Genomic DNA, 144179 nt, shown 5'->3' on the forward strand with positions numbered 1-144179 from the left:
GCGGAGGCGGCCGAGCTCGGGCGGGATGCTGCCCGAGTAGGCGTTGCCGGTCAGCTCGAGGTCGACGAGGGAGGTCATGTTGCCGAGCCACGGCGGGAGGGCGCCGTAGAGCTGGCAGGTGGAGAGGATCAGCGTCTTTAATCTGGTTAACGCCGTGAAATTCTGGGGCAGCTTCCAGGGATTGAAGGCGGCGTTCTCGTTGAAGTTGATGATCTCGATTTGGGAGATGTTGGTGATGGAGATGGGGAAGTCGCCGGAGAACATGTTGTAGGAGAGGTCGAGGATTTTGAGATTTTGGAGCGGGGAGAAGTCGGGCAGGGGTCCGGTAAGGTGCATGGAGCTCATGTTGAGCTCTTCGAGGAGGGAGCAGTTGGTGATTCCGACGGGGAAGTGGCCGTGGAAGGTGTTGGGGCCGAGGCGGAGGCTGCGGAGGTGGGGGAGGTACATGCATATTTGATCAGGTAATTTTCCGGCGAGGGACCAACCGGAGAGGTCGAGCTCCACGACGTTTTGGAGATCGTCGCATGAGACTCCGGTTATGTTGCAGTAGCTCTGTGATTTTCCGGCGAGGGAGAAGAATTCGGAGGCGGAGGATTGAGTGGCGGCGGCGGCGGCTGCATGGCAGACGAGGAAGATGGCGACGGCCGCGGCGATGGGGAAATGATTGGGAGCGGCCATGATCAGAGAGGGAGGAGTGGGGAGATAGTTATCCACATGGTGGTAAAGAGGGATGGGAGAGAGGGTGAAATATATATAAGTGAGATTATTTGAGTGAGTGAGAGAGAAAGGGTGAAAAATTGGAAACGTTAGGTTCCAAAATTGCGAAAATAAAGAAGCTTTATGTTTATACTTCCACTAAGTAATTCTCAAAGAATAACATGATCAATAAGAGCATCATTTCACCTCACATTATGCAACAAAACATTATTGTGTATACTTATTCAATTAAATAATTTTATATACTTATATTTCATCCATAAGAGAGTACCATTAATTTCACCTAACAAATGATCTTATTTAGTACAGTACCATGCCGTTTTGATTTGTTGCAAAATCATAATAAATTAATAGTTTAATAATTTAAAGACATGTTTTAAAATCAATACGCAAAACCAAAATTTGATGAGTTAGCAATTTATTGACAAATTACATTATATAGGAGTAATATATAGGACAAAACACAATTTTTACACATATTTTTAAAATTATACCACAATGGAATACTAATCATAAATATTTTTGTATTTGCACTCTCATTGTTGTAAACAATTATATCACAAAATAACTAATTTTTCTTTTGAGAAATTTGTTTGGAGGTTTTCTAGTTGAAGACGGTGAATATCCAGTCACGGTCTCCATTTCAGTGACCTATGATCGGATAACCGACCGAAAGTGACGTCACGAGAAAGAAAGTTGTTTTTTCAGTGATTGGATGGAAATGTTAATTACAATATAAACTTTTAATTACCCAAACACTGGAATACTTACAATTTACTTATATGTACATAAATTGTTTCCCATAATGAAAGGACATTCCTATTTTAGGGCCCCAAATCCAATATTGTGAACGTGAACCATACTTGCATAGGATGCAAATTTTGGTTAATCAATAATTAGTTTGTTTTAATATTCCAATAATTAGTTATGCTTTATTTTATTCCCGGCAGCTTCATGTCAGGTACACATCATATCTAATTCTTTGACACATTTGTTACACTATTATTTGCTATCAATATTTTGTTGATAAATAACAAAATGTCCTAACCACGAACAGTGAACAGTATAGCACAAAGGCCTCAAACAGTCCGATTGAATATGTCCCGAGAGAAGAACCAAAAACAATGGAAAAACAATACGACAAAAAAAAATACATAGAGATCTACAAAATCCTTGTGAGGTTCGATTATGAAACCAAATTGGTAATAAGAGGTGATGAGAGGAGTAACTGATCATATGTATAATTTAAATTAATCTTTTTTTATACTCTATCCGTCCTCAAAGAATATGCAATTTCTGGTCGGCACGGGTTTTAATGCAAAATTGGTAAAGTAAGAGAGAGGTAGAGAGAAAAAGTAATTAAAGTATCGTTAGTAGAGAATGAGTCTCACCTCATTAGAGAGAAAAGAGTTTCCAAAATTGGAAAGTGCATATTCTTGTGGGACGGGCTAAAAAGGAAATAGTGCATATTATTGTAGAACGGAGGGAGTACATATTTTCAATATGAAACAATTCGCGTGTAAATACATCAACAAAAACTGTCAAATTTTCTGTGAAGTTTTTCTCGATGTCGATATAATAAACAGATTAAGTTTACTGAATTAGCAAAAATTTAAAAGGAAAAGTCATTTGTGTTCCATATAAAATGATCTGATTGCAAATATATGTAAGAGCATCCACAACCGTGCTCTTGCCAACGAGTACGGTTGTGTGCCCGACGCCACTATTCCTGCCTGCTCTTAGGCAAGAGCACAACACCTACAGTTGTGCTTTTCTGCAAGGACGAACACAATTCATTTTAAATAAAAACATTTCCATAACATTAAAATTCATTAAGAAAAATCGAAATAATATTACAAATTACAAATAAAATAAAAAAGACATAATTAAAATCCTAAAAAATAAAAATTACATAATTAAAATCCTAAAAATTAAAAATTACATAATTAAAATACTAAAAATTAAAAATTACATAATTAAAGCTACAAATATCCCCGTGGAAGACTACTCATTTTGCGGCACTACACCCAATTATTTTTGGAGGCCCAATATCATGGCCTCGTGCGATCGAAGTTGCGAGGGGGTCATAGTTGACATATCGGCCATATTGAGTTGGGCCAAAAGGGTCCATAACGAGTTAGTGGGGGTGGAGGTGGCGCATAGGGAACGGGAAAGGGAGCGGGGTCGGGGTCGGGAGCATCGCCGGATGGAGTCGCGGCGCGACGACGGTTGGCCGCCGCCTTCTTCCTTCCTTGCGGTCGGCGTTGGGAACCGCTCGGGTCGGCGTCGGGGCTACCCAAGTTAGCTCCGGCGAGTTGGCTAACCACGTCTTCGGAGCTGGAGTCGGATAGGGATACCGACCTTGACCGTTTGGAGGAGCCGCTAGAGGAGGATGTTACGCCTCCCCTATACTTCGGATGCGACCGCGTCTCCTGCCAAATGTTGAGGTACTTGAACGCCTTGTAGTTCATGGATTGGTAGGTCGACATGGCGGAACTGATGATGTCGACCTCGCTCCGGCCGCTCCCCGCCGACCGCTCTTCCTGGAGGTAATACCCGTGGAACTTGTTAATTTCGTCGTTGGCTCGGTAGATCGCGTTGCGCACCATACTCTCGTTGCGCTCGATTGTTCCCTCTGGCCGGTTTTCATTGTACCGGCGACAGATGCGCCACCAAAAGTGATCGCCGGATTGGTTCGTGCCAACCTCCGGATCTTCGGAGATTGACAAATACGCCTTGAACAATTGCTCCATCTCCGCCGGCGAGTACGGTGTGCGGACACCGCGAGTAGGAGGAGTCGGAGTCTGGGAGGGGGCGGTCGACCTCGCTCTAGGCTCGGGTGTCCACCCGTATCGCCCTTCGGGGGCATCTTGGTCGTCGATTGGGTATGGCCGGTAGCCACCCTGAACGCCCGAACTTTGGGTTTGAGGAGGGGCCGAATATTCCGTTTCCGGACTAGGAAACGGTTGTGAACCGAACCACTCGGGGTTCCAACCGTGGGAGTCCGGGGGGTTTTGCCGTGGCCGGACATTGTTATGTTGTATGTGTGGAAGAAATATTGAGAATGGAGATGAGAGAATGTAGATGAGAATGCAAATGAGAGAATGTAGATGAGAATGGAAATGAGAGAATGTGGTGTGAATTTTTGGGTGTGAGAGTGTGGGTATTTATAGATGAAAATGTGTATTTTTGGGAGGAAAAAATAAAAAAAATATAAAAAAGTGGTAGAAAACGGTAAAAAAATGGATATATATTTTTTGGGAAGTGGAAAATTTTTTTTTTAATCAGTTTTTTAATTAAAAACCGATTTTTTTTAAAAAACTAAATTCAAAGGCAACGGCTATGCCGTTGCCCAATCGCAGCACGCCACGTCACCTGCTCGCTGGCACGGACGTGCTCGATGCATCGAGCAGCGTCGTGCCAGCGACGCAAGCGCAGCGGCGGACGACGTCTTCCGTGCTACTGGCACGGACGGACGGACGTGCGTCCACCGCTGTGCATGCTCTAAAAGCTCATCTAATTTCGAAAGGTATATATACAAGATCACGTGTCCCTTATAGTGGCAAAGAAAGGGATTTATAGATAAGATTAGAATATGTCCAAGGCCATTGAAACAATCTTTCGATGATGAAAAGTTAATAATTAAAGGTCTATATCAATGTATTTATGTGATTGATGATGTTACGAAATCAAATAATGTATTTTTATTTATTGCAAAATTGCGTGTCCCTCTTTATTGATTTTCAGTGATGTCAAGTATCAATCAGGTTTAGTTCATACTCTATTAGTATTATTATTTTATTTAATATAATTTTTTAATGTTTTAGAATTTTTAGTTACTTCGTTAATTTAAAAATCACATAAAACTTGAAATTGGATTTATCCAATTTTTTTCACTTCAAAAATTAATAAAAGAACCATGCGTTGATTTTTGTGTTGTTTGTAAAATTAATGACACCAGTAACATGAACTAAATGAGATTGTTCCTTATATATGGTGAATGAGTAGCAATCTCTAAATATTGTACAAACTTCAAACCTTGATCCGAATTGTTAGAAAATATCAATAGATGACAAAATAACAGCAATAAAAAATGTCAACACATTTTCTACACAATATCAACATAGCATCAACCGTTGAAACTGTGTTATTTTTTGTTGCTATGATTTTGTCATCTGTTGACATTTCCAAAGGTCTAGATTATAGTTTAGAATATATATAATATTTAGAGTTTGCTTTTATCACGTCCCTATGATGAATATATAAGTTATATAGTGTAATGATAAAAATTGTAAATTAATTATGTTCATCCTCATGCGTAGGCGGTAGGTCCTCCTCCATTGATTCTAATCTTTCTTTCAAGAACATTAAATTAGTAATACTCATATATTCAATTATTCACTTTTAAAAAGATTTGTGAATTTTAAGTTTTTTTTGTTCTTTTAAAAGCGTGTCAATTCGTTCCCAATATATATTAGAATTAATTAATTGGTAATGGATTGGGGTCCCAATGCAAGTGCAAAGCAAAGATGCCCACTCTCCTAAAGCCAATTTATTTAGAATGTTGATTTGAGTAGCAAATTAAAGAAGACACAACTTTATAAATTAATTCTTATCAACACTTTTATCACACGCTTGCCTTAAAATTAAACAGTTTGATCTTCTAGTTCCTTGCCATATTGTAGCTTGCTGCAAATATTATTTAAAGTATGGGTGGGTAATTTTGAATAGGAATAAAAATAGTACTATTAATTCATTGCTAACAGATTAGCCCAGATGCTATAGGCTATATAGCCCTCTTACTTTTCAGTAGGATCCCTTTTTTATTCTATTATTAATATAGTATATATGTTGGTAAAAATATAAGTGGCTAGGGGTTCATTTCAGAGTAGACAAAATAATAAATAAAAGTTTGTCTAAATTTTCTTTTTTTTACAAGGATACACGTGAAAGGATTTACTCAAAGTTGTTTTTTAGATTATTCAAAACACTTCGTGCTAATTAAGAGAAGCGAGCTACGATGTGCAAGCGAGACAACACAACATCAAAATAACAACAAAGGGAGAAAAAACATATTTACTCAAAGTCATAGATGATGGATGTGACTCTTGGGAAGTAATGAAAGATCCTATACTTCACTCGCCCGATTGATGTTAGGTGACTTTTTGTTGTTGCCTTTGATTTCATGTTGAGCACTTGTGACTTTGTGCAACTCACATGCACCGAGATTCAAATTCTCGATTTATTAGTTGGAGGAAAGACATTTACCAACTAAGTAGGTACTTTGTTATTGTAGTTATAAAAACATTATACGGTATAATACTCACAGTCTAGTTTCAAAGATAACTTAAATCTATTAAATGATTCATTTTACCGGAAGGTTGGGGTAGTTACACATTTCACTTTGTAGAAATTTTTGTATTTATGTAAAATATTTTAAACGAGTGATTCCAACCATAAGGAGAAGTAAACTCGTCGTTCGATTGGCTATATGGACTTATTTATTTTTAAAAAATAAAAATTAATATTTTGAAGTAATCTTGAAGTTCGATTGGCTGTATGGACTTCTTTATTTTAACAAAAGACGGATAAAAAATTAATTTAGTTGGGAATCTGTTACGGACTCAATTCCCACATCGGTTGTGAGAACAACTGATGTGAGGTATATAGACTAAATGGGCTCTGTCTCCTAACAGGCTAGTCTTTTGGGATGAGTTCTCCTGTTTGGTTTGTATCAATTGGTGCTTTCATTGAGAGCCCAAACGGCTCGGAGTGGTGGTCGGGTAACGAACTCGCCGTGACCAACGAGTGCGTTTGGGACCGCTCGGAGTGGTGACCCACAGAGTGTTGGCCGGGCAAAGAATCCGCCGTGACCAACGTGGCCGTGACCAACAAGAACTCGGAGTGGTGGTCAGGCAAAGAATCAGCCGTGACCAACGTGGCTGTGACCAACGAGGACGTTGGCCCTTAAAGGAGTGTCGAATGTTATGGACTCAATTCCCACATCGGTTGTGAGAACAACTGATGTGGGGTATATAGACTAAATAGAATGAGTTCTTCTGTTTGTGTGAGGTAGTCGAATGTTATGCACTCAATTCCCATATCGGTTGTGAGAACAATTGATGTGGGGTATCAGAATCATTTGTTTGTGGGAGTGAGGTTGCGATAGGCCGCATCCCAGTTGTCAGAATTGCAATGGCATCTTCATGTTATTCTCTAAATAGAATATTTTGCCCTAAAAAAAGTCAATCTATAATCATGATTCCAAAATTCACATACACTCTATAGTATGTAAACTATAATATTTTTGGCTTAATGGAACTCCCATTTTCTCTTAGTGTTACCATTATTTTTAATTAATTGCACTGAGTTTCGAACATCAAATCATTATATCTAGCTACTAAGCGCATATATTCGACAGTTCGACAAGTGGAACATCTCGTATGATATGACACAAAATTCACATCTTGAGATTAATTATAAAATTATCTAAGTCAAGTTTGACCTAAGTTGAGGGCCCATTAAAAAGTACTACTAGGCCCAATGAGAATTGCAAGATTTTTTTAACATCGTGGAGTTGGGCTTTCATGGAGGATTTTTTTAGCACATGATGATTATATTAATATATAACACTAGTAAAATTGGAGTACTTTTTTCTGTGTTAACTAAAACTTAATTTGGACTAATTGATCTTTGCATGGTCTAAGACTGTTATGAAAATATGTACGAGTATAATATATTTAAAAATATTAACAGATGTACAAAGAAACACTAAAATGTTTCGAATACAAATATTCAAATTGAGTTTGATTATATTTTCTAGTACTATCGAATCTTAGCCGATTTAACTTCTGCATTATAATTTCATAATCGAACACATATAATTTCTAAGTTGACATATAACTCAAATATTCATTTCAATTAAAGAAATGTCACATGTTATATACTAGTAAACAGAATAACCTCTGACTCTGGTAATGTTATATAACGACGACGGTAGAGACAAAATTAAGGTCATAAAAATCACACTTTTTTATTAACCGTACAATCAAAATAAACTACACCCCTAATACAATATTTTGTTGAGAAAAAAACAAAAAAACAAACAACTACTTCCCTCCAGTTGAAAATAAATTTAAAAAAACACGATATAAACCTACGCAACATAAAATTATTATCCCTTAGCATAACTGATACACAATATTTTGTAAAATAATTCGAGATCAAATCAATTAATTGACAGCTGATTATCAGAGACATCTTCCTCCATATCCCGCGTTTCTAAACAGTGCTTGCTTTATGTCTTCTGCATCCAAAGCTGCCCTCTTCTTCATATCCTGCCAATCACATAATTACTTAATTGATTTACTTAATCTGAAATTATAAATAACTCCAACTATATTGTCATTCAAAAAATTTAATATGATGAGAAAAACAGCATAAACCAATGAAGTTTAGTCAAATTCTAGCTCATCCCGCATCTTTAAAAATCAATCGGGAAATCATAAAGTTTGAATTTCTTCAAATAAATCTAATCGCCTACATATAATATATTGTTGATATTTTTTAACCAACAACGTCGTTTTCTTTATAATAGATGACCTAGTCCAACTCACTGTTTCCCGGCGTCATATCAAATAGTACATTTCGCCGAGAAAAAGTCATTACAGATGATTGGGAACAAATCCGAGTTTCCTTGTTACTTATCAGATTGATTTTTACAATAACAAGGCTGATCGAAATTTAATCAAACTTCATAGATGTCCATCATAAAATATGGATTAAATACCTATTGACTCACTTTTCCCATCACTAATTAGTTTTAAGGAAAATTGACACTAGGGTTTGATTAATCTTCCTTGTACTTGCACGTAGCAGGTTGCTTTTATGAAAAGGATCGTAAAATTTAACTACATTTGTAATAAAAAAATAAGTGCATAAATTGAGTCGGTCAATTTCTGTCACACAACATGATAATGTGACATGATAATTTGTTTCAGTTACTTGTCGTGTAATGACTTGTTTGGGATAACATGGTATGGACCGACCTCATCAAATACATCTCATGTAACATACACTATTCACACACAAACAAGGCCACCCACATGTATATGTCCAAATTTATGCTATCTCCAATTCGAATATAATTTCCCTACGTCATATGCAAAACTAGAATTGAACCAAAAATTCATATATTTAGCTACGATTATCGCTAAATTGAACAAATATTAAACACGTCTGAATAATATTTACCTCGGAGCATGAAGCTTGCATTGCGAAATCGTTGAAGCAACTAATAACACAATGTTGAATATCAATGCCCAATGCCTCTAGAGTTGTCACTGTTGATAGCAACAATCCTGGCTTTGCAGCACAGCATATCCCTATTCTTGTCTCTGAATCCATCCTTTCCACTTCAAACTAGTACATTGCAACCACTTATTTTTAATCATTTTATTTATTCTCATAAATCAAATTAATTAATTAAGATTTTTATACCTTGGGTGTATTTCTGATCAAGATCTCCTCAGGCTTGGGGTTCTTGAATATACCCAAAAACCCCAATTCATTCCCTCCCAAATTCATTTCTTCTTGCAAATTGTTTATGCTATTAAGCATCTCCTTCATGTAATCTATTGTGTCACCAAGTATAGATGTCCTGTCCATCTTCAAACCATTTCATATATTAAAATCAAACATAAATTGGACATTCATATATAGTAGTTTAATTTATTCACCTAGACTTTGCTGTTAAAATAATAAAGTTTGGTCAAATTCTGGCTCTTTCCGCAATTTTCGAAAGTAGATAGTAAATTTTTGTGAAATTTCAAACCATTTCATACATTACATTAATTTGTACATTCATACAAATGTACTCCCTCCGTCCCGCACTACTCGCACTTATTTCCTTTTTGGGCGTCCCAAGTTACTTGCACTCTTTCTATTTTTAGTAAAAAATTTCACCTACAGCCGTCATTTTTGACTTTCCTATACACTCATTCCTTAATCTCCGAGCCGAAAAGGAAATGAGCGAGTAGCCCGGGACGGAGGGAGTACATAAAAATCATAATTTTTTTGTCAAATTTTAGTAGTGAGTTAAATGATGTCGTCTATTACCTTGCTTATCTTGGGGACGACTGATCGGAGCATGGAGAGGCGGTCGTTGAGGCGCTTGCGCCGCCTTCTCTCAGCCATGAGGTTCTTGGAGGGCTGGCCGTTGTTGAGTTTCTTCATCTTGCTCTTCCTCTCAGTCTCATGGGCAAAACCGACGTTGAAGCCGGGGAGGCCGGGCTCGGGCTTGATAGGAGGCCCGACATCCAGCCCGTTTCCGAAGTCTTCGAGGAGGAAGGAGAAGGAGTTGGAGTTGGAGTTGGAGTAGCAGTCTTCGAATTGGGGAGTGGCGGCGTAAGGGAGTGTTTGGGAGTTGAGGTTGGGGTTTGATGAATCGGAGGAGAAACCGGGAGGCGAAAGGTCGTCGCCAAACGGGGCGCTACTATAGTAGTAGTGGTGGTCGAGGATGGGGAGAGACAAGTCTTGGAAGCAAGTGTTTGTTGGGATGGAAACATCTTCGAGAATGTTCCAATTTGTGGTGAAGTCTTGATTCATGTTTGTGTTGTAGTGCTCCTCCATCTCTCTTAGGCCTAGTAACTCTTCCAACAAACCTTCTTGTTCCTTTGAGCACAACTCCATTTCTCTCTTAATCTTTTTAGTGATGTGTTGCTTTTCAAGATTTGCTTCTTCATGATGCAATATATAGGAAGGTGGGGGTGTGTTGTTGAGAGAGAGAGAGAAAGAGAGATGGGATGGTGGGGTGAGGTGTAATTCTAATGTCCAAATTTGATGTTACTATACATATTGATTGATTATATTTTATCTTTTTTTAGATAAACTTTACTTGGATTGAGATGTGATTGCTATTAAAAATTACAAAAAACTTCTTTTTTTTGTTTTTGTGATTAGAGTCCGGTTGAGTTAAGTAATAATTTTAAGAAATATAAAGAAAAGTTGATGAAAGATATAGTGGAGTGCGTATTTTACTTTTATATATTGCTATTGATTTTATAATAAAGTGTTAGTGGAATGTCATAACCTATTTACCATTGATTGAAAAACTGAACTGAGATTTATATTTGCAGACGGACCAAAATAGAAAATCAAAACTTCTAATGACGGATGAAGGGAGTAATGCTTTTTAGTTAAATTGCGATCAATCTAATAATTTTGAAATTTTGCAAATTAAATCAAAATTTTACTACAATTCGTAATTGCCCCATCAGATGACGCTCATTTAATAAGATGGCACTTATGGGGCTGATGTTGATTCAAGGTGAGCCTCAATACGGTTTCTGCATCGCACCTCAATCGTAAAACCAAAAATTCGACTTCCAAATCACACCCAATTTCATTAAAATTTAATCTTATGGGCATACAAAAATTATGATTTAATTCCCATTGAAAAACTAGGAGATTGGTCAGAAGATTTGATTTAAATGGCAATTTTTTTCGAATTACTAAAATAGAGCGGAACGTGGGTGAAGGGTAATTAAGTGAATGGGATATAATGTCGTTATCAAGGAAATATGGAGTATCAAACAGAGTAAATATTTAAATTGGAAAGCTTACAACTTTGACCCACTTTTCTGTCTCAACCGTAAAGGATGGACTTGGCATCATAGACCTGTCAGCTAATTTCTAAAATATTGTCAAAATTATTTTTTTGTTACCTTTATACTTATATGTACTTTGCCCATCTACATGTGCAAAACCAACTTCTACCTCACGTACCATACATGGAAAATCAGCTACCCTACAATTTACAATATATAGATCAATAGTTGTATGCCACATAAATTTTATTTTTGGGATCAAATTTAAGACATTTAAAATATTTGGCAATGTAATTTTTAACAAATATCAAATGCCCATGACCAAATGGTATTATTCTATGGGTGGATCACACCGCTAACAATGCAATTTACTGAGATGGGTTGGTTATTGTTTAATTTCGTGGATTTTTTTGTTTCTTGTTTTCGTACCATTTGATCAATTGGGTTTTAAAAAAAAATTTAGTTTGTTATGTTTTTTTTTTAATTAACTTCTATACGAAGGAGGAAATTATAACTGATGTCAAGATGGCTCGAACTCGGCACCTCATACATTAATGTCTAAGCTCCTTGCCGCTAGGACAAATGTGCTGGCACCGAAAAGAATGAAGTGTGAGCCACTTTTTTTTGGCTTTGTTCTAAGATTCAACAGAGTTGTTGGCTATGTTTGTTTCTAGCTTATATCTTTCTTATAATTGCCGAAATTTACGTATCTAGTAAATTATAATTGTTGCCTACTAACATTCATATATCTGGATTCTGGCGCTTATTTCACATTTTTTATATGAGAATCGAAACCCAATAGAGATCACGCAAATATGTTTTAATTATATTCAAACCATACGAATATTACTCCCTTCATAAAGTTTGTCCCATTTTTCCATTTCTGTCCGTCTCATAAAATTTGTTTCATTTAACTTTTTTACCATTATTGGTAGTGAACATCATATTACACTAACTCATTCCTACTCACATTTTATTATAAAACTAATATATAAAAGTAGGACACACATTCCACTAACTTTTTCAATTCATTTTTCATTATATTTCTTAAAACCCTTGTCGGGTCAAAGTAGGACAATATTTGGGGGACGGAGGGAGTATTTTCTTAAAATACAATATTATTATTCCCAACTATATTCCTCCCCAATCAAGCGCAAAGAAGGGGGATTTTTATTTTATTTTATAAGTATTTTAGGTTTATACATTAGTAGTAGTACTATTTATTAATTATTGGCAGCCCACGGAATAAACTCAAAACCGTGGTTTTCTATGGAGTAGTGTTTGTCTTGTAGCATCTGTTTGCTAGTTAGGTACGTACCCTATTTTTAATGTGACATATAATATCAATAAAATGGAGAAAAACCGATATAAAACACAAGTGTGTTTATGTAAAACTCTTACGTAATGAGAAAATCAAATAAAATAGTAGTACTAATATTCCATATAGTACTCATCATTAGGTTCATCATACTCTTGAAAAGGCTTTATAAAAGGTATGGATTATCCAAAAAGGGAGGGTTATCAAACTCATAACATAAGTAAGATTTCAACTAACACAAACTTATTTTAAGTGAATCAAACACTTTAAATTCTTAGTTTTACATTTGATGAGATGTTTTTTAACTTTGGTCATCAAATCACGAATTAAGGAGATTTTTATCGTTTATAATATCACGTCACTTAAATTTGTTTTGTGCTTCCATCATCTTAAACTATTGAGTCAGTTTGCATCGCATCAAGTGTGAAAATGTCTTGTTCTTAGGAGTTGCTAGGGTAAATTGACTAAGAGCATCCACTACGCTGTCCCCCCACCGTCCCTTAAACTACTATTTGAGGGTCTTACTGTACTTTATTCCTCCGTCCCTTAATTAAGGGACGGAACCTGCAACGCTCCGTCCCTTAAATTACTATTCATTAAATTTTATTTTTTATTTTTTTTCCAACTCAATTCAATTAAAACAAACACACTTTATTAAAATTAAAACAACATTACAACATAAAATAAAAATACAACTTAAAATTAAAAAAAAAACATAATTAAAATCTTAAAAAAATAAAAATGACATAATTTAAAATACAATTTTATATGGACATTCTTGAATGTTTTATGTTTCACTTTCGATGTGGGACAAAATCATTCTTGGATGTCTCTATAAAAGAGAAACAACCAAGAATGATTTTGTCCCACATCGAAAGTGAAACATAAAACATTCAAGGATGTCTCTATAAAAGAAGAACAACCAAGAATGATTTTATCTCACATCGAAAGTGAAACATAAAACATTCAAGGTTGTTTCTATAAAAGAAAAGCAACCAAGAATGACTTTGTCCCACATCGAAAGTGGAACATAAAACATTCAAGGTTGTCTCTATAAAAGAGAAGCAACCAAGAATGACTTAGTCCCACATCGAAAGTGGAACATAAAACATTCAAGGTTGTCTCTATAAAAGAGAAGCAACCAAGAATGAGTTTTATAAATTCGCAAGCCATCAAATATATGTGGGCTATTTCGAATTTCTTGTATTTAATTATTTGTAAAAATTGTTTTTAAATATAAAAACAATTTTTATAAATAAAAAGTATTTTTTTTAAAATTCGATTTTTTTTAAAAAAAATTGATTTATGACGACGCCCACTCGCGGGCCGGCGAGTGGGCGTCACGCACTACGCCGGGTCGCGCCACGTCGCCTAGGCGCGTGGCGAGACGACCCGTCGCTTGTCTCGGCGACACGGGACGCGGGACGGGGCGTGGGACGGGACGGGACGGGACGGGACGGCGAGCTGCAACGCGTCGCGTGATGGACCCGTCTCTCTGGGATGGGTCGCGGGACGCCAGCGCGACGCGTAGTGGATGCTCTAAGTCCTCATAACTTTTAAATTACCTAGGCGTTAGAGACCAATGTTTGTTTGGATATGCGACGCTCAGTCTAGTAATGTGGTTTAGTTTTATATTACCTTATGGGTTCTCTTTTCTTGCTATTTCTGACCATTAGGTATTAGTTTAAAGAGTTTATATTGTTAGCTACGTGGGTGTCTTTGGATTTGTTGTGTGTTGCAAGATCGATAGTACTATGGATTTAATATTATTGGACTAAGTTGTTGGTTATAGTTTGGTAGTTGGTTTTTATATAATTTGTTAGCTCTAATGTTGGTCTATTAGTTTATTTTTTATATTGTTTTGGTATCACTATTATTTGTATTATCACTATGTGATGGACTCAGCTTACCGACTTCTAATTTTAAACATTTTTTATTTATAAAAAATCAACGATTTTAATACCAAAGATTATGTTGTGCAAATTTTACCCACGTTTACATATCTATTACTGCATGTGCATATAGTCTTAGTAAATCACATGCTAATAAACATATACTCTCTTCGTCCGCCACTAGGAGTCTCATTTCTTGGCGACACGAGTTTTAAGAAATGTTAAAAAAGTGTGGGGAAAAAAGTTAATGGAATATGAGTATCACTTGTACTTATATTCGTTTTAAATGAAATGTGAGTGGAATGAGTTAGTGGAAGGTCGTGGGGACCCTATTACCATTTATGGTGAAAATGAACCGGTACTTTTATTCGCGGACGGACTAAAATGAAATAATTAGACTCCCTATTCGCAGATGGAGGGAGTAAAATACATAGCAAACGATTGGCTATAATTGATGCATTTGGTGAAGAGAAAATGAATCTAAACTATAGACATGTCTTGTCACATTCGAGACTCTCAATGTTCAATGGAGTGAAATTGTGGTAACTCTATCTACATTGAAATAAAGAAAATAAAAACAGTTCGAAGAAAAATGTGTAATACACGTCATTTTAAATTCCCAACTCTTCTAATATTATATCATTTGCTTCATTATTACTTGTACATACATATCATTTTGAAATTAATCTTATTTCTTTTATTTTTAAATCATCTATAGAATTTATTCATTTGTTTTAAGTTTTTCTTTCTATGAGATAAATCTCATTTCCCACCAATACACTTCAATCATTATTTATCTATATGTCTTACGGGCTGGGTCCACATTTTAAATAATGTGTAGGATTATTATTTGTTGAAACTTTCCATATTAAGACTTGGTATAATTTTAGTGGACTGCCCAACAGGATAAAAATAGCCTTTTTTTTAGGACGGGGTGAGTATTTTTCTTAATTTGCATTATTGATATTTGAATTTTAGAGTTTTTGATGTATAGATCTCACAATTTCAATTCACAACTCACAGTAATATGGAAGTCGAATTGGGATTTGCACTTCTACACCATGATTTGAATATTTACACGGTTGGACATTCGCGACTTGGACTCTCTTATAATAATTGCAAATGGTGAGAAAGTTATACTCTCTCCGTCTCAAGTTAATTGAGTTGTATTCTTTTTTAGTTTATCCCGATATAGTTGAGTCATTTTCTTTTTTGGTAAAAACTTTATTCTCTTTCTTATTTTACTATCTCTTCATCTATCTTACTTTATTCATTTTCTTATTTTACACTCTTCACTTTAATCTTTAATAAATTTATTTTTTAAATCTCGTGCCCAAAAGAATTGTTCCAACTACATTGGGACGGATGGAGTATTTACTTAGCATAATTTAAAATTCCTTGTATTGAGATTGATATTGTAGCTTAGAAAAACTAAAAGTTAATGCAATCTAAAATTCATAACACAATTATTACGACCTTTTTAGCACTATCAAGTTAAAAGTACACGATGAGTACGTTATGTGTAAGATATTCTCTTATGATCTTACCACATCAGCTTTTTGTTAATTTCTATGTAGCATGTCACCCATATACAAGGATATCTTTTAGCCCCTACCACATTTAAATTTTAATTTTATTGAATATTTTGCACCTGCTATTATGTGTTAATTCATTTTTTCTTTGATAAAAGTGACTATTTTTATGGCTTAACACAACATTTAACATCTCCAAACTCTTATCGAACACAAACATAATTCAAAAACATATTTTATACTAAACAAATATAAGCCAACAAAATTAAAACTTATGCCTTCATATTTTTATATTTATAAGATTAAAGTCTAAAATTAGTTTATTTATAATTAGGTTATGTGCTATTTTCCCTTGTGTTTTGTGATTATTGTCTGAAACTTCTCATCCGGCTTGAGTTGTTGTGAGAGTACTTCTTTCTAAATAGGATGGGCGGATAAAGGTAGGGTGTGTGGCCATGTGCTATACTTTTTTTTGTTTTTCTCAATTCATCCACAACCATTTCTTCAATAGTGATTTTGAACTTAAACAATTTATTTTTTCTATATGTACATGTTGGATTTTGTTAACATTTCTATTCGAAGTTCTTCTACATTAGTATTGCTTTAATGCTCGCTAATCTTTCAAGGGGTCTTCGTGAATTCTATTAATTTCGTATTATTCTTTACGACAACATAATTTTTTCCACCTTTAATGTGATTAATATTAACTAGTACTACTAGAATTTACTATTTACTAGTTTGCTTACATTTCTAAAGCTATTTTATTTGGATACACATGGTTTACTCTGTCACTTCATGGTTGAGGAAGTATTATCGTTGGAATATGGTAATGCTACAAAGCCTTGAGTTTTCTTTACTACTCTCTCTGTCCCACTTAAGATGACACATTTTTCTTTTTAGTTTGCCCCAATTAAGATGACACATTTACTTTTTTTAATAACTTTCTATCTCCAATTAATACACACAACTACTTTTTCTTACCCCTATTAAAATATTCATCTTTCTTTCCCTCTCTCTTTTAATACTTCCACCCATCTTTCTCTCTCTAATTAAACACATTAATCAATAACTCCTAAAATCTCGTGCCGGCCAAGAAATGTGTCATCTTAGCCGGGACGGAGGGAGTAGAACATATGTAAATATTCAATAAAATTATTTGTTTTGTACTTGCCTAAATCAAATTTGTTAAAACTCTTAAATCTTGTCTCACATCGACTTGGTAATGATCCTAGCTTATCTATATAAGTATGGATAATCCTCTTCGGCCCCTTATAAGGCCTTTTAATGGGTGAGTGGCTCATTTCTAATGTTGTATCAAAGCGGGCCCAAGTCGATGATTTATTTTTATTTTTTTTATTTTTTATTTTTAAATTAACTCCTATATATGAGAGGAAATTACAAATAAACTCCGAGGAAATTACAAATGATGTCAAGAGGGCTCGAACTCAGCACCTCATGCAATAATGTCTAAGCTCCTTGCCGCTAGGACAAAGGCTCATGCAATAAGTCAATGATGGATTTTATCTCTTTATTTCTTCTCTTGCCTACCCACGTGATGGAAGTCTGATGTGTCATTCCGGCCCACACGTGAGGGGGTGTGTTAAAACTCTTAAATCTTGTCCCACATCGACTTGGTGATGATCCTAGCTTATCTATATAAGTATGGATAACCCTCCCCCTTATAAGGCCTTTTAAGGGGTGAGTGACTCATTTCTAATAAAATAGATTCGAGAAACTAATGACTCAGCTGGTGATGGGACAAATATTGAAATATCAGTATATCATACTTATCATATACTATTTTTCGTCTCATAAAAATATGAACACTTTTCTTTTTTGTTTGTTTCATAAAAATATCACATTTCTATTTATGAAAAATTCTCCCAACTCATTATCCGTATAAGTACATCAATGTATTTACCATCTATACCACTAGGATTCACCATTAAATACTAATAATAATGTGGATTACACTATCAACTAACACTATTTAAACTACCATTCTTCTCATCTCTCTTATTTTTATCAATTATTCATTCATTTTCGTGACATCCCAAATGTTCTTATGTTTATGGGAAGGAGAGAGTATAAAATATTGAAACTTTGTTACTCGTATCTTAATTTTCAATGTAACATGATACAGTACTAGAAAGTTACAATATGGTTATAATATAAGTTCTTGTAAACTGCAGTGTACCAAAAATTCGATATATATCGTATAAATATGGTATGTATTGACTTTTCGGTATACCAATATTAGTATATACGATAAATACAATATACCTGTATCATCCCGCCAACTAAGTTAAACAATCAATCTTGTTTATCTTCATACATTTCTGGAAAGAAAATCCATGAAATCAAGAAAACCTAAACAAGGTATCCAATTCCCATCAACTAGATCACAGGTGATCAATAAACCAACTGGAGTTTTAAAACAATTTTTTTAATAAAAAATTACACATGAAAACGTACATGTTTGCAGAGATTGGAATTCATGGGCCAATTTGATTATTGATTAATTTTGTCTTTTTTTGCTCCATTGTTTTCTGTGCAACTTCGAAACGACGAATCTCTAGTCATTGTCAATTCATTATATGATTGAAAAATGATTAAAGCAAAACCATGTTCTAAATAAGTTAATTACCTTCGACCAGTATATACGTGGTAGTGAAACTATTGGCTAGTTTGGTTTTTATATTTCCATAGTTGATTGTTTCAATTAATCACTTAATTTAATTATCTAAGTGGTTTCCCCCGTGATTATTCTATTACTCCTAGCTCATAATTTTGTTAAGTTATTTTCTAAAAAAAATGATGAATTAGAAACAATGATTGTTTGGTTTATTTTTTAGCAAATGAGAAATTAATTTGATTTCCATTTATTAAGAAAATAAGGAAATGATCTAATTCTAGAAAAGTGGAAAGTTACGTAAATTGTAGGATTGACTCTCTTCATGGTATGCTTTTCCACATAACCTAGTATTTAAAATACGTCAATGACTCCCCTTTTCTTTTTCTATGAGACTATGATCATTTGAGTCTTGAGAGATTATATATCGATTCGTTTAATTAATATTATGATTTTAATTGATTTTGTATTCGATTTGTATATGCGCAGTTAGAATTAAATCAATTTGGGAAATCAAATAATCAAACACTAATATTAGAAGTTCATGTATAGCAGTGGCGGATCCAGGACCCGAAAATGGCGGGGGCGGAACTTATATTTAAATATTAAATATTTAATTTAATATTATTTTTAATAATAAAATAAATAAATATTATATTAATATTTAAGTAGCACTAGCTTCATTAATAAAATATAAACATGCTTCAGCTTGCAAATATGTATTATTCATTTTAAAATATATAAATATAAACATGCTTTTGCTTGCAAATATGTATTATTCATTTTAAAATATAAAATTATTGTAAATATATGTACATTTTAAATCACTGTAAATATTATATACAAAAGTGATATAAGTAGAGCACTAAATATTTATATTTCAAAAATATTTAAAATGTTTATTTTGTTACATAGAGAATAATTAAGATGCATGGATCAAATTATAAGTACTATAGGATAAAAAAGACTTTAACACAAGATTAAAAATGATTTTAACTAAAGAATAAATATAACAAATAATATATGCAACTTAGTAAAAGTTTAGATTACATAAAGTATTTAAAGGTATTATTTTGATAATAAGAAGAAATATGAATGGATAAAATAAAAAATGAAAAATGAAAAAAAATATGTTTTTGTTGAGGATTGAACCCTAGACATCTTAGTTAAAAATCCAACAACCAAACCATTAAACTACTACATTTTATATGACATTTATTGAAAACAAAAATATTTCTACACTCTACGGAGGGGGCGGATATGCTATTTTCGGCTTGATTCAATGAAAAATTTAGGCTCTCCGGACGGTCGGGTAGGGGCGACCAACCCCACCTGCCCCCCTGGATCCGCCACTGATGTATAGTCAATTTTGTTGGAGTATAGCCATATGTAAGGTGGTTTCACCCAATGCTCATCCTTCAAGTTCCACAATTTAATTATTCTTTTTTTCTTGAACACATTTCAAAAATAGATGAAATAGACTTACGAGTTGCGTATGATCATACTTATATTCTTGAATTATTGTAAATGAATCAAAATGCGAGCAACATAATCCAAGGGGTATAACCGAGTGGCATGAGACTCGTTCATCATTAACCAAATGTTCAGGGGATCAATCTCTATCTTTTGATATAGAGCAGTTTTAAATCCTTGGGTCTGTTTCACCCTTCAAGTGGCCTATAAATTAGCACATGGGATAGTTACTGGACCCTTTGGTCGGTGAATATCCTTGGTCTCATACCAACAAATATGAACTTAGATCTCGTCTCAATAAAAAAAGCTCATTATATGTAAAAAGTAAACCCTTTTTTTGTTATTAGAATATAGTATCCATCAGCGAATTCAGTAAATCTTTATATTGTTTTTTTTATAAGAAAAATATATAGTAAAATCGGTAAGGATTCAATTCCTACTAACAAGATTTTTGAAATTTAAACTTAGAGCGTTGAGACAATGTATAAGATATATTTTAATCTAATAGTATTAATAAATTTATTCATGTATGCATATCTATATATTTACATTCTATATATTGACACCCGTAGCTAAAAATAAAATGTATTTCATTCATTTATTAAATATAGGGGAATTATATACCTGTACGGCTTACTGCATTTCTAGATGAATATTTCATTACCAAAATTAAAATTCCCACCAACTCTACTTAAACCAAGTAAGTTAGAAAAAAGTATCACTGGAATTACTATTTCAAGAAGAGCTGTTCAACCTTTTTAAAGAATTGGCTATAAATAATATTTATACTATTTAGAAATCATATTCAATTTCCACCCGCAAATACAATGAAGTATGTTGAAAGGTTTTTAAATTATTGTTTTATACTTTTTTCGGATGGTGACTTCACTTTAATGTTAGTCAATTTTATATGAAAGAATTAACTAAAACATGTACTACTCCGTTACATAAAAAGAGAAATTTCAAAATCCCTATCTCTCTATGGTCCAAGCCTTCACACCATCATAACTCTATTTCTCTTCCTGATTAACTACTATGTTCAATACTGGATTAGACATTTTCTCTCCAATTAATATATTAAAGGTCCGAGTCACCATGATCACAAGGCAATTAAACGAAATCATTATTGATTTAATTGTTTAAAAAAAACTAGAAAAGTCTATAAATTTTAAATTTGTGACTGGAATATTATATATATCCAACATGACTATATATAAATATGCTTCAGTAAAGTTTTTCTTCAATTAAAATTCATAAGAGTATATGATGGGCCAAGTCTAGTGTTTTACATAATAATGTGTTGAGTCTACTGCCTAAAGTCATAGTACCATTTGAAAATGAACACAGGTAATTAAATTTGATAATTTGATAGTATATCATTTTTTTTATAATTTACTCTTAACTGTTTGGGGGATGATTCTAGTTTTTTCACAGCAAAATATTTATTAATAGAGAAAATATAATCGGTGTCATGCATGGAATGAAGATATATCCAAAATAATACTGTAATGGACGCTTAAAAACCTAATGAATCTAAAAAAATCAGTTACTATTCACCCATACAAAATTCCATGTATTTATTACAATCATACTAGCTTTTATTTAATTTTTATTTTTAACTATAGTTTGGCACTTACTCTGTCCCACCTTAAATAATTAATAGTAGTACTAATATATTTTTAGCACGAGATTTAAAGAAATAATATTTCAAATAATACTGTAATTAACATGGTTTTGGAAGGTCTTCTACTATTATATAGTAGATTATAGAATGCAAATTTCACAGTAATGGCAACATGAGATACTATATATTAGCGAAAAGAAGGAATAACATGGGCAGATTTCACAATGATTTTTTTTAATTATCACATATTTCATCTTCAATATTAAGCACACGACCTACATAGTTTTGTAATAAAAGGATATTAATTAATAAATTGGAGCTCACAATCATAGGCACAACAAGGAAAGATTAAGGATTGACTAATTTGTAGAAATTATTTAAAATGGTTAACCCACATTAAAAAAAAATCCAACCAACAATTTTTTCTGCACCCGCCACTGCTCACAACCACAATCCTCCAGCTTGCTTGAGCAACGGCCTGAGCTCCTCCCTGATGAGCGTGGCGATAACCCGCTCGATCCCACCAAACCACCGGCCCCCAACGAACACGGCCGGAAACTGCATCAGCACCCCGCCACCCGACTCCCCCAAATGACGAGCCAGCTCGTCGACGTGCCTCTCCTCGACCTCGCACACGTCCGGGTTGGCGCCGACAGACTGGAGCAGGCGCCTCACGACGAAGCTCATGCAACAGCCTCGTCGTGCCACCACCACCAAGGGGCTCTCCTCCACCATGATCTTGCACTCGGCCGCTCCGGCGGAGGAGGAGGAGAGCCGCCGTTGCATATTCTTGAATTCTTGACCTATTGACATACCTAGTGTTGGATGCAGATTGAGTTGCATGCGTCATTGGTTTTGGTTTGTTATAAATAATTGGGTAAATGCTCCTATGTCCTAGCTATTAAATTCTACTTGTTGTGGCATGTTTTATCTACTCGATCAACACATCAATATTGGATCCACGTAGATACTATATAATAATAATATCATAAAAGATATGGAAAGGGCTGAAAATTTATAGCACCAAAGAAACTTTTTTTTACCTAATAAACCAAGTAATTAATGCAATACTCCCTCCGTCCCCTAAATATTGTCTCACTTTGACCCGACACGGGTTTTAAGAAATGTAATGAAAAGTGAGTTGAAAAAGTTAGTGGAATGTGAGTCCTACTTTTATATACTAGTTTTATAATAAAATGTGAGTATGAATGAGTTAGTGGAATATGAGGTCCATTACCAAAAATGGTAAAAGTGAAATGGGACAAATTTTGTGGAATTGGTGGAAATGGAAAAATGGGACAAACTTTCAGGGGCGGAGGGAGTATAATATGTTTGTGAAATAAATATGGAAGTTTAGGATGAGAAGATAATCAATTTTAATCTAATAGACCAAGTAGTTAATGTAGTTAATTCTTTATGGGTGAATCAAGTTATTAATGTACAGTAATATTTTATATGCTTGTGAAATAAATATGGAAGTTGGGATTGAAAAGATAATCACTTTTTTAATCTAATAGACCAGGTAATTTATGCAGTTCCTTATAGGTAAATTCATAGAAAGTTTGTCAAATTTTGATTTATCTAGCAATTTTGAAAATCAAACAAGAAAATTATGAAGTTTAGAGTGGTTCTTAATGGAGTATCATCATATGGTGATTTTTTTGTGAAATTGTATTTTATGACAGCCGAAAAATCATACTATGTAAATGTCACCACCGATGAATTAAACATTGTTGTTTATTCATAAAAAATGACATTTTTTTAAAATAGGAACAATATATTACACATAGACTATCAGAATTTTTCACAATAGGATAGTCGAGAATAAATCTAAACATCATGGGTTTTTTTAACTGATTTTCAAAATTGTAGTATCAATAAAGATTTGACATATTTTATGGGGTTTTTTTGGAAAAACACATTTTTAAGTCCTTATGCTATTATCATAAATTTCATCGGGTCCTTGGACAATTTTTCGTTTTAATATGTACTTATACTTTTATCACAATTTTCAGTAGGTCCTTGTACAATTTTTTCATGTTCACGAGAGTCCTTTAACTTTTATCTTGGGTAACATACAATCCATATAAAATGAAATTTAAGGAACTTTTTAACTTTCCATTATTTAACTTAACATAGTCTAGAAAGATAGTACTACTATTTTTTTACCTAGTAATCTCACTAAGTGGGAGAAAATATAAAATCTATAACCGTTGTGATTGAAAATTAAAATCGAAGCATTTAGAAAATCTATAACCGTGGTGATTGAAAATTAAAATCGAAGCATTTAGAGAAGAACTATGCAAATGTATCAATTGACGATTTATATTTTAAAATATACTATAGCATGCTTGCATTAATTTATACTGAAGTAATTGACTGAATATTAATATTCATAGGTTAAGTTAAACAATGGAAAATTAGAGCATTAGCAATGGGGCGCCCTAAGACGCGTCCTATGGCGCCACGTCAGCAGTTTTATCCTCCTACCTCCTTACCTGCAGTGGGGCGCCCTAAGGCGCGCCCTATGGCGCGCCACATCATCATTTTATTGTTTTGTTTAATTAATTTAACTGTTTTCAAATAACAAGTAACGAGTAAATAAAAAACGGTCTAAATAACAAACGGCGAAGTTTTAATAAAAAAAAGTTACATCATTGAACTAATAAAAATAAAAACTAAGTCGGACCAATTCCTAACTTCCGACGCAGCTCATCGAGTAACGCCCGGAGATATTCGGTTTCGTCGGGGTCGGTACATTTCTTGAGGGCCTTGTGCGTCTGCAACATCGTCATTGCCATCGACGCTGTTGCTAACGACTCAAACACGGTGGCCGTCTGGGTCGGGAGCTCTACCAGGACCGGAGCTTGGGTTGCAGCGGTCGACGATGAGGTCGCGGTCGCCTTCCCCTTGGCCTTCGCAGCCTTGACGCCGGGAGGACGCCGGAAGGACACCGGTGTGCCGGAACTCCCTTCATCCACGTACGTCCGGTTGAGGTCAACCGGGTGACTGCCGCTGCCGCTGCTCGTGTAGTCACCAACTTCGGTGACCTTAGTCCTCTTCGGCGCACCAGTGTGCAGAATTCCACCTTGGAACTTCTGTTTCTCCCTCAAGAGCGCCCAGATGGCCTCGTGCTTGAAATCGCCGAACATCGACCGGTACGACAACATCGCTTTAGTGCGCACGTCGCTCGCGCTCTCGCCGCTCACCTGTGACCGCGTGAACTTCTCGCACTCCGTCCGCGCCCTATGGCGCGCACCCGCAATGGGTGCGGACGATGGATGGCGCGGACGATGCGCGCCATCGGGCGTGCCATCGTCCGCCCATTGCGGATGCTCTTAAAAATTTCGCTAAATTTCATTAAAAATAGATTGCATGTTATCCAAGATAAAAGTAAAAAGAATCTACTAAAATGAAAATTTGTACCAAGACTTTATAAAAATTATGACAAAAATACAAGGACCTACTAAAGTAAAAAAATTGTACCATGAACTATTAAAAAATTAGAATAAAAGTACAAGTACGGTTTGCCTATTGTCTTTATTTACCATTAATATTCAATTGATGAGGTGGAATACGTATAACTTTTTATGGAATAAGAAGGATAACATTTAATGATGTGGTAACGTATACACGCTTTCATTTGCCACATAGACATAGTCGTTGACATACGCATTAAATATATTTTTGCTTAATTTTGAATCGTTGTAACAATTTATGTATTCCGGTTGGAAAAAATTCTAGTGTTTTCTAAAGTTAATAAGCAAATACTGTGACCTGTGTGACTATGAAAGTGAACCACCACCTTAATGAAATGAATGGACTATGTTCAAATTTGATTATTAAATTTATTTTTATAGCCTTTAAATTAGGCCTTTTATTGTTGTATTCAACATTTAATATAAAGTAACAACCGGAATTTTCATTTGAGATTTATTTCATTTCTTCTTTTAATTTGGTAGCTATGATAATTATTTCAGTTGTAAATACCATCGAACCAACGCAAGAGTTTCTGCATCTTTCCAATTAATCTTCGTTCCTACTTTTTTGTTACTTTGTTTATGGAATACGTTTTAATTGAAAACTTATCGTTAGTCTTCAATAATTTATATATTACCTTTATCGTTTGTTTTAAATTCTAGAACTAGCTAATATTCCAATTAATAAAAATAGCTGGATGCATGACACCGATAGTATTTCACTGTGTGGCAATTTTTTTAGCATAGTATAGTACAATTTGATTATTTATTAATAGAGTGAAGTTCATTTTGGTGTCCTAAATATATGGTTATTAATCGTGTTTTCTCCGGGGGAGGATCGGGGGTAATTGGCCATCCCTCCAACACTAAATTTGATGGATAACTTCGGTGGCTGCTATGGAACAGACGGTGGTGGAGGATCCATACATGGCGGCAATGGCAGACACTGGCGGCGGGTAGATGAGGAATTAGTATGGTTGCGGAGACAATGGAGCGACGAAGAAGGTGGCTATTAAACCCTAATTTCTTGTTTTGTTTTTTAAATTTTATTGACCTATATGTTTAGTATCAAAATAGACTTTAGTCTTTAACTAATTCAGGATTAACTAATTAGGTAAAAAAATTAGTTAATTAGCGTTAGCTGTTAGTTTTGTGACAACGCCGTCCAAAAAAAGGTGAAAATTATTATGTTATAACAATTACATTTTAAATATAATCCTAATCTAATAACTAAGATTTTATCTTAATTTGAGATTATTAATTAATTAGCAAATGATCCTATAAATACTACTCCAATGCAATAAAATTTGGTAAATGAGCTATATATATAGGGGTGCATTATAATGATAACCCCAATCTCCGTAATAACCCTATAACTAAATTTGGACCACACATTTTTAAAATCACGTGGTCTAGATTCAAACTTAGATTTACTTCATAAAAAAAAGCGCGGGGGTAAATATGTCATTTCGCTCATGATAAAATTTACGTATCCAAATTTCGCTCATTTAATTTCTGAATTTCGCTCATTTTATCAGTCAGTCAAAAGTATCATTTTATCAACTCAGAGTATCATTTTATCAACTCAGAGTATCATTCTATCCGGCAAAACTATCATTCTATGCAATAAACCTAACATATTTCATTTTATCATTTTATCAGTCACTCAAAACTCAAAAGTATCATTTTATCAACTCAGAGTATCATTCTATCCGGCAAAACTATCATTCTATGCAATAAACCTAATATAATCGGCACAATACATAATATACAAACCTACAAAGCAGTAAACGTATCATTTTATCAACTCAGAGTACCATTTTTATAAGGTTACTGTCATTTTATCCGCTTAGATTATCATTTTATCACGTAAAAGTATCATTTTATTAAACAAAAATGGCATTTTATACACCAAAAATACCTATCATTCTATCAGCTGAAAATATCATTCTACCCGGCAAAACTATCATTCTATCGGCTGAAAGTATCATTCTATCAGGCAAAACTATCATTTTATGCAGTAAACCTAACATTTATAAGCTAAAAGTATCATTTTATCAACTCAAAGTATCATTCTATCCGGAAAAACTATCATTCTATGCAATAAACCTAACATTTATCTTTTTATCATTTTATCAGTCAGTCAAAAGTATCATTTTATCAACTCATAGTATCATTCTATCCGGCAAAACTATCATTCTATGCAATAAACCTATCATTTTATCATTTTATCAGTCAGTCAAAAGTATCATTTTATCAACTCAGAGTATCATTCTATCCGGCAAAACTATCATTCTATGCAATAAACATATCATTTTATCATTTTACGTGATATTTGGCGAAATTCAAAAATTAAATGAGGGAAATGACAGTTTTATTCCCGTGTTTTTTTTTATGAAGTAACTCTAAGTTTGAATAGAAGAGTGTGAATAGAAGCCCCACTTCTCTCCACTGGGATCCTCCTCTCACACAAGGGCGGCGCCGGCGAGGGCGCGGCGGGAGGTGTTGAGCTCGGCGGAGGCTGAGGAGAGGAGGAAGAGAGGGGAGAGGAAAAAGAGTGTGAATAGAAGCCCCATTTTTTCTGAAATTAGAGTTGGAAATTTGAAGGAGACGATTGGAGTTGAATATGGTTTCCAAAAATGCCCTTCTTAATTACTTTTTATTTAGAACATGTAAAAATGGCTAAGCCATAAGATTAATTTGGAGTATTAAAATGTGTGGCTGAGATTTGTTCTCTAGTTATACACTTAAAATTAGTTATACTTTGATCACTCTCCTATATATATATAGAGAGAGAGAGAGCGTTGTGATCATATAATAACCCCTAAATATCGTAATAACCCTATAACCAAATCTGAACCACACATATTTTCTAATCTTGTGGTTGAGATTCAAACTTAGATTTACTTCATAAAAAAAAGCGCGGGGTAAATATGTCATTTCCCTCATTTAAATTTCTGAATTTCGCCAAATATCACGTAAAATGATATATGTTAGGTTTATTACATAGAATGACAGTTTTGCCGGATAGAATGATACTCTGAATTGATAAAATGATACTTTTGACTGATAAAATGATATATATTAGGTTTATTACATAGAATGATAGTTTTGCCGGATAGAATGATACTCTGAGTTGATAAAATGATACTTTTGACTGATAAAATGATATATGTTAGGTTTATTGCATAGAATGATAGTTTTGCCGGATAGAATGATATTTTTGACTAATAAAATGATAAAATGATATATATTAGGTTTATGCATAGAATGATAGTTTTGCCGGATAGAATGATACTCTGAGTTGATAAAATGATACTTTTGACTGATAAAATGATATATGTTAGGTTTATTGCATAGAATGATAGTTTTGCTGGATAGAATGATACTCTGAGTTGATAAAATGATACTTTTGACTAATAAAATGATAAAATGATATATGTTAGGTTTATTGCATAAAATGATAGTATTGCCGGATAGAATGATACTTTTGACTTATAAAATGATAAAATGATATATGTTAGGTTTATTATATAGAATGATAGTTTTGCCGGATAGAATGATACTCTGAGTTGATAAAATGATACTTTTGACTGATAAAATGATAAAATGATATATGTTAGGTTTATTGCATAGAATGATAGTTTTGCAGGATAGAATGATACTTTTGACTGATAAAATGATACTTTTGACTGATAAAATGACATATGTTAGATTTATTGCATAGAATGATAGTTTTGCCGGATAGAATAATACTATGAGTTGATAAAATGATACTTTTGACTGATAAAATGATATGTGTTAGGTTTATTGCATAGAATGATAGTTTTGCCGGATAGAATGATACTTTTGACTGATAAAATGATACTTTTGACTGATAAAATGATAAAATGATATATGTTAGGTTTATTGCATAGAATGATAGTTTTGCCGGATAGAATGATACTCTGAGTTGATAAAATGGTACTTTTGACTGATAAAATGATATATGTTAGGTTTATTGCATAAAATGATAGTTTTGCCGGATAGAATGATACTCTGAGTTGATAAAATGATACTTTTGACTGATAAAATGATAAAAATGATATATATTAGGTTTATTGCATAGAATGATAGTTTTGCCGGATAGAATGATACTCTGAGTTGATAAAATGATACTTTTGACTGATAAAATGATATATGTTAGGTTTATTGCATAGAATGATAGTTTTGCCGGATAGAATGATACTTTTGACTGATAAAATGATAAAATGATATATATTAGGTTTATTGCATAGAATGATAGTTTTGCCGGATAGAATGATACTCTGAGTTGATAAAATGATACTTTTGACTGATAAAATGATAAAATGATAACTGACAAGAATTTATTATGCATCCACACGATTATGCAGGCTGTCAAAACACAATTCAATTTACTCTATTCATGTTGAATCTAGTCCACAACCAATCCACATCAATATAAAAGACTCTGACGCCATATACGTACATACATACGTGTAACTGAACCTCGTACATCTGTATATCATGGGAAGTAAGATTATACGTATTTAAATGAGCGAAATTTGGATACGTAAATTTTATCATGAGCGAAATTCAGAAATTAAATGAGCGAAATGACATTACGTATTTTCCGGGCCAACCCTATTAAGTTGCTACTACTTTGAATTAAGGTAATTGCGGTTGAGGTAATCCATGAATTTTGGGCTAAATTGGCTTGCAACTGAACATTAGTGAATACTCCTACACTACAACGGGAGTTTGAATAGTGCTGGACTAATTCTATATGCAAAACTACGCAAAATTGTATCATTGTTCGACAATACGAATGCGAAGTTCATTAATTATGTTTTTGTTTTTAATTCACTAACATTTTTTCACAATATTCACTTGACACTCATAGGATGAATGAACCTTAACATGGATTTTTTTAAAATGAACCAAAAATAACATCATGTTATCCAACAATGACCTCCGTGTTATAGTTCTATGTTTCGCATTTAAAATTAATTTTGCATATAACACAACAGCTAGAACACGTGCTTCTATTTATAAACTACTACTCCTCGATTAATTTTGCATATAACACAACAGCTACAATTTACTCACTACCACCCTTACAACCCTCGATTTAAAATAGTGTTATAAATAGTTTAAAATACTCTCTCCGTCCCACAATGACAGTTACATTTTGCTATTTCGGTATGTCCCTCAATAATATTCACATTTCACTTTTACTATAAATAGTAAGTAGGTCTCACATTCCACTAACGCACTCCACTCACATTTTATTATAAAATTAATATAAAAAAGTGGACCTTATATTCCATTAACTTTTATAACCCACTGTACTTTACATTTCTTAAAACTCGTACTCACATCAAATATGGCTTCTATTGTGGGACGGAGGGAGTAGATTTATAGCATAAATGAAGTCCTCCTTAATGCAAATAATACCCCATTCCATTCTTGACTTTTATATACTCCTACATACGTATGGGAGTAAAGAAGATGCCAGCTGTTTTTAATCATGCAGTGTAGTAAAGAAATACGTATATGTATATTTATTAAGTTTTAAGCAATCAAAGAATCTCCACATGATGAAAGGTACGTGACATTTGCTTTGTCAGAAATGGTCAGTTTTGGATGAAAATTGGGAGTATATGTGAATGTAATTACCTAATACAAAAATCTGGACCCAACAATTGTAAAATTCTAGTAGTGGAGTACCATATTTTGCGTGTGGCGTTTAATGCATAATCTCACATGGCTTCCCGCGTCATATGTATGACTTATTGTTGTTGAAAAAAAAAATTTAAATTTCCAACTTCTTCAATTGGATACACTTTGTGCATCATAATATTTATTGGGTATGATAGTATAAATTATTGATATGTATTTATGTTTATATAGATAGGGTGTAATCTAATGATAACAGACATTGATAATTAATCAACACATTATATTAAAAATGTCAATATTATAATATGAGTATGTCAACGTAAATTTAATTAGATTATACATATTTAAATATCAACATAAACACAAAGTACGTCAATCTAAGTCTATGTTGACATACTCATATCACTATATTGACAATTTTAATATAATGTGTTGATTTAGTTACCAAAGTTATCACATTTTTAATAAAGACCAATGCCATCAAAATAGTAGGAGTTGGATTAATTCCCCTTTCAGTCAAGAAGTAAAAATATAGATTCTATCATATATACAGAAGGGGGGAGTTACATTTCACAAAATGTATACTAATTAGATAATTTCACATATTGATTAACATACATACTTCGAGCTATTTTTGAACATATATACTGCAACTCTGCAAGCTAGTTTTGAATAAAATGGTTTATGTACGAATTCGCTTCATACTTTGTGATTTCAGCAACAAATTTTTAAAGCTTATATTTAGTGTTATTTGAAAAACAACAACATAATATGTAGCTGTTTGATTTGGCCCTTATTCATTGTGTCACATATCATTTTCACAAATATTTGATAAAACAATGCTTTAATACTATTTTAATTATGAAGCCTAGCTAGGCAACGTTTTGGAACATTCAAAATTGACTAAAAGACTTATTTAATTAATAGGACATAAATATATTATTCCATTTATATAAGTCAAGACTTATTTAATTAATAGGACATAAATATATTATTACATTTATATACATATATAGAAATTTTGACATGTAATTAAACCAAGAGAAGGAGTACAAATGAAGTATACCTAGTGAGTTGTGGCTTTTCATCTTTGTTGTGGATGTTTGACATTTTGCTAGTAGTTCTTTGGTTTGTCGAGAGTTCTTTTTGGGATTGCTTTGTTTGCGGTGGTTGTAGGTTGTACTTGGTATGATGTTTTTGCGGCGTTTCTTTGAATTTGGAGAGCTTTAGTTTTTTATTCAAGCTTTTGTACTCCTTTGCTTACCACTTTTGAGTGGTTTGAGCCTTTCATTTTATAAAAAAAAGGAGTACAAATAATTATATATATTTTAAATCGAATTAAATTACGACAGTAAAATTAATTATAATCAAGTCTCACCTGTTCGATTTACACGTTTGTAGTTATATATATTTATTTATCTGAGTTTATTTCATTTATGTATCACTGATTTGAATTGATTTCAATTGCATGCATGCACATAAAATATGCTCTGACAAAATTAAAATAATAATAATAGAAGTTCAAATTATTATTACTATATAGAGTTGTAGAGTGGTGTATGTAGTTATAACACCATCCAATATACTTAATGTATTTTGATACAAATAAAATATAGTGCAGTTAATATGGGCAATAAACCTAAGTTAGGTTTCACAATAAATCCCTTTAATTGGCATGTGCGCAAGTCGATGTGACTAAAGTTCCTTGCGAGTCTAAGGCTATAATTATGGTACCATCCCTAGGTTAGTAAAAAATTAAATATGCAATTATCTATAGTTGGTTTGTGAGTTGAAGAGTTTTAAATACTCTGGATAAAAATATTACAATATCGCTCGAATTCTTGAAAAATTATAAAAAATTTATACTATGATTTTCGGTACAGTATAATATCTTATTAATTGATTGATTTTGGTACGGTAAATGTACAAATTTTTACATACCTCGGCATACTGAACATGTGGTATCATACTGGTAATTTAGTTATGTATTTATTAAATTTCAATAATTTTAATAATGTAATCAATGTTTTAATTATTTATTTTAATTATCGAAATAACCCAAATAAAAAATATAAAATTGAAGATTAATATAAAATGGAAATGAAGTAAGAAGTAAGTGGTGCGTAAGTAAATAATTAAGGTATGATATATTTTATTGACGACTATGTTGAATAAAAATCACCATAAAAAAATATTGAGTGTTAAATGGAATGTATAATTTTTAATTCAATTCGAATTAAATGAGTTTTAACTTTTCTCTCTTCACCTCTCTACCTTTTTTTTCTTTTTATACTTTATCCTTAATTTACTTAACTCACTTAACACAATTTTTCTTAATTTCTGTGTCGAAAAGAAATACCTCAAGTACTATTGAACAAAGGGAGTAGTAGATGGCATATTTTAAATTTTTTATACAGTTATAATTTTGTATTAAAAAAATTAAATTGTTCATAAAATAACCTATTATTCATGATTTTATATACAATTAATCCATAAAAATATACATAGAATATAAAAATGTGGCCCTTCAAGTAGGGGTGACAAATCGTGCGTGTCGGGTCGTTATCGTGTCGACACGATAACAACAAACACGCCCCGTTACAATCAGACACGAACACGATATGAACACAACACGAACCCATTAACGACACGAACCACTTCGGTCAACACGACACGATAACAACATGTACATGAGATGACACGATAACGACTCGATAACAACACGACCTGATAACGGTTAAACCTATTAAAAACATCCAATTGCTAATTACAAAATCTGATCTAAACATAAAAACATCAATAATTTCTTAGTAACAAAATCCAACAAAAATCCAACAAAATCCAACAAATATCCAACAAAAATGAAAATAATAAGAATTAATAATATTATAATATTATTTCTTAACGGATAATACGAACACGAACCCGACACGAACATGACACGAACATGACACGAAATTTTCGTGTCCTTAACGGGTCGACCCGATAAGGACACAAACCCAATAAGCTCTGACCCAAACCCATTAATTTCGTGTCTGTTCGTGTCGTGTTATCGTGTCGTATCAAAAATTGTTAGCCCTACCTTCCAGACATGGTGACCTTTACCATGTTTGGGCCTACGCCTAGTTTTCTCCACTTAGTTTTATATACCGTTTTTCTATAAAAATAGATAATTAGTATATGTGTAATTGGTATAGCAGGAGATAAGTAAAAAGAAGTGATTGAATTTTTTAAATAAAATGTTTCATTTGATTAAAAATAAAAAAATAATAAAAATAGAAGTAATTATTTTTATGCAATGTACGAAAATAGATAGAGTGTATTTTATGAGACAGATTCTACTTTTATTAGTATTCTTAGCATTCAGTTAAATAAATTACTATAAATAGAAATAACTTATGTATAAAATATCAGTTTATTAGAAAAAAGATGTGCGTATAGATATTAGATTTCTAATTTGAGCTATGGATTACTATCTTATGATAAAATAATAAATTTATAATTATTACTTATATTAAAAAAATAGGAGTTTAAAACAATAATTATTATTTAAATCATAAAATGTAGTTAAATTCTAATTAGTTTAGTACGATTTGAAAATTAAATATTAACTAATTAAGTTTCAATTTTTGCATTATCTAATTAGTTTGATTATACTAACACGACATTATTTTATTAAAATAAAAAAGGAAAAAAGGGAATTTTTTTAGCATCACATCAGACATTGTTTTATGCGCTAATAGAAAATTTTAAAAATGTTTGTTATTTAATATACGATTATTTTTAAATTTATACAAATAAGCAAAATTTGATTTAATCCTTCCATTGCAAAGCCCATTACCACTGCTAGTCCAAAACAAATCAAAACAGCCGCCATCGCTCTTTTCCTCCCCCTTCCCTTCTTCTTCACTAGATTTCTCAACCGACCTTCTTCTTCATTACGGTATTTCTCTTCCCTTCTCTTTTTTTGTAATCCGCTAAGACTTATACTGTATTATTCCATAAATTAGCAAAGGTGTTTGTGTTTGAAACTGTAGAAACTCAAATATGCAATTCCACTCTTCAAAACTGGATTAAAAACGTAATTGCGACTGGTTTGGCAGTACCACTGTAGTAAAGTTCTTACTGCATTTTAGGTTTTGCAATGCTATTGAAAATTGAATGTTCCTACAACCTAATTATAGAGAAAACTGGATTATCTGAACTTTTACCAAAAAAAGAGGGAAAGAAATTGCCGTAGCTAATTTTTTCTTTGAACTGTTGAAAAAATGCCCTATTATTTTGTAAGTGTAGTAGTAGATGTATTAAGAATATTGTTGATTGTTGATATCGGTGATTAGCCTTATCCACCTTTTGATGACTTGTAGTTTGTAACCTGTTTTTACTCATATATCTTATTGGTAAGACTTTTTTATATATCTTATTCCTCTTGTAGTTTAACATTGAATTGAAAGATTAAAGTAGGTGAAAGTTGTTCTTGAATTGTGCTAGCGAAGGGGGCGAGAATTTATGACTTGAATCGGGGGTACTTTACAGTAATTGGCTTTATGTAATGCTCAAACTTGTCCGGTAGAATTTGTGACTTGAATTGGGGGTATTTCATAGTAATATGGAACTTCTCCAAATATTTATGATTCAAAGTTTTGGAAAATTTCGGGGCGAAAAAGTGAGTTTGTTATTCGAAAATAATGTGATTCATGGATGTGCCAATTTGGAGATTTGAAAATCAAAATATTATTTCCATCATTTTAATTTGGCTGTTACAGGAGGAGATGAGTATTATAGATCAAGGCAGTATGCAGTTCACCAAGAAGCCATATGTGGAAGACGTCGGCCCCCGAAAGATGTAAGTACTTCTCTTGATACTTTGATAATGTGCAAAGTGGGTTTAAGTGCATTCATAGTCAACATGCCAGGATAAAGTGGGTTTAGTACATTCATATTATAGTGTATGTTAGGATCTCTTAAAGTAGTCTAACATGTATACCAAGTGTAGAGATATGGCGTTCTGGACATTCCAGCCACCTGCGTGTTTGAGAATCCGGAAAATTTAAGACTGTTGGACAATCTGCTACAGTCTGAAATTCTTGAAATAACCAAGTTTTCATGAAAATAGGTTCTCCTTTAGTTTACTCAAATGATAGTATTTTTGTTCAGCATCAGCCTTCTACAAAAGTTTATCACGTTTTGGGATATTTTTTTGACTGGATTTTATTGCCATTGCCAGAGAAAGTATTAAGTTCTGTACACTATCTGAGAAGGAAATACTAAAAATTTCTGAAGTTCAAGTTTCACGCGGCATTTACTACAATGACGTCAGAAAGCCTGAAGCTAGTGGGTTGTTAGATCCTCATATGGTAATATCTTCTTTCTCTTTCCTTCAAAGTTGTCGTTTATTCATGCATAGAGATGTTCACTTGTGTTTTTTTCATCCTAGATCATAAGAGTTAGAATTTCAAAGTCCCAGCTTTAACTCTAATCTATCAACTGGGCGGCCTTTTGAGTCACTGGTTAACATAAATACCAAGCTAACACTTCCTCGAAATGGGAGAAATTCCAATCATCATTTTCATGTGTATATGGAATGATTAATTATTGTATACTCGACGTCATGACTTTCAGTCCTAATATAAAGGTGATGTATTAAGATTCACTTTATAATGCTGGCCAGGTAAAATGTGTCTTATAAATAGACCCTCTAATCATAGATCTCCTTGTGGGTTTTCCATGATTCAGTAAGTCAAGGAAATAACAATATCCGGAATAGAAGAAAGCAACAATCACCTGGTTCTTTATTTTGTCATTTCCTGGCATAAATATTCCACCCAATTAATAGTATCTTGGAAATATATTTAACCCGTAGTTTTTCTTTCAAAAATGTATAGCTTATTTGGGTTGATCTTTGCTATATCCTTCTTGTAAGTGTTGGGGATATTATTTCAAGATTATGGCAACTAAAAAAGTGTGGGAATAGCTTGCATTTTGACGTAAGTATATGATTTTTCTGCAACTTGATTCTTGTAGTTTCTTTATTCTTATCAGCACCATGTTATACAAGTGTTTTTTTACCAAGTCGTCTATCTGAATTTACCGAGAGGTATTGAAATTTGATAGGGCAGGATATCCATAGCTCATAGATATTCGATAATCGATACATTGCATTTACATGTCATATTTTGTTATTTCAGGGACCACCAAACAAGCTTGGCAAATGTGAAACATGTGGTGGAAATTTTCATAACTGCCCAGGTCATTGTGGATACTTGAATCTAGCCTTTCCTGTATATAATGTCGGATTTTTGGCTACGATCGTTGACATATTGAAGTGCATTTGCAAGGTATCAAATACATGAGTCATTATCTCTTCTCACAATTGTAATATTGTGTCATATCAGACTCCTCATTCCTAGGTATCTGAAAAATAGTCTAAAGTGTCACTTTATCTCAAACTGAATCAATTTCATAAGAGTTTACTTACTAGTCATTTTTACTGCCCTTGAAGTTACTTCTGTAGTACTTTTGGGATGCTGCTGCCCATGCTCTAGTTTTGTTCTAATATAAATGAGTTCTTGTATCAAAATATACATAACATTGTATGCCCAAGAAAACTCAGATGCCTGTTTCAAGTAAACCTTTGAAGTTGTTTTTGTGAATCTAAGCTTGTCTCATGCATAGGACTTTGGCAATTCCCTACTTATATTTCTTTCATCTTTCATCTTTCATCCTTCATCCTTTTAGTTGGTGAATATTAATTCGTGTTATTCTGATAATGGGGACTATTTTGCATGTGTAGTCATTGCCATATACCTTGTCTTGTTTTTTTTCTTTGCCCTTCTAGTTCTCTCCTTCATGATCAATTCATATTCAAATCAAGAGTGGATATCCTAGATGGCGATTTTGCTTGATGGAAACTTCTCATATGTTTTTCACTTTTTTCTCTATAAACAGAAATGCTCCATAATACTCCTTGAAGAAAATGAGCGGCGAGATTTCCTTAAGCAGATGAGAGGTCCAAAACTTGAGCATTTGAAGAAGATTGAGTTACAGAAAAAAATAGTGAAAAGGTGTAATGGCATGGGAGGAACTAGGCGCGCTATTGTGTGCTCCAGATGCGGATATATTAACGGTTAAATACCCTACCTCTTAAAAACCAGCAATATTGCTTGTTTGATTAAACTTGCTTAAAATATGTGCATGTTTGTCAAAATTGTAAGCTATCTGTTCATAGATATGGTTATGAACCTGAGATTGTTGGTAAAATGAATTAAAAGACATTGCAGAAGCTTAATCGCAGATTATAATATTGCTATTGTTATCATTTTCAACTAACAAAGATGTCCTTAACAACTATTTGTTTTAGGTATGGTTAAAAGGGCACAATTGAAAATCGTACATGATCGTGCTAGAGTTGCAGACAGTGCTGATTGTAGCTTGGAGGAATGCCGATTAGCTTTATCCCATACAAAGACAAATATGCCTTTGCCTTCATATTTTGATCCTAAAAGGGTCTATGACCTACTGAAAAATATGCGTGATGAGGTACTCCCACATTTATGTTTCAGTATGATTAAGTCCTCAGTTTCAGTATGGTTAAGAGAGCAATAACTGACATTTTTCATATTTTCTATCATCTATTTATTCATTCGTTTCTCCTCTTGTTTCTCTCCATTTTATTTTTTCTTCAGGATTGTGAGTTGCTTTATCTAAATGATAGACCTGAAAAGCTTATGCTTACTAGTATTCTTGTGCCACCAACTTCCATACGACCTTCAGTTTTTGTGGATGGTGGAACACAGAGGTAATCCTGTGCATGAATACACACATTCTCTTGTCTTTTATCATAATAGAGGTATCAATTTGCTTTGATATTTGTTTGCATGGTCGAAATCATTGATCTCTCCATCCTTTTTCGAGAATTTTTAGAAACTTTAATCTGCTAATGATGATAACTCTGAATTCTCAAATGACATTGAATAAATCATAATTATAAATCACCTGATTTCTGTTATTGAAAAGAACTGTTTCCATGCCTCTTGGTTTTAGAGCATCATTTAGGCGATTAAGTTAGTAACATAAATGAGCATTGATTATATTAAGAATGGAAAAAACTGCATAGATCTTCTTGGTCAAGGTCATACTTGTACGTTATCTCTTGTCTTCCACAACACATTTCTGACTTTTGTTTGGCTTCTGCAGTAATGAAAATGACATCACAGAAAGACTAAAATATATCATCCAAGCCAACGCTAGTGTTCGTTCAGAAATGGCAGAAACAGACTCTCAAAGCAACAGATGCATGGTATAATGCTGTTTGTGTTGAAGTTCCTTTTTGTGATCTCTCTTCCAAGGTGTTGCTCACTTTTGTTAGTTTAAAAAGTTAAAATGGTTCTGGTCAACGATTCGATTTGATAAAAAGCTATAGTTTTATGACTATGCATGAGCATTAGTGATGAATAAAGGTAAGTAACTTTTTCTTGTTGTAGTAGACCAGCATGCCTTAAGCTGTAATTTCAGAAAGGGCAGAAACAGACTCTCAAAGCAACAGATGCATGGTATAATGCTGTTTGTGTTTAAGTTCCTTTTTGTGATCTCTCTTCCAAGGTGTTGCTCACTTTTGTTAGTTTAAAAAGTTAAAATGGTTCTGGTCAATGATTCGATTTGATAAAAAGCTATAGTTTTATGACTATGCATGAGCATTAATGATGAATAAAGGTAATCAACTTTTTCTTGTTGTAGTAGACCAGCATGCCTTCAGCTGTAATTTCAGATTTGTCTTTCTTCTGCACGTTTACTAGAGCATTGCATTTGGTTTTATTGTTTTCTGCTCCATGACTGTAAACTGTAAAGTTCTAGACTAGTTTGTTTGCCGTACTCAGCCAGGCTTTCTAGTCAACTAAGTCCCCATATAATCCTTTACTCGGTAGATATAACCAAGCACATTTAAAGTTTTGAAACAATTAGTTCCACACGTTCTGGATTCTGATGGTCATACTTTAGTTTCTCAGAACTCTTTTCATGGTCAGTTGGCTGGTGGCTGGTTTCCAGTTTAGAGGTGAATTTAAGAACTTGACTTAGCAGAGAAAAGTGGGTGTTTTTATAACAACCACATCAGCAATCAACATTTGATTATTTGAATTCTATTCCGAATAACCCTGGACCACACCTGCAAGGTGTGAAGCTATAATTCTTTGATGTATGAAAATGGTTTGCAATTTGTTCTTACTTTCCTTCCATGATAATATGGCACCAGATGTAGATAAGGAACTGGTCTTAAACAGTATATACAAGTGCTATAAAACTTGTTTAGTTTTTGTCGATGTATCTAGATTTTTGGAACACTAGATTGATATATTTGCAATCCTTTTCATTATTTAAGAAAATGAATTATGAATATTTATATCTAGGAAAGCTTTTACTGCTATCCTGCAGGTTACTGATATTCTAGTAATAGTGATGCATGTTAAAATGACCTTACCAACTGCCCCACTTTTTTTTCTCAATGATCGACACGATATTGAAGAATTTTCATGAAATGTTGAACCAGGTTAGCTGGCAGCTTCTGCAAGAGGAGGTTGCACAATATATGAATAGTGATGTTCGTGGGTTGACACCACAACCTGCAAATAGTACTAGAAGACCATTGAGTGGTTTTGTTCAGCGTCTAAAAGGAAAGCAGGGGAGATTTCGTTGCAATTTATCAGGGAAGCGTGTAGAGTTTACTGGCAGGACAGTTATTTCTCCTGATCCAAATTTGAAAATTACTGAGGTAAAGTATTTTACTTATCTATCTGTCATACTGAAGATGCTTTACATTTGGTGACAGACTTTCTGACTGACAGGTTGCTATTCCAATTTTAATGGCTCGGATTTTGACTTATCCTGAACGAGTTTCACACCATAATATTGAGAAATTGCGGCAATGTGTTCGTAATGGCCCCCAAAAATACCCTGGTGCTAAGTTTATAAGGACTCCTGAAGGTCATGAGATGTAAGTGTTTATTGGTTTCATAAGGAGTAATTTCTTTTTCCTTTTTAGTTTTTTTTTTCTTTTTTTGTGGTTTCTTTTCCTTTTTTTTTCTTTTCATTTTTGGAGGGTTTAACCTCTGATTGGTCTTGGTTCCTGCAGATCATTGATGTATTCTGCCCGGAAGCATCATGCAGATCAGTTGAAGTATGGATGCATTGTGCATCGTCACCTTGAAGATGGAGATGTAGTTCTGTTTAATAGGCAACCGAGTTTGCACCGAATGTCAATCATGTCCCATCGGGTATTTACTGCAAATGAAAATTGATAGTATATATAATAACAGTAAGATGTTATCAATTGTTTCATTTTATTTGTTGTCTTCAGGCAAGGATAATGCCTTGGCGCACACTGAGATTCAATGAGTCAGTGTGCAACCCTTATAACGCAGACTTTGATGGTGATGAGATGAATATGCATGTACCACAAACAGAAGAGGCCCGTACTGAGGCTCTTATGCTGATGGGGGTATGTGAAATATAATTTTTGTTCATTGAATTGACTCTGACTACTATATTAGACATAATCATGTAAAATAGTTGGCCTCACTAAATTGGCATTTTTATCGAGACAGAATGGTGTTGTTTGAATTTTTTTAACCTCATCCTCTATTGCTGTCCTTCACGTTATCCATAGTTACAGTACATAATCACTCATTTTGCAAACATGCTGAATAAGAGTGAAGTTTATAGTTTTCTCGATGTTACTATCTTTTACCCATTGCCCCTTTTTCTTGGATTCTGCTAGCTGCAATACCTTTTTGACAATGGTAAGTAGTAGCTTGGAGGAAACATTAAATGGCTGACCTTGTGGAGTCGTGGTTAGCTTTTTCCACAATAACGCCACACAAAGCAAATGTTACTAGCTAAAATCTTATGCAAGCTGATTCAAGTAATCAACAAAATTTCACTTCCTAGGAGGATAGATTGTCTTATTGATTTAGGCCAAGGTGACCTTGGACGTCTGGAACATTAAAGTAGAGGCAGCTTCTGTGTTTAAGTTTGAGAGGTTAACATGGTGGGTGTCTATAGAATTGTCCAATATCTAGCCATATTGATTAAGGGGCAACAATATTTGATTTCCTACTAATTAACCTAGGGCACAAACCATGTATTGCCATATCATTGTGAAATTGTGAATTAGTGGTATACGGATGATTTAAATGTAAGCTTTATTTACAATGAATATAAAAGGTAACACATGTATATTAGCTTTTCTAATTCATGTTTCATTTTTTTTTGTTGTGGTCTTCCTTGACACTGCAGGTGCAGAACAATTTGTGTACCCCGAAAAATGGAGAAATCTTGGTTGCATCAACACAAGATTTTCTTACTTCTTCCTTTCTTATAACAAGAAAAGACACATTTTATGACCGCTCGGCCTTTTCACTCATGTGTTCATATATAGGTGATGCCATGGACCCAATTGATTTGCCAACTCCAGCATTAGTTAAGGTAAACTTGCTTTCTAATGCCACTGTGCTTAGTGTGCTATGAGTATTGTCTAGCATTGCTCTTGTACTGACCCATGTGCTGGTGTTCATTTAAAGTCTTTTCTGTATTTTTGGTGAAACTATTTTCTGCATCCCATCCATTTATGCTTTCTTTAACTAAGTTTTATTGATTTTTCATTGTCCTTATATGTCATTAAATGCAATGTGTTGTCTGGTGCACTTCATACAGCTGATACATTTTCTTTTCTGTTTTCTCATAACATCTAGGACCAAAACCTAGAACCAATGTTATGTAGCTAAAAATAAAGATCTATTCAGGTCTGTAACTATATGGTACCCTTTTTCCGAGTATAAACACACATTAAGGTTGAATTTGGTAGCTTTATAGGTTATCAGGAGTTGGTAACAAGTAAAGAAATTGCAAGAGATAGATTAAATTCTACCTTTCCTTTTTTGTTATGGATTAAATGTTGAGGTCATCCACTCCCAGTTACTCCATCCGTTCCATGTTAATAGAGTCGTATTCCTTTTTGGAATGTTCCAACATAATAGAGTCATTTCTATATTTGGTAAAAAGCATTACACTCTCTCTTGCATACTTTTTCATCTCTCTTACTTTATTCTCTCTTCATCTCTCTTACTATATCTTCCCTTTTACTTTATTCACCTACTTCACATATTAAATATCTATTTCTTAATCCAACATAATAGAGTCAGTTCTATATTTGGTAAAAAGCAATACTCTCTCTCTTTCATACTTTTTCATCTCTCTTATTTTATTCTCTCTTCACCTCTCTTACTTTATCTTCCCTCTTACTTTATTCACCCACTTCACATATTAAATATCTATTTCTTAATCTCCCAGCCGAAAGATATGCCTCTATTAACATGGAACGGAGGGAGTACTTGTTACTACTCCCTCCGTCCCTTTGAAGATGACTCACTTTCCTTTTTTGGTTTGTCCCAACCAAGATGATCCATTACTAAAAATAGAAACACCTTTATCTCTACTTTATTCCTGGCCACTTAACACACAAAATAAAGTTGCATAAATTCCCCTGCCGCCTGAGGAAGGGGGTCATCTTCCTTGGGACGGAGGGAGTATTATTGAGGACTTTTGTGCTGTTGGGTGGGAGGATAGGTTTGATTGGAGGCCTCAACACCGTGTGCATTGGTGAATGTGATCTAATGGTTAAATCAATGGTTAATTTTCTATTATTAAGTTCTACTCATAATGCAACTAACAACTTAAAGCCTAACTTTTAATCATCATTGACACCTCTATGATTTGTCGATAAGAGTTGATTGTTTGGACTAGAGTTGTTTTGTACTGTACTTTGCATTCCATGCATGTGTGATGTGACTAGGTTCATATTTACTTCTCTAGGAAGGTGTTGCTGCTATAGTCACTTCAGTTTGTAGATTAAAAGGCTGCTATAGTTACACTTTTTTCTCATGTTTCCTTCCCCGTCCTCATGTGCTTGATGTATGCTTGTATCTGATTTAGATGTTTCTCATTGTAGCCAGTGGAGCTCTGGACTGGTAAACAATTATTCACTGTGCTATTGCGTCCCCATGCAAAAATGAGAGTATATTTAAATCTAACTGTAGCAGAAAAGTCATATGGGAAGTCTAGAGAAACTATGTGTTCCAAGGATGGTTTTGTGTATATTCGCAATAGTGAGCTCATCAGCGGGCAGCTTGGGAAGGCCACATTAGGTCAGTATCATGTGTTTGCAATTTTTGGAGGGTGCATTTTATTTCTCCCCCTCCCCCTAGTTGTTGTTCTTCTCATACAATCACTTTAAGGAAGCACGTATTTTGAATTATGTGTTATACTATTTGAGTTCATACTTTTGCAGTATAGGCATTGTAGGCAGGCTATTCTCTAACAAAAAGTGAAGGTTAACTGCTGAAGAGATAGCATGTGTATCATCAATTGGTTATTGGAAAGATCTTTCTTTAAAGTGAAGGTTTACCGCTAAAGAGATTAAATTTGTAGCTATGCTATACACACTTTTGTATGTTTGGTCAATCATCATCTTTGAGGAGAGTTCTCTACTGTAGAACTAGAAAATAGAAATGAATAAAGGCTTCCTCAAATAAAATAGATGGAGAAATTAAATATATAAAATAGAGTAGTTTTATAGTTATAAGTTTACTGTATAGGAAAATAGCTTTCACCCTCTGTACAAAGATCTTTTGTGATTTGAGGCATTTGATTTTTTGGAATGTTTTTGTAGTGATGGATTCTTACTTTCTTAGCACCGAGCACGAAGAATAACAAGTACTTCTGAATTGAAATTGTTGCACAAATAAATTGAAATCAATCGTGGGGAGAAAATAATTAGACTGATAACTCGTCACCATGCATTAGGTTCTTGGATCCATTGAATTGCTTAACTTCTTTAGCATCACCAGCATCTAGAAAGAATGATGGATATGATATTTAGCTAATTGGCCTCAGAAAAATGTGGAGTTGAAATTGTAGAAGTAGTTGAGAGATTCATTTTTTTTCTTTCGTTGTTCGCTAAATTGCGTACATCCAATATATCATAACAGGTAACGGGAACAAGGACGGTATTTACTCCGTTCTTCTCAGGGATTATGGTCCTCATGCTGCGGCTACATGTATGAATCGCATGGCAAAGTTAAGGTGAGATATCAGCATTGTATACAAATTTTAGCTTTGTGCATTTATTTGCCCTGAGATAGCGTGTACAGCTCTGTGATTTCATGTTCTTATCAGCCTAATGGGGTGTGACACATGTTCTTAATAAAAGTGGTTGGTGTATTGTGAGGAGAGAAAGTATCCCACCTTAAATATAGTGCTAGTAATGATTAAAAAATGTATTGTTAGTGGAGGAAATGGTGGGCTATGTGGTAGAAACTAGAGGGGTAAAGAAATAAGTACAAAAATTGAGGGTAATAGTCTAATAGGTTGTGGGATAGTGTCTATAAATAGAAATGGACTAACTTTTGTGGAAGTACAAAAATTGACTATTTTAGTATTTTTAAGTGAAGATGGAGTATTTTTCTTTAGCATATTTGAATAACAAAAGGCTTCATTTGAGAAAGTAAGTCAATTAATTTGTAATGTGAATGCATTGCTTCCCAAACTCAGCAATTGTAGAATCACTTGAAAAAAAATCTATCTGCCAGCATCGCAATGTAGTTGTTATTATAAGCATCATGATCAATATAAACGAAGTATGCACAAGTATCATTCTTATTGTCCATGTTGTCATCTTGTGAATTGATATTGAACCATCCAATTATTTTAAACATAAACTTAAACTTAACTAGAATGCATTTACATCAACCATTACATAGCTGGATATCATTGATGGCTTACAAATTTCATTGTTATGTTATGACATTAAGCTTAAGTAGGTATTGTTGTATCTAAACCATTCTTTGTTAGGTGACGATAGATAATCCCCATGTTCTTGGGTCTTATTTTTTCTTTGGGGTCTACAAATTGGTACCCATGAAGAATATGGAATATATATTCATAGACGATTTAATGACTGAAATATCACAAAATTTCAACAAATAATGCATGCAGTTGTATCTGTGTACTTGTGCAGCTTTCTTGCCAGAAACTAAAAAAGAGTTAATGATGAATCATATTGGCTCCAAAAATTTCAGATGTTTGGTGAAGAAAGTAAATGGAATCCCCTGGAACTTTAGTATTGAATTGTGGAATTTGAGATGTATGATCTAGGACTGAAGAACTTAGCCTAATAATAAAATTTATGTTGAAGGACTTCAATTTCTTTATGTTAGTTTTATACTCGCACTCCTGTTCACTTGAAGGAATTGAAAGTTGATTTTATTAATTAATTTATGTTATAGTGCACGATGGATAGGAAATCATGGATTTTCAATTGGGATCAATGATGTTCAACCTGGGGTTACATTAAACAAGGAGAAGAAGGCGACTCTGGATAATGAGTATGGTCATTGTACCGATTACATAAGAAGTTACACATCTGGAAGCTTGGAGCTGTTACCCGGCTGCAATAATGCTGAGACTCTTGAAGCCAAGATAACTGAGACACTTAATAAAATTCGAGAAACTACTGCTGATGTAAGTTTTTGTATTGTCTGACATTTGTGAGTATTGGTGCTCCCTTGACTATTAAGTGATCTTTACAAATTAACTTCTGGGTGGACAACAAGCTTCTATTGGCATAAATTGCCTTGAAAGTCTGCGATACATACATGATATTTTAGGTTTAGGTTATATTGGTACTACTGCTTGGTAGGAGAGTTTATGGCTCTTCGACATCCCTCTGCGTTTTTATGTTTGTGTATAAAAAATTTAGTCGGCTGATAAATTTGTTCTATGTTGTGCCATGATGTGTTGTTTCATTACTATGTCAACATGAGGACTATAAGACAATAAACTACTATTAAGTATTTATGTATTTTGGTTCCCAATGCCTTTTGGAGATTGTTATAATGTGCAGTATCATATCTTATGATGTGTTAACACAGATATTTATCCTTTTTTTGATTTCTCATTATTATAGCTACCTCAAAGTCAAGTTACTTTTTTCGTAACATAATCTCTTTGTGCATGTTATTGCTTCAAAGATTATGCTCAGTTTATGATAAGACTTGTGGAATCACAGCTTCTGTCAAATGGTTACCATTGTATTTTATGATGTAGTCCAGCACACTAGATGTGCTAACTCATTCTTGATGTTGTTTTGGTAGGTTTGCATGAAGAATTTAAATTGGAGGAACAGCCCTTTAATAATGTCTCAGTGTGGTTCTAAAGGTTCTCCTATTAATATCTGCCAGATGATTGCTTGTGTTGGTCAGCAATCTGTAGGAGGTCATAGAGCTCCCAATGGGTTTGTTGATCGAACACTGCCTCATTTTGAAAGAGGAGCAAAAGACCCAGATGTATGCAACTCTTTCACTATGTTATTTTTGATAATTTTATTGTGCTTTTTGGTTGTAATAGAGGACCAATTGTTGCTTTGGAGATGCACGCATTCCACTGTATATTGATTCGCTTAGGTTGTGTGGATTGGAGGTGTAGACCCCTATGCATTTTCTACTTACTAACCCTTCGAAGTTTAACTTCCTTCCATATCCACCAAGTCCATAGAAATCTGATTAGTAGTTGCTAAAGACTGTTCAGAGAGAAATTATTCTATACTACTACAAAATAATTACTACTATTTCATTGGTGCTATCTATTGATATTTCTTCTTAATTATTTGCACTCCTTGAACTCTGACTTCCCATGGAGTGCAATCTGAACTGAAGATGGACTATAGTCTAGAGGAGAGGGCAGGGTTTCAGAAACTCATTTGGTTCGAGTCACCATATTTAGTTATCTGATAAAGAGTATGCTCTGTCCATTTGAATATTTTTTTTTCTACTCTGCTTTAGGATTTGCTTCCAATATTTTCATGCATGTTTTTATTCATCCATTTTTGTTGTTCACCTATATTTACTATATCTTTGAGATGCAGTAAATATCATCACATGTAAAAGATGCACTTGATCTCTAGGAATTGGGAAATACTTGCAGGGTGTCTACTTGCAGGGTTTTTTATTTCTTAGTAATCTGACTTCTGCATTGCAGATAGCTATGGTCAAATTATCCTCAATATGTCTCAGACTCTCACATACATTTTCAAATGAGAACTACCCTCCACACTAGCTAAATTTCGTCTTATGCTTATTGTCAGGCTAAAGGCTTTGTTCAAAATTCCTTCTACACTGGTTTATCTGCGACTGAATTTTTTTTCCACACCATGGGTGGTAGAGAAGGTCTTGTGGATACGGCGGTATGTGTATTCTTTCTTTTCTGGAATGTACTCTTTAAACTGAGAGGGATGGGTAGTTTGCTCTTTATCAGAATGCTTATCTTGAGAATTGATGCAACCTTACTGAATAATAATAATAATAATAATAATAATAATAATATTTGGTTGCTTATTACTAGAGTGTTGAGAAGACATTTTGAGCTTTCATTTGCTGTTACAGGTTAAAACAGCCGATACTGGTTACATGTCTCGTAGATTGATGAAGGCTTTGGAGGATCTTTCTATCTTTTATGATAATACAGTGAGAAATGCCAGTGCTTGCATTGTGCAATTTGCCTACGGTGGTGATGCTATGGATCCTGCACAGATGGAAGAGAAAAGTGGGCTCCCACTGAACTTTGAAAGATTATTTATGAAAGCCAAGGTATTGGGATCAATTTTTTCCATTAATCTGTATGCAAGTTAATTATCTTGACCAAGTTTCGATTTTGATACTATACTTATATATTTTCTTCTGTGCTATGTTTTGACAGGCTACCTGCCCTGCAACAGAGCAAAAGAGTTTAACTAGTGATGAAATTGAGAAAATAGTTAAAAACACAATCGAGAGAAGACTAGTAAAATCATCCATGACTTCTGAAGGAGGGTCTTCAGAGTCTTCTCAAGAGTCTTCTCCTTCATTAGAGACAGCATCTAAAGATGAATGTTTGGCGGCTTTTGCAGAGTCAATAAGCAATTTTATTAAGAAGAAAGGGCCTAGCTCAGTTCGCGAGAAACTGAAATTGAGTGAAGGGAGACATTCTGAAGAAGATAAACGCTATTTGGAAAATGTTGCCTCTAATATATCTGGGATAACTCAGCGACAATTGATGGTAGTTTTCTTCTGTATGGTTCACTCTCTCATCATTCCTACATACATTTTGAGCTCTCCTTTTTTGCTTTAAGTTAGGTTAGGAGCACATTTGCAATTTGGTTGTATGAAATCTTGAACAAAGGAAAAATATGACGAGAAATCTTGAAGTTGGGTTAGGAGCACATTTGCAATGTAGTACTATTATGATTGCACTGATCCCACATCTTCAGTTGCGGCTTTATGGTTTTGGATTAGTCTGACTGGCCGGCTGATTGTCTCTTCTTCAACTTGTTCTCTCTGTATTTTTTTTGTGAATGCCTTCTATTAATCTAAAAAATATATAATATGACTGCCCTATTAGGATATAAAAGTTCTCTGTTATCTTTACTACTCCTATTACTCTCTGATGATATATATACATCTAAAAAATAGTCATATTTATATTCCTCTCCCGTGTAACTATGTTTTATTCATACAAGGTACATGATATAATCCTGACATGCTACTTCCTCTTCTTATTTTATTGGTTTCAGGTCTTCCTAGAAACTTGTATATCTCGTTACAATTCCAAGAAAATTGAAGCGGGAACTGCAATAGGAGCCATTGGAGCTCAGAGTATCGGAGAGCCAGGAACGCAGATGACATTAAAAACTTTCCACTTTGCTGGAGTCGCAAGCATGAGTATCCTCAAATATGATATTTTTTTTCTAGTGTTGCTATTTTACACACCTAACCTTTTATCTGGTTTCTTCCGATATGTTAAGTTGTTAACTTAATCTTGAAAAGATGTTACCCTTGGGGTTCCCAGGATTAAAGAAATCGTCAATGGTGCTAAAAATATCAAGACGCCAATTATTACTACACATCTGGATGTTAACAACAATGACATAACAGCTAAAATGGTGAAGGGGCGTATTGAGAAAACCCTTCTGGAGCAGGTATACCATTTTATGATAATCGATTGGATTGTGAGTGCATGCTTTAGGTCTTGTTTAATGTAATTTTGATTAACCTTAGTGTTAGATTGAACTTTTACTTATTATTCTGTGATTTGCTTTCTAGATTCATTCATTTAGAAACTACTGAAGTTGGTTTTGTCTTGGTCTTCTTTAGGTAGCCCGGAGCATAAAGACTTCACAATCGTCGAGGTCAGCATCCGTTGTTGTAACACTTGACATGGGTAGAATAAAAGAGGCTCACCTACATATTGATGCATACTCGGTGAAGGAATCAATTCTACAAACCACCCCAAAGTTAAAACTGAAAGAGCAGGTGCAGTTTTATTGCATCGCCACTTTATTTGTGTTTGTTATGGATTTACTGGCATGATACTCTTTCTATGTTTCCTGTTCTTAACTCTCGCTGTTATAATTGATTCCACTGCATGGTTACGATAGCAAATTAGAGTAGTTGATGAACAAAAACTTGAAGTCGATCTGAAGGATGATAAAAGTAAACTTCAATTTGAACTCCATGGGCTTAAGAGTAAGCTCGCCAAAGTTGTAGTCAAGGTGAAACTAGCGAATTTCAATTTTTTAATATCCTTTTTCCTTTTGGTATTTGGCTGGCCTGTCAATAGTTTCATTCATGAGAGTACTAATTTCTTTCGTGGGTATTTTCTATAAATGGCAGGGAATCAGGTCTGTTGAGCGGGCTATAATACTTAATGAATCAAAAGAAAAAGATCCTGCGTGCAAAAAATTGACATTGCTAGTAGAGGGGTAAGTAGCAGTAAAACATCATGTTTTTCTTTTCTGCATTTACTGCTCTTAGTTGAATTCCACTCTTGTTCTTTTTTATTTCTTGATTATTGAGTGTTTGATAAGAGGGAAAACCTTGAAGAGGGTTTTGTGCCAGAAAACTTGAGAGGGAGGTACACTCGATTTCTGATTGTGCTTGATTATTGGTGTTTGTTGCGTCAGTGTGTACTTTTGGTTTGTGAAAATAAACAAGGAACAACACCAGAGATAGCATAGCTGTGTGTTTGTAGATGAGGCAACAATAAACAACTCTTCATTTTCCTTGAATATGAACTGCGAATTAGATATGCAGCAGAGCCTATAGATAAAAGTGGAGTATGATATTATCATAATTCTTGCATGTAATAGTTTAAGGCAATTTCAGCATGATATGTTTACGTGCAGGAGTGGTCTTTTGTCTGTCATGGGCACTGAAGGAATTAATGGTTACAAGACAGTGAGTAATCACATCATGGAAGTAAAACAGGTACTTGGAATTGAAGCTGCAAGGAAGAAAATAATTGATGAGATAAACTACACCATGTCAAGCCATGGCATGACCATAGACATACGACACATGATGCTGCTGGCTGACTTAATGACATTCAAGGTTATTTTGTTTTCTTTCAAATTGGAAATGTTTCTTGATTATAAACTCAAGGATATGCATATTTTTTCACTCTAGCAACTGTGAGGAGCTCGTCTAGAAGTCTTGTATTTGAGTGTTGAGCAAGCATCCAAGAGGTCATTTGTTCTCTAACATGAACACCAGACTGCCTCATTGTTTATTATACTTTTTATGTTTGTCATGTTTTAATTCTATCACGTGTTTAGTAAGGGTTTATTGAAGAGAGAGTAGAAATGGCCTAGTTCTGACCATGATGGAAGTAGGATAATTGTGAAAAAAGTTATGTGAAGATATGGTTAAGGAAATGCTAATTCTTGATTAGCTCAATGTGTCCCAAGTTCTATTGTCGATTTCTTGATTCTCATAAAAAACATATGCCAATTAAACTTTCTTATGCATCATCTCCGATGGCCTTCCCCGATGCCCCTTTGTGCGTCCCTTCCTGATTGCATTCTATGTGAAACTTCTTAAAACAAGAAGTTAATGATGAGTTGATTTCCTTGTTCGTTTATGATTAAAAATTTTACGCCATTAAACTTGAAGTTGGTCTAATTTCCTTGTTTTTCCATATGCTGGTTATTTCAGGGGGAAGTGTTGGGTATGACAAGACATGGTGTGGAGAGAATGAGGGACAGTGTCTTGATGCTCGCTTCATTTGAAAAGACCGCAGATCACCTCTTCAACGCTTCTGTGAATGGGAGAGTCGATAAGATTGAAGGAGTCTCTGAATCCATCATCATGGGCATACCCATGCAAGTTGGAACGGGAATGCTTAAATTGAAGCAATGGTGAGTTTTCTGTTCACGAGCTTCTTCTACTCACAATCCTTCAATTTATCCTAAACAATCAATTAATCCAAATAAAACATGAAACAATGCAAGAGAGCCTAGTTTTTCCCTGCTGTATATGAAGTCTAGGAATCCCTACACCAAACTACAACCTCAAAACACTTTTTTTAGAATCTAGTTCAAGGATTAAAAGTGATGATTGTAGATAGAATTAGAGTCTTTGCACTTTACCAACCAACTTTACCCTATATATAAAATGACTTCATTAAGACTAACCAATCGTAAATACTAAATCATTCATTTACGCATTTTGTCTCGTACCATATACAGTCCTTTATGTATACAAGAAAATTTCAGTACAGAAGTCATTAAAAAAATATTCACATGCTTGTATTTGAGAATTTGTGGGACTGTACAATATCTCGTTGAACTGTAACTTCTTCCATGATTCATCTGTATTTAACTATTGATTAATGCTGAACAACCCTATCTCGTCCATTTATCTATCCTTGTTTATGACAGTTTGGATTCACACTGTTTGGTTAACTGCTGTGCTAATCCTTGACTTTATCTATGCAGTGTGCCGTCTGTTAAGTTTACGTACGCTCCAGATCCAATTATACGATGACATTCTGGGAAGGGATTTCTTGCTTTCAATTTGGTAAGCAGATCATTCTGTATATTTATATATATAGTTGGAGTAGAATTTACAGTCACATTCTGCAGAAATCTGTGGGTTGTCGAATCAGATGAGCACAAATGCCATCTAACATTCGACTTCTTATGCCGAATGCATATAGGTTTGGAAGTTTTCCGTGGCTTAGAGTAGAGTAGATTAGTCTTAAATGGCTACATCCATATTTTTTTGAATACTTTGCTCCATTTTCGAGCTTCGACATTTTTCGTAATCTCATTTGGCGCTAGAAAACACGATGAGCACGGAATGAATAATTCGAAAGACATGAAGAAACTCCTCATGTGACATATAAAACCACCTTAGGGCACACTAGCATGTGTCTCTCCATGAGTGAAGAGTGAGAATGTTAATGTGACATTTCAAACAAAAATGTAGGCCAAAATGTGGTAATAAGTGATAAGGTGCTAGGATCCCAAATGGTAGATGTAGGGCCATGATGGATGGATGGGCATGCCTCGGCCATGACCATGATGATGACTACACGATGACGTAGGAGCAAAGAAGCAACATTATTATAGCATCATGATGTGTATGATGATGATGCATAGTGCTAATGTATGTCATGTAGTATCATTTTGCATCATTTAATAATGTTCAATGCATGCCAAGACAATCAATTCATTCAGATACAATTGTTGCTCATCTTTTTATGTGAAGGTATTATTTGAGTTGTGAGTTGTGACTATATTTTAAAATGAATTATTAGCTTTTGTCTTGTATGGTTGGAAAATAGTTGTGGAAGAGGTTTAGTAAAACCATTCCTTTGGAATTAATGGATTGTACAACACATATTTTGAATCGATATTTCGTGCTAATTAATTTGGTGCGTCTATTTCTTGAAACTAGATTTGAGAATTAGTCCATAAATTATTGATGTACAATATTCACTAGGGAAATAGTACAAGTCAAGTTCTATATTTGAAAATATAATATAGTGGTATTAAATGCAAAAGAATGCTATGCGGCCACACCATTAAAGGATCAATTAAATGTGCTTCGTGCACGTAATATATCTGAGTTCGAGCACGTGCACATCCTTATTGTGGCGCGCACTTGTTGTGCCTTCTACTAATGTGCTCAGAATCAGGCCACATTAAATCAAGTTATCTAAGGTTATACATAGTACATTTATAAAATTTTAGTTAGATATTAGTACTATTTGGGGATGTTCGGTCTGCAAGATTGTATCATGAGATTAAATACGTAGTGTGTTTGGTTAATGAAATTAAATCCTATAACTCAATCCTAGATGAATAATCACGTGATAATTAATCATAGTCAATCCCTCTAATTAAAATAGTCTCACAACTTATTCTAGATTGTATCTTGGTACTATTTTATCTAGGAAACCGAATATTACATTTGTGTATCATACCAGTATATCAAATCCTATCATGAATACTACTCCCTCTGTCCAACTTGTTGAGTCGTTTTCATTTTCAGGATGTCCCAACTAAATTGAGGCATTTCTTTTTTTTTTTTTTTATATAAAAACAAAACATTCAATGCCACTATTTAAATATACTCTAAGTTTTTGAATTTCAATAAAGCCTTTACTTTTAATTAATCCATCATCGTTCCTTAAAAAAACAAGACCTTTAGTAATCAAGGTTCTATCATTTACTATCTTTTTAATTCTAGATTTTACTATTAATTTTCACTATCATATTAATTTGGAATTTGTGTCGTCCACGTCAAAAATAGTAATAAAATTAAAAGTTGAGTATATATCACCACTTTCTTTTTTATTTTATACCTATTTGCTACTCCTATAATACATAGGTTTGCTAAATATAGGCGAAAATAACAAAATCTTGTAAATGCCACTATTTAAATATACTCTTAAGTTTTTGAATTTGGAAAACTCTCTAGAGCATATTCTTCATTGAACGACTCGAATTCTAGCCACTCATTTATTTGCTAAATCAATCATTTATAATTCAAGATAAAAATTGCTACTACTTGCGAGTTAATAGTTTTGTGCAGAGTTAAGCTCATAGTCGTAATACTTATTTATTAGATACTATCATTTTAGATAATTTGTAGTAGAATTTATTTCTTTTACTTGAAGTCCTAATAATTTAGGAATGTGAAACATCAAACAAGCAAGATTGAATAACTAAAAATGCTAAGGAATGAGTATGCGTCAAGTTATAACAATAATGTGGCATATGTATCAGATATATGACGGTGAAGTAAAGTTTATGCTATTTTTCAATGTTAGTATGTTTTAAAAATTACTTTAATGGTTAATTATTTCTTAAATGCAATAAAAACTACAGCATTTCTTTCACTTTCAAATTATCAATCAAACAAAAGTGGAAGCCATTATTATTTCACCTTTCCAAAAAGTTGAATCATTTTCTATGGCTTCTTGAGCAAGTTTTGTTACAAGGTTTTTGTGGAGTATATTTTATGCTCTTTTATAAAAAATACTTTTGCCTCAACTCGGTGAAGAAAGTCATACATTAACCAAGTTTCCTTTTCTATATTAAATTGAGAAGCTTAATTGGTAACAATATTAATTAATTTAAATGTTTTAAATAAGGAGTAATATAATGTTATTATGAGTTATAAAATTTTATAATTAATAGTATTATTATAAATAATAATTATGAAATAATAATAATAATAATAATATTAATAATAATAATGTTATTATGATTTATGATTTTCTTCAAAACACATGTCACGTTATTAATTTGTCTATATTGTTAATTCAGCGCTAAGTACGTATCTAATAATATTACTTAAATCAGTCGAAACTCCCCTATGGAGTATTAATTAAGTTTCTTTTTCTCAATTGGTAAAGAGAGAGCAAAATAAAACCAGAGATTACGGACATTAATTAAAAGTAAAAACCATAAATAATAATTAGTGTTTGATATTTATTGGAGTAGGATAAGATCATTTAATTTGAGGTTTGAGTGGGCTACACAATCCGACAGCATTTTTGTGGGATCCATTTAATGTTTGTGCATGCGTGTAGCTACAAATCATATTATGCCAATTATCAAACTACACAGTATTATATACTTATTATATCATTTAATTTCATTTTATTTTAAAATATCATATGCTTTTTTTAAATGGGGGAAACATCATTTTGACAATTATGTTTCGTTTGGTACAACCATGATGACGGGCTTTGAATAATTTTGTCTTAAATTTTGAATAATGTTGAGTAGTGGAAAACTTTAAGTAGTTATATTTGCTTTATATGTCTCTATATTATAGATTAGAAATTAAATTTTTTTTTATTAAATCTCTATTTAAACTGAAAATTCATAGATTAGAAATAAAAAAAAATATTATGAAACATTGAATATAATTAAGAAGTGCTACATTGAGTGTAAAGAAAGGGGCAGTTTGTTCTGATAAAGTTAATTTTTGCTGCAAATACAATATTCTCGGTTTTTATTATAACCAATCCATTTATATTTTCATATTTTATAAATTTACAAGTATGTTGACGTCTCCTATGGTGATACTTATGTATCAATGGATTAATAATAATAATAATAATAATAATAAAAAATAAAAAAAAGTCTCATTCTCGCAATGATCGGTTATCCTAATTCACCAGAACAATACGAACATTGAGAATAGCAAGAAACGAAAAACACAATATAAACAATAAACAAATTTTTTTAGATTTGTCTTTCCTAAAATAGGGAAAATTATTAGTATAATTTCACCTTTTTTATTACTCTTGTTTCTCTCTCATGTATCCCCACACCAAAATCAACTCTACTATCTCTGTCACACATGGAAGGTCCATAGTTCTTCTCTCCGTTGTACGAATTTCTCCTGCAAATCTCTCCTTTGAGCTGCTCTGCTGCTGCTAATTTACTGGTAAATTTCTTCCTTACTATGTTAGAGCTTCTTGATTTTGGGGTTTATATTTTGCTAGCTGTGTTTCTATTCCACTATTTGTCGAGAGATATTTCCTGGGTTTTGTGTTTTTAGCGTGTTGTTGTTAATATGCTAGCTCCCTCAATTTCGTCTCGCTGTTGTGTTTTTTTTGTTTCATTTCTATAGAATATGGTTGTCAACATTTTTCACATGTTTTAATTTATGCATTTTCTCTGAAACAGTAGGTTTTTGTTCCATTTAGTCAAAATCTGCTGTGGCGTCTTTGTTTTGATGATTTCCTTTAAGGGAGTGAGCTGTTAGATTTAATTAATGCATTTAATTTTCAACAAAATACAGCAATAATTAAACATTGAAAGTGTTCGGTTTTCTGTTTAATCTACTCCATGTTAGTATATGAAGGTGTTGGCATGATGGCTGTGGAGCTAAAAGCTTCCATGGCAATGGTTTGATAGGTTGAATACATTGTCGTACTGTAGGATGAGACTGCAAAACGACCATCATTTTATGCTTCCATGGCGATGGTTTTGATAGTTTGTGTTTGTATTAATGAAATTCCAGATCATAATAACTTGTTGCATTTAATTTGTCGCCGGAGCTGTGTGAGTTTTTTGTTTCCATCAAGAAGGGAATAAATCTGATGTTATCTTTATTTTATTTGTAGTTTTACTGAGTTTATAACTAGACTACCGCATAAATCTTGATGTCTGCACCTCTGCTCGGTGTTGGTGGGGACGAGTACCAAAGCAACATTACCTTGCTGGATTCTTCATCCTCCTTAGAAAGTGTCTGCCAAAATGGATCAGAACTCAAGGAGCGTAACTACATGGGGTTATCTGACTGTTCATCCGTTGATAGCTCGCCATTATCCAACACCTCAGAATACAGTCCGAGTGGTCTCAACTTAAAGGCCACAGAACTAAGGCTTGGGCCCCCGGGGTCCCTGTCTCTGGGGAGGGGTTCAGAGCATTGTCCCGTGAGTTCTGCTGCAATCGATGAGAAGCTGTTGTTTCATCTTCATCCCTTGAAGTCACTTGTTACAGGAAACAAAAGAGGGTTTTCTGATGCTATGAATGGAACATCAGAGGTGATTGGGGAAGTGTAATTTACCAATTCCTTTTCTTTTCCCTGATTTGTATTGTAAATCCTGAACCTGTCATGTAGGGGAAGCATCTCTCCGCTTCGGAAGTTGATGATGTGATCTCTCCTAGGCCTTCGTTGAACCCCAATGTCAAAGCTTCAAAAGACGTCTCTACAGCACAACCAACAAAGGTGAAAGATGCGGTATACCAAGGTGCTGTGCTAGAGATGCCTCGTGCCCCTACTGAGAGCCGCCCGGCTCATTTTGTGGCTGCAAATAATAACTATGCTAGTGCCCCTGCTACCAAGTAAGTCTTAATAGATGGTAGGAAAAGTACTGTATACTTTGGCTTTAAGACGATAAAATTTGTGATTACCTTTCTTGATCTCATACTCGTCCTATGCCAGGGCGCAAGTTGTTGGTTGGCCACCTGTCAGACAGTTCAGAAAAAATACTCTGGCGTCGACCTCAAAGAACAATGAAGAGGTAGGTGGTAAGGCATCAAATGGTGCATCCTTTGTGAAAGTGAGCATGGATGGTGCCCCATACTTAAGGAAGGTTGATCTCAGAACTTACTCTGCCTACCAGGGGCTCTCATCTGCTCTTGAGAAAATGTTCAGCTGCTTTACTATAGGTGAGTTATGTTGCTGTATGGGTCGATTCTTTTTTAGTTAATACTGCTATTTAAGTTCTTTCTAGAAGGAAAAGTCATTGTCATTGTATGATGCAGGCCAATATGGTTCCCATGGAGTTTCTGGGGGTGAGATGATGAGTGAGAGTAAATTGAAGGACTTGCTAAATGGATCTGAATATGTTCTAACTTACGAGGATAAAGATGGCGACTGGATGCTTGTTGGTGATGTTCCTTGGGAGTAAGATCCAACCACCTTCTGTTTTCTAGCTGTTTTAATTGGCTTTCATCTGCCAGTTTTAAATGATACCATATGTTGATGATTTTAATTTGGTAGTGCTGCACATTATTTCAAGACCTAATGCACTTCTAAATTGATTACCTAAGATATATGGTTGTAGATGGTAAATGCTTTAGAATGAAAGTGTGAAGTTTGCCCTATGATGGAGTTACGGCTTCTACACATTATCATTATGCGTCATGAAAAGTGAAGTTTTATGCTTGATATATAGTCCAATATCACCTCATAATACTAGAATCCCTGATAACTAGTTTCAGTTTGCCTTGCTTAAACATAAGGTTTTATTAGCTGCAATACTCCATATTTAATGTACCACCAATTATAGATGGGCTTCTTGAATATTAGCTGCAGCCTCGATTAGTACTGAGAACTTCCTTTACTTTGTGTCATGTTACTGCAAGGTAGTGAATGGAGTCAGGCCATGGATATACTGTTCTGGATATTAGATTTGGTGAAGCATGATCAAATATGATTCTGGTTGTTCAATTGTCAAAATTGTTTGAAACCTAAGAGTTTATAGTAATCTGTGTAATGTGGCATAACTCTGCTTTGCTTATAGGATGTTTATCGACACGTGTAAGAGGCTGAGGATTATGAAGAGTTCGGATGCAATTGGGCTAGGTATGCTTATCTTTTGTTCATAGTTTTGATAGAATCTTGTGCTGTTCAACTTTTCTCATATTCACGGATGTTTACAAGATCGATTGATTAATCATCAACCACAAATCATGTCGTATTTCTAGATATTCCTGCCATTTAGTGGCTTTCATGTATAAATATGAAAGTTGGTTGGTGGAGGGGCCCTCATGATCAAATTCTAAATATTTGTTACTGTCGTAGACAAGTTAATTTTTCATGCTTTAGCTTTAAATCCATGGAACGTTATATTATCCTCTGGTCTGTCTAAATTGGCTTTCAGAAACTGTTCTGAGAAATTCTCTTATAGGATTGTCTTAGTGTGTCATATGGTTTGATCGTAGAAGATTGTTATGTTTGTTTTCATAGGACACATTTGGTTTACTCATTTACTCATGCTTGATATCACAAATAGTGTGATCATCTAAGAGTTACATTCTTTTAAAACGAGGTTTAGGATCCAGACACAGGGTTGTTTCTTGGGACTCCAAACTTATTCGATTCAACATGCGTTGTTTCTTGGCTTTTTATAGTAATTTTTCTTATGTATCTAGAAAGCCTAATTTGTGGAAGAATTGAATGATGTAATTGCTCAAGTAGAGACATGTTACTGTAACTCTTGCATTTCATAGTAAAATCTTTACTACCTGGTTCGCTGATCACGCTGTTGGTATTAAACATGACATTGGCGAACTTACATGCAGCTCCAAGAGCCGTCCAAAAAAATCAAAGCAAGAAATAATGCTCGTCATGAAATGATCCGTTCCAGTCCAGCAGTATGCGGTGACATCCGACAAGTTTGTAACTCGCCGTAGGGTTCTTGCCAAAGCGCAGTAAGTCATATATCGTTGGTTTTTGGATAGCGGATCGTGGCAGGTGCTGTGTCTGGTTGTTATATTGCATTGCTACAAAATTTATTGTGAAGTTTGTAATGTGATACTCTACTTATTGTGTGGTGTAGAGTGTAGTGTGGATGCTGTCTTGTGTATTTACTTATCAAATACTACTACTATTAGTTTGTAAAGTGCATTTCTTATCGAACTTAATTATGTGTGCTATTTTAAGACTCTGTTTGCTGCTGTTACTATTATTTGTCCAATGATGTTTGGATGTAGTAATATTTAGTACTACTCTCTTTGTCCCATTCAAATCGAATCATTTTTTTTTCGGTACAAGATTTTTGTTAGTGTTAGGTGGTGTTTGGCTTTTTAGATAAGATAATAATGAGATAGTAAAATATAGGTAAGTCACAATAGAATATGTTTAGTGGTATTAAATTTGTGATAGGTGTAAAAGTGAGAGATTTGATATTTAATCATGTGATGCAATTTAATATTTTCATTATGAAGACAGTCGAAAATACATTGTCACAAGCCAAAGTTGTGATAAAAGTACAACTGAGATCAATCCTTGCCTTTAATCACAAATAACAAAATTACGACACTTTGAATGAGACAATGAGTATATTTTTTTAAAAGTAGTTTAGTATTGTCGTATAGAATTAGGCTGGATCACCTAATATTAATACTTTCTCTATCTTATTGAATATGACCTACTTTTCTTTTTAGTTATCCCAATTAAGATGATCAATTACTAAAATTAGAAATACATTTATCTCTACTATATTCCACTTCTCTTATTACTCTCTCCATTTATCAAATAAAATAAAGCTTCATAAATTTTTGTGTCGTCCAAAAAAGGGTCATATTCGTTGGGGTGGAGGGAGTATTATCAAATGAGAAGACCACTCTCATAACATTGTTGCGAAATTAAGTATCAAATTGGACATAAGCATACAAGGCCAAACAAATTCATTAACCAGTAGGAGTATATTTTTATTTGCATTTATTTGATTTTGTTATACCTTTTTTAGATAAATACCTTGGTTAGATAAGGCCAAAGATACCTTGTGTAAACTACAACTGAATAATCAAAGCTGAATCTGTTATCTAAACTATTAAAAAATCAAAAATAAAAACTAAAATCTAGTAAAACTTTTCCCATTCTAGTAAAAAAACTAGTTATGAAATCAGAATCTTGAAAAGATATGAACTTTTTTTTTCGACAAAATTTTTGTAGTTACCTTTCTTTGACAAAATTAACTTTAAACTACTGAAAAATCGAATATAAAAACTAAAATCTAGTAAAAAAAATAGTTATGAAAACAGAATCTTGAAAAGTTATGTATACTTTTTTCTTTTTAAAATATATATTTACCTTCCTTTGACAAAAGAATCAACCAAATGTAGAATTTTCAAATTTGGAATCATATAGTACTCGTATAAAAAAAATATAGGTTTATCAATTTGGATTTCCATGAGAATCATATAGAGTTACGATTAAAAAATTTTACTTGTCTCTAATTGTGATGTGAAAACGTTCTTACAGTCTTACATATGACTTTACCTAAATTTAATGACTTATCGTCTAATCAGTAATAACTTATCCTACTTATTAGTAATTGGAAAAATAAGCTTGGAGTCTTTTTTCGAAAAAATCTAAAAACAAACGTCAACTAACTTACCATGGATTCTTCTAAAGAAGTATGGGGTGCACGAATATGAAATTACGTGTATTTTGCCAACTCCCCCGATTTTTTTTATTTTTTCTAATTCTAGGTTTTGAAACGTAATTAATTTATTGGAAAATATTTGAAAATAATTAATTAAACACAAATTTAGGGGAAAAAGATAAGCAGAATATTAGTAGGGATGAAATTGGAAATCGAGAAAAGGCATGCATTGGTAGGTTAGGGCGACACTGACACAGTCTGAGTGCAGATCACGTGCACACGAGCCTCTATTAATATGCAATAATCACTTGCCACGTGGCACCTATTCAGAACACCAAGTCGCAAAAAACCAAACAGAACCTCAGTATATAAAAAGAAATTAAAAATAAAAATATATTCAAAATATATACTCCTTTAGAGTGTTCACTATAAGGCGGATACCCCAATAGCTCTACCCCAATTTTTATCTATAGCCCTTGTTTTTTTGTCCATAGTCCCAAAATTTTGTTTCCGCCACTATGGTGGACACTTCAAATAGCCCCCAAATTTTATAATCAAATTTCATTTTTAAATGTTTTTAGTTTCAATCAAGTATAATTAAAATCATCGCAATGTAAATAATTAGAAAACAAGCTGATTCGTCGGGTGATTCGTCGTCTCCACCGTGCATTTTTAAAGAGTGAAAGTGTAGATAGTGAATGGAGGGATTGCGTGAAAAATGGTGAAAAAATAAGTGGTGGAGAGTGGTATTTATAGAGGTAATTAAAAAAAATTAAAAATCCACCGAGGACCGCCGGCGCGCCTATCGCCGGGCACTATGGCCGGCGCGCCTATAGCCGCGGCAAAAGGACGCCCGGCGCGTCCTCGCCCTCGTTTCGCCGAATGCCCGTCCGCCGCCTACCGCCCCCATTTCCTCGTCCGCCCCGGGGGCGGATGTCGCCTGCACTATAGACCGCCTATAGGCGCGGCGGTCCCATAGTGGACACTCTTAGAGCATCCGCAGCTAGACATGCACAAACCGAACCGAACCGTCGGTTAACCGGCGGTTTGGAACCGCCGGTTCATGAACTGAAATCGGAACCGCCAGAACCGCTGGTTCATGAACTGAAACCGGAACCGCCTGGCGGTTCGGTGGTTCAAGCGGGCCGGTTCAGCTTCGGAAATATCGTGAACCGTAACCGGCGGTTCAACAGTTCCAACGGTGGGATTCCGTCTAGGTGTGCAGAAAAACCGGCAGTTTCTGACGAAAACCGCCGGTTTCTGACGTTAACCGCCGGTTTCCGACAGTTCAGGTGCTTTTTTAGGTGGCAGAGCATAGGTGGCAGTGTATAGGCCTGAAAACCGGTCAGAAACAGCCGGTTTCCGTTAGAAACCATGGACTGAACCGCCGGTTTTGGTCCGAACCGCCGGTTCAGGCGGTAAACCGGCCTAATTTGAAATTTGAAATTTTTTATTTCTTCCAATTTTACTCCTATAAATACCCTACTTCCTCCATCATTTTTACTAACCCATTCTTGTGTTAACTAGGATTTCCTTCTCTCAATCTCAATTTCTCTATTTTGTCCCCATTCTCTCTAATTGCTCAAGTTGTTTACTAGTTACTACTTACTACTATATTTGTTGTTGTGTTCGTAATTTACCATTTATTCAATACTACATATTCCATACTACTTTCATTTTGCACTATGTCTTCTTCTTGTGGTGGAGCGGGACGTGGTGATCGGGGCAAAGGAATTGCCCAAGATCAAAGTAGTCGTCCCTCAAAATCAAGGCGACCTAGTCGTCGAGAAGTTATGGAAGAGGTTTCCTGAGTGGCGGCTGAACGCATGCAAGTAAGTTCTAAAAAATAAAATTATTTTTACAATTTATAATTTCATAAGATTGAGTTTTTTAATTTGTTTTGTGTTCCTAATTAAACTTCAACTTATATAATATTTATAGATAGAAGAAGATCATAGGACCGCCATGCTACTCGCTGAAATGCATCAAGGTGGGGGCAGGGGCAGGGGCGGCGGTTCCCAACAAGATGACGAGTACGACGTGTCTATATAGTCGGACTTGGACAACAATAATGATAGATCTCATTCTCGTATTTCGTCTAGCACAGGCAGAAATGAGGACATGCCTCCCCCTTCCACCCACTAACACTACAAAAGCTTTGAAATCTGATATTTTTGTTAAACACTACAAGAAGGTCCCGGTGGTGATTCCAAGTCCTCATGATATGCACTCTCAAAAAGAGACATCGGCGTTTCATGCATATTGTAACTATTGTGATAAAGTCTATAAATTTGCGAGTGCTGGGGGATATGACACCATCTGTCGTCATTTGGTGACAAAGCATCTTGTAGAATGTGACACTACCTCTACCTAAACCCAACTAAACTTCCAACCCGGTGGCTCAGATTCGTCAGGTACGTCTCCTTTTAAATATGATCAAAAAAAATTTGCCGACGTTATGACTAGATAGGCTGCAATGAAGCATTTTCCTTTTAATGTTTATGATGACAAAAAATTTGAGGTTACTATGCAAAGTGGTTTGAACGTAGCTATCAAAAGAGTAGGTCGAATGACCCTTCAACGATCTACCGTTAGACAATGTTTGGAGAAAAAAGTTGAATTATCACGTTATTTACTAAACTTGGGACACATAGTGAACATTTGCTCAGATGTATGGACTGATTGTTTTAACCGGCATTCATATATGAGCACTACGATTCACTTTGTGGACAATAGTTGGACTTTGAACAAACGTTTAATTGGTTTTAGAGAATTTGAGACACCACACACTACAACCGAAATTGCTTCTTTAATTATTCAAGTTTTGAATGAATTTCAATTATGCAATAATATATTTTCTGTTGGTTTGATAATGCAACTGCTAACACTACAAGTATTAATGACTTGATTACGACTTGTGCTCCAGTTATTGGAGGTAAGTATTTTCATCAAAGATGCATATGTCATAGTTTGAATTTATGTGTACAAGATGCGCTTGAATTATGGCAAAAGCATGTTAGTCCTGTTAGAACTGCAGTTAGATTAATCCATCAAAAGCTACCTATTGGCAAAGCTTGGAAGAAGTATTGCCATCAAAAGAATGTAAGATATACGAATTTTACCATGGATGTGTCTCATAGATGGAATTCGACATATGATTGTTTGAATTCTACTTTGACGCATAAAGATACTTTGTGTGATTTTTTTAGAACCTATCCCGTTTCTGATTTATATCTTTCGCATAGTTGTTGGGATCATATCGTAGTTTTATTTAAATGGTTCAAATATTTCAAAAATGCAACTGTTGAATTATCGGGTGTTTATTATTGCACTGTTGTTCGTGTTTTAGAGCATTGCATGTATATAACACTTGGTTTTAAAACTGCGATGAAAAATGCTTACTCTTCACCTGAATTGATGTGTGTTTTATATTATATGATTGAGTAATGGCTTAAGTATTTCAGTGAGATTCCAAGGGTGTTTTTTATTGCAAAGGTCTTGGATCCAAAATGGAAATTAGCCGGTACCTCCAAGATTTTAGATTTTTATTATAACAATTTGAGTTCTATTGATCTTAGTCCACTTAAAGCATTGCAATCGGATACCAGTGACGAATTAGGAGTAGACCTCTCGGAAACATTTCAAATAAACCTCCTGAACCGGTCAATTATCCAACAAACCTTCGAGTTTAACTTGCGTGCTCTCTACACCGAATATGAAACTAAGTATAACAGTACCCACCAAGTCAGAATACCTCCCTCTCCTCAACAACATAACTTTGGCCTCACATTTCAAGCCGATTATGACGACCCCGACGCGCAATCCCAATTAGCCGACCTATACAGCTACAGCACCGGCGGAAGGTCGACCTCAGGTATGGTAAGTGAGTTAGATTTATATTTCGATTCACTCTTTTCCTTTGGTGATGAAGGTTCTACTCCTCCCGCTCAAATCGACGTCCTCGATGGTGGGGAATACACGAGAAAGATTTTCCCAAACTTGCGTCAATGGGTAAGGTGATTTTTTCTATTCCGGCTTCCACTGTCGCCGTCGAGTCCGCTTTTAGTGTTGAATCACGTGTGTTGGATGAATCAAGAAGTAAGCTCTCCGCGAAAAATATGGAAGCCGTGATGTTACTTGATGATTGGGCCAAAGCCGACGTCAGAGAACAAGAAAATGATTTGAATGATCGTTAGGAGGGACCACAAGAAGAATTCACCGGGGATGAATCGTAGGCCAACCGTCAACCGCCGGCCAAGCCAAATAGGTAAGTAAGGTAAGAGAACTACGTGGGCTTTGATTCCCTAATGCAAATGAGCATTGGGGATACGTATGCACCTCAACTTAAATTTTAAATTTAAGTTGAGCTCAAGTCCTTTTTCCTTTATTTCTTTTTTTCCATTTGTTTCTAGTTTAAAATATGCAAATACAATTAAATAATTGTATTTGTGTATACTCTAGTCGATGAAGTAGATTTCTCTATAAGGCTAAATTCGGGAAACTTTTGACAGTTCTACTATAATTGTTGATTGTTAGACTAAACTCAACATTTAATGTTGAATTGCTAAAGGTGTCCTCAATTTAGTTATGTAGAAAGATCTCCTTCGCCGACTAAGAATATATATACTTATAAATTTATTGTTCAGAACTTCAAGTCTTTTTTGTAATTTGTAATTAGCTTCATTGTAGTTGTAGACTAGTAGTCTCGTTGTATTTAAATTTTTGTTTAATACTTCAAGACTTCAAGTTTTATGTGATTTGTAATTGTTGTAACTTGTAATCTCAATAAAATTGCAACTTTTATCGTGTTTTTTTGAATTTTATTTACGCACATTTCATAAATAAACAAATAAAAATGAAAAAAAAAATTACAAACCGCCGAACCGGCGGTTTTGAACCGCCTCGTGAACCGGCGGTTTCCGACCCGTGTGCATGCCTATCTGCAGTGGTGCTCGCTGGCAAGGACGGCGTCCGTGCCCCTGGCGTGGCTGACCCCTGCTCGCCGCTGTGCTCTTTCCGCTGGCACGACGCTGCTCGATGCATCGAGCACGTCCGTGCTGCTGAGCAGCTGACGTGGCTGAACCTGATTGGCCAACGACAATGCCGTTGACAATTTCATTTTTTCTTTTTAAAAAAAATCGGATTTAATTAAAAAAATCCGAATTAAATAAAAAAAATATTTTCCCACTTCCCAATAAATTATATCCGTTTTCTCCCCACTTTTAATTTGTTTTCAATTTTTCCCCAAAATTCACATTTTCATCTATAAATACTCCCACTTCCACAACAAAAATTTTACACCACACTACACAATTCTTATCTAAATTCTCTCATCTTCTCTTATCAATTCTCATTATTTTTTTAGTATTTTAATTATATAATTTTTAATTTTTAATTTTTAGTATTTTAATTATGTAATTTTTAATTTTTTGTAATTTGTAATAGTATTCCGGATATTTTTAATGCATTTTAATATTATGGAAATGTTTTTATTAAAATTGAATAATATAATGGTGGGACCCTTGAGCATGTCCTTGCGGAAGAGCATGTATATGGGTGTTGTGCTCTTGCCTAAGAGCAGAGAGTAAAAAAGTAATAAAAGTGGGTCCGGGGCCACATCCGTGCTCTTTGGCAAGAGCACAGATGGGGATGCTCTTAGTCCCAACCAAATTGATACAAAATATATGGGCACGGAAAGTGACAGACATAGAAATATTTATCAATAGGGAATGAGGTTTCTAAATATTAATTTTAAGTATATTTTTGTGTAACTAGTATTATTTATAGGGGTTTTTATGGAGTAATAATTTACACTAAATTTAATTAAATAAAAAAATATATAAATAGAAAAATGTTAAAAAAATACTAAGTGAGGGCTTTAGCCCCTCCCCACTCCCACTTGGACCCGTCCATGGGCACGAAGATTAAGAAATTATGTTAAAAAATAAGAGAGATGATAAAGTAAGAAAGATATAAAGAGAGTAAAGTAGGTGATGGAAAAATAGGGCTGATAATTTTTTATCTGACATGATAATCCGGCACGAATCCGCACGAAAATAATGGGGTTGGGTCACACCTTAATGGCTTCGTGGCCTTATTGGATTGACTCGTTATGAACCCGAAAATTTCAGGTTGCATTCGGATTGGATGCGGGTTGGATACAAATAACCTATTAAGAAATAATATTATTATTTTTATTATTTATGATATTATTTTTAAAAAATAATGCTTTAGTTTAGTTATTTAATTTGTTGTAAATAGGGTTTAAATATTGAAAAGTTGATTTTATCATGTAAGTCAAGTTTAAAATTAGAATTAATCGTGCAATGTCAGGTTTTAATCGTGTAATATCAGATTCAGGTAATATCGTGTCGTGTCAACCCATATTATATCGTGTCGTTAACGGGTTCGTGTTGGGTTCGGGTCGTGTTCAGGTTTGAGGGTAGCAGGTCGGGTTCGTATTCGGATTTGCAGTTTCCTTAACATGTCAGCTTCGGGTTAGGCCTTATTGGATTGTGTCGTTATCAGGTTGACTTAATAACGACTCAATCCGCACGATTTGCCACCCATAGAAAAAAAATAAAAGTGATTGAATGTTTTGTTTTTAGTCAAAAAAATGAAATGAATCAACTTAGTTGGGACATCTTAAAAATGAATATGACTCAACTTAGTTGGGGCGTAGAGAGTAAAATTTATAGTATTCCCTCCGAGTCATAATAGATGGCCTACTTAGGGAATGACACGAAATTTTAGAATATGTTATTTTGTGTGTTAGGTGGAGAGAGAAAATAATATATTTATATTAATGTGAGAGAAAACTTTTTTCAGAAAAAGGAAATGTGACATCTTTTATTGGACGGATGTAATAGTATCTCTCCGTCCTACCGAAGACGATCCACTTTTCTTTTTAGTTTATCATGACACATTACTAAAAATAGAAATCCCTTTATCTCTATTTTATTCTATAGTACTTTTTTTTTCTCCATCTCAAAATGACACATTACTAAAAATAGAAATCCCTTTATCTCTATTTTATTCTATATCTTTTACTTTATTTTCTCCACCTAACATATAAAATAAAATAATATAAATCTCGTGCCGCTCAAGAAATGTGTCATCTTTATTTCAAGGAAGTACTATAACTTAACATGTGCATTTTGTTTGAATTTGTTTTTTTATCAAAATAAAAAAATTGTTCTTGTGATTAAAATGGATAAAAGTTTAACACTACTATTAAACTATTACATCATTTAATATTATAATTAAGTCTGGAAAAATTAAAGCTTAATTTATGATTTTGTTAATTTATTTAAAGTTATATAGAAATTAAATAAATTGATTTTTGATTTTCAAAGATTATAATATTAAAAATATCAATGATAATTTTTAATATATTAGAATTCGACTAAACATATAAAAATTAAATAAATAATACTACTAAACATGCATTAAATTAAAATGATACTTACTGCTGATATTCCCATGAGATGCAGTATCATACTTTCATTTTCTAGTAGTTATTCGTTATCCCTAGACTTATCATGGGAGTTTTTCATGATAAAGTATGTGATAATTGTATTAGTTGCTGTCCTCTTTTTACCGAAGACTAAATAGAAATTAATTGATTTATCAACAAGTCAAACCACAATCGGATTGAGATGTCCTGAAATTAATTTAAGTATTTTATGTTGAAATTAATTTAAGTATTTTATGTGACGGCAGTGTTATAGCATCCACAATCGTGCTCTTGCCAGCGGCACGGTTGTAGGCCCGGGCGGTACTATTCATGCCTGCTCTCTGGCAAGAGCACAACACCCACAACTGTGCTCTTCCGCAAGGAAGAGCAAAATTAATTTAAAATTCAATTTAACAATAACATTTCCATAATATTAAAATTCATTTAAAAACCACAATAAATATTACAAATGACAAATAAAATTAAACATTACATAATTAAAATCCTAAAAATGAAAAATTACATAATTAAAATCCTAAAAATTAAAAATTATGAATGAGAGATGAATGAGAGATGAATTGATGTGATAAATGAGTGATGAATGTGTGTATTTATAGATGATTTTGGGGAAAAAAAAAAAAATTTCAGAAAAAACGGGAAAAAAACGGCCATATTTTTGGGATTTGGAAAATATTTTTTTTAGCATTATTTATAATTAAATACTGATTTTTTTTAAAAAAATAAAAAATGTTTAAACACAACGGCTATGCCGTTGACGAATGAGAGCGCGCCACGTGTGCGTCCGCTGGCACGGACGTGCTCGATACATCAAGCAGCGCCGTGCCAGCGGCGCGAGCGCAGCGGCGGCGGATGGCGTCCGTGCCAGCGGCGCGGACGGCGGTGGCGACGGACGCCACCGGTGCGCATGCTCTTATGATCTTTCACATCAAAAATAATTTATTGAAATGTTCCGAGTTAATTGTTCGTTTCATATTACATTTAATGAGTATTAATAATTAATCTGGACTTTAATTCCCACCATGTTCCATATGTTTTAATTGATGTATGCTTATAGTTTTTAATCAACATTTTGATGGCACTAAATACTTTTTGCTAGTGGACGTAATTGGTATAAGTAATTATTCTGTTTTTTTTTTCTTTCAATGGTAGGAAGTACTCCCTCCATTTTCCATAGTTGAGACAAAACTTTTTGGTACGGAGTTTAAGAAAGTGACGTTGAATGTGTTAAATAAATAGATAAAAAAGTAAGAGAGGAAAAAAAGTAAAGAGAATAAAGTAAGAGAGAGTAAGAGCATCTCCAATGGCGGCGTCAGCGTAGGCACGCCGATTTTTCGCGGACGCCGGTGCTGACGCCGAACCATTGCAGCCGGCGTCAGCGAAACCGGTGCGCCTACGCCGATTCTTGGACTGATGTCGATTCTGACGCCGACTCTCACGACGCCATTGTAGGCCCCGAATCGGCGTCAGACCGACGTCAGAATTTTATTTTTTTAAATTTTTTTTTCAAAACACTAAATATACGCGCTTTGGACGTCATTTTCATTCGCACCACTTGTATTAACGAGTACTCTCTCTATCTTAATTTCTGTACAAGATCAACAACGAGAAATGGAGAACAACTACGAAGGTACTCCAGTGACGACCGGGCACCCCGAGTTCCCAGGAGGTCCAATCGGCATCCCCCTCGGCAGGTCCATCGATGAGCTCAAATTCTTCGCGCATCAACAAACGCGCGCTCAAATGGTGAAGACCTTAGCCGACTTCCGGACGGCGGTGGACCCCGATGAGAAGACTTATCTTCGCGTATTGCTCCGGAGCATGCGTGAAGAATTGAAGGGGTTTCAGAGGGATACCGGCGGGAGTAGCGGCAGCGTCGGCGACGACGAAGGGTTGGGCGACGACGGCGGCGAGGAGTGATTTTTTATGTATTTTTTTGTACTTTTTAATTTTGGTATTTTTTTAAAATTAATGTACTTTTTTTTTATAAATTATTGTACTTTTTTTATAAATTTTAATATTATTATTCAATTTTCTTGTATTTGTCTCGTAAATTACATTCTGTATGTTGCTACGATTGTAAATTAAATTATATAATTGTTATGGGAGGGCTACTGCATGTCCAGTTGCATGTCCAGATGATGTGGCAGGAGGATTTTAGTGCAGATGATGTGGCAGTGGGAAAACTATGGGAGGAGTATTGCATGTCCAGAACCATTGGAGATGCTCTAAGTAAGAAAAAGAAATAAGTTCCTATATAGAGAAATGACTCAATATCCAAAATGGAAAAATGAAAACGAATTGAGTACTTTTTAATTAAAGAAGAAAATAAGTAAGTTCAACAAACAAACGCATGACAAGGATAAAAAGGTACATTTAGTGTCGATAAAAGGGGTATATTTGTAATATAAGTGTCCGTCAACTTCAATCCTACCGGCAAACATTGAACAAACCAGGCTGTTCACAGCTGTCATGCATATCTCCAACCCCACGGCTATTAGGTTAGCAAACCACAGAGAGGAAGAGAGCGGCAACTGCACCATGTCGTTAAGTGTTAGCGTCAGTGCGCACTGCGCATCCCTATGGAACAACACTCTTCTTCCTCCATTGCACTAGCTCCTCTCGTCTAATCACCTAATTCCGCACACATTCTCCCTGGATTCATGGATCCCTGCCCTTTCGTCAGGTTGACGGTCGGGAATTTGGCACTCAAGTTCCCGGTCGCTGCCAAACCTGCTCGCGCCGCCGTCCACCCCTCCTCCTCGCCGTGTTACTGCACAATCAAGCTGAAAAACTTCCCGCTCCAGAGCGCCGTCGTCTCCTACGTTCCGCCGGAGAGCAGCACCTTCCCTGAAGCCACCTCTCAGGCTCCGGCGGCGACATTCCATCTCACGAAACCCGATCTCGACAGGCTCACGGGGAAATCCTCTCTGTTCTCCACCTCTAAGACGCCGCAGCTCAGTATCTCGGTTTACTCCGGCCGCCGCGGCGCCACGTGCGGAGTCAGCTCGGGGAGGCTGCTGGGGAGAATCTCCGTGCCTCTGGATTTGGTGACGGCGGAATCAAAGGCGGCGGTGTTCCACAATGGCTGGATTAGTATGGGGAAGGAGACGAAGAAGTCGGCGCAGTTTCACCTCAACGTGCGGGCTGAGCCTGACCCGCGGTTCGTGTTCCAGTTCGACGGATCGCCCGAATGCAGCCCGCAGGTTTTCCAAATTCGGGGGAATATAAGGCAGCCAGTTTTCACCTGCAAGTTCAGTTTACGCGCAGCTGACCGCAATCAACGCTCCAGGTGAATTAAATGTTGCCGAATTTCATTCGAATTTAGCCCTAATTTTTCCGGAAAATCATGTGATTGATTATTTCATAATTTAGGGTTTCTGAAATCCACGCTGTAGAAATTCCCCTAATTCACGCTTCCATCCGTATAACCCTAATCTTTAGGATAAATTTATCAATGCTATGGTAATTAATTGATGGTTTAGAATGAATAAACGATTAACAGTAGATAATGACGTTGATTGATAGGTCATTGCCGTTGGAGGCTAGTTACAGTGGTGCAAGAGGTTGGTTGAGTTCATTCGGCAGTGAAAGAGAAAGACCTTGCAAAGAAAGAAAAGGATGGTCCATCACCATCCACGACCTCTCCGGTTCACCAGTCGCAGTCGCCTCGATGGTCACCCCATTTGTCGCCTCACCCGGCTCAGACCGGGTGAGCCGCTCCAACCCTGGATGCTGGCTCATCCTGCGTCCAGGGGACGGGACGTGGAAGCCATGGGGTCGCCTCGAGGCGTGGCGCGAGCGCGGGTCAGCCGACGGCCTTGGCTACCGGTTCGAGCTGATTCCTGACTCGGCTTCCGCCGGCATTGTCCTAGCTGAGTCCAACCTCAGCTGCAGCAAGGGGGGGAAATTCGTGATAGATTTGAACGGCAACTGCGTTGGGTCGAACGCCACGACACCGAGAAGCACTGCCACATCGCCTGGCTGCAGCCCCCGGGGCAGCGGGGATTTTGGGTACGGGCTGTGGCCGTACTGCATGTACCGAGGGTTCGTGATGTCGGCCATGGTGCAAGGGGAGGGGGGCAGCGGGGCGCCGCTGATGGAGGTGGGCGTGCAGCAAGTGAACTGCACGGAGGATGCGGCGGCGTTCGTGGCGCTGTCGGCCGCGCTGGACTTGAGCATGGATGCTTGCAGGCTTTTCTCTCAGAAGCTGCGGAAGGAGCTGTGCCATCCGCCGCCGCAAGATATACTGTTTTGACTGGAATTTGTTGAGTGTGGTAGGGAGTTTTAGGACTAACCAAGAAGAGTAGGAGAAATGTACAGAAGGGAAGCCCGCTGTGTTTTTGTTTAGTGTGAGGCTTTTTCATTTTTCCACCATTCTTGTTGGTCACCTTTTTTTGCTTCTTCAAATTTGTACGACTCACTCATCATACTAGTATGATGTTTTGTTGCTTAGATTTATGGTATTCATCTTTGTTTTATGTTGTTTGTAGATTTTCAGATGTTGTGCTTGCCTATCAGTTTTTAATTAACAATTGTGGACTTTTTAATTGGCAGACAAATACTGTAGAAATTTAAAGACTTGCGTCATGAGAACTCGAATATGAGACCAAGGATCTAATATATTAAGGCAATTGCAATGAAGGCAATGAGAACGCTATCTGTTATCCGTCTCTTAACCGCCTCTTAAATTACTATTTTTGGGTCCCACTGTACATTTTTACTCCATCTCTTAACTAAGGGACATAACTTGCAACCCTCCATCTCTTATCCGTCCCTTAACCGTCTCTTAAATTACTATTAATTCAATTTCATTTTGTATTTTTATTTCCAACAAATTCAATTAATAAAAACACACTTCATTAAATAAAATAAAATTACAATATAAAATAAAAATATAACTTAAAATTTAAAAACATAAAAAAAAACACATACTTAAAATCCTAAAAAAAATAAAAATTGCATAATTTAAAATACAATTTTATAGAAAAAAAAAAAAACTACTCCGCCGGCGAATCATTCCCTGAAGGCGGTGGAGGTGCACTGAAGCCACCTGGAGGCGGAATACCAAGTTGTCTTACCATTAACTCAATTCCGCCAATATAGGCTTGGTATTGGGGATGCGTCATGCGGGAAGTGTCCGCCATTGTGGCGGGCATGTACATGGACATTAGGGAGTTTGAGGGTGCCCCCGAGCCCGCCTGGCTTGATTCGGCTCGGCCCCTCCTCCCTCTAGCCGCCTTCGCCGCATTTCTCCCTTGCGGCCGACGGCGCCCACGGGAGGACCCCCCGACATCGTCTGTCGTGCCCTCAACCTCCTGCGAGGCAAACTCTTGTGCGGCTCTGCCCGAACCGCCCTCACTAGACGAGTATTGACCACCGGCCGTGTGCTTCGTGCACTTCGAGGTCGAGCCGGAGCTGGACCGGACATCGCTGGCTCACCTTTCCTCGTCTTTGACGACCTCCCAAACATCGACATGTTTGAATTGTTTGTCGGTGTCGTCGAAGTAGACTCGCAAAGCCGACCTCAGAATGTCGGCTCCCGTGACTCCGTTTTGGTAATGAGCCGCTTCACTCTTGTAGATGGCGCAGAATTTTTTGACCTCTCTATTGACTCGGTCAAAATGAGCGCGGAGCATCTTAAATGTGCGGCGGCGGGACCCCTTCTGCTTAATCTCGTGGTAGGCCTCGATGACCTTTTCCCAGAAGCAGTTCCGGGATTGTTGATTCCCGACGATGGGGTCGTACGAGACGCTGATCCAGGCGTTGTACACATCCAACATTTCCTTGGGGTTGTACGGATGCCGGCCTAGATCCTCCTCCTCCTCCTCCTCATCCGCCTCGGCCTCCTCCACCGCCTCGGCTGCCTCCACCGCCTCGGCCTCCTTCCGGAGTGGGTTCAGCCGAATAATCCTCCCGAATCTGGGATAATCCCTGCGAATACCTCGGGGCGGAGGGACGAGCGTATGCATCCACGTCAAAATGGGGTGGTTGGTACCTCCGGCGTCGACGAACCGGAACCACCACCCAGGACATTGTACATGCCCCCAGTCGCCGAATGCGTTGATGTCAAACCCGCCGGAGCCGCCACCGCCAGAGTTTCCGTCGCCGGACATTTTGTGATAAGAGGTTAGATGAAAATTGGAGAGGAAATGGACACTTCGAACTCGCGGTAATATTACCCGGCTTGACGGGTTACGAGCCACCCGCATGACGCGTTGCGGGTGGCCTAACCATTGTATTGACCAACTTACGTGGAAATAAATTTCTGATTTCAATATTAAGAGAGGTTGTAAACTTAGTTAAGTTGGTTTTCTTGAGCATGGACTTTGCAAGTGCTACTCCTGATCGTCATTAATTGTCCTATTTGAAATCGACATAGTCCCCGTCCCTATGTGGCTATGTCCGTCATTTGAAAATGACAGTCCCCTATTAATTCTCCTACACCCTATTTGAACTCGCCACAAATCCCCTACTAAGGCCATCCACAACGCTGTTCCTATACCGTTCCTATACAGTTCCTTAAACCACTATTTGAGGGCCCCACTGTACTTTTTTACTCCATTCCTTAACTAAGGAACGGAACCTGCAACCCTCCGTTCCTTAACCGTTCCTTAACCGTTCCTTAAATTACTATTCATTCAATTTCATTTTTTAATTTTATTTCCAACTCAATTCAATTAAAACAAACACACTTTAATAAAATTAAAATAACATTACAACTTAAAATTCAAAAAAATAGAAAAAGACGTAATCAAAATCCTAAAAAAATAAAAATTGACATAATTTAAAATACAATTTTATAGAGAGAACCAAGAATAAGTTTGTCCCACATCGAAAGTGGAACATAAAACATTCAAGGATGTCTCTATAAAATAGAGACAACCAAGAATGAGTTTGTCCCACATCGAAAGTGGAACATAAAACATTCTTGGTTGTCTCTATAAAATAGAGATAACCAAGAATGAGTCTGTCCCACATCGAAAGTGGAACATGAAACATTCAAGGATGTCTCTATAAAAGAGAGACAACCAAGAATGAGTTTGTCCCACATCGAAAGTGGTACATAAAACATTCAAGGATGTCTCTATAAAATAGAGACAACCAAGAATGAGTTTGTCCCACATCGAAAGTGGAACATAAAACATTCAAGGTTGTCTCTATAAAATAGAGATAACCAAGAATGAGTTTGTCCCACATCGAAAGTGGAACATGAAACATTCAAGGATGTCTCTATAAAAGAGAGACAACCAAGAATGAGTTTGTCCCACATCGAAAGTAGTACATAAAACATTCAAGGATGTCTCTATAAAATAGAGACAACCAAGAATGAGTTTGTCCCACATCGAAAGTGGAATATAAAACATTCAAGGATGTCTCTATAAAATAGAGACAACCAAGAATGAGTTTGTCCCACATCGAAAGTGGAACATAAAACATTCAAGGATGTCTCTATAAAATAGAGATAACCAAGAATGAGTTTCATAAATTCGCAAGCCCATCAAATATATATGGGCTAATACGAATTTCTAGTATTCATTTATTTGTAAAAAGTATTTTTAAATATAAAAAATATTTTTTATAAATAAAAATATTTTTTTAAAAATTCATTTTTTTTAAAAAAAATGAATTTATTGCGTCAGCGTGACGACGCCCACTCGCGGGCCGGCGAGTGGGCGTCACGCACGACGCAAGGCGAGCCACGTCGCCGAAGCGCGTGGCGGCACGGACCGTGCCGCGTCTCGTGCCGACGGCACCCGGGACGGCATGGGAACGGAACCGCGACGAAACGCAGCGCCGCAACGCGTTCCGCTACGGTTTCGTTCCGAAGGAACGAAACGCGGAATGCCCGCGGCCCGCGTTGCGGGTGCTCTAATTGTCTTATGTCAATCATCAATTGTCCTATTTGGAATTGACATAAATCAATTATTAATTTAATTTTTAAATACGTCACATACGTACATCCAATGTATTGTACTCCCTCCGTTCCGGACTACTCGCACATTTCCTTTTCGGCACGGAGATTAAGGAATGAGTGTATAGCAAAGTCAACAATTGCGGCTGTATGTGATAATTTTTACTAAAAATGGAAAGAGTGCAAATAACTTGGGACGCCCAGAAAGAAAATAAGTGCAAGTAGTCAGGGACGGAGGGAGTATATAAACAAAATTAGAATCGTTTTTATTCTTTACCTCCTTTGGCATCATTTTTAATACTTCCCAAGAAAGAAAATAAGTGCAAGTAGTCAGGGACGGAGGGAGTATATAAACAAAATTAGAATCGTTTTTATTCTTTACCTCCTTTGGCATCATTTTTAATACAGACATTTATATAACATGGCTCGTGAGCCGCACTTTAGACAAAAGCCAAGACCAACATTGTCGTAGTCGAACGAGTCGCACAAAATGATTAGTCATCAAAGGAGAAAATAACCGTTGCTGATGCTCTTATGTTATGTTAATTAGATAATCAACGCATTTTTTAGAATTTGTTAATAGTTCGGGACTGTTTTTATTTGTTTATAGATAATATATGTATTTTATAATTATTAATAATAATGAGATAGAATATTAGATTAACAATAAATATGAAATAGACTATAGCTAAGTTTTCCTAACTATAAATGTCGTGACTCATGACAATCGAGATTTTAGGTTGTATTCTCCGAGTAATACTATTAAATTCCATCCGTTTATGAGGATGATGATGATTATGAAAGTCCACACGAAGCAATGTACACGTGATAGTATTATTTTTAAGACAGATAATCTCAAAATCATACAACATGCTTAAATAAGAGGTCTTAGTTAGTGGTATCCTATGTTGCCAATTGTTGAAAATTGGGACTATTTCACTATTATACTAATGCAAATTCTAAATGGAAGATAGCTGTAGTGCTGTAATAATTCGTTGGGACTTGAATTAACAATCATATCGTCCTTGCTATATAACTAATTGAACTACTCCCAATAACTGTCTACTTTACCTGTGACTTAGATTTTAAAAAATATAAAGAAAAATAAGTTGAAAAAATTAGTGGAATAGAAGTCTCAATTTCATATATTAGTTTTATAGTAATAAAATATGAATGAGATGAATTAAAAAAATGTGTGGTCTATTTATCATTTATGGTAAAAAATGAAAATGAATAATTAATAAGGGGTGAACGAAAATAAAAAAATGGATAATTAATGGGGAAAAGGGGGAGTACATTTTTTGTTGGTCTGGTGCAAAATTGCCATCATATTTAACTTGTTGTAGAGTATAATTTGATGAATTCGAAACACCCCTTAATTGAATTTAATTAGAATTGATTCACAGTTCAAATAAGTTTTTAATTTATTCCTTAAAATCTTTTTCCTAGTATATTTGTTTAATTTATTGCTTATAGGATTTGAACATTAACACGTATCAAGAATATTCTTTTTAATTTTCATTTATTTAGTTTAAAAAAGATGCTTTGTGGAAATTTCGGAAGAAACATCGAAAACGACGGCACTGCGGCGAGAGAGAGAGAGAGAGAGAGAGAGAGAGAGAGAGAGAGAGAGAGGAAATGAAGCTACTAGGGTGGTGGCTGATGCTTGTGGGCAGTCTCCGATTAGCTTCGGTGTGGTTCGGATTCTTCGATATATGGGCTCTTCGCCTCGCCGTTTACTCCAAAGCCACCAGTATGTTTGCTTCCCCATTCACCATTCATAATTTTCTCCGATGCACAATGCAATCCACCAAATCATCTCTCCATAGAAATCACAGCATCTACTATGTTTTTTGTACATTAGGATTTGATTTGATTTGATTAAAGTAGAGATTAAGACCACATGATGAAATTCGTCTTTTGTTAGTAAATGCTGCATTGTTTATTTCTTATTTCTATATGAAATAACCAAAATATCGATGCTCAATGTTTCACTGTGAGCAATCTGTGTGAAATATAATGGTGGAGATTTGGGAAATTATCTCTGATTTGGGTTGCAGTATGAGTTATATGATGTTTGCTATGTTTGATTAGAGTTGGACTCGTGGATTCACATTTGAGTATATTGTGTTTCTGAACAAGGTTTTAGTTATTTTATTTGCAAATACTATTATGCACAATTTCAGAGAGCAATATCTGGTTTTTGTGATTCCCTACTTTAGAGTTGACACCACAATTTGATTCCTGAAAATTAAACAGATGGAGAAAATAGTATTTGGAGATTTGGAATCCACGCACATATGTTAAGATAATTGTCAATGAACTAATTCAAGATCTTGCCGAATAATAGACTATAGAATAGATCATGAAGTGATTCCTGTGGTACTGAGTTTCCACGTGCTATAGTTTCGTGTTCCATCACCGATTGATTGGCTTTTGCGCCCAGAAAAGGTTTGTGACCACTTGTCTGTGTAGTGAAATAGGCTAGTTCTCCAAAACCATAACCAGCTTTATTGGCATGGTTTTATTTCGTTTGTGATTTGAGATTTCTTAGATTTCATTGTTTTTTTCTTTTCGAAATGAAGTTGCCTTCTATGCACGTTATGCCATAGAGCAGTTAGGTTCAGAAGTAACAGAAGGAAGATCGTATATGTGGATACTCGTATCTTTTCCTTATATTCTCTCTACAATTGTTGGCATTTGGGAGAAGATTGTGTAACATCATTTTTCGAACAATTGTGTTTTGATTATCTCTTATAATAGCTTTGACCATCTTTTCTATGGCATTGTAGTAACTGAAGTTCATGGCCGCACTTTTGGTGTTTGGACATTGTTGACTTGTACTCTTTGCTATCTATGCGCGTTCAACCTTGATAACAAGCCTCTATATTTGGCCACATTTCTATCCTTCATCTATGCATTCGGCCATTTCCTGTCGGAGTATCTGATTTACCACACAATGGCTATTGGAAATCTGACAACTGTTGGCATTTTTGCTGGTAATGCTCAACGCACTGTTAACTTAAAACCAAGATTTATTATGCATGCCATTACTCTAGTATTGTGTTTGTTTATAATTAATATTATTAATAAGAATTGGGAACATGCCTACCACACGGATCACTATAAGAAAATATTGGATTTACTTATATAGGCAAAGCTGGAGGAATGATGGTTCGTCTGTGATTAGGATATGAAATCGTAGCTGTTTTGAACACTTGTTTCATTCTCTTTTGGAACTCAGACTACAGAATACCACTGCCTAGTCCGATTAATCTTATAGAGCGTTTATTGTACTCCCTCCACCCCAACTAAGTTGAATCAAAACTTTTGGGCACGATGATTAAGAAATTGTGTTGAAAAGTAGGAGAGAAGAATAAAGTAGGAAAGATAAAGAAGAGTAAAATTGGTAATGCAATAAAGTATAAGAGGGAATGCATGTTGTTTTTTAGTCATAAAAGGAAATGAGTTGGGACATTCCAAAAATGAATACAACTTAACTTAGTTGGGATAGAGGGATACTATTTTTTTTAGTTAACAATAAGATATGTATGATTATGTGATGGAGGTTTCAGCATCATTAGAAGAGAACAATGGATATTCCAGTGTCATTTAATTGGTGGGGACCAAGATCATAGGCACATTCACGTACTTGTTACATTCTCTTATATTTCAGGAACATCGATCATTTTGATGTTGTTGCAGTGGAATTCACACCGACCAGTCAAGGCTAAGCCTCAATGAGATAGAGAGCATTGATTCTTTCGATGCTTTGTGTTGGCAAATTAAAGGTAATCTAATTATTCTTTCACAACCATTCTGTAGTGATACTTATCAGCCTATCTGTAACAAATTTTGTGCTGAGCTCGACCTGACTGGTTCATCTTTTTTGTGTATCACCTAATGGTAATCAGCTACTGATCTACCATTTTTTCATGTATTTGCAAAGAATTTATGAAAAAACTCCATTTCAGAATTACATGGCAAAATGATCTGAAATTAATGTGATGTATTGTTATGAATTTGTAGTGTAGAGAGATTGTTTGAATACTAGTGGAATTTGATATGATTAGAGTGATGGAAGCATATGCAAGCATAAGGCCATTCGCAACACTGTCTCTTATCCGTCTCTTAACCGTCTCATCTCTTCACTATTCATGGACCCCACTGTAGTTTTCATCTCATCTCTTAACTAAGAGACATCACCTACAACCCTGCATCTCTTAACCGTCTCTTAATCATCCCATCCCTTAATTATTCATTCAATTTCATTTTTTATTTTTATTTCCAACAAATTCAATTAATAAAACACACTTCATTAAATAAAATAAAATAAAATTACAGCTTCAAATTCTAAAAAAATTTAAAAAACACATAATTAAAATCCTAAAAATATATTAAAAATACATAATTTAATTTCTTCCGCGTACTCTACTGGTTGCCAAAGTTTGTCCAAATGTGATTCATTAGATCATCTTGGAGTTGGGCGTGGGCGGTAGAATCACTTGTCCTTGCCCGAATAGACAACCGATCTTGCATAGACGGATGCACTCCACTGCGAGGCGGACTACTTGCGGTAGAGCTTCCCGAGGTTTCAGGGTCGAACCAATTTCCCGCCTCAGGTCCTTCGTCGATGACTATCATCTTGTGCAAGATTATGCACGTATACATGATGTCGATCATATTCTCCATAAACCACGTACGAGTCGGGGCTTTGATAATGTTGATGCGAGCTTGGAGAACCCCGAACGCTCTTGCTTCTGCGCAAAAAGAGTCTGTTTTTCATTCACCGGCCTGTTGAACGTCTTCACGAAGGTTGGCCACTTCAAGTAGATGCCGTCGGCAAGATAGTACCCCATTTTATACTGCCGGTTGTTAGCGATGAAGTTGATGGCCGACGCTTTACCATTCAAAACTTCGGTGAATAGGTCGGATTGGTTGAGCACGTTGACAGCGTTGTTCGATCCGAGGACCCCGAAATACGCATGTCAAATCCATAGCCGGTAGTCGGCAACGGCCTCGAGTATAATGGTGGGGTGGGTGCCTTTGTGGCCGCTCGTGTATGACCCCCTCCACGCCACACGACAATTATTCCATTGCCAATGCATGCAATCGACGCTGCTAAGCATCCCGGGGAATCCGTGCACTTCTTCGTGAAGTCGGAGCAGAAACTGACAATCTGCCGTGCTTGGCCTCCGGAGAAATTCGTCGTTGAAGGCTGCCCGGACGCCTTTGCAGAAGTTTATCAGACACATTCTCCCAGTGCTTTCCCCGACGTGCAGGTATTCGTCGAACACATCCGCCGTTTGTCCAGTAGCAAGCTGACAGATTGTTGCAGTACATTTCTGCAGCATCGTGTGACCGGGACGACCAACGGCGTCGAACCCTTCTTGGAAGAACTTTTCCCGGGCTGCCAACGTATTTGCGATGTGCATAAATAGCCGTTTCTGCATGCGGAAACGGCGACGGAAGTAGGTCTCTCCCCATATCGGGTTGTCACAAAAGTAGTCGCGTATCAACCTTGCGGCAGCTTCCTCCCGGTTACGATGGATGTAAGCCCAGGATCGCCTTGGAGGCGCTGCGGCTTCCTCCTCCTCCCGACGTCGATCTTCTACTAGCGATTCATCCATTATGCGACGTATTTGCTCAAATGGATCCATAAATGATTTAAATTTGGGAGAAGAATAAAAGAGATGATTTGAAATGAAAATTGGAGAGGAAAGAGAGATGGTTTGAGAAGAATAAATGTGTGTTTGTGTGTGTAATGATAATGAAAGAGGAGTATTTATAGAACAAAAAATAAAAAATAAAAAAAGTAACCGTTGAACGGTCATATTATGTTTTTTATTATTTTTTATTTTTTTTATTAAAATTGAATTTAAAAAAAATGATTTATTGTGTTAGCGTGACGACGCCCACTCGCGGGACGGAAGGATGCAACGCTGTCTCGCGGTCGTCTCGTCTCTCTGAGACGAGACCGAGACAGAGACGCCTGCGAGATGCGTTGTTGATCGCTCTAAGATACTTATCGTTATTGAAATAGTGGTAATGATACTTATTCTAGAATATCATAAATAGAAGTTTGAGATGCAATAGTAAAAAGTTGCTTCGAAACTTGGAATGCTCAAAGCTGAAGCAACTCTTTTTCGATTGACCAAATCCAAATTCTTCTTCTAGTCTTGTCTATTGAGAGCATGCGTAACGCCATGGGCTTGGCCACAAATCACGAGTCCCGACCCGTCCCATGCATTACACGGAAGGCCGGCACGGCTCAGGCCCGTCCCGAGGCCGCGTTCCCGGCCTGGGGAGCGTCCCGCGTCACGGCCCGGGACGGCGTTGCACGGTGACTAGCCGCAACTGGCGAGTCCCGGCCCAGCGTTACACGATCCTCGGGCCGGGCCGCAACCAAATTTTTTTTTTATTTTAAATTCGAAAATTTTTTCTATAAATACTACTCCATTTTCATACACATTCAACTTCACATTCAACTTCAAATCTCTTCCTAGAATTCGAAAAAATGCCTCCTCGTCAAAGAATATTCGAAAATCAATTGACTCGAGTGTTAGGAGAGGCGGTACCGGCAATCCAAAAAGAAATGAACAACGAAGTTGAAGGCCTTCCAAGCTGCTATTCGATGAAAATTAAATTTTCCGTTTGAAAATTTATATGTTGTAATTTTGCAGTATTCGATGAAATTAAATTTTCCGTGTTATAAATTTTCAGCGTTTTTTTATTTTACTTTCAAAATAAGTTGGAGTTGTGAATATTGTCATTTATTAGTTGCGGCTCGGGTCGCAACCTGCAGGGTTACAGCAGTTAGGGCCTGAGCCGCAACTGTAGAGGAATGATGACGTGAAGGGGACTTGGGGACGAGGTTACTGATGCCCTGAGGAAATTTGGCTGCCAATACCTTTCTTCCTAGTATAGTGGATTCAGAAATATCACATTATGTTTAATAGTAGTATTATTATCATGAAATTCAAGATTTATTTTTAAGTAAGAGGCCTAGATATGTTGTAGCCACTTGGCCGGAAATCGACAGCTTCCAGTTCCACAAAATTCTAGTGTGTTTGTCATTCTATCCATTTTTTTGTTTGGTCGATAATACGATTTCACAACAATTATGCAAGTGCTTCCTCTGTTTCATAGTAGTAGAGTCATTTTGTCATTTTAATACGTTCCAATAGTAGTTGAGTTATTTTCTTTTTTAATAAAAGTCAACACATTTCTTCTCACTTACTTTCCCTCTTTCTTACTTTTTTTCCTATAATTTTTCCTCTCATACTTTATTATCTTTTTATTTAATACTGCATTACACACATTTTTCTTAATTTTCGTGCCGAAAAGAAATGTATCTATTACTATGGAATGGAGGGAGTAGTATACAAGATTGTGGTTTTTGTAATTTGAAAATTTTTACTTTCCCTCTTTCTTACTTTTTTTTATATATACACATTTTTCTTAATCTCCGTGCTGAAAAGAAATGTATCTATTACTATGGAACGGAGAGAGTAGTATACAAGATTGTGGTTTTTGTAATTTGAAAATTTCAATACTTTAATATTACCAGTATTTTTTTAACAATAAAAAATTATGCAGCTACATTATTAGTTATTACTACTATCCACACAAGGCTTCTTTTAATAGATAAAAATATTTATTAAAATATATAATATATGCAGATCTTTTAACATTACAGTATTGATTATAATAATGGGATAGTGAAATTTATTATCGTCATGATAATGAGACATATGTTAAAAAAAGAGAGATTTTTCTAGTTTTAGAGCATCTCCAATGGCGGCGAGCGGACAGGCTAGCCGATTCCCGGCGCTGGTCGGTCCGCTCGCCGAACTATTGGAATCGGCGAGCGCCATTTCGGCGAAAAAATCGGCGACCCGACGCCGATTTTCAGGCGCTGGCCGATCCGCTCGCCAATCGGCTGGCCGCCATTGCAGGCTCCCGATCAGCGAGCGATCGGCCAGCTCAATTTTTTTTCGAAACACTATATATACGCGATTTGCACGTCATTTTCATTCTCACCACTTGTGCCATGTCGACTGCATTGCTGATATAATGTACGCTTGTATTATCCTGCACAACATGATTGTCGAAGATGAAGGTGTACAACTGACTAGTTGGGCCAATGACGATGCTAATGAAGCCGGCCAAAGCCACGGCGTGGCCACCCCCAACGTACGAAGGGGGTACCTCACGATGAAGTCGGCCGCCTCAAGGCACATGCCGACATGCGCCAAGTGGATGCTCATATTCGACTCCAAAAGGATTTAATTGAAGAGTTGTGGGCGCAGAGGACTGCACGTCATTAGTTTTTTTTAATTTATGTAATTTTTTTTAATTAATGTACTTTTTTTAATTTAAATATTATCATTGAATTTTTCTGTATCTGTGTCGTAAATTTAATTCCGTATTTTGTGTGATTGTTAATTATTTGTTTTTTATAATTTTGTTTATTATGGCTAGCCTATTGCTAGCCTATTGTTTGTCCTGATGATGTAGCAGGAGGAGTTTTTAGTTGCTTGTCCAACTAGACAAAAAATAATTGTGAGAAATTTAGGATTTGCAAATACAATTCCAAAGCTGTTAAAGCAGATCCTTTGAAAAAAGTTTACACTCTTTTATGGATATATATTTACAAATCATGAAAAACTAGTAACTAAACTATATACTCCATATATGTAGATGTCCTCAGTGATGAATGAATTTGATCATCACATTGCAAATTACCTTTTCCACAACATAAACACTTGCTACAACTGGAAGTTGTCGATCATATGCTGTATCACATTGGTTCCATGAGAGTTGATGCAGTAAGTTTTAACCTACACATTGAAATCATGATTATTTCAGCAGTTAAGGTTCCTCGTCGGTTCAAGAAATAATATATATATGTGACACGATCACATGATAGAGTTTGATTACATGCCAGAATCGTGGTGTGAGCGAGAGGCCCTTGTATACTTGTACTGAAATCAACGTCAATTCGCTCCCAGCTGAGCCTCGTTAGCCCTTGGATCATCTCCTCTATAATTTTAAGACAGAAAAAAGAGTATATGAATTTTAACTTTCAATGCTGCGCTTAAATAGAAGATGAAATATGAGAAAAACCTTCCATTTCACTTATCCTCCCACTAGAGACCTTGGCTTCACGAACGTCTGCGGATTTTGATGTGTCTTCGGCAAATATGTATCTGTACTTGGCGATTTTGACAAGATTCCGGCGCTGAGGGAAAGAGCAGGTTGTGAATGTATAACGTATGGTGTACGAGTAGACCGAGGAACGGTAACAAAACCCTTACCCTTGGGAGCTCACTGTGACGGCGTATTGATGATGAGCTCCAGCCAACTATATCTAGGAAAAACATGTCAAGGGTGAAACGGAATCTGAGAAAATTGGTACTTGTTGATGCTGCATTATCCATTGAAATTCGGAGATAATTAAAGAGAGAGTGATGGTTAGAACTTAGAATAAAACTGGGATACGATCAAAGCTGGTGTTTGCATAGGCCACACGTCTCGTGAACGACTCCAATGCAGGTCTTGAACAAGAGTTAGAATCACAAAGTTTCAGTAGTTATGCATCAACTCAACACTAGGAAGAATGGGCGACTCACATGAACTTAAGATCATCAGAATCATCAGCCATCTGAAGCAGAAGTGGAGGTTTCCCATTGTCGTTATCCCTCAAGAATAAGTGTTTTCCTGTCCTTCGCAATACACCTGAAGTATGCATTGCTGCTTTCTCCAAGCTGGTAAAACCGCAGAGCACGGGGATCTGCAACAAGATCATCATCAAGCCCCAGAAATAAGTAAAATGGATGAGAACCCTACCACAGAAAAGGAAATTATTCGAGCATGCGTAGAAGCAACAAGTTTCTTCGCCCCTGTAAGCACCAAGCTTTAGGGATCAAGAAATACACAAACATGGTCATTGACAGGAATGTTCTTATGCAAGAAAAGATATATGGACGATCAAATGATCAAATGATCAAATGAAAGTTATGTGATATTTATTAGAATTCCTCATTAACAAAGGATAAATCTAATTATGAGATGCATAATGTCAGATCATGCATATATCGAGTGCATGTTATCAAAAGCAATCCTGCAAACTTACGAGGCCAACCGATGCATAAGACTGTTGAAACACATTGTCCACGAATATTGCAATGAATCCATTCTGAGAGAAAAGAAGAACATGTAATGAGGAGAACCTGTCTGTGACCTCTAGCACCAAGATGAGGCGTAGCAGAGGTAATAAAATTTATAGGTTGAAGTCCAGCTATTTTCCCTCTCGTTTTCTCTTCTAAAGGAGATTTGCTAAGCTCTTCTTCTCCACGTATGCCATTTTCCTCAGATTCTTTTCTTGTCAAATCATGTTGATAAAGCACCGCAATAGCATACCTTGCTACCAAGCCACCAAGGGAGTGACCCACAAAAGAAATCTTCTCAAGATTTGAATGACGACCGACAACAGAAACCACCTGGGGATTCAATCGCAAAAAATGACTTTAAGCTGTATGTCTACAAGAACTAAGTCGATCATGTATTGATAATTCGTGAGGAGATTACGATATAAGAAAGAAGTCTATGTCTTAGGTCATGAACATACCTCATCAGCTAATCTCTTCCCCATAACGTCAACTCCATCCAGTGTCAACATTGAAGAATTGGCTTCACTGCCTGGATGCAGCAACATCATTAGAAACAATCCTAATCGCGTTTAAAGCTTTTGGCTTCATTTATTTACATTCTAGCCATGACAGCATAATATAGTTTATTTGGAAAAAATAAAATAAAGACATAATAGCTTCAGAATTGTGATGGATGTAGGTTAATCTTGTAAACCATTCTGCGATTCTCATGAGATCTAAGATGTATGTTGCTTGAGCAATAGAGTTGAATCATGGAGTATGTTACTAGAGAGAGTACTCACACTAACATGCACTGACATTTGTGATTTTATTTGCAGGTATAACAACATCTGGAGGAGTTTTAAAGTGGAAGAGAAGATTTCCATCTAAAAGACGAAAAAGTGCACATTTCTTTTGCTTCACATATTGTATCAGCACATAACTTAGCACCACATATGAGATCATGAGACCAATGAACTCTTCCAAGTCGACATTGCTTGCCCAAATCTTGCATCAACTTGAATAGGTATTCGTAACAAAGAAATCTCATAAGTCAAATGGTATCATTGAGGCACTCTTATCTTGAGATAAATCAAGATGCATAATTTACGACATATTCCTTCACACTTGGAAACTAAACTATAACCAGCTAACTGATCAAGAACTTGTATCATGTTTGATGATAAAGAAACAATTGGCAATAACATAGCATAATCAAAGTAAACAAAAGATGACATAACACAGCACCAAACTCACAATGCACTACAACTTCACTAGGATATGCCTTCACAAAATGCTTTGCCGCATATCTCCAGTCTTGAGCACTGCACAAATTTGAAGCAATAAACTTGTTACATTTGCTAATGAATCCCAATTCTTAAGCATAAACAAACACCTACGCTGTCATAACAAAGCAAAGCAAAACCGTCATTTCATCAAACACTTTAACTACAACTGACTAAACATTTTTTCAAGCAACACCAAACCTTCCAATAATTCCATTAACCATAACAATCAGATGCGCCGCCGACTGATCCTTCGCATTAGAGACTTCCAAACCTCCGGCATCCGGCTTCTCCGCAACCACAACGTCGTCGTCGTCGTCTAATCTGGCACACGGAAATCTCGGGATCCAGGAGTGCCTTTTCTTCTTCGGCTTCGTTTTATTATTCCGATTGCTGCTCAGCTCATGTTTTCCCTCCGAATCCATTTCAAATTTCTTAATTTTTGGCTCTCCGGCAGCCTCCGCGCCTCTGTTCTCCATCGCTGAGCGCGCACAATGTGTTTTATGCAAACTTTGCTTATAATTGTTGGGTTGGATCAGTAGCAACGGTAGTATTCCTGAAATCCTTCGGATTTAACTACTGTGCATGATATTCTAGAAGAGGAACAACAATCAAATGTATTCTCATCATCTGATCTGATGATGTTTCTGTTTGGGAAATTTGGAAGAAAGTCAAGCTAAGGTTGTTTGTACTCTTCTGCAATCATCTTTCAGTTTTTCTTTGTATTGAATTTTCTTTGTTTGGATTATGATAGAGAATTGACAAATCTCTGCATTTTTGACCAGATTTTGAGTTACTATAATTTTTGAATGTCATATTTTTAGAAATAAGTTTAATAGTAGTATTTCCTTTTTAAGATTTATTTTTTAGTATAATTAAATCAAGAGTATTTTAGAGCATCCGCAATAGCGGACGTTGGGGCGGACGTCCGCTATTGCGGTGACACGACGGACATCCGCACGGATGTCCGAATTTTTTTATTTTTTTCCCTTTCAAAACTCTATATATACGGCTCGTTGCAAACTCTATATATACCATTTAAAAAAAAAACTCTAACGCATGTATTATTGTCGAAAATGAAGGCCTAAAACATATCAGTGAGACCCCCGTTCGACTAGCGGCAAACTATACAGATTCAAGACATAACATGTACTTTGTTTGAATCGATTTTTGGTTTGGGATGATTTTTTTTTGCGAACTATATATTTTTTAAAAATTTAAATATGTATGCTTTTTTTAAAATAAAGTGGTTGCATTTTTTCCGTATTCGTGTCGAAATTTTAATTCCGTAAAATTGCATATTTGTGAATTTTGATTATTGTAGATGTCCGTCGGGATGTCCTTGGGGATGTCCGCTATTGTGGAGTGGGATGTCCTTATAACGTGACAGTGCTGTGGGATGTCCTTATAACGTGACAGTGCTGTGGGATGTCCTTATGACGTGACATGAGGTGTTTTGGGATGTCCGCCGGGACATCCGTCCTTACCGTGGATGCTCTTATGTGTTGAGATCACATAATAATAATGAAATATTTAAGTAACTCTAATATATTATTAAATATACAAAATTTTTACTTATAATATTAATAGTTTGCGATGAGAGAGGGTATGATGTTGCATTTAATTAAAACATTGAGTAGAACCATTGTTATTTTTTTCGATCTATACATGCACTATCAATTAAAGCACTACATTACATAAAGCTCACTTCATTTTCCTTTTTAACAATAAGTATATGATATAGTATCTTTTTTATTTACTCATACGTCATTTCATCTCTACTTAGCTGATTTATTTCCTATATTATTCTTTCTCAATTTAATTCATTAAATATTATTTTTCTTAATTCTCATGCTAAATAGTGTCTGGATTAACTTGAAATGAAAAAAAATGCAGCATTGATTAACCCGATATCTCAATTGAAGAAAATCAGATTGCAATTTTCCCCAAATAATTGGAATAATAAAAACAAAAAGTAGTAAAAATTGCAAAAGATGGGCCAAGCGGATATGGGCCACGATTGAGGAAAATCAAAGTGGAATTTTTCCCGTATTAATGAATTGATTTTTTTGATCGGATTTTGTCCATCTATTTATTGAAAAATAAATATTAAAAAAACTTTCTTTTAATGTTGATTTTCATCAAAGTATTTTCAAAGAATTCATCCGAGTCATGCAACGTTCTTGGTTGCAAAACAAATGATTAAGACTGTGATTTAAATACAAATATACTACTATGATTTAATTTGGATACAAGTACTATACTATATCGAATTTATCATGAAATTGATTAAGCTCACACTTTTTTTTGGCATTTGATCCTAGATTTGTTTTCATAAAATACATACAACAATATATAATTAATAACTAAGGTGAAAGAAAGTGTTGTGCTTTATATATACAAATCACAATACATGTAACATAACAGCGTTGATATTGTACACGCAAAAAGGATTATAGGTAAATAAATTCTATAATAATCGTTGTATTGAACATATATATTATTCGTTTAAGACTATTTGAAGTTCGCTTTTGTTGTGAGGATATGTTAGGATAAAGAGGAACATAATCAATAGCATAATGGAATTTCTTTTAACTTCTCTATCAAATCATCTCAAATTTGATTAAAAAGATTAAGCTTATATTTCAACGAATTAATTCATTATCTTGTAGCTTATCCAAAATACTATTAGTACCTTTTATATTTATATTTTACTGATCACAAATAGAACACAAAAAACAACAAATTAAATAACACAATGGAAATACAATATATGTAATGTTCACTCACGATTGAATTTTTTTACTTAGAATCCAGTTTTTTAGTTTAATTTTTACTTAAAATCCAAAAATCATTCAAATAATATGTAAAACAATGATTGGAAATGCAAACTTATCTGTTGGTTAGTTAAAGTTATTTTGTTTTGTTTGTGTTAGATTATAATCAACCTTTAACTAGAGGTGATCTAGGGAAACCACTACTTAAATACATAACTATAGAACATGAATTTAGTTTATTATAAAATGATTTAGTTCACTATGAGAGTGATTTAGTTCACTACATGAATGAGTGAACCAAAACACAATTACAGTGAACTAAATCCTTTACGGAGTAAATATTTCACTATAAAGGTATTTTGGTTCACTCCTTGTTTTCAAATTCATATTGTGAACTAAAATGTGCATATAGTGAACTAGATCATTTTGATATAATACTTGATATTTGTTCCCTAGTTATGCACTTATATTAATTATACTTTGACCATCTCTCTGTAAAGTATTCCATGATATATTTCAAATAACCTCCTTTTCTTTATAGACGATATTATTTAATTCAATTAGTGATACTCATATATGATTTTATTAAATCTAAAAATTATACTCTTGTTTTTATAGCTAATTTTTATAATGATATGATACACCAAAATTTAATCATGACATATTTTTTAAATTTACTCTTAAAAAATTGGTGAGTTACAAAATATACAAAACACCTTTTCATATTAACGTTTATACTATGCAATAATAATAATGAGTTAGGTTTTAGCTAGTACTGAGAGCATCCCCAACCTCATCCTAAATTCAGGCCCCAAGTCCCCTCCACGTCATCATTCCCTGAAACTTGAGTCCCAGGCCACAACTCCTCTAACCCTGTAGGCTCCAACCCGGGCCACAACTATTAAATTGCATTATTCACAACTCCATCCTATTTTACTCGTAAAATAGAATAAGTTGAACAATTAAAACCGGAAAAAATCATTGTTCAGTCGAAAAATAGAAAATTACAACATTGAAATTTAAAAATTCCCAAAACAAAAAAAAAACATTAAAACATAAAGTCAATGCTGGAAAATGTTGGTGCGTGTCCAAATCTTCAATTAGATCCGCTTGGAGGCGAGTGTGCAGTTCTTCTTGGCGCATCGCCGCTGAACGGGCCATGACATTGAGCACGTCGGGAGGAATACCCTGCACGGGCGGGTCGGTGACAGTGTAGCTACTGCTGGTGCTGGAGAGCGGATCGTCGCTCCACAAAGTGACATTTTCTCTCTCGTCCTCAACGATCATGTTATGCATTATGATACATGCATACATGATGTCGGCGATCAGTGGACGGTACCAACTACGGGCCGCTCCCTTCACCATAGCCCACCGTGCTTGGAGGACTCCGAATGCACGCTCCACATCTTTCCGAGCCGCCTCTTGCTTTTGGGCAAACAATGCCCTCCTATCCGTTGTCGGACATGTGATGGTCTTCACGAACACGGGCCATCCAGGGTAGATCCCATCTGCCAGATAGTACCCCATACTGTACTGACGGTTGTTGGCCGTGAACTCTACGTTCGGCGCTTGCCCGACATACAAGTCGTTGAACAATGGAGACTCGTTCAACACATTGAGGTCGTTGTTCGACCCAGCGACACCAAAGTAGGCATGCCATATCCACAATTATTGGATGTGTGCCCTTGTTCCAAGTTGGACAATTCTTCCACTACCAGTGCATACAGTCGATGCTTCCCAGCATCCCCGGGAAGCCGTGGGTCTGCTCGTGCATGTTCACCAACTTGCGAACATCGTCGGTCGTTGGCTTTCTCAAGTATGTATCCTTAAATGCTTCAACCACTGCCCGACAGAATCTAGCGAGACAATCGCGTCCAGTTTGCTCGCTCACGTGGAGGTACTCATCAAACATATCTGCAATCGTTCCGTAAGCGAGTTGGCTTAGGGCGGATGTGCATTTATGCAAAGTCGATATACTTTAGAGTCTGGCAGCATCGACGCTTTGCATGAAATACGAGTCACGAGCAACAACTGCATTGACAATGCGCAGGAACAGAGGCCTCCGCATCTGGAACCGACGGCGGAACATCTGATCACTCCATCGAGGATCTCTAGAGAAATAATCCGTGAAAAGCCGCAAACCAGCTTGTTCACGGTCTCGGTTCGTTCCACGCTTGAATAGCAACTTGGTAGCGTTCCACCTCGTTGTTGATTTCTTCTTGGATTGCGGGCATCGCCGTCTCTAACATTCCGGCCATTTGAGCTTCGATTACTCGTTGACCTTCATGACGAAGAGTCATTTTTTGAATTTTATAGTGTGAGAGGGAGAGAAATGAAGTTGAATAAAAATGAAAATGGATGGAGGGGTATTTATAGATAAACTTTCGAATTAAAAAATAAAAAATAAAAAAAATTGAAGTTCCGGCCCTGCCCGAACCCCATATAAAGTAGGGCCGGACCGCATCGCGTCACATCCTGTCTCGCTAAACCATGTGCCAGGCCGGACCCCGGGAGCGGCCACGAGACACAACTGCGGCACCGAGACCGTCTTAGGCCGCAAATCTCCTCTGTTTAACGCATGGCCCGGGCCGAGACTCGCTCATTGCGGCCCGTCCCCAAGGGTTGGGATGCTCTAATAGTCTAATGTTTTGAGGGATAATAAGAGTGTCCACAGTGGGGGAGCCGCGGCCCGGGGCTCGGGTGCGCGGCCCCCACTGCAGAGAGCCACGAATCGCGGCTGAGGGCGAGAGCCACAAGAGAGCCGTGGCCGCGGCCTTCACGCGGCTGAGCCATGTAAGCCGCGGCCCACCACTGCAGGGAGCCACGAAACGGCGGCTGGGCCGCGAATTTTTTTTTTTTTTTAATTTTCGAAAATTCTTTTATAAATCCTACCATTTCCATTTCCATTTTTCCACTCCATTTTACACTTGAACACTTCAAAACCCTAATTAAAATCCTACCAAAGATACAAGGTGGAGATGGTGATTCCCCGGGGTATGGAGACTCGGGATACGACAACTTCCCAAATCAGATGTGGAGTCCACAATCACCGCAATACCGGGTTCAGTCATCCTCCCATCAGCAGAGGAACGTGGTTCGCCAACAATCGGGGTTCGGTTTTCCTCTATCTATAATACGACGAAAATAGTTGTATAATTTTCCTCTATCTATAATACGACTAAAATTTATCTTTAATTCGCTTTTTTATTAAGTCATGTTTATTTTCTAAATTATTAGGCTAATTAAATTTGTTGTAGTTAGATTAAAAAATATAATTAAAAAAAGTAAACAAATTAATTTTTTTTTGGAGAAGGCCACATTTCGTGGCCCTTGTTGTTTTTGTTTATTTAACATTGTGGAGGGCTATGGAGAGCCACATTTCATGACCGGGCCAACTTTAGTGGCCTTCAAGGGCCACCATGGTGGACTCCCTAATTATAGAAAAGATGGTGTTGGAATTGTCTTGTACGTGAGATGGGGGACAGCTCCCGCGCTGTTTTCGCGCGCTCCACGCTTGTAAGGTGGGATCCACTACCATTTCTCTCTCTGCACCACTCTCCCCTCTGTATTTCATCTGACTGTACCCACTCCCACTAATTATTTTATTTTAAAATAATTCCAATTAGAATTTTTTTTTATTGTCATCAATAAGGAGGAGTATTCTTTTATTACAAAATCAGAAAATGGATAAGTCATACTTACAGAATTTTATAAAACATTTATATTAATTTGAGAGAGATTTTTTTTAAAAAAAGTAATAGTATTTGCTAAACCACGTATCATTTTACTGTTGTATTAGCCAGTTGTATCGTTGGATTCTTGGTAGATGCTTATAATTAGTACTCTTTGCTTTGTTAGTTTTTGGAAAGATGCAAAGTATCTCCTTTGACCTTGATTTATATTAAAAATAAAGAATTCGACCTGTGTAGAAAGGAAATCTTTCAATATGAATTAAACTACAGTACTATACTATCGTCTATCATTTTAATAACAAAAAAATCAACTTAATTAGTCCTTAAATTTTGATGCAATGAATTTATCAAGATTATTCAAGCGGCTTTTTAGGCACATTTCTGCAATAACATTTTTTCGACATATATACAACATTATTTATTTTATAATCCTAATTTTTTGTATTAGAATAATCATTTTAATATTAAAATAATATTTTTGTTTACAATTACTCCCTCCGTCCCACAAGATTATGCACTCTTTCATTTTTAGTAATTCCCACATGAATATGCACTTTCCACTTTTGGAAACTTTTTTCACTCTAATTAGGTGGGACTCATTCTCCACTAACAATACTTTAATTACTTTTTCTCTCTACCTTTCTCTTACTTTCTCAATTTTACATTAAAACCCGTGTCGAAACCAAAATGTATATTCTTTGGGGACGGATGGAGTACTGAAATATGATTGTGTTTGCACAACTCTAACGGTCTAACCCCAACTTCTGATCCGTGTTATTGACGTAAAATAATATTGTTGTATTAATTTAACTAATAAGTACAGTTTATTAGTGAATTTATGAGTATAATTTATATTATTGACTATCTATCTATGACGAAATGCTAAACGCCGACAAGCAAATAACGTCTTGTTATATATAGTTGGTGGTAGTAGCTTAAAATTCATTTCATATACATGAAATACTAGTTTTTTTTATGACTATAGATTAAAGAAGCTCAATAATTTCAATATAAAATAATTAATTTAATATTTTATATCTTTAGCGGCGGTAAATACGTAGCTTAGAACAAATCTAAATTTAAACAACGTACTTACTTGGAGTTGAACTTTCAGCAAATCTAACTTAAACTTAATTTTGAGATTAGGGTTGATTGCATTACACCTCTGGTAATGGTATGTGAAGATGTACTATTATAATTGTTGAAAAGCATTAATCTCCATGAAAAATATGGTTGTGTGGTGAGAGAGAGATTGACAAGAAAACATGGGGGTGTCATCTCAAAGAAAGGTTAGCAGTTGGAAATGCGTTGTATAATTGATGGAGAAGAGAAGTGATACAAAATAAAGCTGATAAAAGGGAGCAATGAAATGATAGGAAATGTCACCTCTTGTTCCAATGGGTCCAAATAACTGCATCTCGCCACTATATTCCATTTATGTAAATTTAAACGACTAAGGCCATCCACAACGCTGTCTCTATACCGTCTCTTAAACCGTCTCTTAACTACTATTTGAGCACTATTTGAGGGCCCCACTGTCCTTTTTTCCTCCATCTCTTAACTAAGAGACGGAGGCTGCAACGCTCCGTCTCTTAACCGTCTCTATACCGTCTCTTAATTACTATTCATTCAATTTAATTTATAATTTTTTTTAAAACCCAATTCAATTTAAACAAACACACTTTATTAAAATTAAAACAATATTACAACTTAACATTAAAAAAGCGAAGACATAATTAAAATTCTAAAAAAATAAAAATGACATAATTTAATATTCTCCGCCAAAGTTTTCCCAAATGTGCTCAATTAGATCCTCTTGGAGTTGGGTGTGGGCGCTAGAGTCGCGTGTCCTTGCCCGAATAGCCAACCGTTCTTGTATAGATGGATGCGCTCCACTTCGCGGCGGACTACTTGCAGTTGAGCTTCCGGGGGATTCGGGGTCGAACCAATTTCCGGCATCGGGTCCTTCGTCTCGGACAATCATGTTGTGCAAGATTATGCACGTATACATGATGTCGACCATGCTCTCCATGAACCACGAACGAGCCGGGGCTTTGATGATGTTGAAGCGCGCTTGGAGAACCCCGAACGCCCTCTCCACATCCTTGCGCGTAGCCTCCTGCTTCTGCGCAAAAAGAGCCTGCTTTGGGTTCGCTGGCCTGCCGCACGTCTTCACGAAGGTCGGCCACTTCGGGTAGATGCCGTCGGCGAGATAGTACCCCATTTTATACCGTCGGTTGTTGGCGACGAAGTTGATGGCCGGCGCTTTACCATCCAAAACTTCGGTAAAGAGGTCGGACTGTTGGAGCACGTTTACGTCGTTGTTCGAGCCAGGGACCCCGAAGTACGCGTGCCAGATCCAAAGTCGGTAGTCGGCAACGGCCTCGAGTACAACGGTTGGGTGGGTGCCTTTGTGGCCGCTCGTGTAGGAACCCCTCCAAGCCACCGGGCAATTCTTCCATTGCCAGTGCATGCAATCGACACTGCCAAGCATCCCGGGGAATCCGTGCACTTGTTCGTGCAGGTTGAGGAGGAACTGACAATCCTCCGTGGTTGGCCTCCGGAGAAATTCGTCACTGAAGGCTGCCCGGACGCCTCTGCAGAAGTTGAGCAAGCACAAGCGCCCAGTACTGTCTCCGATGTGCAGGTATTCGTCGAATATGTCGGCCGTTTGTCCAGTCGCAAGCTGCCGGATGGCTGCAGTACATTTCTGCAGCGTCGTGTGGCTGGGACGACCGACCGCGTCGAACCCTTCTCGGAAGAACTCCTCCCTGGCCGCCAAAGTATTCGCTATGTGGAGAAATAGCGGTTTCCGCATGCGGAAACGGCGACGGAAATAGGTATCTCCCCAAATCGGGTTATCGCAGAAGTAGTCGCGTACTAACCGTGCGGCGGCTTCCTCCCGGTTCCGATTGATGTACTTCCGGGAGCGTCGTGGGGGTGGTGCGGCTTCCTCCGCCTCTCGTCGTCGATCTTCTTCGAGTGATTGTTCCATTAATTGACGCATTTGCTCAAAAGGATCCATTTGTTTGAGTTGATTGAAGATGGAAATTGGAGTGATAGAGAGGATTTGAGAGGAATAGATGTGTGTTTGTGTTTGAAATGAGTATGGAATAGAATTATTTATAGAGTAAAAAAATTAAAAATTTAAAAAATGAAAATAAATATTTAACGGTAATATTACCGTTTGAAAAAAAAAAAAATTTTTTTTTTATTAAAAATCGATTTTTTTTTTAAAAAAAATGAATTATTGCGTCATCAGTGACGACGCCCACTCGCGGGCCAGCGAGTGGGCGTCACGCACGCATGGGGACGTGCCACGTGTCTCGGGCGCGTGGCGAGACAGCTCGTCTCGTGTCTCTCCGAGACGAGCTACGCGACGAGCCGGTCGCGAGCTGGAGACGAGACGGCCGCTGCAATGCGTCTCGCGGGGGTCTCGTCTCTCCGAGACGAGACGCGAGCCCGGCGCGAGACGCGTTGTGGATGGTCTAACCAAAATTTAGTTACAAAATATTTCCCATAAGCACAAGACTTCTAGTCATCTTCTGTACATGTGTATATGAATATCTTTAAGTACGTTGTATGAATGTTTAAACAAAGGACTATAAAATCTTAATTTATGTAAATCATAACTTGATTCTTGATAAATTCAAGTTTGCACCGTGCAAATTAAATTGCAAATTAAATTGTAAATTTCATACAATTCATAATTTCCCATAAGAAAGTTCAAACCGCTAAAGTCTAAGACCATCTCCAAGGGTACACTAAAACCTAAACCTAAAATGAGATAGGTAATTAGGTCCAATAGTACTCCAAAATCAATCTTATTTTTTATTTTTTGGAAAAAAAATACATATCTTTAGATTTACACTAAACTCAAACCCAAAATATTTTCAAATTTTGTGAGTAAAAAATGCATACTATAAAGAATATTCTTTAAGTTTGAGTTTAGTGTAAATAGTTGTAGTAAAATCATATTTGATGTGACATTTTCATTAATATGGGTTTGAGTTTAGTGTAAATGATTGAAGATACTCTAAATTAACGATTGTTGAATTATGGTAGGTAGTTGCGAACATTAATCCGGCTTCCACATAGTGGTGAGTTCCGAATTGCATTTCTATTAGAAAGAATATAGTATGAACTTCAAATTGTTGTGACATAATAGAGCAATGGTGTAATCGAGACAAACAGAAACGTAAAGAGACACAGATTTTACGTGGTTCACCAACGTTGTGTTGGCTACATCCACGGACAGAAACGGAAAATAGATTGTATTCAGATTATTTTCAGAGTACATAGTTATGTGCCCTACTTCAATATAAATAGGCACACAGACGACGGACTAGACCCAATAAGACAATTAAGACCTAAAACAGAAATATATTATAGCGTTGGGCCAGTGGCCCATTCGACTAGCGGCAAACTATACAATTTCAAGGCATACTAACACAAATATTGAAGCCCTACAAATCAGAAGCCAATGATTCAAATTTAATAAAGGAACATAATATTGATTAAAATGATAAAAATAACGCCGCTTCAAATCTCTACGTAAATGATAAAAATGTAGAGGATCAACATTTTTTTCATATAGGCAAATCCAGCTTGGATACCACCACCAACTTCACTTGAAATAGTCGCATTAGACATTGCTAAATCATGATTTAATCCATATGATGAGAAGGTAACATTAAGCTTAATTTAATCACATTCACAGTAAGAAAATCATCATGGAACTCTGTAAAATCTTAAACTAAATGAATATTGAGTGTACACAGGTTGAAAAATTATACTACTAGTATTCTTTGGAACTATAAACACAGATGTCTAATCAACTGAAGTTTTGTCACGCACCATATCGCTTTATTTTATAATAATCAAAACATTCTTATTTATCTAATCAAATAAATTAATGTTCTACTCCTATACTTTGATAAACTAAAAGTTTATTCTCTTTAAACAATCTAATCAGTATATCAGTCCACTAAAAACTCAAAACTACACCAAAACATTGTTTATATTGTCAATCATAATATTAATTCATCTAGGTGTAATTAATGAATGAGACTGATAGTCACAATTCCACAAATGTTTTTCTACTTTTATCCATTCCAGTCTCATGTTATTCTCGAAACTAACTAGTCTTAAATCATTCATTAAAATTTCGAATGTTATGATGTCATAATAAACCAGTTGAAAATAAATGGGAAAAAGGAAAAAAAATACTCCCTCCGTCCCCGAATAAGAGTCGCTAATTTCCTTTTTGGGTCGTCCCACATTAAGAGTCACTCTTCATTTTTACCATAAATGGTAGTAGTTCCCACATTCCACTAACTCACTCCACTCACATTTTATTATAAAATCAATATAAAAAAGTGGGTCCCACATTCCACTAACTTTTTTCAACCAACCTTTCTTTACCTTTCTTAAAACTCGTGCCCGGTCAAACAACGACTCGTATTAGGGACTACTAAAATAAACTGCTTCAGTTGTCAATAGCTGCTTTCAAAGCGGTACTATCTTCTTTGCCTTCCAATAATTTTCCCAATTTCACTAAAAAAATCTCCACCTCGTCAACCACCGCCGCTCCTCATCTCCACCCTCCCTCCGCCGCACTTCATCTCCATGCTGCTACAGTAGTACAACGCTAAAAAACTCCTAGAGAGTTCCGATTCACTATTTTTTCTGATGAAAAAGCAGTAGAGATTATTAATCCTCGCTAGCTTCTAGGGTTTCTTCCATCTTCTTCTCGATTTTACCGTTTCTGATCTGCAATTCAGTGTAATGGAGGAGTACAATCACGAGATGAGCGGGAACTCGAATTCGAGGTGCAATTTTCTGTACGGAGATTCTTCTGTTTACGGAAGAAGCAGCTCCTTCCATCTCCAATCACCGGATTGCTACGATCAATCGGAGACGAAGCAGCAGCAGCCGGTCAAAATTGAATCGAGAAATCACTCTTCGAGGTTCCAATACTCCGCGATTACTCCGGCTGCGGTGGAGGACCACCGCCGCCGCCACGATCGGGGGCAGGAGAACCACGATTCCGGCGAAGCTGAGTCTATTAAAGCAAAAATCATCGCTCACCCTCAGTATTCGAGCCTTTTGGATGCTTATATGGACTGCCAAAAGGTTAGATCTCTCTTTCTCTCTCTAGAGAGAGATACATGCATAGTGTTTCAACTGCCTAAACCTAATTTTTTTTAATTAGGTGGGAGCGCCGCCGGATGTGGTGGCACGGCTGGCGGCGGTGCGGCAGGAGTTTGAGGCGAGCCAGCGGGCTGCGGCGGCGACCCGTAGAAACGTCTCGAAGGATCCGGAACTCGACCAATTCATGGTGAATTCCCCCCCCCCCCTCTCTACATGTATAATTTGATTTATAAATTTTGAAATTGTGCGTAATTAATTTTGATTGTGAATTTTAGGAAGCGTATTATGATATGTTGGTGAAGTATAGAGAGGAGCTGACGAAGCCGATTCATGAAGCTATGGAGTTCATGCGACGCATTGAGAAGCAGCTCAATTTACTCACCAAAAACACTACAGGTACTCTCTCTCTCTCTCTCTCTCTCTCTCACACACACACACACACAAATTTAGTGGAGTTTAATTGGTGCTCAGATATATCCAGTGATAAATATTGCCCAGATTTTTGTTGTGCAGTACAAAACTGGTAGTTGAAACTGCTCACTATCCGAATTGTGTTTGACTCTCTCTTTTCTCTCTCTGTGATGTGTGTGTCTGTGTGTGTGTGTGTGTCTGTGTGCAAGGAATCACACCTTTCATCAATTTACTGACTGTTTACTATTTTTCCAGAAGACAAAAACATTGACTGATACAATCATTTTCCAACGCTTTATTCACGAGTGCCAATATTGAGTTTATTTATTTATGTATTTCTATCTTTTGCAATAAAACAAAAAGATAAAACCCTAATCACGAGGGCGTAAATAATCCATGTTTCCTTTCTTGATTCAAAGGAGTATATAAACAGCAATTTCTTGGTTTCCCTTTTTCTGAAATGGATATTTAACTACTGGAATTCACAGAGATTTCATTATAATTGCCTCTATATTTTGATATTTTTATATTTAGCTACTGTATAACGTATGTTAATATTACTGTGAGCTTCCCTTAAAATCTCACTGTAAATACTATAGTGAAGTTTTTTTTTAAACACTGATAGTGCACTGCCATTGATAAGCTGTGTGTCTGTGCCCTATGTTGTTTCATGGGGTAATAACACCAACTTATAGCACTTTTTGATTTTTTCCATGATCTTAAAATAGTCAATTAAATTAAAAACTTGTATTTGTGTAATTTTCCCAACCTGAACCGATCCGTCCTTTTTCGGTGAAATTTAGCAGATGTGGCACGCCGATAAATCTACATGGATATTATTCCAGAAAACCCATCATGGAAAAATTCCACAAAACTCAAAAGTTTGTGATTTAATTGATTGTTTTGAAGTTCACGGAAAAAACTGAAAAATGCCCTTAGTTGATAATATTAACAGCTATAACCTTTCGTTTCGTCCTTTTTTACCACTAATGGACAATGTCTATTAAACTCTCTATTCATCGTTACAAATTGTATATTGCATACATAATATGTGCTGCAGAAATGTACATAAGGTTATTCTTAAATTATAATTTGAACTGGGATCTATTAGTGATTTCTTAGTTCGTACTTTAACATCATGGTGACTTATTTAATTTGAATTTACAAATACTACTATAAAAATATAGTTCGTACTTTAACATCATGGTGACTTTTTAAATTATAAATATAGTTTTGTGTTCATCCAATTGAAGCTGATCTTGCGTTGTCGAATCTGATTTGACAATACTGCCATTCTTTTAACAAATACACTAGCTTCATTATAAATATAGTTTTGTGTTCATTCACATATGGAATATTGCACACACTTTTTCACATGCTATTCGTAATACAATGAAATGTTCCCAACATGTGTTTCTTTGGTTTGGACACAAAAGAGGAGAAATACGAGGGAAATGGTTCGTCCGAAGAAGAGCACGAGGACAGTGGCATCGAGACAGAAGTTGCAGAGCTAGATCCGAGAGCAGAAGACCGGGAGCTGAAGAACCACCTCCTGAAGAAGTACAGCGGATACCTGAGCAGCCTCAAGCAGGAGCTCTCGAAGAAGAAGAAGAAAGGGAAACTCCCCAAAGACGCGAGGCAAAAGCTCCTCAGCTGGTGGGAGTTGCACTACAAGTGGCCTTATCCTTCGGTATGTATACATACATATGCAAATGCTTTGATCACTGTCATCATCATATCACCGTGTTGAATTTGAATGTTGGTGCAGGAGTCGGAGAAGCTGGCCCTGGCAGAGTCAACAGGGTTGGACCAGAAGCAGATAAACAACTGGTTCATAAACCAAAGGAAACGGCATTGGAAGCCGTCTGAAGATATGCAGTTCATGGTGATGGATGGGCTGCAGCACCCACATGCTGCAGCAGGTCTTTACATGGAAGGCCATTACATGGGTGATGGGCCTTACAGATTGGGGCCGTGACGATGTCGTTCGTGGTAGTACCGCTGCCTCTGCCTTGTGGTTAGTTATATAAATCTCTGGAAATTTGCAAGAGAGCTGATGCTACTGGTTTGGTAATTGGTAGCAATTTGACAGCTGATTAATCTTGTATTTCTTGTTGCTATTGTTGCTAGTTGTGTTAATTTAAGTGTTTTTTTTCTTCTGATGTTTCTTGGTGAAATGTATCTGTATTATTGGTGTTTAAATGTTGAAATAATTGTGTATCTTAAGCACTACAGATTCAGTCTACTCTTCAATGTTATAGGTAAGTCATGTACTAGTAATATTTATGAGTATTATAAAAATTCTTCTTAATATAAGTACATTACTTTTTAGCCAAATACACTAATTATTGTATCTTTATATAGCCGTAACTAGATAAAGACAATTTCGACCGAATAACAAGTAATTTGATTAATATTCAATTCCATCACATAAAAAAGAATGTATAGTATTTATGGAAGATTGCCAAAAAAAATTACTCCAATGAAGTAAAATTTTACTTATGAGGTTTAGTTTTCATTTCAAATAGTATCTTATGTCAAAATTTTTGGTGCAATTATAATATAGTATGATAGTATTAAAATCATATGTGAACTGCAATATTAACGAGCTAAATCTTACAAAATAGATCAATAATTATATATTGCACTTAAACGATCAGATCGAGTTTGATTTTTGCCGTAGAGTAATTGCAAAAGAAAAAAAAACTGAACTTTTTGAAACAATGATCGAATTTCAAAAAAAAAGTCAGACAATTTAGTCTTTGATATCCATAGGAACATAATATATTTATGAACCATAGGCATTGATATTTAAATAAAGATGTCTATCAGTGGGAATATAAACCATTAGTAATTCATTGAAATCAACGATCCAACAACACAACCGATTCAATCTTCAATTTATAATAAATGCAAGCCGTTCGGCCATCGTTTTGTTCGTCAATCAATTAATGCAGCTAAAATTTAATATTAATATATAGAATGAACTTTAAATTAAGCCATTAGACCTTAATCTTCAAATTATATCATTACAAATCTTTAGAAAATCGTCAATAACGTCCTTCAAAATTCCAATTATAGCTCTGAATTACTTTACAACATAATTAATCTAAATTCATAGCTTGCATTTTCTAATCTAACATTTAAAATTTACATGCACGGAGTACTATTTTAATTATTTATTATTTATATATATGTACATTATATTTTGTATAAATTAATATTATTAGAAAATTAATAAATGAAAATTTTAGTTAAGAAAATAATAGGGGAGTAACATAATTCAAGCTAAGTATGCGTAAAATGGAATAAAAAAAAGTTGAAAATGACTTGATGTAAACCCCTATTTTTCAAGAATATAATTTGAAATATACTCTAATATATATACACGCACAGATTGGGAGAGGAGACGGAGAGAAAGAAAGGGAAGAAGAGAAAGATTAAAGATGTGTTACGAAAGCAAGTGCTCCAGTTGCGGCAAAACTAGCTGGGGCGGCTGCGGCCGCCACGTTCCGGCGGTGCACAAACGAATTCCGGAAGGTCAACACTGCAACTGCAAGGCTTTGCCCGGCGTCGATTCCTCCGCCGTGGCCGCAGATTCCGGCGCCTCTTCCTCCTTTTGCACTATCCTCTGATCTGATGAGTTCCTCTTTTTCCTCTCTTTTTTTTAATTATAAATAATTACTCCTATAAGGTTTGTGATATTAGATTTCATTTGTTTTAAATACATACTTATGAAAATAAAAATGAATAATTAGATACTAGTACTGTTGTAATCTGGAAAGTAGCACAAAAACTGTAATGTTCCTTATTTCCATGTAATTAAATTATTGTGTTTAAGAGCATACACTAACTTCAAAATTATAATTATGAGATAAAACAAAAATTGTTGGGGAGTCACTCGTGTCATGCCTCTTCACAATTGCGTGGGCCCGATCGAAGTCCAAACTCTGTTATAACATCATTTGAAGGCCCAATATAATTACGAAGCACATTAATTTCTTACATAGTCCATCGTTTGGTACACAATCCATATCTTGGCTAGCTAAAATAATCGTTTGGTGCACAATCCATATTTTGGCTAGCTAAAGTAATGAATATGACATGTGTTATACTCATTCCTCCCCAAAAATAATTTTTTTTGAAAAAGGACAAATTTTAATCTAAAGTAGGTAAAGTAAGAGATAAAAAAAGGTGTATTAGTAAAAAAACATAGGTCCTACTTTATTCAAAAGATAGAAGTTTCCTTGAATTGAAAGTTTTTATTTTTAGAGGATGGACTAAAAAGAAAAGAATTTATATTTTTAGGGGACGGAAGATTAGTGTGTTTGATAGCTTAGTTTAAAGTTTATGATTGATATAAAAATAGAATAGTACTCCATAATATCTGCACAAACTGAGGGTAGAAAAGCTAAAGGATGGTTTAGTAATTTCATCTCATAATCCAATTCTCAAAGACGATAAATTAGTTTTGAAGGCTAAAACATAGGCTAGTTCTAACAAAAAGTAGCCATTGGAACTCCGCGTTTTCTAAATTCATCCAATTTTATTCTTCCACTTTTTAGATTTAATCTTTAGTTATGTATTAAGATATAATTATGCAATTGATCACTATCCCATCATATAGAGATCATGACATGCTTTATAGATAAGGCCATTCGATCAACCCTTAAAAGTTCAAACACAAAAAAAAACCTTCAATTCGAAATAATATATACGTTTCTCTAAATTACCAGTTACAAAATATATCTATAAAAAATGAGAATGGATTCAAGATGTACTAAAGTAAAAGAGTTAGGTAGAGATATTACATATATACAACCTGACTATCACACATAGAAGCAAAGAGGGACTTAAGCCCCTCGCTACAAAAAAAAACTCACGTTTTACCAACAAATTTTAGCAGCGGAATGATCACTGTAATATATACCAACATAGTTAGCAGCGGATCTCCAACCGAGATTATTGTAAGGAAATTCCGAACTCAAAATTCATCATCATGATCATTGTCAATCTTAAGCATGAGAAATGTCTAACGTCTCAGTTTCATCAAGTTCAGCATCAGTTCTATTAATCATATCTTTGTTCTTGTTCCCACTGTTTGAATAGTACTGAGTGTAAGCAGTTAGCAAGCTCTGATGGATTTCTGCCATTTGCCCGCTTTGTTCGTCTCTACGGTCCATCTCAATAACACTCTACATGAAAGAAATACAAAGAGTGAGAAAACATTTCAATCATAATCAAACCCTTAGATTTTACAAGGGCTAGGTACACTGTACAATCATATTCATTAATTAAAGCATACTAATTTGTTTCCAAAACCATATTATGTACATTTAAGTTGATACAAACCCCTTCTTTTTAAAATAAAACTTTTGAAACGACATGAGTTGTTAATGATTGAAGTATTGTTAATGGAAAATGAGTCCACAAAACTAGAAATTGTTTTTATTTTTAAAGGAAATGGCATATGTACCATCTTTTATTTCATATTTTTCTAGGTGGGAATATCTTAACACACGAAATATTAACCCTACAAAAAGAATGCAATTACCTTAGCCGGAGTTCTGAAGAAGACTGACAGAAACCTCTGCCTGCAGAACTGATTAAAAAGGAGAGTCACAACGATGAGAGGGAAAGTAAACGTGGAAGGCCCCGGCGCGTCTTTTATCCCAAAGACTCCGAGAGCAATGACCTGCATCAGGACGAGGGAGAAGATTGTTGTGTTGTGAATAATCGGCCAATACTGGCCGCCGCTGTCGTAGTCAGTCACATATACATTAAGTATTTGGTTGCGGTACACGAGGAATGCGAGCATGAAGTAGACAAGCACGAATGGAAGTATCAACGGCGCCAAGGTGGAGCAAGTGATACCAAGCAGACCGAACAAGAGAACTCTCGGAACTTCTGTGTGGTAAGGAAATGTATATGGAAAGTATGAGTCTTCAGCGCTTCGCAGAATGTATCGAGTGAACAAGTTGGAGATGAGAGGGAATGGCTGAATCAACTCACAGGCCAAGCTAGCCCACCCTGATGTTAGACAATATGTCATGAAGAAGGTTGCCTGAAAAAGTGAAATTTGTTAGAAAAAAGAAATGTGTTTTTTCTTGATTCTACTTACTAGTTGGATTACACGTTAGTATGAGAATGACCGTAGTAGGGACGGCTTTGGCAAGCAAAGTAGGTATGTTTTTGTAGTCTCCTAGCCTGAGGATTGAGATCTGGTAATGGTCGATAGCTGCCTCTGTTAAGATGTTAGCAAAGAAGACATTCCATATGACGAAGTATAGAACTTTGATGCAAGCACTTCTTTTCCTCTCGCTGCGCGAAATCACACCCTCCAACGTCGAGAACACATACATCACCGGCGGAACCAAGCATAGAAATAAAGTTAGTATAACACTAGGTAGATATCCAGTCACCAGCTGCTCCAAAACCACCCTGCAAAAATGGTAGCGTATAGGGGTGAGTATGTGGTCGGTTCGATTGAATACTTAATGAAAGTTATCAAACCTACCTATGATGCAAAAACACTAACTCAACTTGTTGATTGTATTTAACCCGAATCAAACTGAAACCTATGATGCAAAAAACTAACTGAACCTCTCTAGGAACGAGTAATGATGTTTAGAATAGTGAAACAAGACTTTTAATTGCAAACTTCCATTTACAGTAAAATGAGACTATTATTTTGTGGATAAAATGAATATATGAGAAAATTTTGGAATTTGAGAAGGAACATTTAGTAATAAATAGATTAAAATAAATAAACTTTATAGTACTCCCTCCGTTCGCGAATAAGAGTCCCGTTTTTCCATTTTAGTCCGTCTGCGAATAGGAGTTCATGTTCACTTTTACCATAAATGGAAATAGGGTTCCACATTCTATTAACTCATTCCACTCACATTTCATCTAAAACTAATATATACAAGTGAGACTCATATTCCACTAAATCTTTTCTACCCACTTTTCTTAAGATTTCTTAAAACCCGTGCCACCAAGGAATGAGACTCCTAATGGCGGACGGAGGGAGTAATAAATTATATATATACATATCCTCAATGGGATGTAATCAAATGCAAACTTTAAATATTGTACAAACTCCGAACTATGATTTGGACCGTCAAAAAAATATCAACTGATGACAAAATAACATCAACAAAAAATGACAATACAGTGTCAACGGTTGATGTTGTGTTGACATTTTTTGTTGCAGTAATTTTGTCATCTATTGACACTTTATAACGGTCCATATCATAGTTTGGAGTTTGTACAATATATAGAGTTTGCATTTTGTAAATATTTTGGCATATAAATAACTTCTAATTAAATAATTATAACTACTCCTTCCTAGTTGGGATACATATAAAAAGAGTAAATAGAAAAGTTTAGAACATGTAAGTACCTTTTTACAGCCTTCTCCAAGAATGGTAGCAACTTTGTTAGTTTATCAAGATGGACAAGAGATTGTGTAAAAACAACAGGGAAAAGGAAGAAAGTGACGAAGAAAATGGAGGCGACGACAACTATAATCTTCCGAATCCAAAGGCTTTGGTAGGAGACACAAAGATTAGCCCAAAACACGTCACGTGGTTCAGGAGCAGCATTGGTCACCCATGCCATGGGGTTCTGCGATTGAAGAGCCTCCGATGCAACCAACGCAGCATAACGAGTCCTGAAGAAAACTAGTGCTGCTCCACACTCCTGCACAGCCACACACAAAACGTGAGTATGACTATGAAAACTCTCGCACTGTCGCGAATTTTCCATATTTTGCTTAATATAGGGTTTATTGTGTTTATGTACCGGTTCGTTGTATGAGTTCTTACAATTCTCGTGATAAAAGATTTTTATTTGAATCACAATCAACTTTTGTGTGTGCGCTGCAAGATTGGGGTCTAGTAAGAATTGCACGTGCACAAACACCTCGAATCTATGAACCCAAGGCGAGCGGATTGGTGTAAGACGTGAATAATGGCATTCAATAATGTGGTTTTTCATGCATCACATTGATTTGTTTATATGAAATTTGTTGTAAATGACACATGCAACAAAAGTAATAATAAATGTCAAACGCCACCAAGAATTTACGTGGAAAATCCAAGTCAGGTTAAACCACAGGCACACAAAGGCAACACAGTATGCAAATTAAAATTATTCCCACAAAGATTACTGTTCAAATTAGATTAACAACAATATTGACTTAACCCTAAATTGGCGGCTAATATGCATTTTGTGTACTTTATGGTCTCTAGGGTTAATGCATTTTTATATTTAACAGTATGCGCAGGAAAATTAATCTACATACTACGGAAATATTGTGATCTATGTGGTCCTACATATATATACACAAGTACAAAACTGATTCGAAATCAAATATTTTTCTTACATCTGAATCGTCAAGGAAGGTTTTCTCATTAGTAACATTATTAGATTCGTCGGAAAGTGTCCTGAAATCTTGTGAAGCACTATTATGGCTTCCACAAAACCCGCATCTCAATAGTCTTTTCACATATCGTCTCTCCATGTGGATGTTTCTGAGAATCTCGTACATCCTCTCAGCATCACTCTAAAAATATGTAATAATGTGTATATTAAACATAAACCATTTGTTGAGATACATATTCAATCATGTTTGGAACATTCTTACCATCAATTTCTGGATTGCACTCTTCTCATAAACCATTTGATGGGATAAGTAGCTTGATGCATAGAAATCTGTGAAGAATCTGGCTAGAGTATCACTATATGATTCTTGGTCTATCCATGGGATTGCTCGGACAACTACTGTAAACTGACTGGGATGGTAAAGAGGTGAATTTATGTGGTTTAATCTCATCTTCATGATGTACTTGAATTCCTGGCAAGCAATGAAACATTATTATTTTTTGATGAATATAGGCCCAATGTTTTTAAGAAATCAGACCAATGAAGTTATCAATTCAAGGTTTAACCGGTTGGATCGGTCGAGTGAGATTGAGTGTAAGATAGGAGGTTAGGAAACCCTAGAACTAGACAAGGCACAAGAGATCATTTAAAAATGTTCGCAAAGGTTCAAACTAATGATGATAGTTATGACTAGATCGGACCGGACATCACACCAACACGTAGCCAAACTGATTGAGCAAGCCAATCCAGTCCGATTTTAAAATGTTGCTTAGACCTTTATTTGGTTAGTTACAAAGCCAAAAGGAAAAATAGTACTTACAGAGTAAAGAAAGAAACATGCACATATAGTTATGATATGTAATACAAGACAATGGAAACCAAACCTGAAAAAGAAAAAAAATGTATAATTAGGATACATGTATAATACTATTAGAATATATATGTAAGACTAAATAAATGTATATTAGTTTCCATACCATTCTGATCCTCTTTGGACATTGCCAATGGTGAAGACAGTTAAAAGCTCTTCTCTGATGTGCTTGTGCTGCCTTTCTTTCCCAAAATAATTAAGAGGAAGAACAAATGCCAAGCATATGATAGATGCCACAGTGCACAATTTGATACTGCACAAATAATTAAAAAATTTATTATAGTAAAACACATATTGAGTGTTCTATTACTCAAGAATAACTTATTATGAGAGATTCAATTGGACAGACTAAATGACAAAACAAATTTTATGTGACATATAATAGAAGTAATAGTGCATAATCTGGTAGCGTTTAGTTACTCGAGATTAACTTGTTGCGACATTCAATTGGCCCAAAATTACCCAAGAATAATTTTATTTTGTCATGGCTCACAAAATAAAGTGAATCTCACATGACATTGTCGTCTCTACAATATTTATAAAATTGAAGTTTATATAATCCATCAAACAGAACACATATTGACCTGAAGACGACTGCACGCAGAAAGACAACGGCGTCGACGCCCCCGGCAACGTACAATTCATCCTCGGTTGCGTCCCAGGCCTTGACGACCCAGCTCGCGGATGGGACGAGCCTCCCGAGCCAGAAGGGATCGTGGTGTTTGGATTTGGATTGAGCAATCTTTTGCGCAAAGTACACAGCGACGAGGCTTGGTTGTTTTCTCAACACAGAATACAAGGAGAAGACGCCAAGGCAGACAACACTATTCACACCAGCAGAAGCCAACAGACCACCAACGTTCATCTCTATCTACGAAAAAACATGCATGGAATCTTGCATGGCAAAATTAGAATGAAACCAAATGGAAAAAAATGTGGTTGAATTACGAAGAAAGGGGAAGAAAACATAGAGAAATTGCTAAAGAATGATATTTTGGTTTAGGATTAGGAAATTGCACGAAGAGGGGGATGGAGGAATGGAGGGAAAAAGAGAAGAGAAGAGGAGATAAAGGAGAGAGATGAAATATATACCTTGATTTAGAGATGGTAAAAAAAAACTCTAAATTGAGGCATGAGTAGAAAATGTATTTGTGAACTTTAGTATAAATACATGTGTAAAGAATATATATAGATGGTTAGTTCAATCATTTAACTTTTAAAATTTTTATTGGTCTTAAACCATAAATTTTGGGCTAATTCTGGTGTTTTTCACTAATATTGAAAATGTTTTAAAAATTCACAATCATTTGGAAGTTTGCAATTTCTTCATCTCGACCTAAATATAAATTTTCAACAGATTTTTGATCCTGCGGGACTAGTCGTGAAATCTAGTTATATATTTTAATATTTCCGTAGGTCTTATTTAATTGGCATATTTCTAATTGAAATGTCACTTTTCCTATATTTAAAATTAATTTATAAAATAATACTATATAAAATTTTATGACTACGGATAGTCTATTTATGCAAACTTTAAATACTACCACAGTAAAATACAAATTTATCATTCAAACTAAATTAAATGCGTAAATGAATATTACAATGATCTTTTCGGGATTGAATATTAATAAGTAAAAAAGAATTTTATAACATAAAATGGAGTCGTATAAAATCTTTCTCTTACTAATTTGTTTGCCCACGAATAAAATCTCTTACCAATTTAATCGATTTTGGGCTCAAATTAATAAAAATAAGGCCCATAAATAATCTCCCTTTCACCGGGATAATTACATGTTTTATACAAAATGTTTCAATTTGTTTCAATATAGTACACAAAGTATTAAATTTACATATTTCATACAAAAAATTTACCTAGTGTTTTAAATAATGCATTCCGTCAAGTCCGACTAACACCGTTAATTCTACTTACATCATACATACAAAATGTTTCACAAATATTTCAAATTAGTACAAAATGTTTTAATTTTATATGAATCATATCATTAGTGTTTTAAGTTAATATATTTCGTTAAATATTTTAAACATGGTTAGTTAGTTTTGTAATCTGTCCAACTTATCAACATAATAGGAATAATAATTAGAGATTTAATACAATTAATCACTCCAAGAAAATACTAACAGTCAATATCATTTCTTCTAGCAATTGCTCATGGTTTAAAAAAGTTTGTCTCTCAATATTCTACTTTTTATTGTATTTTTTATAGAACATATATAAAATAAATCCATATTTCATTTTCACAAAATGGTTAATTTGAGCTTCGAACAATCAATAAGTATTTAACTTTTATGAAAAAGAGTCAATATTCTTTTGGTTTTATTCTCCATTTTTACGTTAGAAAGCTTCGAACAATAAAATGCAATTCGCTAATTCGCTAATTTGATGGAAAAGAGTGGTGATTTGTTTTTTCTATGTATTTTTCATTTTTTTGAGTAATAAAAGTAATATTATTTGAAATAATTAATGTATAATTTAAAACTTTTTGTACGAATGTGAAATATTGGGGAAACTTTTTATATGTATGATGTAATTGGAATTAACGGTGTTAGTAGGAAATTGATGGATGTATAGTTTTGAAACACCAGGTAAACTTTATGTACGAAATGTATAAACTTAACACTTTTTTATACAAAATTGAAACAAATGTGAAACATTTTATATGAAATATGTAATTATCCCCTTTCCGCTCGCCGGCTCGCCCTCTTCCTTCTATTCTCTCCCCTCACCGTTAAACTAAAAACACAGGAAATAAATTCTCCTGTCTTAAAGCCGGCGAAGTCTCGCCATTCATCATCCTCTTTCGGTGTCGTATCTCTGAATTGTGGTTGTAACGGCTTTCGGCCAGTAGAAAAAACCACTCGCCGCTATCTCACCGTTCTCGCCGGACCTCCAGCAGCTCACACAACCGCCGCCCCTGTCCACTCTCTCACCAGGCTGACCGCCGCCCCAGCTTCTCTCACTGGTGGCGGGAAATATAATTCCGGTAGATTCAGCAAATACTCCAGCTCTTAATTGCAGTATAAATTGCCTGAAATGGTGAATTTCTCAGTTAGGGTTCGCGGCTTGGGGCTTCCTGCCAATGGTTTCTTCCTATCCCGCTTTAATTTTCTTAAAACCGCCTCGCAACTCAAATTCTTCCACTCATTTTCCGACTCCGAAGACCACACTTCTCCACCGTCGCTCAGTGTAGCTAAACCATCTCTCCCGCCGCTTCAAAACTCCCCGGAGGCGGACTCTCTCTGCCAGATCTTAATCCGGCACCACAACCCCTTCCACCACATGGAGTCCTCCATCCAGCTCCACGGCATTTCCCTATCCCCGCATTTAGTCCACCAAACCCTACTCCGATTAAATCACCATTCCAAAATCGCACTCGCCTTCTTCAAATTCACTCAATCCTACTCCCCATCCCCTTCTCGTCTTCTCGACACCGCAGCCTACAACCTTATCATCAACATCTTGTGCAGAGTTCGCCAATTCGATGTCGCGTGGCAGCTGATTATGCAGATGGATAGTGAGAACAGCGCTTCAAAACCGGATTTCACGACCTTCTTCGTCTTGATCAGGCGGCTTGTATCTGCTGGCCTCACGAGAAGTGCGATTCGTGCGTTTTACGATATGAGTATTTTTATTGGTGATGAGCTTTTCGATTCGCAGTTTAGTTTCTGTTTCTGTTATCTGTTGGATACGCTCTGCAAGTATGGATATGTGAAGGTGGCGGTCGAGGTTTTCAATAAGGAGAAGTATAGAGTCGAAGCTGATGCAAAATTGTACACTGTTTTGATATACGGGTGGTGTAAGGTGGGGAGGATCGATATGGCGGAGAGGTTTCTTGGGGAGATGTCGGAGAGAGGGATTGAGCCGAATGTGGTTACTTACAACGTGTTGTTAAACAGGATTTGCAGGCGTGCGAGCCTGCACCCGGAGGGGAGGTTTGAGAGGGTTATCAGGGAGGCAGAGAGTGTTCTTGGCGAAATGCGTGAGAAGGGGTTGGAGCCTGATGTCACGAGTTACTCGATTTTGTTGCACGTGTATAGCAGGGCACATAAGCCGCAGCTGTGTTTGGATAAGCTGGTGATGATGAAGGAGAAGGGGGTTTGCCCGAGTGTGGCAACATATACCTCTGTTGTGAAGTGTCTTTCGTCTTGTGGGAGGATGGAGGAGGCCGAGGAATTGTTGGACGAGATGCTACAGCAAGGGGTTACTCCCACGGCAGAGACATACAATTGCTTTTTTAAGGAGTATAGAGGTAGGAAGGATTTGGATGGTGCAATGAGGTTGTATAGGAAGATGAAGGAGGGGTCTTTGCATTCTCTCAATATGCATACCTATAATATATTGTTGAGAATGCTTATGGTGTTGGATAAAATGGGACTACTGTGGGAGGTTTGGAATGATCTGTGCTTGAGTGGAATCGGGCCTGACTTGGATGCTTACACGATTTTGGTTCATGGATTGTGCGAAAAGAGGAAATGGAGACGAGCGTGTGAGCTATTCGTGGAGATGATAGAGAAAGGATTTCTTCCACAGAAGTTCACTTTTGAGACGCTGTATCGAGGGTTGATTCAAGCTGATATGTTGAGAACTTGGAGGATGTTGAAGAAGAAGCTTGAGGAAGAGTCAATATCATTTGGTGAAGAGTTCAAAGAGTATCACCTCAACCCTTACAAGAGGTGAATTTGTTGTTTGTGGACTTCAATAGTCAAGCTCTTCTTCATCCCACTATGTCTTCATCAAACAAGATGAAGGCTATGAACAAAGGAAGAAGCATACTCTCACCTCTGACCAGATCAAGTGGCATGTGATGTGGCCCAATTGGAATAGGCAATCACTGTGTAAACTTTGATACTGAGTTAAAGGTTTTATGGTATTGAATGATTGAAATTCTCCAGATGCTTTCTTGGAATACATTTCACTTGTTCCCCCCTCATACCCATGATGGATTGTTTACACATTCTTGAGGTGAGATTTCTTTAGTAGGGAAAAGAGATTGCAACTTTTCCTCTCTTTTTTGTAGGTCAGTAGTAATGATAAGCTAGTGGACAAATGTGGTAATATACCATTATGTAAACTGTAACTGCTCAAATATAAATATGACATTGTTTGTGGAAACCCAATGCCAAAATGAACATATCTTTCTAATTGACTATGTTCTAATTCCCTCTACGCACTCCAAAAGCATACTTCTACTGCTATATCAATTATCAACTATATGGCTTAAGGGATATTATGGCTTTTCTTTATAAATTAAAAGAAGAGACATCAAAAACATACTTCCAGTGCCATATCAGTTATATGGCTTGAGATGAAAAATTTGGCAAAGTGGGATGTGTGACATTCTTTCTGAAGCTTGTTCGAACTTCTTAGTCATATCTTCATTCTCCTCTAAGCTCAGATGATCAAAGTATTCAGCCCACCAGTTCGCGCTCCTCAACTTAACCTGTCGGGAAGGGAGGTATATAAAAAGCAAATGATAAATATAAGGCAAGTTTAATCGTTCTTTTGTTATTTCTCAATGATGTCTTTCGCAGCAACATATATAGGTCTCTGGTTTTCCTATTTAAACCAATGGTGCTACTTTGGCCTTATATATGGTGACAAAAATGAAAACAAAAGAACTTTCTGCATAGCATTGTGACTGATAGGCAGTGCATCATCCTAGATTATTTTCCTCTCCTCGAACAAGATCCAATATCCATGTTGTGTAAAATGAAAACAAAAATATGATAGCACGAGGCAGATGAGTTACCGAACTTCCAGTTTTGTCAGCTTTAGCTTTAACGTTACGCAGGTATCCTACATACGCACAAGATTAAAGTTTGAGTAAGTAGTTCAATGCATACACTACCGAGTGTATTTAACTACAACTCAATTTTGCAAAAGAGCAAGTTTTAGAGTAGAGTTTGGGATGTTTCTCGTACCAGTGAAAATGATAAGGCCGTCCGATGACATTCTTGCTAATTCAGGAATAGTCCTATTCAGGTATTTTGGAGACAAGTAATCCAATGCATCGGACACAATCACGAGAGAAAACGACTTAGTCCTGTAGGGAAGTAAAAACCTTATATCAGCCACTCGGACGATGCCACTTTGCACCATTCTCTTGCACCTCCGATCAGCATCCTCTATATCATACGGTTCCATGCCCCAAGCATCAGCCCCGTCCTCTCTTAACAATCTGGAAACAGTAGAACAAGTATCCGGACCAACATGCAGAACCTTGTGCAAGCTATCACCATATGCCGCTTTCAGAATTGGGATGACACGTTGAACTTCTCCGCTACATGAAACTTCACCTGAACAGAGACTTGGAGTTTTTAGTGAGATGCAGCATACCAGTCATCAGTTTTTTTTTCTCTTTGTTCAATGTACAGAGATAACAATTAGTACTAGATAGTTGATATCTTAACGGAAACTAAGACTAAATTAGTATTTTTTGTTGAAGGTTGATATCTAAATGCAATCAATTGCAATATCTGGAAAACTAACGAGTGTGGTTTTCTTCTCCTTGAGATACGTCTTTTAATCTTTTGCTATACGGAGCTTCTTGGATGTTTCTCGTACAAAGCTAAATCAGATGCTGAGATCTTGGTGTTGTCTTTAATGTTGGCAGTGTTTGGATGAGACAGATGTTGCAGGAGCAGTTTTTTTCTGTCTAGCTCGCAGGTCAAATGAGTTCAACGAGGGGCTTTGGAAGATTTGCACGAGAAACATCCAAGAAGCTCCGTGTAGCAAAAGATCAAAAGACCTATCTCAAGGAGAAGAAAACCGCACTCATTAAATCAACATGACTGTGGCAACCAGGTAAGTCCATATAATTTCTTGGTTCAAGAGAAGTTTTTGAAGAGAAAGTATATGTGTTCTTGAAGAGATGGGATGATGAATGATCAAACATATTTTTTTTGCAGCACAAATTGCTGCTTAAAACAGGGTATCAAATAACATGCTGTCTTGCATCCAGTTATAAGGAGATGGATATAACAAATTATACTTCAAATTATACAAATAGCAAGCAAATATAGTAGTTACCTTGAACCCAACTGAGTTTGCTCTCCAAGGAATCTACAACACAATCATTGCTCATCAGTCAAAGCAAAACATAATGATTTGTTGCTTAAAAGCATAAACTCTAACAAATAATCAATACAATTCCTAACCACAAGAAAGGTAGGACATAGAATACAATAAAAAAAATTACTATTATGAAAACCTGCACAGAATACTGTAAATAAAATGAGGTAACCATTTTGGATTTTGAAGATAACAGTGGTGTCTACTTTGATCTCTGTTAAAGTTAACTCTGATAGTTGAACATGATATAGGAACTAACCTCCCAAAATGGGAGACTGTTTTTTAAAGTTGCAAACATGGATAAATCGCGAAATGGAAGGTCGTCACCCAAGGAAGAGCCCTCGAAAACAGCACTGTCTTTAAGGACGTGACATGTCGTTTAAGCGAAACGCAAGACAGCGCGTCTCTCACTTAAACACAACAGAGCATTAGCGAATGAAAGAACTATCATTCTAAACAAGAACAAGCGGAGCTAGAAACTGCGAATTGGTAGTAAAACTATTTAATTTGGAAGCAATTCTAGCAAATCTTTCAGTAGTGAAATCAAGAGCAAAATCACCCAAGTATATATCGGAGCAAGGGAAAGACCTTGACCAAGACGGAGATAGCCAATGAGAAGGATTGCTCCCTGTAAAGTGAAAATAAAAAATAAACCATAAACAAAATCGCGAATTCATCGCACAAACCCTAATCACATTACTATAAACGAAATCGCGAATTCATTAAAAAAAAAAGGTACCAGAATTAAGGCGGCAATTGATAAGTAGGGAGGAGGGCGCGATCTGAAATGGGCGGGAGATGAAAATGCAGGTGCGCCACCTTCAGAGGGGCGCCGAGCAGGATTCACCGGCCGTCGCGAGACCATCATCGTTCCCAAAACTTGAGTTATTTACAGATTTTGACGTATCAACAACATGCACTCTAAACAGCCGACAACGCGGGAAATAGTGATGGCGGTGAATCGATCATGAAATTAACACACAGATCCGTTTTGTTTTACAGCATATACTAATTTTATTTAAATGTTAATGACCCTATATATATATAATTCAAATAGATAAATATTTTAGTATTTTTTTATTTTTTGAATTTTCCGTTCGTATTTAGTTGTAGAAAATGGTTTTCGGATAATATGGATCATATCAAAATTATAGTACTCCCTCCGTCCTAGACTATTTGCACTTATTTCCTTTCTGGGCGTCCCAAGTTATTTGCACTCTTTCCATTTTTAATAAAAATTATCACCTACAGCGGCAATTGTTGACTTTGCTATACACTCATTCCTTAATCTCCGCACTGAAAAGGAAATGTGCTAGTAGTCCGGGACGGAGGGAGTACTTATTTTAAAATATGAATTTTTTTATCGATTCAAATTAAGTAAAAATTCGGTCCGAAATTTTAATATCCACTCCTATATTTATGTTCTAAGATGTGTTTATATTGGAGATTAAATTTACTAAAGATGCACTACTATAGTACAGTATTTTGTTTTAATTGTGGGAGTATTTTCTCTATGTACTTAAGATTATTATTAAATGTTGCTAAACATTTATAGTGTGTGGTGTGAAACAATTAAATACCTATTATAATACGAAATTAGTCACGGCTTTGCATTGGACCATATATGATCTTATTTTCATCTCTTTATCATACAGTTTAAATGTAATGAAAAATTGCATGATATTTTGGGTGGTTAATCTTTCATAAAATTGAATTTTTTCTAACTTGAATCAAAATTGACATACAAAACATCTAAGGTGGTATGTCAAAACATCTAACTAGTTTAAAATGATCTTGTTTCGTCAAAAATATATAGTTCAAATTACATAAAAAATATTAATCTAATTAATCATTAAAACGGATATCGTTTGAACTGTTGATTTACATTTCAATACTAATATTGTTATGTCATCTTCACATTATTTGAAATTATCACTGACACGTCATATATAGTTTAATTATGACATAATACTACTTGGTTGTAGAGAATTAACTACACATTGTTTATGTATTGTAAAAACTTATACTATTAACCTAGTATACTATTATTGATGTATTTTTTTACTATTAGCCCTTTCATTTTTCCATTCGCTACTTGTTCGTTTGTGATAGTTCTCCCAAAGTTTATAGAATTTCTAAATATTATTATAATTTTAATATTAAGCAACATTCCGTCTTACTAATACTACTATCAGAGATTTTAATAGAGTTTATTGATCTTAGATTTTTAGGAGTATTTTTCGTGACATTTAATTAATTTTTCAAAATTAATTTTTAATTAATCAAAATTACAAAATCACATAGATATCAAAAAAAATTTGGGTAAAGTAGATATCAAATTTTTATTTACTCAATTAAACTAAAATTAGGACGAAAGGATAGATTCGGATCAGAAATCTCTACACGCACAGGAGAAAGTCGTCTTCATTAAAATTCGAAGACGGTTCTTGAAAAAGCAAAGGGAAAGGTTTAAATGGTTGTAATTTTGTGGATTCAATCAATCGGAGCATCAAAACCCTCAATTGTTTCTATAGATTGAGCTATTCCAGAATCCTAATCGAATAATTACGACGCAAAATGAGCAAAGAGGAGGGGGATAAACGGAACGAGGATGATTATCCCTGGCAGCAGCAAAACAGAGCCTATCAGGATAAAGATGGGGACATGAAGCTATGGGGGATTGTAGTTTTTGGATTAATCGGAGCCACCGTCACCACATTAGCCGTAAGTTTATTGCGTTTCTTTTGATTTTTTTTTTTTTTGTGTGTTCGTTAATTTGAGAATTGCGTGCACTCGTAAGCTGTTAGCTTTAGTTATCGGCTTTTAAAATTTTGAAACTTTGATCCGATTATTTGATTTTATGGTGTTTTGCTTTGTTGAGTTTATGGGAATGCTACTTCATTACAAATGGGATAAAGTTTTTGAATGAGTTCGTGTAGCAATGGTGTTCGATGAATTGGATATACATACTGTTGAATATTTTAGGTCACTAGTGATATTTTGGTATTTTATGAAATATTGAAACTCTTTTGGGTTTACAACTTGTACATAGATTATGGTGTTAGGCATATGACATGGTAGAAAATAAGCCAGTGATAAAAGGAGCTGCTTACTGGTTTCAGATAGCAGACCAAGTAACCAACAAATACCTGATTAGTGAGCTAGCATACTGGTTCAGGATTAATGTATCCATTTAAAGGATTGAATTTGGGAGATTCATGATGGTGCGTCTCACTTCTACTTTGCGAAGTTTTAAGCTTACGCTTTTAAAGTTAGAACTTAGAAGCAGAACCCTATTTTGGGATTTTGGATAGAAGATAGATGTAGCTGTACTGCATACTGGTAGATACACCAATGGATATTTGATGGACTAATGATCTCTTATGGCCTTCTTGGTATGCAATAACCAATATAATTATATCGTGTCATCCTTTAGGAGAACAACTGGTAAGTGACGAGCACAAAGTTGAGTTTTTTTATGTTTTCCTTTATAAGCACAGGTTTGTATTCTAACCTGAAGGTAAAGGATGACGAAGGAGTCTAATCTTTGACCTACTCTCTGGCAGACTCAATCTACAGCCCTAACCTGTTCGGTTTGTAACAACGATAGAGATAGTGAAAAGTTAGAATCCCCAGCCATCTCTGCTGTTTGGTTTCTTGCTTACTTTTTTATGCTTTGCCTTTCTTGCTTACAAGGTGTTGGGAGCTATCGTAGTTCATTTGTACGCTTGTTTCTTCTATAGGCAACAAAACTATCCCGAAACTTTGTTCTTGGAGGCTATATTATTTTGTCCATGATCTAAAAGATTGTGCATGCAACCATGATAATAAGTCTGGAAAATCTATGATTGAGAAATACCAGTCCCAAAGGACCATGGTAGAATTCAGTTTTATGTGAGATTTTATGAAATAGAAGCCATTATTTTAAATGTTGTTCCTATGTGAACATTGTCTAGAAAAATATTACTACTAGCTTTTGTTTTCTAGAAGGCCCGTATGATGGTGAAAGTTGGCAATTTATGATTTTTTTTTCAGCATATCTATGTGCTTCAGAACATATCATGATTCCTGATAAAAGAAAATTGCAGGTCACTCAATTGCGAAGGACAGCAGATTGGGTTTATAGTCAGGTAGTCATTGTTTCTATTATTTCTATGTAGGAAATAAGACAGCCCTGAACATACACTAACATTCAATGTTATTGGCCTGCGAAAAGTTGAGCAGTTCTCAATCAGCATGGAAGAACAGGCGTTCTTTTCGATCTAGTTTTCAGGAGGAAGCATGGAAAAGATATAACCGCCGTATGCAAGAAGAATATGAAGAAGAAATGGAGAGAGTGGTGAGATTTTCTATTAATAGTCTATTTTGAACATCCCATTGGACATATACACTCATTTTTTCTTGTATGTGTTGTAATACCTTGTTATAGATACTGGTGTACATCTTTTTTCTGAATCGAATACCAGTTGATATAGCTTGTTCTTAGTCGAACCAATTAATTCAATTGTAACTTTCTCCTAAGGAGAATTGTAGTTTGCCTGCCTGGCTGGTTTGCTCTCTGATTTTACCTTTGCTTGTGTAATTAATTCTTTTGTGTAATTTGACATATTATTGTATTGATGATTTTCATAGGAGCGAATTCGGAGGATGCAAAGTGTATTCAATAGAGAGAGAAATAAATTCAAAAGGGGTTATGAGAGATGGAACGAACATGACTCAGGTGCATATCATCAGCATTTTCAGAGGAATGATTGGTACTGGAAAGCAGAAGCTTCATACAGAGATCAACAAAGCAATTATAGGCAGAACAACCCTAGGGCCAGCACAAATGTTTCGTTATCACATCATTACTCGGTCCTTGGCCTTGACAGGTATAAGACTGCAGCCATGCTTTGAGTAACAGTGAGAAAATACGATATCATTGATAGTTTTCCTACTCCTCAACAGGAGGTCCACTTCTTAATGAAGGAAATAATTTTCATGGATTTATGTTGTATTTGGTATGCCTTCTTGTGCTAGCGGTCATAGAAGCTTTGCTTAATGATGCACGTTTTCAAATGAGAGAATGAAGTGAGGAATCATCTTTCCTGAGTCTGACTCTCCCATTCCAGTTGTTGCTTTTTCTCTTGTACTAAAAAAGTAGCTGCTGAATGAGATTCCCCCCTCGGATCTATACAATCTTTTACCTTTTTATGATGAACAACACTTGCAATTCACTCTCCATGTCTTTATTTTTTTCAGGCGGAGGACGAAGCCCTACACAGATGAAGAGATAAAGGTTGTTCTCTTACCTTGACATCTACATAGGATACGTAGATGTTGCTAATTGCTATAGTCCACCTAGGAACACCATTACAGCTGCTCGTCATTTTGTTGTCACCTTCTTTGCCTAATACCTTCATTATTTTCAGTCGGCCTTCAGAACAAAGGCGAAGGAGTTCCATCCGGACCAGAATCAGGACAATAAAGGTTGTTTATCAACAGCAGATACCATACAAACTGTTTTATCTCTTGCCCTATCTATCAATTGCACTAACTTTCTGATGCGCACATTTCCCACAGATTACGCTGAAACAAAATTCAAGGAAGTTATGGTGTCTTACGAGGCCATCAAGTCTGAAAGAAAAAACAACGGCCCCAGCAGGTGATCTCGAGGAGTACGTATCCAAGTATCTCTACATTTCGTATACAATGTAATTAGATTCGCCACGATGAGGTCTACTGCAGTATATTCCATTTGAACGGCTTCTAAGCAGAGCCATGATCAAGAATTTGGCCGATGAGTTTGTAATGTAATTATAGTCGAAGTGCTTCATTTCGTTGTAGCAGGCAATAATCGTATCATAAAGGAATTAATAAGCATACTCAAATATCTCAGATGGAATGCTTGGTAAGTTTTGCCAGTTTAGGATCAAATTAGAGAAATGATTAGAGAACATTTTGTAGACTAATTTACTCATCTCTGTGGCTATTGAGCATTGGTTTCTTGGTGAATTGTTCTCTTTTATGGATATTTGATATTTTGGGTGAAACTGCTTCTATTTAGAAGCAATGTTAGTTTCAATTATTTTGTTTTCATCATGCTGCAAACGAAGTAGACCAAATTATGATCTCTTCCTCATCTGAATTGTTTGACAGATACTAACAAATTATTCCTCAAATTCATTAATTGAAGTGAAAAAGGTTTAAAAAAACTCTCATATTATAATTATCATAATACAAACTAGCATTTCAACTTAAAATGGAATCAACAGTATCTAATTTTGCACTATGCATGCACAAACGATGGGATCACTTTTATCAGGAATAAGTCTAATACATTTTCCTCCATATTTTGCATATCCTGATTTAACACAATGATCATTGCAATTTGGATATTTTGAGCATGGCCCTTGAAGAATCCATGTTTCTTTGTCACGTCCTGCAGCTAAAAAATACAAAAAAAAATTGTTAAATAGTTCATATATGCAAAAATAATTAATTAGTCCATAAAAGAAAATAAAAGATCAATATATAAAGACTTGCCTACAGAGCTTGAGATGAGAGACATGCAGATGAGTCCAACATAAACAGCAAACAACATGATGGTAGAAACTCTTTTCGATTCCATTTTCTAGAAAATTGATAGATAAAATGTGCTCAAGTCCTGGCTTGCCTTTATATTCTCATAATATGCCAGTATCTGATTTGCCATGCCTAATCTGTTGGATTGATTTGGCCACCTAATTTTAGAAAACCAAATCTACATTTTATATATGTCCCATGGGTTCTAATGTTGGTAAAAAGAAAACTATAGTAATAACTAATTATATCCTCCAAAACAAATAGTCATCAATTTTTTAAAATAGGTCACACCCGTAAATTGGTGGGTGACCACTATAATTAAATCATACCTGTCCATCTAAATTACATCGACCTATTTAACGAATAGTAAATACTTTCAAATTTGTTGGGTAACTTAGATCCATCGTACATATTTATATTTCTTGGTGTTGTATGCCTGAATTCTAAACAACATTCAAAGCAACGATACATATTTATATTTCATGGTGTTTTTGGGTAACTTGGATCCATTTCATAATCATACATATTTATTTTACAGATTCTCTTTAACCATAACATTAGTGGCTCAAGATTTAAAAAAAAGATAAATTGACCATAAATACAAATTAGCACTAGTATAAAAACTTAATAAAAAAGAACTTTAATTATTTTAAATTTGGAGGAAGTAATAGATTAGACGGATCCAAGTGGTAGCTCACTCACAATTTAATAAAACGTTATTAAATTGCAATAAAGATTGTAAAAAGATAGTAGAAAACATTTTACTTAGGGAGATCCCTAATTTGATAGCGTCTTCCAATCATCAAAATTTCCTCAAAAGGAATGAGCCCATATGGCTATATTTGACACTCTAATCAAAGGGCTCTATGTAAACTTACAAGTTGGTTGAAATAAAATAGTTTAAAATATTGTTGATTGGGAAACTGTGTGAGCCTAATGAATCGTTCAAAATTACTAACATTGATGATTCATTAAGCCACACAATTTCTGAAGCAACCTTATTTTTAAATTAATGTTAATCTTCAACCAACTTATCTAAATAGAGCCCCTTCATTAGAGCGCTGAAAAATAGCACTCGTTTCATAGTATATTCCTGCAAAAATAAAAAAATAAATTTCCAAAAATAAAAGGCATTGTATTACACGAAAACAAATAGTCAAAAAAGGTGCTTTAGTTTATGACGTCAAATTGAATAGAAAAAGCATCAAATCAAACTAGTACTGCTGTCTACTATGATCAGAACAGTACGACAAAGAAAGAATCTTACTTCTTCAGGTAAAATAAACAGTTAATATAATAAAGTAAAGAAACTAACCATCAATTTTAGTGAATAAAATCAACGGTAAATCAGTGAATATGATACCTAGCCGCAGTAAATCAAATCTCCGCTGAGAAGAACTAGTTGGAGGAATATAAATGGAGGTGAGAAGAATTAGTGATGGGAATAATGAATCTAAGGGAAGATTCCAGGGTTTTGGCTTCTAGGGTTTTGCCATTTGTGGGCTACATTTGTTTAGTTTTAATATGGGGCTCAATTTTTAATTAAATGATCAATAAAATCCAAATATTCTTTGATCAATGGGTCGGGCTTGCTATTGGACTTCCATTAGAAGTGTTTGAATTCGAATAAATTGTTAAGGATGACCCATTGGAAATAAAAGTTTGAAGAGCTCAACCTCATCAATATAACAAACACATCACAACGAAAATGAAATAGTCCAATTTGATAACTCCTTGCTTATGAACCGCGACCAATTTTCCGGTTCATAAAGGTTAAAAGTGTTCAATGATTTTTACGTCCAAATCAGACTAGACAATGCATCAATGTGCGTTAAATGATAGCCATATTTATGGTGATAACCTAATAACCTATCATTTTATAGGTCAAAAATATCATTTTTACTAAAAATGATATTTATACACTATAAAATGATATTTTTTCAGCATGCATCGAATGATACTTTTAATCCATAAAATGATATTCTATTTTATAAAATGATATATTTCATCCATAGAATGATAGGTTATTAGGTTATCACCATAAATATGGGTTATCATATGATCACAATCACACACACACACACACATATATATATATATATATATATATATATATATATATAGGGATGTATTCATTTCCTTTTTCTATATTTCCTCATTTTTCCTTCTTAATCTATACCGTCAATTACATCAATCCGATGGATGCTAAAATTCGCAGATCACATTTAATTATAATCAATTTAATATCTAAAAAGGGCAAATTTGGTAAAATATTATGTTGCGGTTATGGAAAATCCATGATTCCCTCCTTGAAGATATTCACGTTCTTTTTTTCATATCTCACGGTGAAGAAGCAGGGCTTGAAGTCAGGCGCACTTTTTTTGTATTTTGATTTCTAGCAGCAAGGTTTCAAGTTTCACATTTCTCAATTTTGGCGTGTATCAATACGTGGTCTTTCAAGCTTGTCTAATTGGTGTCGTAGCAATCGATTTCGAGCAATAATAATGGAAGAAGGTAAATCTGATTTGGTTTTTTTATTTTTTGGTTCGGATGTCAGGGTTCTAGTTGCAGCAGGCTGATTATGAGATAGTTAATCACCAAGTATTTCGTGTAGTTCGTTTTCATGGTATTATATGATCGCTTGCTGTGATTATTTGATTGCTCGATGTGATTTTTTAAGAACAGCAATGTTCAGGATATAGTAATTAATCAGCGACGAATTTGACGACTTCTTCCAGGTTTTGCTCGCGGTATAGCTACAGCAGTAGGTTAAAACGATGCATGTAATGCACAAATTGATCACGTATAATGAATATTTCTGCCTATATAATGCATACTTCTTGACCAGCAATGCATAATACCTATGTAATGCATTTATTTTTGTGTCCTTGTTTTGATATTTGTCGCACCTTACTTGTTTTACCTAATGGTTTAATAAGCCCGGGGGCTAGTGTATAGTACGTACACATTACTAACAACGTGTTAGAGTAGTTCGTGTTTGACCTATAAATTCATCACGTAAGTCTCCAATGCACATTGTATGCTGAATAATGGTCGTACAAATAATGCACTAACTGAATATGCGTAATGGATTATATTGTCTGTATAATGCATAAAATCTTATATCCAATGTCTATGTTGTGCCAATTAAGATAGAACAACTAGTAGGTCTCGTTTGTCTTGGGATTAGTTATCGGCAAATACTTTTGATCTTTGGTACACGTTTCTTGTTTTTCCCTAAGGGTTAATACGCATAGGGGCTAACAACGTTTAATTTTAGCGTTCATTTTATGTATACATAAAATACGTACTTCTCCAATTTATATATGTTTGTGCATTAATTGTTTGCTTACTACATCGCAAAGTTGTACTTTTATGCTGACCCCTCTTTTAATTATGTACAGTGGTCCTTGTACCTGAATGTTCTCCCGATCTGAAGCCTGTTGTAGGTCAGAAATTCCAATCCTTGGATTTCGCTTTCGCTTGCTACGAGGTATATGCCCGCGCTGTTGGCTTTGATACGCGCAAACAAGCTATGAGGAAGGTTGACGATGTCCCGACGTGGTATCGTGTTGTATGCAATAGGGAAGGAAGGAAGAAGGGTGATGAAGATGACCAGTTGAATGCCCGTTCTGATTTCACTATAAAGCGTAGGAAGTTATCTAAGCGGTGTGGTTGCACGGCTAGTATATGTGTGTAGGTAACTCAATGATGCCATGGGTACTTGTGTTTCCTACTGCATCCAAAATAATGACCATTTGTTGATGAATAATACACAATTTTAGTTAAGTAATGCACATATAAACAGGAAAAATGTAATATACCAAATACAAAAGTATGTAAGACACTAAACAATTACACGATTGTAAAGGACTTCACAAAACAACTTACGCATATAAACATCATAACTCTCATAATGCATAATATATTGTAAATAATGGTGTAATAAGTAATCGTAATGCACTACATAAACAAACGTACTGCACATAATACATGTCTGAATAAGTGCATTATTTGTGTTACACCGTGCATTATATACTGTGTTATTTTCCATAACATGGAATACATTAAGGATCCTTCAAGTAATTTCAAATTTTTTTTGGCTGATGTGGACGGTGATGCTTCACTAAAGTAATGTACCAAATTCAAAAGTACGCATAAAAACATAAAACCAACTTACGCGTATAATCAGTAGAACTCTCATGATGCATAATATATTGTAAATAATGCCTTTGTTTGTATACATAATGCACTGTATAGATAAACCACAGATTGTCCGCTAGACCAGCTCGGGTGTGTGGCCTCCAGGACAGACAACACGTAGCCACACCAATTCAGATTGTTGATATCAGCAACATGGTCGATGAAATGGAGAATCTTCGGCTTGCAGTGGCCATCACTAGGAGTTTCTATCAACGCATTTTCAAGGAGGAACATGAACAACTTCTTGAAGTCGTCTCCACCATCAACCTCGGCCATCATAAGATGTGCAATGTCTTTTGGTGTCATTTTAAAGCGACCCTTCTGGCATCTCTCTGCCACTTGGTCGTTGAAGCCGAAGTTTGACTGCTTATCCTCCGGCCTTGATATCAATTTTGGCCCTCGAGGGAACCCCAACGTGAGGTGCACATCCTCCTCGTCTAGAGTAAGGTGTTCACCGCCGGTGAGTTGAAATTGGCAGCGGGGCAGATTTAAGGCGCTCAGAACCCAATAAGCAAGATACGGCGGGATTTCCTTAACGTCAAAATAAGGACCGCCCAAATCCTATATCAGTGACAGCCTTTTTTTGTCGGGGATTCAGCCGTTTCAGGCAGTCTATGAATTCGGACGGAGTTCGACGGGAGTAGAGTCGATCATGTTTTCGCCCTGTAATTGGTCTAGGCTCATCCTGACAACCAGAAGTCCCAGGAGCTATCTCGGCTAATCTTTGTCTGAGTTTTGTTGCAAGCGCAACTGGAATAATGTCATCTACCGCATCTTCTATGTCTACTCTAAGCAGCTTATCTGAAATGGCACAAACAACACATCATGAACAGATTATATAGACTGAGTACTGCATATTTAACAACATATTATGCCTAAGTCATAACAAATAATGACTTAAGTATGTTTCTTAACAACCACAACAATTACCATTACTAATGCTTAATATGCCAACTATAATGCATACATGATGGTACATAATGCACAATTTAAGTTCAATAATGCACCCTAAACTTTTTCTTGAAGCCAGTGTGTATAACACACGGGATACACTACATACACCTATAAAATGCACCATATACTTCAACATATGCAATTTTAATTTACATAATGCACTTTATAGCTAGTAAAACAACACCATCTGAATAATGAATGAATAAAACCCTACCTATAGCAAACACAGTGCATTAACACAAAAGAAATGACTTAAGTGTTTTTCTTAACCACCATGGCTAATACAATAGCAATGCTGAATATTAATACTATAATGCATAGATCTTTGTATATAATGCATAGGCTAAGTTCAATAATGCATATAACTATATGTCTTAAAAATAAATTGTATAACACACAAACTTGATGCACTATGAACAAATAATGAATAAAACCCCACCCATAATGTAGAAGATAAAGAAAAAAATGAACACTGTTGATGCACGTTTAATCAATTTATATCAAATCATCAATCAGATTCCTCTGTAAAAATCTGTGGCAACAAACCAATACAACCAATGACAATGTTAAAAGCAACATAATGCATACATAATGATACATAATGCACTGTCTGGCATAAAAAATGCACACTGAATTCTTACATACTGTATTCTGGAGCACACTATACTACATTATGCACAATGTAACACACACAATGAATCTCCAAGCACTTAAATAATGCACTAATCTCCAAACACATACATAATGCTTAATATTAATACAATAATGCTTAATATTAATACAATAATGCATACATCTTGGTAAATAATGCACAGACTAAGTTCAATAATGCATATAACTATAAGTCTTCAAAATACATTGCATAACACACAATACACTGCACCCACCTCTAAAATGCACCATATACTGCCAGGTATGCTATTATTCTTTTAGATAATGCACTACATATTAAATAAGAGTACATCATGATGCATAAGGAACAAATAATGAATACAAACCTACCCATAATGCAGAAGATAAAGAAAATAATGAACATTGTGGAGGTATCGTCTGGCCTACCCAAAATGAACAAATAATGAATACAAACCTACCTATAATGCACTGTCTGGCCAAAAAAATGCACACGGAATTCTTACATAATGCATTCTGCAGCACACTACCTATACTCTACATAATGCACAATTCAAAACCCTCAATGAATCTCCAAACATATACATAATGCACTAATCCGAACAAACAATAAATGTATATACTCTTGAGCACTGCACATTAAAATACCCCTAAAATGCTAGTTTTACAGCAAGTAATGAAACTAGACATCTAAATAAGGCTATTCATATTCATAAAATGTGAAAGCACATACAAGATTATTTCGAACCAATTGACCTCAAAACAATTACCTAAAATGGTCTAGTAAGACATTTTTACACTGTATAGTGAGCATCAAAGAAACATGCAAGTAGCAATCCTCAACAAAAATAATACTGAAAAGCACAACCAACGAGTGCAATTTACCTGCTTCCTGTGATGCTTGCGAGCGCGGACGACCTCTTTTTGGCATATTTGATTTGGAATAAACCGAAAGAAATAAGATACTTGAATCGAGACGTGGTAAACCCAACACAATGTCGAGCACTCATAATCAGAGACAACCCTAGACGATTACCTAGGTAATTCCGATATCCTAAAGCCTAGGCATACGCTCAGTTGAATGTTTTCCCTTTACATACCTGCGAGATTTGTTGAATATGGCGTGCAAACACGTCAACGCCGGTCGATTTTGTGGCAGCTGTAACCGCGGTGGAGTGGAATCGACGCAAATCGGTGGCGGAGGCTTTGGAAATCGAAATTTGGCGGATGTAATTAGGGTTTAGAGAGGGGAAGGAATGGGGGAGTCGAGGAGTCGCCTGGAGTAAATAGGAGAAAACTGAAGAGTGGAAGATTGCAAATGGCGTGACATTCGCAATTCCCAAAAAAATGGTGGTTCTAATTTATCAAGTTTACTATATTACCCCCGTAATGCACAACGAAAGGAGCTATAATGCAACGCGGAAATAATTAATAAGGATTAACGTGGTCCGTTGATTGGAAGGATCTAACGGTTATTATTAAGAAGAGAAAAGGATCTTAGAGTGGAAAAGGAGAATAGTGTTCCCCTATATATATATATATATATATATATATATATATATTTGTCTGTTAATCAAAACAGAATCTCGTTTCGCATTATAGTAAATGATACCTAGACTTCACAGTTGATTCTAATATTAGCAGTATTATATAAAAATGGAATACATATTATATAAATTATTTTAATTTATACTATTTATTAAAATATGTGCCATAATAAGACCGATGTTAGTGGATGGATAGAGTATAAAATAATTACAAATATCATTCAAAATATACTACGGAATAGGAATTTGAATATATCCTAATTTTGACCTTTAGGAGGAGGAGACAAGCCTCACAAATGTGTTTTTGAATAAAGAAAGTAATGAAGTTAATGGTGTGGATTTCTCATGATCGAATAGTAATATAAAAAGAAAAAGCGGCCTTTTTTAAAATAGAGAGCTGCGTACCATTCCCTCAAATGAAAGCAGATAAAAGTGAGAGACACATATCCATATCAATTGGTATAAAAATGCCTTTTATTAGTACTAAAATAGATATCTATAAAATGTGATCTTTCTACCTTATTTAATTCATTAGAATATTAGGTCACATGCATGCAAATTATAAAGATTCACGAGATTCGCACCTTTTAATAATTTTATTGATCTACGTATATATATACTAGATCCAAAATGTGCATTTTTCTTGTAGCTACGCTTTCATTGATATCCTTTTCACTTATTTCCCTTATTAATCTAATTAATAAGAAATTTCAGTGGTTTATTTTTGTTGGGTGATAGAAAATATATAGAATTAAAATGTCAAAAATCATCGAAAAAATCTTAAGACTGCATTAAACTAACTCTAATAATTTTCTTCTTTTACATTCAATTATTTATAGGACTAATTCCTTTAACAATAATGGCATGTAAGTGCATGTAAACCAATTAATTTAATTCTTGATTTTTTTCGTTTCTTGCTTTGGTCTTGATTGCTTGACACTTGGTTTTTAAAGAGTCCACCTCCACAAAATCTTCATTCATGTCGCCCCAGCTGCAGAAAAAGAGTGAATAAATACACATACTAATGCTGAAACATGTCTGAATCCACCCAACTAACTTCTAAAAATTTTGATAAAATATTATTTAAAAAATAAATAATGATAATAATACTAGTATCAAATCTATGGAGTTTATATGATTATATATATGTAGCGTTGTTCTTGAGCTCTCCTTCCCTCTAAAAAAATGAAAACCAAACAATTTCAGTAAACAATGCCAACCAACTTAATTAACAAAATATAATGTATGAATAGAAAATACTATTTCAGCAATAAATTAAGATAAAACTTATGGTGATAATAAGTAATGATTTTGGCAGTAGTAGGTTACGCCACCAACCTTATCTATTGGTATAGGTATGTGTAATATGGTCACGAAACATATGAGGTCACAATTATATCTTGATTTTAAAGATTGTCTTAATTATACCCTAGCTAGCTTCACTTGTATTGTATGAGCTGTTAATTACAGGGAAATTGGACTCCAACAAATCTTTAAAATCCACATAAGTACATTATAACGTCTACGTGTTGGCTATAGTGAAGTTTGTACACTTATCTTAAATTAGATGAATAATAGATGATCATTTAAGCGATGAGATATCGCGCGGTGTTGGATCTAGAAAATGGAACTCGTGGAATTGGATATAGTGAAGAAGGTCGTTGCTGGTATGGAATAGTAGATGTAGTGCGGTGGTTGTTGCTAGCAATAGATGGCAGACGAAGTATGAAAGTGAACGGGTTTTGGGGGTGAAACTATCGCACCGTGGGATCGGCACCGGTCTAAAGACCAAATTTAATGAAGTTTTCGGGCCTTATAGAATGACAGTGCGATCAATTGACCCCAACTCCACCTAGATCCAAGTCATTAATTAACACAAATTCAATTGTAGAATATATAATTATTCAATAAATAGACTCATCTTTTCTCATGTTACTTTTTTTTGTAAAAAATGAAAGAAATTAGTTTTTAGGTTTTGGATAAGATAAAATAATTGGAAAAGTTAGTTAGATTGTCTCTATTAAAGGGTGATATGGGAGCATGTTGTTTGTGAATAAAATTCATTAAAGGACAAAGGTCATATTCTTCCACATGTGTGTCTCAACACAAAATCTGCTAACCGTTCATTTCCATTAACCACTTGATTCATCTATTATGACTCATAAGTCATACCCACACACACACACATTAAACAACAAATATGATAAGAGACAAGTTAGGATTTAATTTTTTTTATTTTTTCCTTGTATATATATGTTACATTACTGTCATGCATTTACTATAGCCAGAGTGTGAAATAACTTACAATACTTTATGTGTTATGATATTTGCAACGTGATTTATAAATTTCAACTTTTAGAAAAAAGAAAATTAAATTAAAAAGAAAAAAAAAAGAAAAGAAAAGAGGATGGCTATAATTAATGGTGTGTAACAATTACAGCAGAGAGTAACATATTGTTCAATGAATGTTCATCCATGCTCTTAGCTGCAACACAACGGATATGCCCTTCTTCCATTAATTAATATTCATTAATTGATTTTGGTGCTTCTTTAATTATTGATCTTAACTCCAAATTTTATTGTCACGACAAATGTTCAAATTAAATGCTGGTTACAGAAGGTAGATCGTAGTGGTTGCGAATTCTCAAGGGGTTGTTCCGTTTAATAAATTAGATAAAGATTGAAACTTATGAAACTCGTTTGATTTGATAGTATGGACTATTACTTAATCTTAAAAATAAGGGGAATGATATACTACACGCCTTATGTCAGCACTACTCTCATTTGATGCACATTTAGCATCATTCGTTTTGATTTATATAGTTAGTTTGATTCTACTACATAAAAAAATGTTATTGAAAATTTTAATTTTACAAAATTCATAAAAACCAAAGCTTGATTTGTTATTTTATTAATTTATTTAAAAATTATAGACAAAACGAACAAATCGAGCTTTGATTTTTATGAAGTTTGTGAAACTAAAAATTTCAATAATATTTTTTAAAATGTTAGAATCAAACTAAATATATAGATCGAAACGAACAACACTAAACATGCGTCAAACGCGAGTGGTACTCAGATAAGGTATATAGCATATCATTCATCCTCAAAATAATATCATGCATAGTCCAGAGCTTTTGTCCTAGCGGCAAGTAGCTTAGACATTATTGTATGAGGTGTCAAGTTCGAGCCTCTTGACATCAGTTGTAATTTCCCCCTTTATATAGGAGTTTATTTGTAATTTTGTAATTTCTTCCTTTATATATGAGTTTATTTGTAATTTCCTCCTTCATAAAAGAGTTTTTCAAAAAATAAAATAATATCATGCATATTTTAAAAAAATTTCTTACCCTTCATTATAATTTACCTTAGAAAAATATGTAATCATGATCTACCATTTTAACCTACTACTACTTGTCCTTTATAGGGATTTTCAAAATATCTCTAACAGTTTATTAAAGGGTAATTTGTCGGAAATTATGAAATTTGGTCAAATATGTCCAACAATTCAAAAAATCAGCTTAGAAAAACCAACCTAAATTTTCCGACAATTTGACCATGTATTAAAACTATTCAACTGACATACTAGTACATTTTTTGGTGGAAAGAGTACAATTAAAGGGTAGAGAGATTCTTGGAAGACAAATGGATTTATTATTATTATATATACCTTCTAAGTTCTAACAAAGTGAGGTGGGATAGAGAGATATATAGATGAATCTCCATCCACACCTCAACAAGTGAATCACATTTTATCAGATCACTATTTTCCTCAATCCCTCAGCTATGAGTGAACACAAATTCTTCTTACAAAGGAATTTTACTAGAAAAAAAAAACAAAAGAATCCAAACAAGAAAACTAACAATGGAAATGGTGATCTGTCTCTACTTTCCCTTTCACTTCTCCTTCAAGGAGAGATCATCCCATCTGCACCTTCTACTATAAGGAGCGCCCGATGCGGGGAGAAGGCGACTTTCATCCCACACAATCGCGGGTTTCTAGTGTCCAAGTTTGTGTCGTATAATATAAACTTAATCTCAAGTATCCACATTTCGATCCAAAGACGATTTTGCCAACTGATTTACATTGCTATGGCACGTTTCCACCCTACTCGACTTGCTCACCGATCAAATCTAGGCCAACGAGCAAGAACGATATCCCTTGGAAGAGCAGGAAGTAAAAGTGGATACCTTGAGCCGACAGAAGGCTTCTCGCCGAAGCTGTGAGCAGAAGGAACGCGAGCGCCAGCTCTTTCGTGTAAATCCGGTTGTGCTTCTTCTTTTTCTTCTTTTCAGCCGCGAGCTGCTCCTGCTGCATGATCTCCTCACGCATCTCGTCTAGATTAGGCTCCGAGTTGTTCCTGTGGGGTGGAACGGGGGACTGCTCCTTCTCAGCCAGGGAGATGAGGTCGCCCTCGGAGGAGCGCCCCGATTTCTTGGTGACGACCCACTCGTATGCGCTCCCGAGCTGGAAGAGGCCGGAGATCATGGCGTTGAATTTGGTCACGGACATGGTGTTCTCGAAGAGGAGGTAAGGGACGATGAATGGGAACGACTTTGGAGATGGGAGTATGTTGAGAAACGACATGGTGGCTGGTATGTAACAGACGACCCACGACGGGAGCGTCGCCTCCGGGATGAACATGGTCATGGGGAGAATGATGCAGAAAAGTGTGAATGAGTAAAATGGGAGTATCAATTTTCTTAGAAGGAAAAATAGGAATATTATATTGGCCTTCTTCAAAATGCTTATCTGCAAAATCACATTCACATACATATATCATTACCTCTATTCACAACAGCAAATCTTCAACGCATTTTTTGTATAAAAAGGCAGCCTTTTCGACATACCTCTGATCGAATAATGGCAGGCAAACAGAGGCGGAAGAGCTGCATTGGCCCGGAATGCCATCTGTGCTGCTGCTTCCGGTAAGCCTCATACGACTCGGGCAGTTCACACTGGCACTGGACATTCAACAAATACACATAAGGAAAGCAAGAAAAGGGCCAAAAGCCATCACTACAGCAATTTAATTAGCTACTACCTCAACATCGTTAAGGAAAACGAACTTCCATCCATGAAGATGAGCGCGAACAGCAATATCCATATCCTCGACAGTGGTCCTCTCCAACCACCCGCCCGACTCCTCCAACGCCTTTATCCTCCATATACCAGCAGTCCCATTGAAACCGAAGAAATTCAAGAAAATCCCATTAACCTGCTGCTCAACCTCAAAGTGAAAAGCCAGATTAATCAGCTGCAACCGCGTAAGCAGATTCTCTTCCCTGTTCACAAATGACCACCTTGCCTGAACCAATCCTACTTCCTCATTATCCTACAAAATCCAAATTCCAAAGTGAAACCACACTTTTTACTAAACTTTTCACTTACAAACAAAAGCACCATGGCATAATGCAATAACTACTAAATCCCACAACATCACAAGCAATTCAAGATTCAATCAAGACCAAATCTAGTCACTCAAAAGTAGGGAAAATCAAAAGATACCTTAAAGTGAGGGATGGTTCTCATTAGAAAATCGGGATTGGGCTGGAAATCAGCGTCGAAAATGGCAACAAATTCGTAATCTTTGACATAACTGCAGTTCATGGCTGACTTAAGATTGCCTGCTTTATACCCCTCCCTAATAACTCTATGTCTGTATATGATATTGGCACCATTTTGCTGCCATTTATACACATCTTCCTTTATCATCGACTGCGTTACCGGATCATCTGAATCATCCAATACTTGAACCAACATTCTCCCCTTTGGCCACTCCAAATTGCACACAGCAGCAATAGATTGCTGATAAACCTATCACAATCCAAAACCCCCAAACTCAATAAACAACCCCCAAAATTCAAGAATTCAAGAATTAAAAAAAGCAATACCTCTTTCTCATTGCACATAGGGATCTGAAGTAGCACCATTGGGAAATAGCCACCAGCATCACCAGACTCAAGATCCATAATGCCATGTTTGGCAAGAGGTTTAATGTTTCTGAGCTTGATCCAGAGGCAACCCAAGCAGAGAATCAGCCTATCCAAGCTCTGGATAAGGAAGAGGACTATGCAAACAGTGGTCAAAAGCTGCAGCGGCGGAGCGAGACAGCCCACCCTGATCAAAACCCAAGTGGAGTAGAGCCAATCAAAGGCGCTCCTAACGTCGTAGAAGTGGAGATCCGGCTGCCGGAAATGCCAGCCTTTGAAGTAGGCCGCCGTCTCAAAGGCGAGAAGGAGGAGCGACAGAATCAGGAAGCCCTTGATGCAGGCGAAGAATCTCGACTTGCCGGGGGTGTCGGTGCTGCCCGAGGCGAGGCGGCGGCGGACGGCGGAGGTGAGGGAGAGGAATGCGGCGGCGAGGGAGGCGAGGCAGCCAGCGGCGCGGTGGGCCCTGAGGAGGAGGACCCAAGTCAGCTGCTTGGCGTTGCGGTTGCGGCCTCCCTTGGGTGGAACAACGGCGTCGTTTTGGCAGAGGAAGTCGTCGTCGGAGGAGGATTCGAGCTCCACCATGGACCAATTGTTGGGATTCTCCATCTTCACCACCACCGGCGTGCCCCGGTGTGTCTCCTTCGCCGCCCACCACAGAGATGGAGGAGACATTTCGATTCAAGATTGGATTTTTCGAGAATTGGTGGAAATGCTGCTGCTGTGAAAAGGGGAGAGTTTTGGGGAGAGAGGGAATGCTACAAAAACTTCATTGTGGGATGAGAGAGAGAAGAGGTGGGGCAGAGAGAGAAGGACGCGTGGGAGTCATGAGGGGAAGCTAGACGTCTCCAAAACAATGGAGACATTGGTTTGGAGAATTATTTGCTGCACAAGCTTAAATTATGATGAAAAACACTATCCATTTAGTGAGAGAAGAGAGAGAGAGAGAGAGAGAGAGAGAGAGAGAGAGAGATGGAGTAATGTAAAGACAGTTGATCACAATATAGTGCAATAGTCCTATACAAAATTACAGCTTGCATCAAGAAATTATAGGATTTGAAAATGGTTTCTAGAGAGAGAGAGAGAATTGGAAAAAGAAAAGGTAAAATTTGAAAATACCAAAAATAAAACCGACTGCATGTTCTGAGTAAGAAAGACTATCTTCACCACTACCAAACCAAAAACCCTCTAACAAAAAAGTAAAGATAAATATTTTAATTTCAAAAACTTTCTTTTTTATGATTTTTGCGAATGAAGGGATTGGGAAAATGTGAGTTTTTTGGACTGGGAAAAAGGGACAAAGGTAAAAGGCCAATCAATGAAATAAGAATAGATCATACAGTAGAACCGACACAATATTGTGGGCAAAAAGGGATTTATTAATATTAAAATAATATAAATATATAGTAGGAGTAGTGATTTTTAGATGAATGTATAGCAGCCCAGAAGCAAATATTGTTCAATAAGAGTTAAATATTGGAAATAAAGAAAATCATAAATTTTAAAAGAAAGAAAGGGGAGAAGAATTTAATGGATTTATGAGGTGAAATATATTCAATTATGGGATTTAGAAGATATGAATGAAAAAAATTATTTTTCTGATTTGGAGTGGAATTAAACCAATTTTCTATTTATTCCTTTTCATTTATTTGAATTTATCATTTTACCTCAAACAAAATTGATTAGTTGACTAACCAAATGGGATGAAAAAAATGATACTCCGTATCATCTATAAATAAAGGTCTGACTTTAACTTGACCAGAAATTTTTTTTTAAATTATTTACAAAAGTTAGTGATATTTTTCCTTTATAGTATTGTATATATATTAATTTTATAATAAAATAAGTTTATAAAATGTTAAATTTAATTACCTAAAAATAATAAATAAACATTCAATTTAATGGTAAATATTATAAATAGCAATAATTGATTAATAGTGGACAAATAGAGCACTACTTATCATATTAGCAAAAGTAATTGTATTGGATATATGTATATCAACAATTTCTTTCAACCTTCTCTATTGCATGTGAAAAGCATAATGATATTGCAATTTTATTTGTCAATTTCTAGCTAGTTAGGAAGGATTTTTCCTTGCTTATGTTATGACATTATTTGTCTGTGGAAGTGTGTGTTTGACTAAACTTTTGCAATTATAATATTCAGCAGAAGACAAATGTGCAAACAAAATTTTGCCACTTCAATACCCGATTTTTATTTAATTAGAACCAATTACCTAAAGAAATGTGGAATTAGTTAGTTAGTTGAGTTCTACCATTTCAGCCTCACTTTAAAATGTGTTATAAATGCAAACACTACTTTTAAATCTTTTCACAAGAAAAATCATATTGCTTCATGGAAATTCATACAACTACGGACAAATTTGACACAGATCGATATTTTTGGCGAAGTTTTGTGTATTAAAAAGTCGCATATATTTTTAATCTTATGTAAATAGACTAAATGCGGGACCAAATTATCAAATAAATTAAGAACGTTTGGATTTTTATTTCAATTAATAGAAGTATAATTTTTAGAGGGTACCATTGAATCCTAAAGTATTGCCGATTTTAATGTCCGTAAGAGCATCCGCAGCGGTGAGCAGGACACTGTCCATCCGTCCGTGCCAGCGGCACGGCACCGCTGTCCGCCGCTGTGCTTTTGCCGCTGGCGCGGCGCTGCTCGATGCATCGAGCACGTCCGTGCCAGCGAGCAGCTGACGTAGTGCGTTGATTGGCCAACGGCATTTCCGTTGGAAATTCAATTATTTTTTAAAAAAGCAAAAATAATACCAAAAAAAATCATAATCCCAAAAATCTGGCCGTTTTTTTACCGTTTTTCTGGATTTTTTTTATTTTTATTATCCCCAAAATCATCTATAAATACACACATTCATCATCCATTTTTCACATCAAATCATCTCTATTTCATCTCTCATTCATATTTTTTCATACAACTTATATCTACATCTTCCTCTCTCACTCAAACCCTCAAATTGATTTCACCCATCTCATTGCGGAAGCCGAACGCGAAGAACAAGAATACTATGAACAACATCGTGCCGCCTATGAAGCCTATGTCGCAGCGAATACCCCCACCCCTCCTCCTCAACCAACTAGATCAACTCGCCGATACATCCATCGTGACCGGGAGGGAGCCAACGAAAGGCTCGTTGCCGACTATTTTTCCGACCAGCTGCGGTTTCCGGAAGATTACTTTCGGCGCCGTTTTCGCATGTCAAAATGCTTGTTTATGCGTATTGTCAACACATTGTCCGCCCGTGTTGAATACTTTCAAACAAGTACAGACGCAGTCGGTCGGCAAAGTCTCTCGGCGTTGCAGAAGTGTACGTGTGCCATCCGAAAACTTGCTACTGGGCAAACGGCTGACCTCTTCGACGAATATTTGCATGTCGGTGAGTCCACTAGAATCCTTTGCCTTAAAAATTTTTGCGAGGGTGTTCGTTCAGCTTTCGGGGATGAATTCCTTCGGGCACCCACCACCGATGATTGCCAACGGTTGCTTCGTCTTCACGAAACAGCCCATGGTTTTCCCGGTATGCTTGGCAGCATTGACTGCATGCATTGGAGGTGGAAGAATTGCCCGACTGCTTGGAGGGGGCAACACTTAAGCGGCCACAAAGGCGGCGGCCCAACACTTATCCTTGAAGCGGCCGCCGACTACCGCCTATGGATTTAGCATGCATATTTCGGTGTTGCCGGATCCAACAACGACTTGAACGTGCTCTATTCTTCACCACTCTTCAATGATGTGTTAAATGGTGTAGCACCGGCGATTGGCTGCACCATCAATGGAAATACATACCACATGGGTTACTATCTCGCTGATGGTATCTACCCAAGGTGGTCGACTTTCGTGAAGACGCTCAGCAACCCGCAAGACCCGAGACGGGTTCTTTTTGCACAGCGTCAAGAGTCCGCTCGTAAAGACGTCGAATGAGCTTTTGGGGTCCTTCAAGTCCGATTCAACATTGTGAAGGCCCCGTCTCGGCTGTGGTACGTGAAAAATATCACCGACATCATGAACACGTGTATTATCTTTCACAACATGATTATAGCCGACGAAGGACCGAAGGCGGCTAGCTTTTACGATGAGGATGAAGCCGGAAGCTCAACCGCGAGGTCTCCCCCACGCCGAGGTGTACATACGACGGTGGGTGAGAGGATCGAAACAAGGCACACAATGCGCGATACCCAAACCCACGTTGAGCTACAAGAAGACCTAATCAAACACATTTGGGTAAAATTCGGCCACGAGTAGTGGGTTTTTTTAATTTTATGAATTTAATTATGTAATTTTTAATTTTTAAGACTTTAATTATGAAAATTTTAATTTTTAGAATTTTAATTATGTAATTTTTTATTTTTGTTTGTAATTTTTAATATTATTCCGGTTATTTTTAATGCATTTTAATGTTGTGAAAATGTTTTTATTTAAATTGAATAATAGAATGGTGGGACCCTTGAGCTTGTCCTTGCGGAAGAGCACGGATATGGGTGTTGTGCTCTTGCCTAAGAGCAGGGAGTAAAAGTGGGTCCAGATCCACATCTGTGCTCGTTGGCAAGAGCACGGATGTGAATGCTCTAATGACTTAATTTCCCTCTTTACTTGAAATTTAGCAGTACAAATCTAGTGTTTAAATTTCAAGATAATTGACCTAGTAATAATTAACATATCCATAGGTAGAGTCTCATAATGCAAATCCATAGTTAAATACAAATGCCTACAAATGCTAGATTATAATTAGTGTAATAATTGGGATGTTTAGTATACCTCAACTGCTATAAAGATACCTTGATTCAGATTAGAGCATCATCAGCCCTTGAATATTAAATAAAAGTATAAAGCCTACAAATTCTAGCTTAAAAGCCTAAAACCCCCAAAAATAGTTTGTTATAGTGAAGGAATTGTAGGTTTCGTTGATTGAGTTTTTTTTTCTCTTGAGTAGCAAATGTGTGCCAACTGTAGCACACTCGACCATCTCAGTGTTGCGTGTAGTTGATATGTTGAAAATATCAAAATATAACGAATAAGGCTACTTTTATAGGAGAAGAAAGTGGAGAATTTAACAAATTTAAGTTTTTTCAAATGCGATGGAGAAAAAAAAATCCATTCACTATAGTATATGCACTTAGAGCATCCACCCTGGGACGGATGTCCCAGCTGACATTCCGACGGAATTCCCAAAAATACCTCCTGCCACGTCATAAGGACATCCCACTGCACAATGACGGACATCCCAAGGACATCCCGGCGGACATCCACAATAATAAAAATTCACAAATTCACCACAATTTACGGAATTAAAATTTCGACACGATACGGAAAAAAGCAACCACTTTATTTAAAACAAAAAACATACATAATTATTAAAAAAATATACATAGTTAAAAAAACCTCAAGATTCGACGAATGCAGACCTCGTCTCACTCCTCGTCGTCCCCGTCGCCAGTCCCGTCGTGCCCGTAGTCGGTCCCGGCGTCACTCACGGGCAGGGATGGCATCCCCAAATCGCGTCGCATAATGTCGATGACATCCTTCAGCATCAACTTGTATAAGGGGTCAGTCGTTGCATACCACTTCCCCATGGTGTGTATCAGGGTCTCATGCTGCTGTATGCGGGCGAGTGAGGGGAGCTCGGGATCGATCTGGGAAGGAGCTACCGATTGGACCTCGGGGGACCCGCTGGCGCCTCCCCTAGCCATCCGCATTGCGGTCTTTTGCCCAACCGGGCGACGGCGACGGGAAGACGATTGAGGGGTCGGGAACTCTGCCTCGGTGTCAGGGAGTTCGTGGGAACCGGCACTGCTGCTGTACTCCCCAGAGGCGTTGATCTTCGTCCGCTTCGGCCAGCCAGCTTCAACACCCGAACTAAACTTGGCGGAAGTCTGCACCACAAGATAGACCTCTCAATATTTGAATTCCCTGAAACTCAATTCACTGTCGGGGAACTGCTAGTGAGACAGAAGCATCACATCATCGGCGAACATGCCGCTGGTTGACGTGCGGAGGTTGTTTTGGTAGATACCGGAAAATCGACTGAGCTGCCTCCTCAGCCGCATACATAGAGTTTTTTTTAAATAAAAATCGGGACATCCGGCAGGATGTTCGTCGTGGCACCGCAATGGCGGACGTCACGACGGACGTCCCTGG

At 35.9% G+C, this 144179-nt stretch overlaps 14 protein-coding genes across 19 annotated transcripts in view; 7 read left to right on the forward strand and 7 right to left on the reverse strand.

Annotated features, from left to right (window-relative positions):
• The window catches only part of LOC121792793 (receptor protein-tyrosine kinase CEPR1-like), a 1981-nt gene extending 1190 nt beyond the window's left edge, over positions 1 to 791 (reverse strand). The window contains exon 1 of the mRNA XM_042190887.1: positions 1 to 791. This exon is cut by the window's left edge and continues 930 nt beyond it. Within this exon, the coding sequence (XP_042046821.1) occupies positions 1 to 678 (678 nt within the window). The 5' untranslated portion in view covers positions 679 to 791.
• A 6934-nt stretch (positions 792 to 7725) lies between these two features.
• On the reverse strand, positions 7726 to 10515 carry LOC121766192 (transcription factor bHLH93-like). The gene is made up of 4 exons (XM_042162538.1): positions 9835 to 10515; positions 9217 to 9384; positions 8971 to 9138; positions 7726 to 8054 (listed from the first exon to the last, which is right to left on the reverse strand). Exons 1-4 carry the CDS (start codon positions 10405 to 10407, stop codon positions 7968 to 7970), a joined length of 996 nt encoding a protein of 331 aa, XP_042018472.1. The 5' UTR covers positions 10408 to 10515; the 3' UTR covers positions 7726 to 7967.
• Positions 10516 to 22236: 11721 nt separating this feature from the next.
• LOC121779798 (glutaredoxin-C9-like) lies at positions 22237 to 22608 on the reverse strand. The gene has a single exon (XM_042177229.1). The coding sequence runs from the start codon at positions 22606 to 22608 to the stop codon at positions 22237 to 22239; it is 372 nt and encodes a 123-aa protein (XP_042033163.1).
• A 12181-nt stretch (positions 22609 to 34789) lies between these two features.
• LOC121792794 (DNA-directed RNA polymerase III subunit 1-like) lies at positions 34790 to 53660 on the forward strand. 3 transcript variants are annotated; one of them, XM_042190889.1, is made up of 29 exons: positions 34790 to 34899; positions 35723 to 35802; positions 36184 to 36313; positions 37145 to 37294; positions 37905 to 38082; positions 38317 to 38495; positions 38642 to 38754; positions 39153 to 39255; positions 40501 to 40722; positions 40796 to 40944; positions 41083 to 41224; positions 41308 to 41448; positions 42246 to 42434; positions 43957 to 44152; positions 44996 to 45089; positions 46292 to 46526; positions 47159 to 47350; positions 48148 to 48246; positions 48446 to 48649; positions 48759 to 49097; positions 49612 to 49759; positions 49865 to 50016; positions 50192 to 50350; positions 50476 to 50589; positions 50711 to 50799; positions 51223 to 51427; positions 52031 to 52233; positions 52813 to 52894; positions 53306 to 53660. In XM_042190889.1, the coding sequence occupies exons 2-28, from the start codon at positions 35729 to 35731 to the stop codon at positions 52859 to 52861; spliced, it is 4248 nt and encodes a 1415-aa protein (XP_042046823.1). In that variant the 5' UTR covers positions 34790 to 34899; positions 35723 to 35728; the 3' UTR covers positions 52862 to 52894; positions 53306 to 53660. The 3 variants fall into 3 exon arrangements, with proteins under 3 accessions (XP_042046823.1, XP_042046822.1, XP_042046824.1); XM_042190888.1 differs by having other exon boundaries at positions 52813 to 53605; XM_042190890.1 differs by lacking the exon at positions 50476 to 50589 and having other exon boundaries at positions 52813 to 53605.
• Positions 53661 to 56626: 2966 nt separating this feature from the next.
• LOC121792796 (auxin-responsive protein IAA8-like) lies at positions 56627 to 60516 on the forward strand. Its single transcript, XM_042190891.1, has 7 exons — positions 56627 to 56785; positions 57468 to 57890; positions 57968 to 58191; positions 58292 to 58518; positions 58615 to 58756; positions 59376 to 59437; positions 60157 to 60516. The coding sequence occupies exons 2-7, from the start codon at positions 57507 to 57509 to the stop codon at positions 60192 to 60194; spliced, it is 1077 nt and encodes a 358-aa protein (XP_042046825.1). The 5' UTR covers positions 56627 to 56785; positions 57468 to 57506; the 3' UTR covers positions 60195 to 60516.
• An 11343-nt stretch (positions 60517 to 71859) lies between these two features.
• On the forward strand, positions 71860 to 73919 carry LOC121766208. The gene is made up of 2 exons (XM_042162539.1): positions 71860 to 72730; positions 72967 to 73919. Exons 1-2 carry the CDS (start codon positions 72102 to 72104, stop codon positions 73694 to 73696), a joined length of 1359 nt encoding a protein of 452 aa, XP_042018473.1. The 5' UTR covers positions 71860 to 72101; the 3' UTR covers positions 73697 to 73919.
• Positions 73920 to 78913: 4994 nt separating this feature from the next.
• On the forward strand, positions 78914 to 81332 carry LOC121768366 (ergosterol biosynthetic protein 28-like). Its single transcript, XM_042164851.1, has 3 exons — positions 78914 to 79106; positions 80146 to 80352; positions 81030 to 81332. Exons 1-3 carry the CDS (start codon positions 78992 to 78994, stop codon positions 81095 to 81097), a joined length of 390 nt encoding a protein of 129 aa, XP_042020785.1. The 5' UTR covers positions 78914 to 78991; the 3' UTR covers positions 81098 to 81332.
• Positions 81333 to 85902: 4570 nt separating this feature from the next.
• On the reverse strand, positions 85903 to 89554 carry LOC121792797 (putative lipase ROG1). 4 transcript variants are annotated; one of them, XM_042190892.1, is made up of 10 exons: positions 88995 to 89554; positions 88765 to 88832; positions 87987 to 88057; positions 87589 to 87858; positions 86989 to 87149; positions 86858 to 86913; positions 86674 to 86726; positions 86483 to 86597; positions 86301 to 86398; positions 85903 to 86196 (listed from the first exon to the last, which is right to left on the reverse strand). In XM_042190892.1, the coding sequence occupies exons 1-10, from the start codon at positions 89270 to 89272 to the stop codon at positions 86125 to 86127; spliced, it is 1242 nt and encodes a 413-aa protein (XP_042046826.1). In that variant the 5' UTR covers positions 89273 to 89554; the 3' UTR covers positions 85903 to 86124. The 4 variants fall into 4 exon arrangements, 2 of the variants coding, with proteins under 2 accessions (XP_042046826.1, XP_042046827.1); XM_042190893.1 differs by having other exon boundaries at positions 86297 to 86398; XR_006048946.1 differs by having other exon boundaries at positions 86157 to 86196; positions 86514 to 86597.
• Positions 89555 to 100757: 11203 nt separating this feature from the next.
• LOC121792799 (homeotic protein knotted-1-like) lies at positions 100758 to 104102 on the forward strand. The gene is made up of 5 exons (XM_042190896.1): positions 100758 to 101397; positions 101477 to 101602; positions 101691 to 101811; positions 103263 to 103516; positions 103595 to 104102. The coding sequence occupies exons 1-5, from the start codon at positions 101050 to 101052 to the stop codon at positions 103802 to 103804; spliced, it is 1059 nt and encodes a 352-aa protein (XP_042046830.1). The 5' UTR covers positions 100758 to 101049; the 3' UTR covers positions 103805 to 104102.
• Positions 104103 to 105134: 1032 nt separating this feature from the next.
• Positions 105135 to 111950, reverse strand: LOC121792798 (CSC1-like protein RXW8). The gene is made up of 9 exons (XM_042190895.1): positions 111670 to 111950; positions 111192 to 111338; positions 111035 to 111098; positions 110477 to 110686; positions 110189 to 110395; positions 109232 to 109530; positions 107979 to 108267; positions 107381 to 107890; positions 105135 to 107021 (listed from the first exon to the last, which is right to left on the reverse strand). The coding sequence occupies exons 1-9, from the start codon at positions 111948 to 111950 to the stop codon at positions 106842 to 106844; spliced, it is 2187 nt and encodes a 728-aa protein (XP_042046829.1). The 3' UTR covers positions 105135 to 106841.
• A 1839-nt stretch (positions 111951 to 113789) lies between these two features.
• Positions 113790 to 116216, forward strand: LOC121792800 (pentatricopeptide repeat-containing protein At2g13420, mitochondrial-like). The gene has a single exon (XM_042190897.1). It carries the CDS (start codon positions 114138 to 114140, stop codon positions 115779 to 115781), a length of 1644 nt encoding a protein of 547 aa, XP_042046831.1. The 5' UTR covers positions 113790 to 114137; the 3' UTR covers positions 115782 to 116216.
• On the reverse strand, positions 116154 to 119158 carry LOC121792801 (probable pectin methylesterase CGR2). The gene is made up of 6 exons (XM_042190898.1): positions 118915 to 119158; positions 118764 to 118803; positions 118134 to 118166; positions 117026 to 117400; positions 116854 to 116900; positions 116154 to 116544 (listed from the first exon to the last, which is right to left on the reverse strand). Exons 1-6 carry the CDS (start codon positions 119041 to 119043, stop codon positions 116392 to 116394), a joined length of 777 nt encoding a protein of 258 aa, XP_042046832.1. The 5' UTR covers positions 119044 to 119158; the 3' UTR covers positions 116154 to 116391.
• A 1394-nt stretch (positions 119159 to 120552) lies between these two features.
• On the forward strand, positions 120553 to 124182 carry LOC121766224. The gene is made up of 7 exons (XM_042162540.1): positions 120553 to 120899; positions 122264 to 122305; positions 122392 to 122514; positions 122808 to 123046; positions 123417 to 123453; positions 123587 to 123644; positions 123738 to 124182. Exons 1-7 carry the CDS (start codon positions 120753 to 120755, stop codon positions 123821 to 123823), a joined length of 732 nt encoding a protein of 243 aa, XP_042018474.1. The 5' UTR covers positions 120553 to 120752; the 3' UTR covers positions 123824 to 124182.
• An 11525-nt stretch (positions 124183 to 135707) lies between these two features.
• Positions 135708 to 139030, reverse strand: LOC121792802 (probable xyloglucan glycosyltransferase 12). Its single transcript, XM_042190899.1, has 5 exons — positions 137969 to 139030; positions 137583 to 137891; positions 137119 to 137409; positions 136925 to 137038; positions 135708 to 136826 (listed from the first exon to the last, which is right to left on the reverse strand). Exons 1-5 carry the CDS (start codon positions 138677 to 138679, stop codon positions 136182 to 136184), a joined length of 2070 nt encoding a protein of 689 aa, XP_042046833.1. The 5' UTR covers positions 138680 to 139030; the 3' UTR covers positions 135708 to 136181.
• Between the last annotated feature and the right edge of the window lie 5149 nt (positions 139031 to 144179).

This window comes from Salvia splendens, chromosome 2 (assembly GCF_004379255.2).
Source record: "Salvia splendens isolate huo1 chromosome 2, SspV2, whole genome shotgun sequence".
NCBI classification, from domain to species: domain Eukaryota; kingdom Viridiplantae; phylum Streptophyta; class Magnoliopsida; order Lamiales; family Lamiaceae; genus Salvia; species Salvia splendens.

Coding starts and splice junctions, on each gene's coding strand:
- LOC121766192 (XM_042162538.1), bottom strand. CDS start 10,407: ATGGAGTTGTGCTCAAAGGAACAAGAAGGTTTGTTGGAAGAGTTACTA. Junction 9,139..9,216: donor TGATCAGAAATACACCCAAG/GTATAAAAATCT, acceptor GCAATGTACTAG/TTTGAAGTGGAAAGGATGGA. Junction 8,055..8,970: donor TGCAAGCTTCATGCTCCGAG/GTAAATATTATT, acceptor TGTGATTGGCAG/GATATGAAGAAGAGGGCAGC.
- LOC121779798 (XM_042177229.1), bottom strand. CDS start 22,608: ATGTCAATAGGTCAAGAATTCAAGAATATGCAACGGCGGCTCTCCTCC.
- LOC121792794 (XM_042190889.1), top strand. CDS start 35,729: ATGAGTATTATAGATCAAGGCAGTATGCAGTTCACCAAGAAGCCATAT. Junction 48,247..48,445: donor AAGGTCTTGTGGATACGGCG/GTATGTGTATTC, acceptor TTGCTGTTACAG/GTTAAAACAGCCGATACTGG. Junction 50,590..50,710: donor TCGCCAAAGTTGTAGTCAAG/GTGAAACTAGCG, acceptor TATAAATGGCAG/GGAATCAGGTCTGTTGAGCG.
- LOC121792796 (XM_042190891.1), top strand. CDS start 57,507: ATGTCTGCACCTCTGCTCGGTGTTGGTGGGGACGAGTACCAAAGCAAC. Junction 58,192..58,291: donor GCTAGTGCCCCTGCTACCAA/GTAAGTCTTAAT, acceptor GTCCTATGCCAG/GGCGCAAGTTGTTGGTTGGC. Junction 58,757..59,375: donor GTTGGTGATGTTCCTTGGGA/GTAAGATCCAAC, acceptor CTTTGCTTATAG/GATGTTTATCGACACGTGTA.
- LOC121766208 (XM_042162539.1), top strand. CDS start 72,102: ATGGATCCCTGCCCTTTCGTCAGGTTGACGGTCGGGAATTTGGCACTC. Junction 72,731..72,966: donor GACCGCAATCAACGCTCCAG/GTGAATTAAATG, acceptor GTTGATTGATAG/GTCATTGCCGTTGGAGGCTA.
- LOC121768366 (XM_042164851.1), top strand. CDS start 78,992: ATGAAGCTACTAGGGTGGTGGCTGATGCTTGTGGGCAGTCTCCGATTA. Junction 79,107..80,145: donor CGTTTACTCCAAAGCCACCA/GTATGTTTGCTT, acceptor ATGGCATTGTAG/TAACTGAAGTTCATGGCCGC. Junction 80,353..81,029: donor AACTGTTGGCATTTTTGCTG/GTAATGCTCAAC, acceptor CTTATATTTCAG/GAACATCGATCATTTTGATG.
- LOC121792797 (XM_042190892.1), bottom strand. CDS start 89,272: ATGGAGAACAGAGGCGCGGAGGCTGCCGGAGAGCCAAAAATTAAGAAA. Junction 87,150..87,588: donor GTGCTAGAGGTCACAGACAG/GTTCTCCTCATT, acceptor ATCTTGTTGCAG/ATCCCCGTGCTCTGCGGTTT. Junction 86,727..86,857: donor TGCAAACACCAGCTTTGATC/GTATCCCAGTTT, acceptor TGTTTTTCCTAG/ATATAGTTGGCTGGAGCTCA.
- LOC121792799 (XM_042190896.1), top strand. CDS start 101,050: ATGGAGGAGTACAATCACGAGATGAGCGGGAACTCGAATTCGAGGTGC. Junction 101,812..103,262: donor ACTCACCAAAAACACTACAG/GTACTCTCTCTC, acceptor TGGACACAAAAG/AGGAGAAATACGAGGGAAAT. Junction 103,517..103,594: donor ACAAGTGGCCTTATCCTTCG/GTATGTATACAT, acceptor ATGTTGGTGCAG/GAGTCGGAGAAGCTGGCCCT.
- LOC121792798 (XM_042190895.1), bottom strand. CDS start 111,950: ATGAACGTTGGTGGTCTGTTGGCTTCTGCTGGTGTGAATAGTGTTGTC. Junction 111,099..111,191: donor GTCCAAAGAGGATCAGAATG/GTATGGAAACTA, acceptor TTTCTTTTTCAG/GTTTGGTTTCCATTGTCTTG. Junction 109,531..110,188: donor AAATATTTGATTTCGAATCA/GTTTTGTACTTG, acceptor GTGGCTGTGCAG/GAGTGTGGAGCAGCACTAGT.
- LOC121792800 (XM_042190897.1), top strand. CDS start 114,138: ATGGTGAATTTCTCAGTTAGGGTTCGCGGCTTGGGGCTTCCTGCCAAT.
- LOC121792801 (XM_042190898.1), bottom strand. CDS start 119,043: ATGATGGTCTCGCGACGGCCGGTGAATCCTGCTCGGCGCCCCTCTGAA. Junction 118,804..118,914: donor CAATTGCCGCCTTAATTCTG/GTACCTTTTTTT, acceptor TTCACTTTACAG/GGAGCAATCCTTCTCATTGG. Junction 116,545..116,853: donor CTGACAAAACTGGAAGTTCG/GTAACTCATCTG, acceptor CCTTCCCGACAG/GTTAAGTTGAGGAGCGCGAA.
- LOC121766224 (XM_042162540.1), top strand. CDS start 120,753: ATGAGCAAAGAGGAGGGGGATAAACGGAACGAGGATGATTATCCCTGG. Junction 122,515..122,807: donor AAGAAGAAATGGAGAGAGTG/GTGAGATTTTCT, acceptor TGATTTTCATAG/GAGCGAATTCGGAGGATGCA. Junction 123,454..123,586: donor ACACAGATGAAGAGATAAAG/GTTGTTCTCTTA, acceptor CATTATTTTCAG/TCGGCCTTCAGAACAAAGGC.
- LOC121792802 (XM_042190899.1), bottom strand. CDS start 138,679: ATGTCTCCTCCATCTCTGTGGTGGGCGGCGAAGGAGACACACCGGGGC. Junction 137,039..137,118: donor TTTTCCTTAACGATGTTGAG/GTAGTAGCTAAT, acceptor TTGAATGTCCAG/TGCCAGTGTGAACTGCCCGA. Junction 136,827..136,924: donor CTGCCATTATTCGATCAGAG/GTATGTCGAAAA, acceptor GTGATTTTGCAG/ATAAGCATTTTGAAGAAGGC.